Here is a 110,471-nt window from a genome sequence, read left to right on the forward strand (position 1 = left end):
GATGATGATAATGACAATCATAAGGAGATCTAGATCACGACGATGACGAAAACGTTAACGATGATGATGGTGAAGACCATGACAATTATATTTCAACAATATTTTGGCAAACTCTTTTAGGTTTAACCAGAATATATGAGTGACAGATTCGGTAAAGGAGTTATCCATTTGAAAAGTGTTTTCAGTAATGCTTAAACATTTGTGATTTGCGATGTGATGCTTTAAAAACCCTCACACCCTAACATTAGTATACATATTCTCCAAAGTGTTCTCTAGACATTTGCTAAGGTGCTGACAAGGAGAATTTGTTTAACACTAAGAGCCTCTTTAGTTGTTGATCATTTCATTTATTCTCCTGACCTTAACGTCTGATTTAGGGGTGGTATTGTGGGCAGAAATTAGATGCAAAGTTTGGGCCAAAGGGCCAGCAACATATATTTTTTAATGGAAGTTTAATGTTAAGCCGGCTGTACCACTGTGATGTTAGTCGATCCCCAGACCTTATAGCTGCGAAAAATCTCGTATTTCTGTTGTTACCTTCATCTTTTTCTTACCCGAAAAAGAACAAAAGAGTCGACCAACATACTTCTTAACAGAGATGAGGATTAAAAGTAACGATCCAACCTTATCTCACACGCGTGTAATACGCGCGTATTTCGTGCGCACGAAACACCGTTCATCCGCTAAATTGTGCACCTTTCTCTCTTAGGTTAAATTTTATAAACCTTCTGAGAAATCCCCGAGACTATTTTCAACAATTTTTCAACAGTAACGCCTAATTACGTGGAAGACATTTAACATCTCGAGGATCTATCTAAAAGGAGGAGAAAAACTGTTCCTTGTTTGGCACTAGTAAAAAACGTGGCAAGCGAAGCCATTTTGGCCTGTTCCAAGCAAAGAAAGGGCGTGCCTTAGTGTAGTTTCTTTTTAATTAATTTTTGTTACCCTGCCGGGGCTGAATAAATGCACTGGGAAAAAATGATCTCTCCATGTGACTAGATTTCTCCTTTTTATTTCATCTCCAAACAAACTCTGCTTATCTTATCTCCAGACAAATTGTTCTTCGGCCTTGAGTAAGTTGGGGCTGAAATCTTAATTCATTTATTCAGCTAAATATTGTGATCATTTGCCTTGATTATCAGTTAAGAGATGCTCAAAACTTCAGATTCGATTTGGTAGATTAGATTTGTCAGCTCTCTGAAACTGCAAATAAGATAATTTTTAAAATTGCTGCCCGATATAGTCAGTTAACTGATAAATGTTACTGCGGAGTTCACGCAAATAAGAATCGGGCGTTCTTCACTTTCTTGACTCCGTAACAAGTCATAAATATATGCACACGCACACACACACATATATAGAATTACTTATAGATATATTAGAATTACTTTTTACACTGTTACCAGACGACATACTTTGTTTTTCAATTTACTATTGATGAAAGTTATTGTCAAGGAAAAGATTAAGAGTAGAAAGTTTAAGAGGAAACTTCAAAGCGAGAGAGAATTGTCTTTGAGTTTGCATTTGTAACAAATAAGTAATATGATTTTCGTATTTCTTGGCAGTGTCATTTTCTTTGGAAAAAAAAACAACACGTAGAATATATCTTTACATTTTTCAGTTTTGGGCTGCGAAACTTGAGCCTTTTGTTTTTTAATGAATAGACTTGTTTAAAACACTATGTTTTGTGCTGCGAGAAATAGCTACATGTGTTTTTATGACGCATCTTCATGTGATTATCATTAAAATCTCAATATCACTTGAAAAGAACTGATATAACACAAAACAAGAGGTGGCGACACACTGTTAAATTGCTGTATTCATCTCAGTCGGCAGCCCTGTTTCACTGAGAAAATTCACAGACTTTTGTTTCGGCTTTGTGACCCTCGGCAATCTGAAGGAATAAATATCAGCGTTTTTTAAGCCCACCTTATCATTAGAACAAAGTGAATTATATTGCTTACAGATGCAAATCTGAGAGAGAAAAAACAGTCAAAAGACACATGAAGAAATCTCTGGCGAAACAGCGGGAAAGGGGCTATAATGTAAAGTGTTTAGAGACGCATTTCAGAGCTTTGTTTCATGTAAGGCTTCTTAATTCAGGCATTCTTAGCTGGAATAAAAAAAAAAGAGAGAATTCATTTTAAAGAAGTAGCTTTGAATATCTGTTTATTCCATCTTTCTGGATCTAGTATCATTCGTAAATTTAACAGGATTTTAATAAAATACCAGGAATCAGTCACTCGTAAAATGGGTGAAAGTTCTTACTAGTTCCTTCTATGTAACACGAATTTTCACTTCCAACAGGCTGTTTTGGTCGGTAGAGCCTTCACTAACCTACAGAAAAAACGATTGAAAAACGATTTGAAAGGAAGTTGATATTGCAGAATTGAAAATAATGTCACTGGCTTTATTTTCTTTGTTTTGTCCTTTAAGAAAGAAATAGCGCCTTAAATAAAAGAAGAACAGATGTTGACGATATCACCCGAAATGAAAAATATACATCAAAAACGGCTTGAACAATTAAACGGCCTAATATTGGGGGAAATAGGTTTTTAGAAATCCCAAAATGAATAAGCGAGCGATATTTCCTTCCTATAAATTAAAGAAATTGCTTTTGCAAACTACACTTACATGAGCTCTTACGGATTCATGGCGTCAGAAATATGATTCGACCATACCTTCTGAATTTCTTTGTAAAGTAGTGAGGTTGTCGTTTATGACTGCGTCCGACCATAATCAATGACGTGGAATAAAATGGTGTTTATTCTCTTAACAGTAGGAAATCCGATCTCCTTTACCGCGAGTTAGAGAAAAGAAAGCGATTTCTATGAGAATTTTTTGTCGGACACCGCCATGCTTAATTTTCAGTGATTCCCGCAGGCGAGATATAAATACGCTGTAGAAAGAAAAGCCATCGTAATTAGGCTAAGAGGACTCAGGAAATTGCACATATGTTACGGCCAATTTGGAACACATTACCTGACAGAGCCCTAATGTATGGCTGATTTGTCTCATGATCCTAAAATCTCTTCGACAAACAATTTGTCGTTATCAATTTTTTTTAAAAAAAATCGAAATTCAATAAATTTTTTATTTCGAAGATCGATTTAAAAACACATCCAAATCTTTTTCACTTGGCTTATGACTTTATCTGTTCATTCATCTGTTGTAAGAGGGATTCATCTTTTGAATAACAAAATAAACAACAATTCTGTTCAATTTTGATTTTTTACGTGTTAAAAGTCGAATAAAGTTCGTCCAGTTGACTCCTAAACTGTACGGAAACCGCAGTGCATTTCTAGTCGCGTATATATTTTTAAATTATCATTTCTTCTCAAGATAATAATTATGCTCTAAAAGCTACTTAAAAAAACCTGACATTCATACACCCTATTAGAATCAATTTTACCGAAACCGCGCTAAAATCTTCTTTAAATTCTTTCACCATGTCTGCGACGCAGTCTCATATATCTATCATTTGTGTAAATGAAAAAACAAAGTTTTATCTGTTAGTCCGACATGGATAATTCTAGGATTGCTTTCAAATTGATATTTCCATATCCATATGAAATGACCGCTAATTATCATTAGAAAATGCCAAATAGCTCCGACAACTTTTGTTCAATTTCAAAACCGTGTAATGCAGATTAGGTGTTCGCTTTCTACCATAAGAAACCTTTCATCTTTGCAAAGAATCGACTTCAGGAAGCCAAGTTTCTCCACTGTTAGCAATCTTCGGCCGAGGCACGAACCTTTTTCTGGCCTTTTGTTTTCAAAGACTCAACAAAGGTTGTAAACAACATTAAGTTTATTAAACAGTACGCCAATAAAACGAGGACACACATCCAGGTGAAACTCTACGCCCAAACATTACCTGGGTAGTAATAAAAGGTTGTTAAGAGAAAGACAACCCCAGTGCCATTTTGTTCTTGTTGGGAAAAAACGTTCTTTGAAGAGATCCAACTTTAGTCTTGCTCTCATGGAAATTTTAGTACGCTTTTGTTGTTATTCAAGGCTCTCTTAAACTCTCAAGGATTTCAAACAAAGGTTTTTACAAATTATATACAAATTTTGTGAAACGACTTCGAAGAACCCAGGTGTTCCACAAATGGTGCAGATTTCAGAGAAACTCCGCGCGATTCGCACTCTTGAAATACACATGTTACTGTCTTGTCGAAAGGCACTTTGTCCAAAATAAACTCCTAACGACGTCTTAATTAAGTTATATCACTTTACGTCCACGACAGATCACTGGAATCATTGTTGTCTGACAAACCTGTAAACAAATGAACAAAAGTGCACGCTGAATTAGCTGTTATTTTGAGTCAACTATTCTTTTTCAAGCTATGATTCGCGCGGAGGCTCACAACAGCCGGCGTAAGTCGAGTATTCAGGAGAATAGCTTCAATCAAACCACCCCGGACAATCTTTTTTTAAAACTTTTGTAAGGTTAGATCTACAGTCCTCACTAAATCTGGAACTTTTTGAATTAACTCTTTAAGAGCATGAGTTTAAAAACGCCCGGGGTTTATGAATATTCAAAAAGCGTAGAATTTCTTGACGTTGTTTCCTGTCGGGTTTAACTAAAATGAAGACCACTCACAAAATAACAAAATAACCGACAAATATGAACGCTCTTAGGCCTCGACCATACTACCTCTGAAAATTTCGATAACGGATAACGCCACTTTCAAATTAAACCGGTGATGTTTGAAAAGAATTTGTGAGAGTAAAGCTCTGAGGCTCTTGAAATCGCCCAGGGTAAACATGGAAATGCTGATTCAAATCGAGCGGAGTTTCTTAGCATGAGCCTTCCTCTGATCTCCTTTCTTGATGGAGGGGAAAGGGGAACTATTATCAATACTGAGGCAACCAAGAAAATAGACCGACTAGCTCAAGTCAAAAACTGCGCCCTATCAAGAAAATGCTGATTCATGCTGATATTTCTAAAACCTTATCTCAAAATTTGACAATTATCATTTGTATACAAGCGCGATATTCATGATAGGTAGAGGCACGAGAGGGCAGAGGAGGGGAAGAGTTGATGAAAATCAACATTACTACACGGGTGGTGCCGTAAATTTAAGATTATGTTTTGGTTGTAACAGAGTCTTTTTCCAGTATCGAGGAATTAAGCAAAATTTTCGATGCAATCTATCGACATTGTGGCACTGGTGCTATTTTTCCGGTAGCCGAGTTTGGACAATTTTCCATAAGAAGTGTGCGTTTTTTTAACACGTGGTAAGTTTGAAGGGTACAAGGGAGGGGTAGGAGCAAAAATGGGGTAAGAGCAAAAATGGGGTACGAGCAAAAATGTCTAAATCGAGCATTAGTGCCTAAAATCGAACACTAGTGTCTAACATCGAACATTAGTATCTCAAATCGAACAACAGTGTCAAAAAACGAACGCTACCGTCTAAAATCGAATACTAGTGTCTAAAATCAAACACTAGTGTCAAACATCGAACACTAGTGTCTAAGATCGAATATTAGGGTCTCAAATCGAACACCAGTGTCAAAAATGGAACATCAGTGTCTAAAATGGAACATTAGTGTCTAAAATAGAACATTAGTTTCTAAAATGGAACATTAGTGTCTAAGACCAAACACTAGTGTCTAAAATGGAACATTAGTACCTAAAATGGAACATTAGCGTCTAAAATGGAACACAAGCGTCTAAAATGGAACACTAGCAGCTAAAACGGAACATTAGTATCTAAAATCGAACACCAGTGTCTAAAATTAAACACTAGTGTCCAAAATCAAACACTAGTGTCTAAGATCGAACATAAGTGTATCAAATCGAACACCAGTGTCATAAATCGAACATGGAATCTAAATCTAAATTGGAACATTAGTGTCCAAAACCAAACACTAGTGTCTAAAATGGAACGTTAGTGTCTAAAATGGAACGTTAGTGTCTAAAATGGAACGTTAGTGTCTAAAATGAAACATAAGTGTCTAAAATGGAACGTTAGTGTCTAAAATGGAACATTAGTGTCCAAAACCAAACACTAGTGTCTAAAATCGAACACTAGCGTCTAAAATGGAACATTAGTGTCTAAAATGAAACATTAGAGTCTAAAACCAAACTCTAGAGTCTAAAATCGAACACTAGTGTCTAAGAGGAACATTAGTGTCTAAAACCAAACTCTAGTGTCTAAAATGGAACACTAGTGTCTAAAATGGAACACTAGTGTCTAAAATGGAACATTAGTGTCTAGAATGGAACACTAGTCTCTCAAATCGAACACTAATGTCTAAAATCGAACACCAGTGTCTAAAATTAAACACTAGTGTCCAAAATCAAACATTAGTGTCTAAGATCGAACGTTAGTGCCTCAAATCGAACAACAGTGTCTAAAATCGAACACTGATGTATAAAGTCGAACGTTAGCGTCTCAAATCGAACACTAGCGGCTAAAATCGAACACTAGTGTCTAAAATGGAACATTAGTGTCTAAAATAGAACATTCGTGTCTAAAATAGAACATTAGTGTCTAAAATGGAACGTTAGTGTTTAAAATGAAACTTTAGTGTCCAAAATCAAACACTAGAGTCTAAAATCGAACACCAGTGTCTAAAATTAAACACTAGTGTCTAAACCAAACACTAGTGTCTAAAATCGAACACCAGTGTCTAAAATTAAACACTAGTGTCTAAAACCAAACACTAGTGTCTAAAATCGAACACCAGTGTCTAAAATTAAACACTAGTGTTTAAAATCAAACACTAGCGTCTAAAAGGAACATTAGTGTCTAAAATGGAACTTTAGTGTCTAAAACCAAACACTAGTGACTAAAATCGAACACCAGTGTCTAAAATTAAACACTAGTGTCTAAAATCAAACACTAGCGTCTAAAAGGAACATTACTGTCTAAAATGGAACTTTAGAGTCCAAAACCAAACACTAGTGTCTAAAACCAAACACTAGTGTCTAAAATCGAACACCAGTGTCTAAAATCGAACACCAGTGTCTAAAATTAAACACTAGTGTCTAAAACCAAACACTAGTGTCTAAAATCGAACACCAGTGTCTAAAATTAAACACTAGTGTCTAAAACCAAACAACAGTGTCTAAAATCGAACACCAGTGTCTAAAATTAAACACTAGTGTCTAAAATCAAACACTAGCGTCTAAAAGGAACATTAGTGTCTAAAATGGAACTTTAGTTTCTAAAACCAAACACTTGTGTCTAAAATCGAACACCAGTGTCCAAAATCAAACACTAGTGTCTAAGAACGTTAGTGTCTCAAATCGGACAACAGTGTCTAAAATCGAACACTGGTGTCCAAAATCGAATACTAGTGTCTCAGATCGAACACTAGTGCCTAAAATCGAACTCTAGTGTGTAAAATCGAACACTAGTCTGTAAAATCGAACACTAGTCTGTAAAATCGAACACGTGTGTCTAAAATTGAACACTAGTGTCCAAAATCAAACACAAGAGTCTAAAATCGAACATAAGTGTCTAAAATCGAACACCAGTGTCTCAAACCAAACACAAGTGTCTAAAATCGAACACTAGTGTATCAAATCAAACACAAGAGTCTAAAATCGAACACTAGTGTCTCAAATCAAACACAAGTGTCTAAGATCGAACGTTAGTGTCTCAAATCGAACAATACTGTCTAAAATTGAACACTAGTGTCCAAAATCAAACACCAGTGTCTAAAATCGAACATAAGTGTCTAAAATCAAACACAAGTGTCTAAAATTAAACACTAGTTTCTCAAATCAAACACAAGTGTCTCAAATCGAACTCTAGTGTCTAAAATCGAACTCTAGTGTCTAAAATCGAACTCTAGTGTCTAAAATCGAACTCTAGTGTCTAAAATCGAACTCTAGTGTCTAAAATCGAACTCTAGTGTCTAAAATCGAACTCTAGTGTCTAAAATCGAACACTGATGTGTGAAATCGAACACTAGTGTTTAAAATCGAACACTAGAGTCTAGAATCGAACACTGGTGTCGAAAATCGAATACTAGAGTCTCAAATCGAACACGTGTGTCTAAAATCAAACACCAGTGGCCAAAATCGGACACTAGTGTCTAAGATCGGACACTTGGGTCTTAAATTGGACGCTGGTGTCCAAAATGTGAAGCTAGTGTGTTAAATAGGACACCAACACCAGCACTTGTGTCAAGAATTAAATAGTTGTCTAGAATGGTACACTAGTGCCTAAAATTGAAAACAAGTATCCAAAATCGGACATTAGTGTCTAAAGGTTCACACTTATGCTCAGAATTGGACATTAAGTGTCTGAAATCGGATTCTAGTGCCTAAAATTGAATTGAATACTGTATCTAAGATTGCACAACAGTGCTTAAATCGGGTGGTAGAGTCTAAAATCGGACACTGTGTCTAAGATCGGACACTGGTGTCTTAAATCGCACGCTAGTGTCTAACACTGGACACTAGTGTTCAAAATCGGATACTTGTGAACAAAATCAGACACCATTGTCTAAAATGTCGAAAATGGGAGACTAGTATCGAAAATCGCACATTAGTGTCTGAAATCGGACACTTAATTTTAAAATCGTATGTTTGTGTCTAAAATCGAACACTAACGTCCAAAATCGGTTACTAATGTCCAAAATCGGACACTCGTGTCTGTAGTCGGACACTTGTTTCGAAAATCAGACATTAGTGTCTGTAATTGGACATAAGTATCCAAAATCAGACAATAGCGTATAAAATCTAACACTACTACTTTAATATTGGACACTAATGCCTAAAATCGGACATAGGTCAGCAAAAACCCAACAACAGTTTCCAAAATCAAACACTATTGTTCGAAATAGGACATTAGGGGCTAAAATCTGACACCAGTCTCAAAAATCGGACACTAGTGTTCGAAATTGCACACTAATGTCTATAAAAGGACATTAGTGTCCAAAATCGGACACTTTTCACCAGCATCTCCACGTTCCGTTAACAGTCGCGCTTCGTCAACGACCGTGAGAAATACATCCATTGCTTAGTTATTGTGCATGATGAATTGTATTTAAATACATCGCTATCAGTTACCCTTTATGTTACAATCTCCCCTTTGAGTCGATAAATTCGAGTCACGACCAAATTCGTTTCCTTGAGCAAAAAAGAGTTTCGGAGCCCCCCTTAAAATCTAAGAATGCTGCTAGCCTGGTTCAAGTGACGCTTAATACAATTTAAGGAGCTATTTCTTGATTACAAGATCTCATTAGTAATTCTCCTTATCGTCTGCCAAATGATTCTCATTATGTCAGTTTGGAGAATTCGGTGTCGGATCAATTAGTAATTCCATAATTGATATTTTTCTTCATTCTCATAACTTGTCTGCATGATATTGTACAGATATAGTAAGGAGAAATTCTGTCTTGGTCACTCATGGGAGTTAAAGGGTTAAGAACCCTAATTCTTATACGACAAAAGAGACTCGGAATAGTCCAACTTGAAATTACAAGTTAAAATCGGAGTGGGACTGGATTTTAGGCAAAAAATTGACGAGAATTGCTATTTGGAAATTGCTTGTCCAACTTTTGTTTATCTTCACTTGAACCAATCTCCGTTTAAAGTCCATCAAATTAGTCATTCCTTGGTTTGCTCCATTTCGAGGGTAAAGTTTTCTAGTTTTTCCAGTATATTCCATTCCTGTGTCTTGTTTCAGGAGGTCGATATAATAATCGTGTGTTACGATGTCTTCAATTTGATTAGTTGAGTTCGAAAAGATCTTTGGCCACACGAAGCACGCCACACTGTACCCAAGATCTTTTACAGGGCATCCTCGCGATTGCTTCCCAGCTTCGCTTCCTGTCGTCGTAACATTCAACACTGTCCAGACTGCCCGAGTTATTACAGCCTCCAAACAAGTAAATCCGGTATCCAAGTCTTGTTACTCCGGCCGCTTGTCGAGAGACAGAAATATTTGGTAGCGAGGCCCATTCCTCCGTGGAAGGATCTAACGCTTCGCACGAGGACAGATACGCGCCGCTGGAGGACTGGCCACCAATTACAAATATTTTGCCGTTCATCTCCACTGCGCACGCGAAATACCGCGCGACTTGCATGGGCGTGACGTCACTCCATACCTTCTTTCGCGGGTCGTATCGTTCAACTGTACGCAGAAACTCGTTCCTGTCGCTCAAACCGCCGATTGCGTATACGAGACCGTCACAGGCTGCTGAGCAGAGACCAGCACGTTTGACAGACATGGACGTCTCAATAAACCACTTGTTGATATCGGCATCGTAGCGCATGACTTGTTTGGTGGAACCGCCACCGTTTGGTATTCTTCCTCCAATGATAAAGATGTGATCACCGCACGTGACAGCGGTTGCTGCGCAGCGCATCTGAGGCATGTTTGCCACCGCTATCCAGGAGTTAGTGTGCGCATTATACTGTTCGACCGACTGGCCGTTCTCAGTCTGTGTGCTGCCAAACGCATAAAGAACATTGTCGTGAACAGCCGTACAGTGTTCGTCGCGCGCCTTCAACATGTCTGCAAAAGGCAGCCATTTTTTCTTTGCCGGAGAATAACAGGTCGCCTCTTTGCACAAATTCCCACCGCACACTGTGATGACATCCAAATATCTTTTGAGATTATTTCGAGCACATTCGCGATCGTCATACTCGTGGAGAATAAACGCGTTCAGAGCTTTCACCACAAGCTTTGTGCAATAAAAACTCTCGCTGACCAGCTCTTCTTTTTCCACTTGATTAATCAAGTAATGCCTCGATAACGAAGACAAGCGAATTTTGCTGAATAATTCGTCGAAATACTCTTTCCGAGTTTCCAAATCGTGCTTCACCCACTTGATCAGCGTCTCATACACATCTTCCTCGCGCGAAACTTCGAGATCGTCGCGCGCGATTATTTCGATGTAAACTCTGTACTCCACCGATTTGAAAGCTTCTGTATCACAGGCATCGTTAAAGTGTTTCACAATGTAGCGCGTGGCAGAGCTTTTCAGAGAATCGCAGCTGTATTTCTCAGCAAAATCTCTCAAGGTAAAACATTTTGATGGAGAAAGCAGACCTTCTAAAAACTCGCACCCAATATCTTTGAGGCTCTGAATGAGCAGATAATCGGCCGCTGCCACGAGGCTCTCTGCGTTTTCTTCGTCAAGAGTCACATTGCCAGTGTATAAATAACCAAGGAGAGGTTCCACGACAGAGGCTTGCAACTGGTCAAGTCTGCACTCCATTAGATCTTTTTCCTTCATGTCATTGGTGAATAAACCTCGGAAATACGGGCTGCTGGCGGCGAGAATACTGCGATGAGCGAGAAAACTTTGATCTCCCACAAGAAGTCGAACATCGCAAAGGACTCCTTCTTTTCGCAGCTCGTTTGTCGTTGTTAAGAGCACGTCCCTATATTTCTCGTTTGATATAGCTTGGGTCTTTTTTTTACTTTGATCAGCCATTTTAAAGCAGGAACGAGCACACACACCAATTAATAACTATTCTTGTTTGTACACGATGTATTGTGCATAATTTATGCTAATTTTCAGTCTGATCACTACCACTTTTTGCATATTAAACTGGTGAACGAGTGCGGTCGTCTGGAGGCCATCACAATAACGTATGGGCTCCTGGGGTCGTTCAATTGATTGTAATTTGAATAATTAGTCTTATCTATACATTGCTTGTTTCAGTCTTTCCAAACAGGGAAATAACACCCAACAATAAGTTACAACCTTTAATAGAAATCATAAGTTTTCACTTCGAAGAAATAAGAATAAGTTAAATTATTAGCGGAGCTCGCAGAGCGTAGCCCCATAATTATAAAAAATAATAGTAACCCATCAAGCCGAAAAAATTTGGATGTACGACCGTTCGACCGTACGACTGTACAAGGTGCTACTTTTAACATGCATGGCGAACTGTACCGCGGGCACACCAACGCCATGGCTTTGTCCAGTAGTCCAGTGGTCAGTGCACTGGGCTCCGAGTCGGACGACTCGGGTTCTGGTCCTGGCCGGGTCAAGGCGTTGTGCCCTTGAGACGTGCGGGAAAAAAAAATGCGAGCTTCGCTTTTAGGCTTGGCTAAATCTCTATATTAGCCCTGAATTAGCGATAAGTGCCTTTCGAATATCCGCCTCTGGGGAACAGGTTTAACCCTTTAACTCTCAGAAGTGATTAACACGAAACGTCTCCCTATAATATCCATAAAATATTCAGCAAACAGGTGATGAAAATATTCAAACTCATAAGGTAGAAGATGCTATCTTGATCTAGCACCAAGTTCTCATGACTAATTTACAAGGAAATGTGTAGCAGCTACAGGGGAGAATTAACATCAGGAAAGAACTCCTTGATTTTAAATTCTAACACGGTTAACACCTTTTTCTTACTAGGTGGTTGTTGGTGTTAATAATTTTAACTTTCCATCCTCCGCACTGAATTCATAATTGGGAAATTTGTTCTGAGGGCAAGTAGATTGATAATCTATGGAAAGGGGCGGCACCTTGTGCATCTGTTAAGTAATTTTAAATAATCTTCCAAACTGTGAAGGTTGTGAAGAGGGGAAAATAAAGACGATACCAGCTAGTGTTAGAGAAAACCTACAGCTTTCTCTGTCCAAAGCAGAACAGAGATGAGGTGGCTCATTCCTACTGTTTCATGAAAAGTAGCTCGAGCATTAAGTGACTTACGTCTCAGCAACACACTTCTGTCCATGGGCTCACGAACCGATCCAAGAAGTTCCATTAATGAAATTTTAATTCAGACCTTTAGGCATACCATTGAACCATTAAAAGGTAGATATTCGCAAATTAAGGCAGTATACAATACAATAATTTATCAAGAAACAGGCTCTCCACTGGATATTTTAACTATTGCTTTGATTTGGATTGTTTCGCGGACATAGTCTACACTCAATTGTACGTGCACAAGTTAGTAGAAGATGCAATATTGACGAACGAAGAAAAGCTGAAATTTAAATTCTACACAAAACCAACAATATACTTAAAAAGAAGAGGGTAAGGAGGTTTATCAACCATCAGTTTGGTGAAATAAAGGGGCTGGCTCTAAGTGTAAAATGCACGCCAACGAAACTAATTCTAAAATAACTTTCCCACTAATTCAAATCAAAGGTCTCACAAAACCCAAGTAGCATATAGTTTGTAGCAAGTTTCTCTGGTGAGTATAATTTTCCGGAAGTAGTAAAACCATTTGAGAGTGATTACATTATGGATCCACGTCAGTATCTGGGCACATGCGCACCCACCCCTCCCCGAACCCTACATTAACATTAACTTGCTATCAGTTGACCGTTGTCAAGTTAAGTGAGGGGTAGGTGTGTAGTTGCTCAGACTCGGACATGGATTATTCAATAACATACTTCATGATTAGAAAAACCATTTTACTGTTCATGCAATAAATTGAGTGGCGGGTGATATTGAGAACTCGCGTGTGCTATTGACCCTACGTCTATCAGCTTCGGAAAAATCTCGTTAAAATATTTTAACTAAATGATTTGACTACCGACTATAAACAACTATAGAAAATTTAGTGACACACGGGGGTCGCCGCATGACCGTTTTGAATTAAACAAATACGCTATCTAACAACTTCGGCATAAATAAAGCTTTGAGACTACATGGGAGTGACCTACATCGGGAGTTATTAAAAACGATTACATGGTCAACCACTTTTTCATTCGGGCGCTGACTTCTGCCTTAAGGAAAGGTCATGAAAAAAAGCGCGCAAAATTCTCTCGTGATATCTGACAGAACATCTACCAAGTCTCAACTGAGCAAAGGATATGAAATATCATTTTGAGTACAAATGTCTTAAAAATGCTGAGGAATTAAAATAAAAATTAATGATAAAAAAAAAAACAAACAAAAACTGAATATAGAGCGTTTTCAATTGAGTGTCGTAAAACCAAAATCACACTGATTTAACGACCAATAGCAGTGAAGGAACAGATCACTACGAGCCAATGAGAAGAAAACGTAACTGGCTTTGCGCGGGAAACGCGGTTTGCCGAGTCGCAGTTAGCTCTGATGTTGAATCTGATTGGTTTGGTGGCTATTCGGCGGGAAAATTTGGAGTGATGTTCTGCGCTCTGAAAAATAAAACGACAAAAAAAAACCCCTCCGTCTGAAGGCACAAAATACATGTTTGGTAAGAAAGACAAACTCAACAGAAACAATAAGGAGCCAACTTGGAACACGATTGGCTAAAGATGGTGAAGATGTAAAAGGATTGCAAATAACGAACTCAAACGAATTCAGTCGAAACCTTTCAAGAAGCTGAAACCGTAATGTGACTGCTCAAAATCATTTGAAAGAGTTTCTGTCAGCTAGAGTTCAATGCGTACTTAAATCATGAAAATTTCTGTCCCTAAAGTCACTATGAAATGAAAGACAGCACCCCTTAAAAAGTGGCTGTTGATTGTTCCCGATCCTATAACTGTTATCTTTTGATTCCACCCTGTGTTTATATCACTGTCAGGGTGGCCTCCTACATTACCGAACCTCAACCCTACTGAGCCCCAACAATTATCAAAACAGAGCTTCTCCTCAAAATCTCACTAATTATCGAGCATGGAGGAAACGAGAAAACCAAAATCATCACTGAGGAGAAACCGTTTTGATAAAAATGCACCCTCCTCCAGCTTGTAGTATATATATATATATATATATATATATATATATATATATATGCACATGTATGTATATATATGTATACACACACACGTTCCCTTAAGCGTTGCAATTTGAAAATATACATGAAATATATGTACCTTTTGTTTTCTCAAAACAAAAGGTGTATATATTTCTATATGTTTTTCAAATTGCAACGTTTTTGAAAACAGGGAATATATTTATCTATGCCAGCCAGTTGAGAGAGTTTGGCTGTTGGCGTTGAGACTGTAGGGTCAAAGTAGAAAAAACGCATTAAAATATTACTACAAAAACGTTCCCACTCAGGCGACTGCGATTACATTAAATTTGAAATAAAAACTGTAGTGTTTACGATGTAATTTTGATTCATATTTTCAAATGCCCCACGCTTGTTTAAGAGCCTTGACTGCGCTCTGGATTTTCGTCATAGGGCCGAGTTTGTTTTCAGTTAGCTTTTCCATATCTTCTTGCGTCAATAACAAAAGTGCGCGACCATCAATCTCCTGCAAAGAGAGAGAAGAAACTAGAACCAAGATTACAACCAACATAAAGGAGGGACTCAGTAAAGAAACTTACTGTCCCCTTTCCAAGAACTAACTACATAAAAAATAGTTTTAGTTATAGCGGCGCAATCCTTTGGAATAGCTTACCCTGTAAAATTAGAGAGACTGGTTCATTAACCCAATTTAAACTCCTTCTCTATCATAACTTTTAAACACGGCATTCATGGAAATCAGGTTTTTAAGTGGCACATTGTTGTAAGTTAATAAAATGTTAGGAATAGAATTTTTAGGTTCTTAGGATATAAGTCACTGTATTGGAATTGTTTGTACCTAATGAGTTTTTGTACAGTGCATAAATAATGTTAAATAAATAAATAAGTAACGAAATTTTAATTTTGCTCACTTTCTCTTCTAAAAAATTTTCCTTCTGACAGATCAAGAGAAACAAAATATCTAATTTCAACAATAAGTCAATTATTTTCTGGTTAAAGCACACTGAAAGGTAGATAACAAACGTTAAATCTTTTCCGCGTTTCATTCCATCTCGAGGCACCGTTTGGAAAACGGCGAAACAAACTGACATACCTGTTTCTCAAAAGCATCCACGTAATTCGAACAGCCGATGGAGAACAAGAAGCTCATCACCTCCTGCACGTTCCACAGCCGGGGATCTTTTCCGCTGTTACAGCTCTGGTACAACAGAACTGACGCTGCGTCTGACTCTTGCGCTGCGGACGAAGAGGGAAGGTTACTCGTGGACGACACCATCGAGTCGTGTGAAGATTCTCTCTCCAGGGGCTGTAGCCAAACAGCTGAGTCGTGATGGCCTTTCATCCTGGGTGGGGCGATGAGTGGGTGCGGAACATCAAGGGTTGTTTCTTGGAGGGCGCGGCCATCGCTTGACGATGTCACACCATTGTCTTTCCCTGAAAGTAGTCATTCGTTATAAAAAGACCAGTTCTTCACGTCGAGGAGGAAAATTGGTTAAATAATTTTTCTTTTCCACAAAGTGTCAAATAATGGTACGTCCCCGCTTACAAAGCCTTCGCATTTTTCGGGAAAAAAAAAGATTGTTGAATATTTCCAAAGCCTTAAAAAATGTAAAAAATAAACACACACACGAAAAATAAAAGTAGGTGAAAAAGGAACAAGAACACAAAATTCCCTACTATGCATCATCCTTCATAAGCAGTCATGCTATTCGAAACACAAATTAATACAGGGAGTAAGTTTATAAAGAAACTTGCGGTGCTTCATCGGTGGAAGAATACAGCAGGGTAATTTAGAATGATCAGCTGAGTTGATAACGTAAATTTGCCACCATTAAGAGTTTTAAAGCTGACGTTTCGAGCGTTAGTCCTTCGTCAGAGGGTAGTGCTAAGCTTTGAAATTTTTAACGGTGGCCAACTTACGTTATACCAAATTACCATATTCGAAAAACAGTCTGAGTCATAAAAAAATCTGTTCTTTTTAAGCCAAACAAGAAAGTGAGATCATTACCACACCAATTTTAAATTGTGCACCCGAACAGTGTCAACGTCAAGATTTTTTTCTCATTTATAGTTGCTTTTTAGTTTACTTCGTGTAGAACCCAACTTTCTCTTATTTTTACTTTGGATACTTTACTAGTAAGCAAACGAAGTCTGGTAGCAATAACTTCCCTCAAATGAACATGTCCATTTTAACTAGAAAGTCCCATGATCAACTGCGAGTGCGTAGAATGAGCTGCTTCCTAACCTTTCAGACAGCTGCTCTGATTGCAGGAGCCGAGAGCGTAGCGCGTAGCACTGACAAGCTCCGAGCAGCACCCCAGCACTTGACAGACTCGCTGCAGATACGGCTGAAGATGTTCCGCTTTATTCACAACGCGGACACGCCTCATGAGCCGCTTGCCATTCTTGCTCTTAGTCTCAATGCACACTGTTCCACCAAGTTGGAATTCTCTGGTAACCAGAAAAAGAATGGGGAGAGAAACAGAGAGCCAGTTTGAGTGATAAACGTGGTCCTCTAAAAGTAGCCTCGCTAGACATGGGCCGGCTGATTAACTCTTTCACTATCAGGATCTCTGTAGTAGTTCTCTTTACTGTCTACCACAATTTTTAAGTAAGTTTCTTCAATGTTAAGGCATATAAGTTCTACCTGTTTTTCTTGCTCTGATAAAACTCGCGGCTAAACAACTCCAGGACCTGTTTAGGATTGATAGACGCGGAGACCAAGTGCTGCATACACAGTCGCATAATGTTGTGCTTCTCAGGTCCTACCACGGAGCCTCTGACTGCATCAGGGAGACTGCGCACTAAGTCACGGCTCAAGAGCAGTCCTGGGAAACAGCGCTTGTTCAGGTATACCTCCTCCTGGGGGTAGAGCGATTTGGCTGGAATGGGAAACAGAAAAAATTTTGAGCTGTTATAGAATCTTTCCACAATCGTCAACTTAAAGTTGTTAAAAGTTGTTAACCGCCGAAGAAAATTTTGGAAAGCTGAAGTTTTGAAGGTTAGATGCTCGCCTGACTGCTTCAGGTAACTAGTTTAGCTTGCAACAGTCGCTTATTCACTTGTTTCACATCTGCTTCACATGCATAATTCATTGGGAGTCCATGAATGATAAGTAAACCCTTTGTGCGATGCAATCACATCAACTTTTCATTCTAGTACCGCTGCACAAAGTAAGCGGAGGCACTCACTTTTTTTCTTTTGCCCATCGTCGTCAGCGGATGTTCGTCTTTTGACAGGCCTACTCAGGGGTCTGGGCACTGATTGACGGCCGACATCCGTAACTGGACCGTAACGTTCGACAAATTTATCAGGCATTGGTCTGCATAAAAGTAAACAAACAGACGAGAGATTTGAATCATTCTCCCCACAAAGATGTCAGCAAAACATTGCTAAGTACTTCATTTTAATCGAACCAGAGGCACACATTAGTGGCGATCGGGAGTTGAAAAAAAAGAAGACTTCAACACCACTTACCTACAGCGTTCATAACGAAACTTAAGCTGTTGATTGGATTTTAACCAAAGGTTAACTGGAGCAGCCTGATTTTGAATTACCGCAATGAAATTATAAGTATCACTGTTTCTTGATTCGAACCCATAAGACAAATTTAATTTTGAACCATTCTTAACGACACATTGTATTCTTGCAAAAACTTTACAACGATTTCGACAATGACAGCAAAGAAGGAGTAATAGCACATTGCTTTCTGATTGGCCAAGACGGTTGAGTAGAAAGGGCAGAAGGAGCCGTTGGCTTATTCATAATTCTTTCAAACTAGCACTGCGGTACTTCGGAAACGACAGACAGACAGACAGACAAACAGACAGACAGATAAGGAAACAAACACATAGAAAGAAAGACACACACACGGGCAGACAGACAGTCTTACAGACAGACCCACAAAAACAATTCTCACCCTGGAGGTTGCAGGGGATGATCAACAGAGGTGCAGTAACTGACAGGAAAAATATCCAACGAATCTTTATCCACCAGCTGATCGTAGGACTCGTCCCAGCCGTCAAAATGGATTCTCAGCAAGGGTCCCTTGAGGTCTGTTACTGTTGCAGGGCAGATGAGGGCGGGTTCGCGCAGATCCACTGCTTCAAGTTTGGTTCCAATTTTAAAATTGTTTTCACCCCTTTGCTCCTTAGTAATGAAAGATGAAACTGGTTAACAGTTTAACTCCCAAAAGCGATCAACCTGTCACTTCTCCCTATAATATCCATACTTTATCCAGCAAACAGGTAATGAGAATACTCAAAATTATCAGGTAAAGTTATCTTGATTTAACACAAAATGTTCGTTGCTAATTTACAAGGAAATGTGCATAAGCTGGAAGTGATCATTAACAATCAGATCTTGGGAGTTAACCCTTTCACTCCCACAAATGACCAAGACAGAATTTCTCCTTACAATATCAATACAATATCAAGCAGGCAGGTGATGAGAATAGAGAAGAATATCAATCATGGGATTATTAGTTGATCCAATACCAAATTCTCTGAACTAACATCATAAGAATTGTATGGCAGATAGTAAGGAGAATTACTAATTAGATCTTGGGAGTGAAAGGGTTAAGGGGAGCGAAACAATAACTACTTGCTCTAACGAAGGGCTAATGCTCGAAACGTCTGCTTTAGGAGGCCACTTTACATTATCAACTCGATTATCTTGTTATACTTCTTCACTAAGGCAACCCCACAGTCTTATTAAAAACTTTTCCCCTTTGAACGTTGACAAAGAAAAGTTCATTGCAAGCCTGTAAGCTCGTTACAACGCGAAAGAGAGAAAAACAAATATTTCAAATAAACATTAAGTGCTTGAAAATCCCAACTGGCGGGAGGCAGACCAGATGGCCATTTACACAGCGCACCCGAAGAGTTGAACTCGAGGCGACCGAGAACAAATCCAGTGAGTGGCAGGGTGGAGGACGTGAACCCGGCACCACGAGATTCTAAGTCCAGCGACCTAGCTACTTGGTCATACCGCCTTCTTCAATGAGCGCTTAAGGGTTACAAGTAGTTATTACCTGTCGAAAGAGCTGAGGTGGGGCTTCGATGCCACCCGTCTTGGCAAGATATTCCGGCCAGCTAAAAGCCTCTTGGGTATAATCTAAATGGGTCAAAATCAAGGCGTCATTACAATGTGTCTTTTGAAATTAATGAGAAGTTGAGTGGAATATTGGACACTAGTTATTTTTCGGCGAACCAATGTTGTACTCATTTTTGTTTAGCGACGCGTTGGTGCGTCACTGGCATTTCCATGTGAAAACACTCTACAGCACTCTTAGGTTAAAGGACTGCTCTATCTACGACCGTCTTCATCAGACCATGATTGAGCTCCTACCGGCAAAAACTCTTAACAACAAATTTGGCCGCTTCTTAGCCGTTTCAAAGTTCACACATGAGCGGACATTTGACCGCTGTGTTACCGTGTGCCGCCAGCCATTGCTTACATTTCTGCTGAACCATGCTTACGAGCATTTAACTTCAGTTGCAGACACCTATCTTGCGTTCTCGGTGTGTCCGCTTATTAAGCTTCGATTGTTCCACGGAAAAAAAACTAATTCTCTAGAAGAAAAAAGCAGAAGCATATACCACCTCTGGGCGGGTGTAACTGCAGCCCGTGAGCCTTAGCCCATCCGCAGGGGAACACGTTAATTGAGTTAGCGTGACACACGAAGTAAGTCGCCAAAGAATCGACTCCAAGCACGAAGTAATTGAACCTCAGCACCTTGATCACCGTCACCACACACACATGACTCGGGTTGAACGGGTCGATAGCCTCGAATTTCATGCCCACTTTAAACTGGTGAACGCCAGGGGCTGTTCCCGTAGAGTCCTTAAAATAAAAACAAAAAAAATGAAAAAATTAATGCTTGATCGATGAGCCGCGTCACGTCATCTTCTGTTATACGCTTCAATTTTGGGAGCAATTTTCAATCGATGGGGAAAAGTAATTTAATATTGCAATAATTTTGCTTAAAACCTTTATAGCCTAACATGCATACTCTCTATACTGTTCTCTAAACATTTCCTAAGTTGCTGGCAAAGAGAATTTGTTTAATAATCAAAAGGGTTAATACATTTTTGTGATTTGACAAGACAACCGGAGCCACCAACTGAGCCTATCTGAAATATTACGCCTTGGCTAACAAGTACATGTTACATAGAGTGTTGCGAATTCCAAATTCCTGCTCAAAATATTTGTAAGTCCGTTGCTGTACCACGAGGTTTACAAACTGAATTAAAATTTGGAAAATAATATATTGTTTAATATAATATGCACAACTTAAATATCTTTCATTCAAATATATAATCACTTACAAGCCTTAGAAATTAAATATACTTTGAGACGCTTACCTGTACAAAAAATTCCTGAGGTGCATCTAATGAGTTTGCCAAATCATCCGCCAGGAATTCATTCCACTTGCTGAGACTGTGTTTCCAGCCTAAATGACAATTAGACGCACATAGTGGTGTTAAGAAAAACCAAGATATCTGTGACGCCACATAAGCCTATATACAAAATCCTGACAGGGGAACGGATAGTCAGAATAGGAGAAAGTTAAAGATGGATTGCTTTTAGGGTAGACGTGAAAAACGTTGGCGAAACATTTTTAAGAGATTTACGCGGTGGATAGCATTATCCTGACCCTTAAACACCCTTGCAAAGTTTTCGAGATAACGAAAACAAACTGGTTATATGATTTAGGAGCCATACAAAAAATGTGTAGTTTAGGTATCCCAAAGAAATCCAGCCTAACAGATTTGTCATCGGTGAATCGTTTTAATTCTCCCTATTCTTGGGTTTTCCCGTCCCTTAATGGTTTATCATTGCCTCTTTTCTAAGTAGTCTTGTGAGTGCAGTGACGCACTTGACGTCATGAACTTCTGTAATATACTTCATCCTTGACGGCATGTAGTACTGTTCGCATGTACCGCAACATTACACGCGCGTGTATCCCCCACGCACTTCACGCGTGAAAGACGCGCGTGTAATTTCTCATATGCACGCGCGTAACTACACGCCCTAGAAGGGCGTGTAATTCCCACGCATCACACGCGCTTCACGCACAAACAGAGAGCGGTTCCGTACTTCATCATGGCATCACGACATACACTTACCAATGGGTGGCTGCAAAGTGTGTCCAACCAAGGATGACCAGCCAATAGGATGAATCTCAGCCGATTGGTAGTGGCACCAGAAGTCTTCAGCCACATCGTCATCCAGTCCGTCATACCGCATCCTCAGGCGGTCTCCGATCACATCAACTATGGTCGCCACGCACATGGAGTACATATTCTTACGATCGGCCACTTCCACCTTCATACCCTTCTGGAATCTGTTGTAAGATTGGCTTTGCAGTTGTTGAAGAAATTCAACCGAAAAAGTCTTGGCTCCTGAGAGACATTTGAAGAGGTAGTCCCTCCAGTTGGCGCATTTCTCTCTGATAGCTGTACAACAAAAAGGGTACTAAGAAAAAGTTTACACTAAAAATGCCATTAGGAGAGACCTGAGTTCAAAATTTCCCTCCTGAATTAGAATCTTGAGGAGTTGTCCTGCATGGATAGAGAATTCTAAAAAACCCAGAGTGAAAAATATTTGAAATTTCTTCAAGTCTATTGAATTTTTGCTTGTGACTTTTTCTTTAGTAACAAAACATGGTCTTGAACCTTTTCCCGCTGGCTTGCCCTTCGTTTCAAGATGTAATCCACGTGTACAAAAAAATTTCACCAGATAGGAGTGACTACCTCCTATTATCTAATTTCTCCTTACAATGTCACCCCTGAATCAAACATTTTATGGTCAGGAGAATAAAGGAGGTGATCACCATCTAAAGAAGCTCTTGATTGTTAATCACATTCTCTTTGCCAGCACCTTATGAGATGTGTACAGAACAGTATGGAGAATATGCATGCTGATGTTAGGGTGTAAGGTGCAAAGTTACCATACCTGGAGGCGGTATGAGCAGTTTATTTCTCTTGGCGCACCAACCAACTGGATGGATGTTCTTTGACCTCAGATCAAACCAAAAATCGCCTGCAGGGTTTATCTCGTACCCTTCATACCGTAATTTGACTCTGTAGTGTTTGATTTCAATCACGGTCGCTACCCAAAAAGCAACATCTGTGTCATCTACGACATCCATACTGCAGTTTACGACTTCCACTTTCATGCCAACATGTACACCTTTCAAACAAGGGCTCAGACTTACCTAGAAACAACACAACGATGTCAACTCCGCTCTGGTTCCGATATAGAATTCTCCGCTATCAGTAGTAGGATTACTTTGTTTACAAGAAAAATGAACACCCTTCTCGGGATCTTAAGGAACTCCAATTTATCGCATTACCGCGCATTAGCCCTTCAAATGTGCAACTTGTGCGCTGGTTGTCCCAAACTGGGCATTTATCGCTCATTCACGAACACCTTAACCAACAGATTCAATTCAAACTTACATGCTCAAAATAATGAGTAGGGGCAGCTTTCGCTCCGGTTTTTCTGAGGTATTCTGTCCAGTCAAAGCTACGATTCTGCCAGTTTTCACCAACATCTTTGTACAAGGAAAAGTAGAGAGGAATGTTTCAAGAAAATGAGGTCACAACAAATAGGCGATGAATTGAATTGACAGAATTTACCTTCTCGAGACAAAGGGGTCGCACTTGCTCCCGAACGTTCTGCTTCTTCCTGAAATGTGTGCGAAATGTCAAAAGTGAGCTGTAAAATTTCTACTTAAATGCGCAACACATTGCAATGTTTCCCAGAGAATTAACACGTTAACCCTTTAACCCCTAAAAGCGACTAACATCTAATTTCTCCTTACAGTATCATCCTTAAATCAAACATTAAGGTCATGAGAATAAAGGAGATGATCACAAACTTAAGAAGCTCTTGATTGTTGAACAAATTCTCCTTGTCAGAACCTTAGGAAATGTCTAGAGAGTAGTATGGAGAAGATACATTCTGATTTTAGGGAGTAAAGGGTTAACAGAATTTCAGTTACAACAAGCTATGTGTATCTGTACATCTTCGAAATCTAGCGTTGATTTTTCATGCACGATCAGGGTTAATCCTACTAAAAAGGGGGAAAAAAGTAGATAAATCATAAAATAGAATACAAGTTGACACAAATAGTGATGAATCTACCATCACTCAAACTCCCAAGATCTAATTAGCAATTCTCCTCTCTAGCTGCTATGACTTTCCTTCGAATCAGTTCGGAGAACTTGGCATTACATCAAGATAACACACTTTAGGTGATAAGTTCATCTGTTCTCTTTACCTGTTTGCTAGATAATGTATTACTATTGCAAGGAGAAATGACAATTTGATGACTCATGGGAGTTAGAGGGGTTCATGGGCTTGTGGAAATGTTGCCTTACCTTCTGCCCATCTTGACTCATTTCTTGGACACCAGACGCTGCTGCTGCAGTAGAAGCTGACGATGTTGCCGACGCAGCAGCAGCAGCAGCAGCTGCCGCATTTGTATTGTGTGCGTGTCTTTCCGAAGTTCTGTGTTTCTTTTTCGGAGTTCCAATCTTTTCTCCCTTCGACTTCTTTTTAATATTCGATGCAGAGTATCTTTTTGCACATTCCATTTTACAGAATCGTTTGGACTTTGAGAAAAAGTGTTCCCTTACTCCAATGTAGCAGCAGAATTCACACTTTGCTGTATCGGACAAAACAGTCACTAGGTTAGAAAGAAGATCGAGTTTTAAAGAAACTTTATGGTGTCTGTCTGAAGTTCTGTGTTTCTTTTTTGGAGTCCCAATCTTGTCTCCTTTTGCCTTCTGTTTAATATTGGACGCAGATGAGTATCTTTTCGCACATTCCATTTTACAAAAGCGTTTGGACTTTGAGAAAAAGGATTCCCTTATTCCAATGTAGTGGCAGAATTCACACTTGGCTGTATCGAACAAAACAGTTACTGTGTTAGACATTAGAAAAGGTTAAATTTAAAGGAACATTTTAAGGTATATTCAGCATTTAATCTCAACTTTAAAGAAACTTTGGACCATAATAGTAATAGTTGAATGCATTGTGGGTTTAAGCTATAACTAATTAGATAATTTGTATGAAACATTTAAGGCAGCCCACGCATGCATGAAAACAACTTTGAAGAACATAGCCAAGTGGTAAAAACATCTAATGGTTTAGGTGGAAGTATCATATTCAAAGTGACTGTAGAATGATTCAGTGTTTTTTACATACAGTTATGAAAATGTCATCTTCTCTTCATTCATATATAAAAACAATGTCCAAAATAAAATTGAAATGATGCAGGATGTCACTAATTGTTATCGTTTAATTATGGTTGACCATGGAATCCAAAAATGGCTCACAGGTCACTGAGCAGGCACCTTTAGGTGATCTTGTCTAATCATTAAGTATGGGTAATTTAAGATGATAACAAATAAAAAAAAATACAGTCCACATGCCACTTTGGATAGGTCTACCGACACCCTTCATTTTCACTAGTGGAAAGTAAATTTGTTCATTTAGAGATTCATCATTTTATATTCATCACTACTACACAACTGAACCAGTTTAGATTAAATTCAAAGTGAAGATAAGACTAACATCTTCACTGTAAGAGTAACAGAATGATGTTTCTTTTCTTGGGGTGATTATTTACCTAAGAAATAAACAGCCAAAGATTTTGTAACTAAATTATGCAATAGGCCTCATTTCCTATCAGTTTACTGGCATAACAACCCTAGTATGAAGTAGAGCAAAAATAAGAAAGGTTTCTAAATCATAAGCCTGAATTGTTCTCCCAACATCCTGTTTGGGTTATTATGTCAAATAAAACAATCGAAAGTGCGCTCTATTGCTTTTATAAAATAAACTTCACACATGCAATAAAGGATAGGTTCACGACCAATCAGGGCACTTGTCTTATCTCAGTAATTTAATAAGAGATTACTTCATACATGTATTAATAGCTGTACCATGACTTTAAATGAGTATTTTCAAAGCTATTATAATTATTAATACTTCATTAACTTTCAACCATTTAATACTGTTTAGGTATGAATGAGCTTAAAGATTAACGATGCTTGACTGACAATACAGAACAAATGCGAGTTGGTCCTGAAGTTCAGCTATCAAATAAATGCCGAATCCGCAAGATTGTGAGACGCTTAAATACAGTCAATTCTCTCTCATAGGCAGACACCCTCGGTAATTGGAAAAAAGGGTCCCCTACAAGAATCATTCCCATACACAGACAGAAGAAAAATAGGGTGGATGAGTGTTAGGTTGGACTCTTGTTAATGTCAAAGGAACTGACAATTTTCTTTCCTGTGGACAAATAAAGATTTGCTCTGTCAAAGGTCATATTTTTGTTGATATACAAATTGAGGACAAATTTAATTGCCAAGAGTAAATTATTATCCAAGGGGTGTCCGCTTACATGAGAATGTAAACAAAACTTTCAAAAGTGTCCATGTCCACTTACAAGAGAGTGCTGCTTACATGAAAGTGTTAATTAAGATTTTAACTATGAGGCAAAAGGGGAATTGAAAAAAAATTGTCTGCAAGTAGAGCTGTCTGCTTATGAGTGTCCATTAGCAGAAAGTTATCTGTAATTGGTTATCAACTTGAATTTTGTTAATCAAGCCAAATTGAACATCATAGCTGTGGAATGATTTCTACATAAAAGATTGGCCCTCCAGCCATGCAAGTTGGACTGGTACCCAAACTTCACTTCAGATAAATGCCCATTGCTAAGCAAAGCAGCTTGTCTTATTCCACAAGGGAAAGCAATACACCCTTGTAATCTTCAAGTTGATAATCAACTACAATGAGTGATTTATATCTCAAAAGCCGACATTACCCATGTTTTCGGGGAGTGGCTCTTCCTCTGGAATTTCCTCTTTGGGTTTCTCTTCCTTAACCTGTAATCAAGAAGAAAATATTTTCTAGTCAGATCTAGCTTATGGTTTCCACAAAGAGAGAAGAGCCAAATAAAAACTATTAAGGCTGGTTAGTAGAGAGAATTTACTGGAAAACAACAAGGGTCATCATAAGTGGAATGTTAAATGACAGTCTATCAATAATATATTCCAAACTTCATTCTCAAACATTTCGACCCCTTAACCCCACAACTAAAGAGTGACCATCATCTGATTTCTCCGCACAATAATACTGCTAAATCATTCATTAGGATTATGAGAATAAGGGAAATGATCTCCAACCTGAGAAGATTTGATAGTTAAACAAATTCTCCTTGTCAGTACCAATGGAAATGTATAGAGAAGAGCAAGGAGAAAACAGATACTGATGTTAGGATAAAAAGGTTATGGTGTCAAGTTTTCAATTGTTTGAGTTTTGAAACTCTTGATTGGAGAACAAAATTACTTTCTGCAAAATTTCTTTTCTTAGTGCTACCATTACCAGAGTCAGAGGCTCATGATTTACAAACTTTTCTGGTGTTTTCCCAACATCTCATGTGGTTTATTATGCCAGTAAACTCTTAAAAAGTGGGGTCTGTTGCTGAAATCATTGACTTGTTCTGCACACTACGTAAATATAAGTACATTTATTTAGCCAACCTCCTCAGTTGTTGGCTTTTTTTGGGTGGATCCTTCATCTTTTTCCACTGCAGGGCCTGGATCTGGGCTGTCATAATTACGGGTTTCTTCTTCACCATAGAAAGCCAGGATTTCTCCCTGCCTCTCTTCCTCAACTTCTGCCTAAAAATGGTCCAAGTCCAAATAATTATATTAAGTAACTACCTGTAACAACTAATAATTCACTCAATATTCGTGTACAGTAAAGGAAAATATCTGCACTTAGTACAGTGTATACACCACACAGGTGAATGGTGCTTTTTGTCCACACTGATTGGCTAGTTCAGTAGTGATTATCAAGCATTGTTCACCTCCAAGCAGTTCTAGAGACAAAATTGGCATTAACAATTTCATTTTCCCACCATTTTTGGGTACACTGACAGAAATAAACTTTTTTTGGTATCCAACCAACCAGTCACATTCACTTTGGTGAATATTTGTTAATTATCATTAAATATCCAAGTGCAACTAAAATGAGTCATATCCTGGAAATGTTTATATTAAGTATTCAATCAAGGCAAGTTACATGGAAAAAAAAAAAACGTATTTCACTCATCCACATCTCACAGTTTTTTAACACGTTAAATTAGTATTTCCCTTCTACGAAAAACAAGGCATTGATGATTTAAGCTCTCTTCAAATTATAAAGTCATATAATTGTACTGTTGTTGAACTTATTTTTATTTGTAGGAAAATTGGCCAGAATTTCCATGAATGGTCATTTCATTTTACACAATAAGCTGTAAGGCTTTGAAAAATCTTTTCCATTGCACTTCAAGTTGAGTTTTAATCATAACCAGAAATTTAATTACTCTTTAAGAAAGCAAGGTACAACAAGATTTCTCATAAATAAAAAGTGTTTCTTTAGATTGTAAATAAATTATAAATTCCTCTTGTCAATCCACTATGTACTTGTTACTAACATAAGAAACTCAATAGAATTGGTTTCCCAAACAAAAAAAGAACTGAACACAGAGAAACTAAAGAAAAGCAACATTCTATGTTGAATCACTTTGAAGAAATAAATGATTTTATCAGTTATCAAGCAAATAGGACAGGATTTTAATTCAATTTTAATTTCTACCCTCAAAATACAAATTAAATCATTCATACCATCTACCAAAATAAAGAAAACGTTGTTACATTTTGACCTTCAAATACACGTATATACAGAAACTTCCATTTGATCTATTTTTAGACTGAACCTTGTATTTGAAAGTTAAATGTAGTGTATCTGTGTAGATTATTGAGATCAGAGAAAAACCCAAGAATTATAACATATGAGAACACATATACATGTAGTATGATTGTTCAAACATTGACAACTGATTTTTACTTTGGACCAGTTGAAGTAATAAATTCAACATTCCTTATTCCTTAGTAAAAAAGAGAAACATAAATTTAAAACAAAAAGTTCCCCTATTTTGAAATTAAAATAGTATAAATTTTCCCATAGCTAACACTTTAAAAAATAAGGAAAGTGGCACCTCCTAGTGTGCCACTTTCAATTTATTTTTACTGCCACCATGGAAACAGATATTTGTGGAAAATATCACAACGATGTTGGCAAAATCTGTGTTGAAAACTCAAGCATTAGCAACCTTAGAAGATCAATCAGTGAATTACAAATTTATCAGCAAGTTTTCAAATAAACTTGTGTGCATGATGTTGGCTCAATTTTTTTTTTCTAGATTTAAAATTCTGCAAACCTGTTTGACTCCTGTTTTTTCAATTTCATATAAAAACACTCATGAATAAATTGTAGTTCAATTTTTCCCTTGGTTTAAAATTTGTCAAACCAGTTTCATGATCTTAAGTTAATTTCTTCTGCATTCATTATCTTAAATGAAAACAAAGGAAAAAATAAAAATAAACTTGTTTTGAAAAATTTTGATCAATGGAAAAAATTTGACCCAAAACAAATTGAAACCTTGTGATCAACATGGGAAGTGAGAGCAGTGTACATGCAATGGTTGTTGTTTTAATTTGTCATTCCTATATAATTGTATTTAAACTCCATAAATGACCACAATTTTGGATGATTATGAAAGGAAACTTGCACCAAACTATTTTATTCTGCACCACAATGGAATGGTACACATTCTTGAGCCAGATTAAATCAGAAGGTTCTTTTCATATCCAACAACAACTCATGAACAGTACCTTGACATTTGGTTGTTCTTGTTCTACAGGAGCTTTTACACTTGTTTCATCCAATACTTGAGCAGCATTACCAGCTGGTTTTTCATCTTTTGTGTCCATGTCCGCATTTTCTTCTGCGGGGACTTCTCGTGCAGCTGCCCCTGAATTCATTGGTAATGGTGTGTCATTGCTCCCTACGCAAATCAAATCAGCACTGAATGTAATTGTTAATACAAATCTCTGTTCTTGCAAATTTTTTCTAACATGACTGCCACTATAGAACTACCAATACACAGTATCTTAACTATTAGATAGCAGAGAAATAATCAGGAAGCCCAAAGAAACCTTGGAGTTTATAAAGTACAGGCTCACTCAAAACTATGAAACACAATTTTTAAAAATTTCAATACACACGAGATCTTAACTCAGTTTCACAAAAGAGCTTGAGCCTTCAGTTGAATATCGATGTAGTAGGCTTAAGAGGAAATCAAATAACACTGATTTTAAACTAGACTGAATTAACTCTGCATCCTTTGACAATAATGATATCCTAGACCTAGAATACCAGAAAATACACACAAAACTAGTTTAAAATCATTGGAACTTAATTCACATCAAACATCAGCATTTATATCAAGTTTAAACATATATTTTAGGTTACATTCAGTCTGGTATAATTTGCAGTTGTTCTGTTTAAGAATTACTAAGGCTGGTACAATTATATTTGGAAAAAAAAATTATTTATGAAATTGCTTGAATAAATTTGCTAAAAATCATTTTGACCTGACATGCATTTTGTAATTCAACATTGATATATGAACTACATTTGAAGAGTGGAAAATAAATATGGGCCAAGAATCAAATTTACTATAACAGAGAGAGATTAATTGTCTTCAAAATATATAGCTTTGTGATAAAAAATTAAATCTAATATTTGTGTATACTTTGATAAGGTTTTGACTTTCTAAAGTTGGAATAAAAATTTTTGTTGGTGATTCTTGAAAACAAGTGGGAAAAATCATGTATCACCCTCACACAACACAGGAAGTCTCCAAATTGATCCTTACAATCACCAGGATTCACAAAAACCAATGACATTTTGGCACCTTTTGGCAAATGCATAACCATGATCCTAGTGAACATTGCTACATGTAGCAGCATATTTAAAGGAGAAGGGGTAGTCACATGAGTCATATGATTGTCACTCATTTTGTATCAGGAAAGATAAGATTATCATCCAGGAAGTATAAATAAAAATGGTTCATAACAATGGCAAAACATAATGTCCTCAAGCTATTGAAAAGGATTAGTATAATATATATGTGTCAGATTGACTTCCTCTACACCAGTGAATTAATTTATAGAGACACAAAAGTCAAGTCTTGGGCATGTTTACAACATAGTGTTTTAAAAATACTAAGTTCAGATTTTCATACTTTGTTGACTTTGGGTAGTATCTATTATTTTAGTTATTCAAGATAGGTATAACATTGTTTATTTATGTTGAAACAAGGTAACTAAAAGATAAGGTTAATTTAAAACGGCTGCCACAGAAATATGGTGAAAATAAGAAAGCAAATTTTTGAGTGAATAAAAGACATTCTCAGTAACATCTCTTGATATACAGTGAAGTATTGAAAAAATGGTAGATTAAAATCTTAAGAAAGGTAAAAATCAGACTGAAGGGCAAAGCTAAAAGAACTCAATTAAATATAATCCCAAAAAAAAAGGGGCTGAGAAGCATAAAAACTAAATACAATATTTCCATCAGCCCTTTGTAGGGTTAATCATTTTTTTTTCTAAGGTAGCCCTGTAACTCCCTTATAAATGTAACAAACCATCTCATTTTATGATCAAAAGCACAAGTATGTCACATCTTTTATTGAACTGTCTAAGTAACTAACCTGGTTTTTCTTCTGAGACTTTTTCTTCTGAGACTTTCTCTTCCTACAATTTCAAACAAAATTTAGCATGAATAGAAGGTATTTTAGGCAAATCTCACCCTTTTAATTTCATTCAAAATTAATAAATATGTCACAAACATTCTCAAACCACAACCACACAATTATGTTTGAGTTTTCTATCAATCTTCTGTTTTTGTGAGTAATTTGTAAGGATCAACAACAACAAATCAACAGACATTTCAATATCTACACATAGACAAGAAGTGTGTAGAGCAATATGCTGATATATATATATACATGATTTTTTTGCCTATGGGGAAAAATACTATCTATAGGGCATGTTCAAAAGATCATTGTTCCTTTAAAGTCAATGCATATGGTCATCAACACCTTAAAACAATGCTTTACAGTTTTAAAACAACAAAAAACATACAATTAAACTCGCGTTTTATGACATCTTGATATTTTTAGACGTGTAAGAATCAACACCACCTTGTAAATTATCTAAGATATTTCAAGATCTACATGACTACTCCTTTTACTCAAAGGAAAAACACTTTCCACACATACATAACTAAAATAAAAAGAATACAATCATACAAGCAGTAAAATCATTATAACACCTAATTGATCCACATTTATGTTCTTTTACGGACGACAAAAATGCAACTTCGTGTTAACATGAATGTTACAGGGATCAGTCAAAAAAATTAAATCTTCAAGTAGGTTCCAGGTATTCAAAAGTTATAAGTATACATTCTATAAATAGCCAGAAATAAAAGAAGGAGGATGAGTAAAGACTTCGAATCATTCAAATGAAAGGAACAGAGATGGCAAGATCGATTTTTTTTTTCAATAAATGTGGTCCAGAAGATAATGAGTGTTTTAGTTTTGTCTAAAGTACTATTCACTTAAACCCCCGTCACCTTTCAGTTTCTTTGCGACATCAACAGAGGTTTTCAAATACGCTTGGACACTAACGTCTTCTCACAGTTCAACTGCGCTTTCTTGTAGAAGAAGTTTGTAAAACCGTTTCCTTAAACATTATTTCAAAACCGAAATTATGTAAACAAATACTCTAAGCGAACTCATGTATGCTATTAGACAGATGTTTCACAACAATTCCTGAACAACCTCAAAATACGTTGAGACCAATTTCCATTAATTTGACATTAAACTAGAGCAATTTTTCTGCTATCTTGCCATCAATACGAATGGTCTTTTGGGTGTTGCTTGGCTTAGAGCTTCTGTTTTCATGTCAATTTCCATTGTTCAGACGAGCAAAAATTTCCCGAAAAAGAATTTGTTCACGAACCACAACATAACGAGGGAAAATTTAGACCAAAATTTTGAGCAATCCTTAATTTAATAATCTAACCACTCTTCAGCAGAACACATAATCTTTTTGTTGTTAAATTAGAACAAAATATTCGAAGGAAATACTCACTGTTCGCGTCTCAGCTGTCGCCATCGTTGAGAATCCAACCTCGTTTTCGTGGCGAACGTCATGCCCAGTCCTCAAAGGGCTTGCCGCTGATGACGTATAATAGGAGTTTTTTTAATTTTAATTAAAGAAATCGCATCGAAATTTTTTGATATTTTTATTAGTAATTCCATAAATCAAACAATTTCTGACTTGTCTAATTTTTCTGTCTGAATCTATCTTAACCGTTTGCGTTCAATTTTAAATTCGCGTGACCGAAAAAGTTAAGCAGATATATCTCTGATGTCATTCGTACCCATACTTCTCACGACCACATTCCAACCGAGGCTGAGCTGATCCCAAATATCCAATATGGCTCAGAAAACTCTTTAAGAATTGCTGGAACAATATAATTCTGGTGAGAAATCCGACTCCAATTTTGAACTATTGTGGATATTTTTTTCTTAACTCTTACCTTTCGACTACTAACTGATGTTCAGGCTACGAAACAGGTGTAAAGTTGTGTTGGTAGATGTTTTGTTTGTGGGAGGGAGTGACATACTTACCTATTTCTCTTTGAAGAATACAATGTTTAAGTGTGTATAAATGTGAAAAACCCAGATACTCAGCTGTTTAAAGTAATTCGACGTAGTAAAGGCTCAAATTTTTTCGAAATTTTCTAAGCAAATAACTCAGAATCGAAAAAGGTTCGTGTATTTTCAAACATAATGATTTTAGTCCTACTATGTTTTGGCACATTTTTGTGAATAGTATCCAATGATTAGGCAACTTTTGGCCGTATGTTACTTCCTTGATAAGTGCATATACATTTTGCTCTGGTGTCTTACCTCTAGTGGTGGTTCATCCACCCAAACTATCCATTCAATTCTCAAAATGTGCTCGGCCAAAAAAAAAGGTGTGTAACTTGCAGTTTCAATTCTGTGATGGATCCAACATTTAAGTTTGTATTATGCTTGTAGCCTCATAAATTCAGACAAAAATGACTTTTTCATGTTTTTGCTCCTAAGGTTAATGTGTACTTAGTAAATATATTTTTTTCAATAAAGCTTGTAGCTTTGAAGGTGATGTAAACAACAAATTCTAAGAACTTGTACATGAACAATATCCAGATGAAAGGAGTTTCACAAGGAAAAGGTCCTGAGGGAAGCTCTGCCCAACACAGAGCACATTCACCTAATAATGATTTCTCTGAAGATGGAAATTCAGGAGATAGAGTAAGTCATATTTGATGAATCTACAGTGGTAACCTTTAGGGAGCTAAATTGTCTTCATTGAATCTGGAGAAGCTCTTGTGATTCTCAATGATCATGTCCAAAACAATTATTTGATAACTTTTACCAAAGTTAACTATCAGTAGTTTAAAAAGGGTAAGTTTCAAAATAAACTCGGGTATTCACTTTCAATCTTAGTTAGGGAGCTGGTTAATGAAATATCATTATGTTTATTCATATTATGTATTTGTATTATCATTGTATTCATTTCACTATATAAATTGATCTGACCACATTTATGTTAAATAAGGCAATTAAACACAGTTGTTATTGCCAGAAAATGAGCAGCCCTTCTGGTTATGTGGATTGTTGAAATTTCATCACAGCTGGTTTCTTTTAGTTCTTGAGAAGTTCAGTAGCAGCCTTTTCTTAGCAGTCCTGAACACTTTTGTAGCAGGTTGTGGAGATTTGCCAACCCTGGTGGTGGTTCTCCATCTCACAGCTACCTGACTATAGTGAAAGCCCTTGGACATTCTGCGCACCCTCCTTCCAAAGAAGAAGGCAGCAGTTAACTTGTACTTTACTAATGATTGTTATATGATTATTTTAGGCTGACCCCAGCTCTCAAGGTGACCTCAAACTGCTTGATGGGGAGAAAACTCAAGCAAATGGTAGTTATCACTTTATGTTTACTGGTAAACAAAAAAAGATGCTCAAATCTTACAAATTACTTTATTAACAAAAACTGAGATGTGAAATTGGTATGTCATTTGTGACTTAGTGATTGGATTCCAGACTTTCATATCATTAACTATGTGGACTGCTTCTATTCTGAGCATAATAGCTTAGGAATTTTTGGTAAGACAAGACAAAGAGTGTGATACTGAACTTGAAGGCTCACACATACACTCCTCTACAAGGAAGAGGTCTTATTGATTTAAGGCTGCATTATGCTGGTGTGATGTAGCTTTTTTGAGCACACTTTGATTTGCATCAACAGCAAAAGAAGTTACCTATTTATGTCCCTTCTCTGGACCAGTACGTGGTACACTTCAGATTACAAATTACAGGCTTCACTTCAAGGCAGATGATGTAAGAATTTATACATAGCTAAACTGTGTTTAAACTGAGAGTTATTATGTTGAGTGTATTGTGTTTTAAATGAGAGTTACTATGTTGAGTGCATTGATAATGTTGCTCACAACTGTTGCTATGTATTGGCATTACTTTTATTGTGGTGAAGTTTAAATTTACTGTGGCATTTAAGTTGTATTGATAACTAATTAGTACTCTAAATTATTATGTTGACCAAACAAAGTGTGATCCTCAGAATATAGAATTAGTAGCATGTTTTGAATATTTGTATTTGTAATTCATTGTGGAATGGAGCGTATGTGATATAAAAGGATGAGGGAAATGATGAGTCAAGATTATCGGTGTTGTTACCTTCAAGCATGAAACTATTGATTATCTTAGCATCATTTAAGGTAGAATAGAACTGTGTCCCTGTAAAAATATCAATGATGTAGAAATGCAAAGCCCAAAATGTGCCATTGCAGCTGTATCAATCATTGATAGACAAGTGAAAGAGGTGCTCTGCTCTGTTCATAATTTTCCAGGATTCTAGTAAGATATATTGTAAATACAACTTACAGTATTAAATACTTACCTGCCTGGACCACCAATATTGGATGTTGAATATCATTCTAGAAATCATTTCACTTTTATTAGGACCCACCCTTTACAGTAGAAGTACCTCTCGGTACCATTTATCGAGTAGAAAAGATTGGTGGGACCACCAGTAGAGGTGAAAATGCCTATGGTCTGGAACTGTACTGCAAGGTATGGTCTTTTGAATGTCAAGAAACTAGTCAGTACCTATTAATGCTCAGTACTTCATGGAATATTCAGCCTGGGCTGAGTTTATAAATTCATTGTTAAATATAAATACTAATTCTCTGTGAATATTCTTTTTGTTTTGGTTTATGCTTACTGTATGTCTGGTATTTTTGCAAACTACTGCTACCTGTTAAAAAAAAATTATGTAGACTTTTCACTTTTCAAGGATTTACTAGAAAAGGGGTGCTATTTTTAATGCTGATCATTTTTATCAGTTAATAATTTTACCACAATTGTTTGTTAGGTTGTCTCAGTAGTACTCCTTGCCTTAAGAAAATACTGGCCCTTGATTTTTTTGCTCTCTGTTCAAAAATTAGTTTAGTATACCCCATCTTTTATTATTGAATTACAATCAGTGCATCAAGATTCTGCTTTTAAGCAAGGTTAAGGAAACTTAGAGAGGGGATAAGTGAAGGGTCCAGGTTCCTCCCCCCCCCCCCCTCCACCTTCCCAAACTGTTACTTCTCATAAAATAATTTCATATTCATTCCCAGGACATGAGAAATCTACGTTTTGCACACAAGCAAGAGAATCACTCTAGACGAATAATCTATGACAAGCTTATGGTATTTATCTTGAGTCTCTGTAATGATTCTGATGCCTAGACAGGTTATGATTGAAGCTCAAATCTTGTAGCAGTTTTAGGCAAGAAGATATTAAGATATTCACCAACCAAGGCTGATATTTGGTTGATTGTCTTTTACTGAAAGTATTCAGTTCTGGTTGGTATTGATTATATTATACGAGACTGAGTTGTGGCTAACTTCGAACCATGTATATTAAATAATGCTGTAATAATACAAAAACAAAGGAAACGAAAATCAAACAAGCTTAAAACACTTCAATTAAAATCAATTTTTTTATATACTGGCAAATTCTTTTCATTTTCCCTGATTTGCCAATCTTTGTGGGGTTATAGAAAACTGTGTACCATGTTGGTGTGATTTATGACCTCTTACTGTAAACCAGAAAAAAACTGTGTACCATGGTGGTGTGATTTGTGATCTCTTACGTCACATGATAGTCAATTGATACAATGTACACCTGTGCAAGTCACCTGTGCAACATAAGGTTTGCAGATGGCACTTGATATGGGGTTTAAGGTTACTTTCTTTCATTGATGGTTTAGAAGAATATGGAAGTCCTCTCTAAAGTTGCTTGTTCTAATAAAATCACAGAAAATATTTATTGATGATAGAGAATGGTGCTCAATCTATTGTCAATATCTGTTTTTAACATCAAAATGTTGGTGAAAATGCAGTTCCTGTTACTAACAGTAACATGTTTTCTGCAAGTAAAACAATTACCTATGTACCAAATCAAGAAATGTTACAATTATGAGTATACTGTACATATGTATAAAGGTTAAATGAAATTTTCAAGATTTTTTTGTGGCATGTATACATGTAGACTGCTTATTGAAATCTTCCATCATGAGAGAGCTTTAGGTCTGACTAAGAGTATGACTACGACCAAGAGTTTTGGCTGGGAATAGAGTGGTACTTAGTCCCTCATGACAAATTTATAACTTTAGATAAACATGATGTAACACACAAGAGCTTTTTCAGAATTAGGAAAACACTTTACAAATTGATGTCAAGCCCTATTGAAGATACCTTCTTTGAAATTCTCTTTTTTTGTGTGTGTTCCTGAAATAGTTTTATCTGAGATTTCCAGAAAAAAATCTTTAGTTGGTGACAGGTGTCAGCTACAACTTTTTCAGAGTTAGTGTGACCTGTCACATTGTGAAGCATGTGTAGTACTCCTACTGAGGAAAAACTAATAGTCCTACTCATAGTCAGATCTAAAACTCTCTCCTATGTTTTCATGTTCATCTAGATTTATGCATTTCCTGCAACAAATTCAAAGGTGAGGATAAATTCTTATTTTTACTATTACCAAAATTAAACTGTTTGTTGTGCTGAGGGTGCATTACATGTTCTTACTGTTAAAAGTAGCTCTATGCATGCATTTTTCTGTTAATAAAGAAAATCTCAATATCCTCTCTTCTCTTTTCAATACATTTCCTTTCAATTGATACTGACAAAGAGAATTCATTTAACAATCAAATCTTCTTGGGCTGGTGATCATTTCCTTTATTCTCATGACCTTAATGGATGATTCAGCAGTATTACTGTGAGAAGAAATTACGTGCTATAGTCACTCTTTGGGTTTTAATAGTTAAGGGTAGACTGTTTAACAAATCCTAGACATGGAAAACACTTGAGGTAGGGTTTCATCCAGTATTCTTCAAGTCTCATAGAGCGGATTCTTAGTGCATGTTCAAGGATTATTAATTTATTTGAGATACCTTTGGTTCACAGCCTTTCTTTGCCTTCACCTACAAAGAAAGATTTGATATCAACGGATGGGATATCTATGATCCAGAAAAAGAGTTTCAAAGACAGGTAAATCTGAAATACACTGTATAAGCTCAATAGGCACCACAGTAACAATGTATTTATAGTATTTAAGACTTTCTACACCACACATATGTCCACTGCTAATTTTGATTTATTTTCTTGACAATTTTTGTTACTTGTTCTTATTCTTTGTCATGTGATACAGACACTACATAATATTATGTTTTCTAACAGAATGTACCCAACGAGTGTTGGCAAATCACAAGAATCAATGAAAAATATGAGCTGTGTGATACCTATCCTGCTCTGGTATGACTTTTACATGCTTATTTTGTAATGTCTTTTTTTTCTGGAGAAAATCAGGCTCAAAATTTCCAAATGATATGAATGATCAAATAGAGATGGGTAATACCATGAAAGCTGCCACACAAATTTCTAGCTCAAACTGGAAACAGTGGACAAAATGCTGCCTTCGGGAAGTACCACCACTATATCCTACCATCTGTGCTGATGTTGTTTGAGTGAAGAGCTATTGTAAGGGGAATTAATTACTTCTTTGACCCTGGATGTGTAGTGGTGGAAATCACTATAATTAGGGGCACTTCGCCTTCTCCAAAGCAGATCCTGTCTGGCCATTTGGGTGTGGTCTGAAACTACTCTGGACAGTGTTTTATTCATGTAGTTACTGACTCATTTTGTGTTGCTTGGCCAAGGTGTTGATGGAATCAGATATACTCAGTATTGTTCCCTAGGATGTTTACTGATCACTGATGCTTAATGCTCTATTTAGTTTGCAGTACCTGCTTCAGTGTCAGATGAAGATTTAAAGAAAGTTTCTGCATTCCGTAGCAGAGAGAGAATTCCAGTGAGTTAACTAGTATACAACTCTTTCAATCAAAGAGCAAAGATAGCCAAGTTATAGTGCAGTTCTTGATATAAGAACAAAAATCATGCAACTTTCCATTGAAATCATTCAAGTTAAGTTTGTTTGAAATAGGGAGATAAATAGAAGTATCAGTTTCTTACCTGGACACTCAGTTCCTTTTAGCAATGGTAGGACAAAGGACTTGATACATTTTGTTAATATTTTTAACACCTGCTACTCTTTGTTTTCTTTGTTTTGTTTTTTTTTTTCAATTATTCTAGGTACTCTCCTGGGTGCATCCAAAGAACTCTGCTTCTATTACTCGAGCCAGTCAGCCTAACGCTGGTCTTGTTGGAAAAACCAGAAACAAAGACGATGAAAAATATTTTCAGGTCAGATACATTAATTTTATTTAGGTTTTCAGTAGTAAGCCTTCCGTGACCACTGAGAGCGAACTGAAGGTCACAGTTCTTTTTAAAAGATCTGCCATTTTTGGGATGATTCCGACTTTCAGTACAGAACCTTGTTTGTTAAGTTATGTCTTGCCAACTTGAAACGTAGCTGAAAGGAGTCATTATAGTGTTTTTTTTCTGTTACCAGGCCATTCTAGATACCAATGCGAGAGGACACAAGCTGATCATCATGGATGCAAGGCCTAAGATAAACGCTCTGGCAAATCAGGTATTTTGAACAGATCTCGAGTTTTGCAAGTTTCAGAGCCTGCTCGTAGCTGTCAGTTTGTAGGGACGATTGAAAAAGCAGGCCAAACAAGAGAAAAATTAATGGGGAACTGGTCACTCAAAAGGCACCCTCTGTTTTTTTTCTAACCAGCTCATTTTTTTTTATCTTCACTCTTCAAGAGCCTAGTACAAGCTACAAGTTTTTAAAATTTTCTGAATTTCTGTGACGTTAATTTCAGGCTAAAGGAGGAGGGTACGAAATGCAAGAGAATTACCAGAACACAGAGTTAGTTTTCTTGGATATTGCAAACATTCATGTCATGAGAGAAAGGTAATGTATGCGGTGAATTAGTAAATTTGTATTTCAGTTTTGACTATTCCTTAAACCATTTCTGAGTAATGCCATTTGTGCTTGTTACACTGCCATGTAGGGTTCAGTTATCAGTAAAACTGCATTCCCACCCCTTCTACTTTCTATTTCGTTTATAGCTTGCGTAAACTTAAAGACATCTGTTATCCTACAATTGACGATGTTCACTGGCTCACAAACCTGGAGGGCACTCATTGGCTGGATTACATCAAGGTCTAATTACTAAGAAGATAACACTTTAGAGGTCTTGAAACATTGGGGGAGTGGGGGGGGGGGGGGAGAAGGGGGGTGGTGAGGGCCCAAAGTATACAAGTGAGGCGCAAAATCCCTACTTCATTAAAATTTTTAAAAAGTTTTATTACCGTTTTTCATTATTACAAACAGATATCTTTGGAATCTTAGCAGGGTCCAGTTTGCCAGTTATCAATTAATTAATAACACTGTATAAGTTGGCAGCTATTCGAAAACAGCTCTGAAAGATCGTATTTCGCCAAGCGCGAGCCTTATGAAACGATTTGTTTAGGGGGGTTAGTTTCCAAAGAAATTGTGGTGCTGCGAAGCGCTGACGCTGACTGACCGACTGACTGACTACCTGACAAACTGACTGACTGGCTGGCGGGCCGATAGTCTGATTGACTGACAGACCGGCTGACTATCTCGCAAACAAACAGACTGACTAACTGACCAATGGACCGGCGAACCGACCAATGAACTGACTAATTGATTGACTGAACTGGCAGGCTGGCTGGTTTCTTGACTCATTGACGGACTCGCTCACGAACTTTTTGAACGATTCGCCGTTTAAAGGACTGACTGACTGATTGCTAGGCTGAGGAACTACTGATGTCACGCAAGTTTTGTTATTGATCTCGCTGACTGTCTGATTGGTTTAAAATCAATTTTAGGTCATTCTTTCTGGTGCAGTTAAAATAGCTGATGCCGTGGACAGATGTCGCATGTCAGTTGTTGTGCACTGCAGTGACGGCTGGGATAGAACGTCGCAGGTGAGACCAAAGGCAATGCTGGTCAGCGATCTTGCGCGCTGCTCAAATTTTGGGATTGCCTTTTTTCCATATACGCACGTTTCGTTATTTCATTCATTTGTATGTTGTGTTTTAGGTGGTAACGATAATGTGTGTTTCTTTGTCTCCTTAGCTTACCGCCCTCGCTATGCTTCTTCTTGATCCTTTCTACAGAACCATTGAAGGATTTGAGGTAAATTTTAAAATATTTTCTGTGAAATGCCATCCAGTGTTTCTTAAGAATACTGCATTAGTTTTGCCTGTAATTTCTCCACAGGTTCTGATTGAGAAAGAGTGGACAAGTTTTGGGCATAAATTTCAACAGGTATACGGTTGGTCACTTAATAGCTTCGCCTCTTCCTTTTTGTTTTTGTTTTTAGTCTGTTCATTTGCTTGTTTTCACTAACTAACAACTGTTCTCTGAAATTTTAGCGTTATGGCCACGGAGACAAGAATCACGCAGATGACCAGCGCTCGCCAGTATTCCTTCAGTTCATAGATTGTGTGTGGCAAGTCACCAAACAGGTTTGTGTTACAGAGCAGTTTTCAACAGAGTGTGGAAAACCAGAACCAAAGTAATCACACCAGCCAATCGGAGCAAAGGCAAATATCACAAGCAACTAGTGAGAACTCATCGAGACCTTCCGCTCGTTTTGTCTTTCTCGGTGGTGTACGTACACTAATCAAAAGGTGTATTGAAGTGAAAGCAATGCAATGTCGGTCACTTTCCGCTCCTGAACTCAAATCCCTCTGCTCAAAAAATGGTCCAAACACTCGATGTCGACTTTGTCTCACTTATTTCGCTGCTCTCGAAGACAGTTCTGCGTGCTTTATGGAAGTCTTCTTGAGAAAGATTAACCCTTTAACTCCCATGAGTGACCAAAACTGAATTACTCCTTACACTGAATTTTGAAATGACATTAAGCAGACGAGTGATGAGAATAAAGAAAAATATCAATTAGGGGATATCAGTTGATCCAATACCAAATTCTCCAAAATAACATCATGAGAATTGTATGACAAACAATATGGAGAATTACTAATATGATCGTGGGAGTGGAAGGGTGAAATAGTCCTTCACGCTACGACACTCATTGTGAGAACTCTCTCACCCAGTCGACTGTATTCTGTTTTTATCTTTAAGTTTCCCTGTGCTTTCGAGTTCAACGAACATTTCTTGATAACTGTGTTGGATCATCTTACAAGGTAACAGTAACCAGTTCCTTGTATCTGCCTCCAATTCTAATTTTCCGAGACACCGAAAACTTATGGAACGTTAGTCTCAGTTAAGCTTCAGTTTTGCGTTTTTTTTTTCTCAGCTGGAACTCGTTCGCGTTTGTCGGGAAGGGTTTTAACACTAAGTATTTTTTACTCGTTTTATCTTTCAGTTGCTTGTTTGGTACTTTCTTGTACAACTCAGAGTACCAAAGAGTTAAAGAGGTGAGTGTAGGGTTGGTGCTGATATATGTTGTGGTTTAATTTTATCCTTGGTTCAAATTTTATTTTCCTTTGTTTCAAACTCATTATCATACATTACAACACCCAGAAACGAAAGAAAATAAAATTTGAACCAAGGATAAAATTTAACTACAACATATACGCTCGCTGCCTTGTTTCGTCCATTTTATCTGCATTGAGTGAGTTGTTTTTTTGGAGTGAAGGCGCTAGCTTGTGTTCAATTTGTAATTGCTACTCCTCGGCTGCCCGCCGATCTCTTTTCTTTCCTTCCTTATTTGTCACTTTTGTTTCATTTTAGGACGTGAAAGTTAAGACTGTTTCTCTGTGGACTTACATTAACACACGTGTAAGTAACTTGAGCTTTCTTTCCTTTCGTCAAAGTACCAGTCAAGTAAGGCAGACAGAACCGCAAGTTTACACACGGTGGATTTCATCGCCTCAATCGAACATACTTTGAAATAATATCCAGTTGTTTGTTTGTTTGTTTTTTTTTTAATCTCTCCGGCTCTTTCAAGTCACTAATGGAATCGTTTGCCTACGTTTTCAGCTCATGGAGTTTAAGAATCCCTTGTATGCTCCACATCTTCATCAGCATGTAAGTACAACCCTGTACACTGTGTTACCCCTGGGTTCAAACCATTTACTCTATTACTGTACACTATACCCCCAAGCAGTTAGTCATGTAACCTGCATCGCAGGCGCGCTAAAAGAACGCAAGTAAGACGTGAAAGAGAGATCAGACACGCGTGACTTATTGTTCGCGCGTGACATTCTCACCCCGCCCGATTAACTCAGGCACCTGCCACGCAAAGTGATGAACGGCTGTGGTGCAGACGTAGAATTCGTCTAGCATACCAGCCGGCTTGTCAATTAATCATTCAGACAGTTGGTCGGGTCGTTGCTTGGTCGGTCGGCTAGTCAGGCAGTTAGTCAGGTCGTTGTGCGGTCGGTCGGCTCGTCAGTCAGTGAGAAGATCCGCAAAAAAGTCATTCAGTAATATTCCTTTTGGGGTTTCTTTTCAGGTTTTGTTTCCTGTTGCTAGTATGAGAAGACTGGATCTGTGGACTCGCTATTACATTCGCTGGAATCCCACAATGCAACCGCAGGTAGGAGTGATTTTATTTACACATTTCATTTTGTCCGATGTGGAGGAATCGGCAGACGTTCATTGCTTCGCAAAGGTTCGCAAGTTTACTCCTTGAAATACCATATAAGCATTATCGTGCGAAAAGTGGTATGCCTCCTCCCTCAGGTCCGCGCGGCGCGGTATCTTCATTTTCTTTTTTTACTGAATTTTTTGGCTCACGCTACGGACTACACCGAAAAGTTGGGACTGCTCGTAGTCTTTTGGGAACAGAAAAAAATGAGATTACTCTTTGACCTCGTTTTTCTTCTTGTGGGTTTGTCGAGGATTTCCACATCCATCTTGCCTCCCTTCAGTTTTTTGAACATGACTATTTAAAGGTAACAATTCGAACAAAAGTTGGGGCCTAGAAGCGAAGATGTTTATAAGGCAGTACCTTCGCCGATGGCCATTTTCATGCAAACAAGCTTATAACCAGGGGAAAGGAGGGGGGGGGGGTTAATGAGAGAAGGAGTTGGGAAGGGGCGAACAAAAACGCGCGTCTGTTTGCCCGCAAGAAGATTTTAGCCGAGTTGGGGAGAGGTTTGTTGAGGGTCTGGCACTTGATATTTTCCACCATTACACAATGGCTCGCACTTAACCGCGCGCGAAAAACGCTCGTACCAAAGTGCTAATACTAAGGGTCTGCTTTTTTACCTTTTGTTTTGAAGGAATCTGAGGAGCAGAGAAGCCGAGAGTTACATTTCCTCTGTGAGCAGGTAAGGACGCAATTTAGGTTATGGGATCGATCAACTTAAAACTGGCGTTCGAAGTGGGTTTGCAACTAATTGTCTGCCTGATTATCCCTGCAGCTTCGCCAGAAGTGCGAGGAACTGGAGCGAGAAATCTTGGCTCGTACATCAGTTGAAGTACCTTCCACTCCTGATGCCATGTCTGTCAATAGCAACCAATCACAGCAGTGGGCCCAGTCCTCGGCGGTCTGACACATTAAACTGCAGCAATGGTTGTGTGCAGAGCCCGCGAATAAACGGTGGCTATTTCTACGGACGTCTACCATGACCGTTTTAGTCGTTCTATTTTAATATGAATTATGTGACCACAAACATGTGGTGTATTTTTTCGTCGTCAAATGTTATGAATTTCCTTTCGAATGCCATAGTTGGCGTTTTCTCTGATGAAAGGTCAGATAACATTGTCTGCACCACAGTCCCATTCAGATTTACGTTTCTCAGACAAGCGAAAAATGAACAGTAAATGAATCAATGGACTGTACTTTTAATTTTTAATAAAATACGTTCTATGAAGGTGACATAATTTGTTTTCCCTTGTTATGTATATCTGTCAGATTTACCATAGCCCGTAGAGCCGGGTTTTTGTTAAAAAAAAAAAAATGATTGTTGCATTTTCCTTACTTTGCGTTTTTAGTGTTACTTTTGTTCGTATAGTCTTTTTTTACGTTACGTTTGTTTACTGAATCACTGGGCTAACGGCTCGGAAAGATCCAACCGAAAGACGTTCAGCTGAGGAACGAATCAATCCATCAGTTACAGACAAATCAAGACTAAAAGTGAAAAGGTTTTTAAAATTTATTTAATTTACTCCATAGGAAGCATATCACATCTCTTAACATACCTAAACAGCTTCTTTAAATATTATTATTTGGTGGGAGCCTGCTTTTCCCATAGTTTTAACTCTTAAACTCTCAGAAGTTATTAACAAAAGACTTCGCTTGACGGTTCCAATGTTATCTTACAAACAAGTGAGATCAGACAACCCTAAAACCTTGGTGTTATCTTGATAAGACATATCAGGGAAATATTAGGGAGTTAAAATGGAGACTTACTCATTGAATCTCGGGAGTCAGAAGGTTCACAGAGGCAACAGAATTGCCTTGAAGAAAGAATGCCGTACCTCCACATCACCCCCATGCAAACCAGGACAAAATATGCACAGCTACATTCTGCTTGAGCTTAATTTTTTTTTTCACTAAATACCATAAATAAATATTTTCAATTGATTCAGATCAAAAATTGTTCCATCAGAAGCATGGCTGTATAACTATTTTGTAACAGTTGCCCTTGGATTTTTTTTAAACATATCACTCATGGTGATCGCCAACAACACACAAGTTGTAGAGTAACGCAATAAAGCAGAAACTTAACCCTTTACACCCGAACATCAGTATGCATATTCTCCATACTGTTCTATATACATTTCCTAAGGTGCTGACAGGAGAATTTGTTTACCAATCAAAGGCTCTTTCATCGGTGATCATTTCCTTCATTCTCGTGACCTTAATGTGTGATTCAGGGGTGATATTGTGGGGAGAAATTAGATGCTGGTCACTCTTAGGATTTAAAGGGTTAACAAGGCGCAAGAAAGGAGTTCCCCTCGTACAACAATTAGTAAGAGGAAAGCCATTCAATTTTATTGACTGCCAATCCTTGCTTGTGTGTGTTCAACGGAATCTTTTACACTTGCCTGAGTGATAAATAAGCTTTGAATGTCTCCTTCAGTGACAATTGAAGCTGGGAATACTTCACCCTACATCCATTTTTTGTTTAATTCTGCATTACCTAGTTAATTCTTAATAATGTCAACAATTGAATTATAGACACAACATCTTGGGAAATGCCCCCATGTGAAATTATTCATAGTTTGTGAATTAGTCAAATAATAAAATAAATTTTTCCTAAAAACATAACATGCATAGCATGAAAAATAAATTTCACTCATTAAGAAAAAAATGTTGGTATAGACAAGACTTGAAAGCATGGACGCTAATATTCTTTTACAACAGCGACTCCAGCAACAGCTTTGCTCATTCCCATTGGGCCAACAGTTGTCCATTCACCAACTTGAGGATTGAGGTATTCTACTTTATTTCGGTATGACACTCCGTCATGACCACCCAGAGCATACAAACAACCATTGACAACTCCTACACCATGTCCACTGCGACATACACTCATAGGAGCCACAAATGCCCATCTATCTTCATCTGGGTAATAGCGTTCTAAACACAAATAAAAGAAAAAGATTGAAAAAATATTCACTACAAAGAAAAGGGTCTTCATGAAAGTAATCAAATTATTACTCCCAACCCTTAATCCTTTCACTCCAAAAATCTTGATTATTGATAATTCTCCCTTTTACCTGCTCCACATTTCCCAGGAAATTGGTTCTGAGAATTTAGTGTTTGATAAAGAAAAGAACTCCTACCTTATGAGTTTGAGTATTCTCATTACCTGTTTGCCATAAAATGTATGGATATTATAGGGAGAAGTTATGCATTAATCACTTCTGAGAGTTAAAGGGTTAACTCTCGAAGCCCCTCTTCCTTCTTTTGGTTAACCATTTCCCAGCAACACTCTGCATGGATTCCCTCTTTCCAAACAAACATGTTATGGGGGAAAGGACATTTTTCCAAGTTTTCCAAGTTTTCCAAGTTTTCCACCTTACCTGATGTACTCAGGTTGGAGGCTCCATCATAACCCCCAGTTGCATACAGACATCCTCCAAGAGTTGCCACACCCACCCCACCTCTTCGTGCACCCATGGATGCCACACAAGTCCATTCATTTGTCTCTGGGTTGTACCTCTCTACTGTTTTTAGATAGTTGATTCCATCATGACCACCAACAGCATACAGATACCCTACAAGTTTACAAGGCAAACACAGGTTAACTTCAAGAACAGGAGCAGACTTGAATCTTTCACTCAAAAGCAAACATTTACCTTCTCAAAATTGAACTTTAATTGTATCATGCCAGAAATAAACTTGGACAACTTAAAATGGGATGCACAGCTCTCCTTTGCTGCCAAAGACCCACATCACTAATGTTTTGGACAAATTTTGAGCTGACTGCCCTTGAGTTTGTGAGGCCAAACTTTTTTGACTAGGAGCAGTTTGGAAGCCTTTTTCCAAAAAAAAAATAAAACATAAACCCACACACTATGTTATATATCCCAACCCGAAGTTCAAATTTTTGTAAATGATGAGATACCCAAAGATGTTGCCTTTTTTGGGACCAATATTTGTATGAGCTATTTTAATTGTAAAAGGTTGTAAGGGAATCAATTTTTAAAGAAGATAGCAGCTCTCTAATGTGGGTCACAGACTAAAATACCACGAAGAGCTTTTTCTTTGTAAACAGCATTGTGTTCTTGTATGTATACCTGGTCCAAAACCATCTCCAGTTGCATCCTTTGTATCCAAAACACCTACAGCAACATGTCTTCGGGGATTAGCCATATTAGCAGCAGGTTTCCACTGGTCCAGTCTCGGATCATACACTTCAACAGAGTCAAGAACTGCAAAGCCATCGTAGCCACCAACAGCATAAAGAAGGCCATCCAAGGCTGCTGCCGCAACATAACGACGTGCGTGTGCCATAGATGCAACGTACTTCCATTGCTTTGTCCTGATATCATAGCATTCAACACTAAGGAGCCAAAAACATTTTACAAAATATGTTGGGAACCATCCAATCATAAAATATATGTACTTGATTCACAGTTATAATGTTATTTTGTTAAAAAGTTCAGGGACACAATGATAATAACTTCAAAACCTTGTGATCTGATGCATCCTCTACTTACTGGGAAAGAAACAATGCATAGTGTGAAAGTAGGTACACAAAGAACCACTCAACTTTTTCAGTCACCAGTTATTGATCCAATATTTTCTATTCAACCATTGAAAACACTTCTTGTATTTGACAAAACAAAATGGCTGACTATCAAATCACACAACACCTCAAGGCTTAATACTCCAGCAACCATGGAAATAGAGAGGCAAATTTTCATAAAATAAAACAATGGCCAACATGTATTATTTTATGAGAATGTACCTTTTTTACATCAGCATTTGACAAGTCACCGCCTACAGGTTCACACCACCTCCTCACACCCCACCTCCCACCCCCACCCCAGATAATTTTTCTGAGAGAACAGTATGTTGAGCAGCAACTGATCATCGGATATGTTAGTTATTTAGATTAACGTCAAACTTACCTATTCAGGTACGTTGTTCCATCATGACCTCCTACAGCATACATCTTCCCATCAAGTACAGCCACACCCACTCCACTGCGAGCAGTGTTGACGGGTGCCACAAGCTTCACTTTGCCACTGTGGAAGTCATACTTCTCCACGCTTTTCACTGGATGACCAGTAGAGTCCATTCCACAGACACTGTATAAACTTCCGTAGGTAGATCTTCTAGGGCGTGATTTTTCACCTCTGAGCTTGCCTCTCCTATCAGGAAGCATGTGAAAATTCTTTGCTTCATCTAAAAGATTCCTGCAAGCGATGTCTTGACGAATAAGCTCTTCTTTTTCCACTTGATCCACCAGAAAGTGAGGGGAGAGCGACGGCAGGCGAACTTTACCAAGAAGCTCAGCTAAGAATGATTGCCTCTCTTCAACGTTTTCCCTCGCCCACGCAATTAACGCGTTGTACACGTCCTCCTCAGAATTCACATTTAGGTCTTCACAATTCAACAACAAAGCTAACTCGTTGGGAGAAAGCAGCAGAAATTCTTCGTTTTGTACTACGTCGTTAAAATGCTCGTGTATGTATTTCTCCGATGCTTTAAATAAACCGGTGCAGTAATGTGTATCGGCAAACGAACGGATCCCTAAACAATTCGAAGGGTGAAGTTGTCGGAGTAAGAAATCTGAACAAGCTGTCTGAATTGCGGTTAGTTGAAATAATGAGCTTGCAAAGAGCAGGGACTGAACCGTGTCCACAGTGATATCGAGCTTTCCGGTGTACGCATAATCGATGAGGAGTTCAGCAGCTCTACCATCGACCTCGTTGATTGTCACACTTTCCTCATAGCTTTCGGCCATACCACCGGTAAACATGGCAAGGAAGTAGGAACTAAACGAGCATAAAACTATGCGATGCGCACGCAGTTGTTTGTTTCCCACGCAGATCGTTACATCGCATAGCTGTTGGCGTTTTCTTAAGTCGTCCATGACCATAAGAGCTTTAATTCCATGTTTACTACCGCCCTCGTACTTGACCGTGTCGTCGTCGAGTTGTGGAGAGTTTTCTTGAGGAAGAACGCGGTCGAAGTCCATACTGTCACTACAAACGAGCAAGATCAAGGGCGGGTAGCCTCACGCTGTGGAAGAGTTATAAAATATCGATTGACTAAAGGCTTAGTTATCAAATAAGAAAAAAGTTAGCATAAAAATGGCAAGGATAGCAATTAAGATACAGTTCGCTATGTACCAGGCTATGTACAGTGGCTTGGGCAGTATCCAGGCTTAAAGAATGAAATGAATCAACCAAGGGAATAAGCAAACTCAGTTGCTGGGTACATACCAATTTCAGTTGTTGTATCTTGTCTTCTGTTTAAGTCGTCGTAAGCTCATAAGCTTCTGTTTGTATGATGGTTTGTCACAGTTTGGTGTCAATTTCACACCAAACAAACGTGATCTACTCACTTAATTGAATGACAAAATGAATCCGTATACACAACAGATAATGTGTTTACCAACAGAACCGCTGGATTTTAAGTCACATGACAAAATTCTGGTAAATGATTGGTTGAGGAAGTGAAGGACGATAGAGACAGCGTTTGTGTAGCAACAGGGGAATACAGAAATTCACTTAAGGAGTCGCGTTCTTCATCCGGTAGGTTTAAGAGGGTCATGTTCCAATGAAGCTTGATAGAGGCTAGCATCATGATGTACGAAAATTTTCGCCATACTCACGGGAGTGGATCAGGAGCTGGTAAGAATGCAGTTTGATTGTGTGAAATATGTTCCATTTCTATGTGTTTACATTACATAGACGAGGTCAATCATTTTTATCACTTCAAGAGTCTTGTCATTAAGTTCATAGTGTTTCTGAACACTGGTAAACGAAGTTATTACAATATTTCGTGTCTGAAATATCACATGAGGTTTGTGACTTAGGGATGCTAATGAACTTGCATTCACATCATAATTATCAAAGCTTACGTGCTACGGCAGTTTAATTACTAGTAACGTCCAAGACTCATGCTTTTTGCTACCTGTAAATTTGATCACTCCCCATTGTCTGAACTTTCTAATTTTTGTTACATGGTTTTCCCTTGCGCATGCTAAAAAAAAAATCAAACTAGTTTGTTTGTTTTATAGTTATTTGGTATAGGTAATTGTGTATATTTTTCGAAGCCAGTAAGTGGCTTTCCTTGATGTTAACTTTGATCAAGGTTGCCAAATATTAGTATTTGTGCATTTCCTTGGCTTACCTCAAAAGAGACTTCACTTGGGACTGCCATAAGATTAAATTAAATTTGATTAAATGTCTTGCTTCAGCTAATTTTGTCTCAAGTGAAAGGTAATCAGTGTATCCTAACTTTTGTGTGTGTCTCAAGTTACCCATATTTACATGTACTGAATATCATGTAGGTCCAGTGGAAGGTGCAAGACAGGCTAAAAGAGTGGTGACTCCTGTTTCCAAGAATCACCATGATCGAAATGGAAATCTTGACTCAACTGCTCCATCAAAAAGTGAACGCTTGAATTCCCCAAACACAGCAAGCTGGGAACCTGATGTGCGTATGCTCCTTTCTACATCACAGTGGCTCAAGGTATCTGTTCTATTACCACTTATTATGACTATACATTATACAAAATAACTAAGATCAGCGTAATCATGTGAAGTTGCTCTAGCTATGATGGAATCTGCCATAGATATTTGAACATCAGATCATTTTTTCCTTCAGATTCATGGCCTAAAAAGACACAAACTTGACATGGGACAAATATTGCCTTCCATTGGATTTAGGCATTCAGATGGTATTGCATTAATTTCTTTATTTAAAACTTCCTTTCATAATTTAAAGTCAATGGGTAACCTGATGGTTTGGGTACTCTGGGCTCCATTTCAAGAGAGCCAAATTTGATTACTGTTTGGGCCATGGAGTAACAATCTAAGGCATCATACAGTGTATATTTCTACCACAGTGCTTCTTTCAACCCAGGAATATAAGTGGGTGACAGAAAAAATGTAATGGAAGCTTGATGAAACTCTGGAAAGAGATAAATTGTAATTGTTTACTAGCTCATTCAGGGGGGGTGGCAGTCCTCATGCTGGGTTTACATGTTGACAAAACACAAGTAAAGAAATTATCCTTGCAGTTGGACTGCAGTGTAGGCAAAAAATTCAGGATACATAGAAATTAATACCTGTGCCTTCCAAATACTACATGTGGTTGGGTGTCACTACTGACATAGCGACAAAGCCACAAGTTAGGAGCATGTCAAATTTTAGGGGGGTTCTTGCCATTTTGCATAAGGTGTGTGTTTATTAGCTAAAATTATAACTTGATTCTAAATCACATGGCTTACATAAATGTTCTGCTGATTGAGTAATATAAAATTTTAGTCTGAAATTGTTGTTTTCTGTACAGATTATGTGAGGCCTCTTAAAAAACCAGTCCGTGCAAGATATTGTAAGGGGCTGTTTACCCAGGTTCCCTTTAGAGATGGCTCAGTGTACAATGTAAGTATCTTCTCAATCTATCTCAAGGCATTTGACACTGCTGAAGATGCATATTCTCCATACTGTTCTCTGTAAATTTTTTTGAGGTGCTGATAGGGATAATTTGTATCAAGAGCTTCTTTACTTGGAGATCATTTCCTTAATTTTTGTGACATTTATGTTTGATTAACCCTTTACACCCTAACATCAGTATAGATATTCTCCATACTGTTCTCTATACATCTCCTAAGGTGCTGACAAGGAGAACTTGTTTAGAAATGAAGAGCTTCCTTTAGTTGGTGATCATTTCCTTTATTCTCTTGACCTTAATGTTTTATTCAAGGACAATATTGTAAGGAGAAAGTAGATGCTAGTCAACTCCTAGGAGTTAAAGGGTTAAGGGGTGATATTGGAAAGAGAAATTAGTTGGTATTTGTAGACACTCTTGAGCTTAAAGGCTTATTATAATGGACTGAAGTACATGTATGTTTATACTCTTTCCTCTGAAAGTTCTCTGCAACTTAATTGGCAGAGCTGTAGTTTAAACAATTGGCCTTGGGATCCCTGCTTTGTTTATAAATCCTTGGAGAACTTTTCAACAAAAGAATGTTTTTGGGGGATTTTAAAAATGGAAAAATTTACGTCTTTGACAGCTTGTTGCCAGCAAGGAGAAACTGCGCATGATAGAGAGTCAACTTAAGCAAGCTATATCACTTTACAAGCGAAGACTTGAGTGGTTAACAACTGAGAGGTAAATGTACATTTAAGCAATGAATTAAACAATGGCTAAAATTTTAAAATCTTAAGATGTTACCATTACTTTATGTACCTAAAACTTAATAACTAATAATTATATTTAACTTAAGTTTACTTCTTAGTTTTTGGGTCTTCTAAGGTTGTATGCATATTTCAAATATGACCAGTTGCAAAGTTAACATGAAACAATAACTGACTGTTTCAATAAGCAATTAAATTATGAGATCTTTTGCTTTACAGTCGGAGGGTTTTTGGAGTTATCGAAGAGCGTTGCATCTGCATTGTGTTGGACGTGAATACTACAAGTGAATCTGAATTCAGTACTTACCTTCATGGCCTAGTACAATTGCTAAAAGAACAGGTCATGTTTATTGCAAAGTTTAACCTTATCAGGTAACTATGCTCATTTGAAAATAGAATTGAAAAATATTTACACAGACTTTCATACTGTGCTTACCAATGTTAAGATGAGTGAAGGCAAGAGAGTTCAGCCATGTCTCTTTTCTTCAACTTTAGGTGTGCAATGGATTCAGATTGCTGGCAAGAGCATGCTGTAAATGTTACTCTTGACAGCATGGAAGGAGCTCTTAATTGGCTCTGGGACCTGAAGACAACAGTTCCGCGCTCAGCAACTTGCACAGTAGAAGGGATCCTCAAAGGACTGGCTGATCAACATGTTAGTTTTCCTTGTGATAATAAACTCTAGAAGTGCACTGTCACAATGACCAGTGCAGTTTGAATTTGACCAGCTCACAGCCATGGCGAGTACTAAAGTTTAACCACTTCTTTCCCATGTCATTAGATTGAAGCTGTGTATCTTTTTACTGAGGGGAGTGCTTCAAGTGGATCACAGGAAATGCTCAAGAGAAAGGTAGGTAGACTGAATACAATTGTAGAAATATGGTGGGGATTGCTTACTTTATTTTGTTTTGAAGCTGCATAAGTTTCAAGAAACAATTATACCACACAGGCAGATGGCCTGCCTTTAGGTGTGCTATTTTACATCAGCACAGAGGACTGTTGGTCACAAAAGTGAATAGATGATTTGAAATGATCTAGAATATATATGACTGGCAGAATCGATAATTAGATTTAACAGATGGACTTACAAGGAGTGGTTCCTTGTGCATTGTTACCTGTCAGGTTTTACTGGAACTTGAAGGGCTGATTTTCATGTTGGGAAAAATACAGGAAAAGTCTGAGAATTCCCCCCAGGGCATGGATGAAAATAAAATTATAACCCAATTGTGGCTTCAGGTTTTGGAATTGAAGCTGCACCACTTCTGTGGCAAGTTAGTTGTCATCCCAACTTCCATGCTATTTTCCATTTTTTTTTTAATGATTGTTGGTATGTGGTAATGACTAAGAGCAATGTGTTAATCACTTTCTGTTTTGCAGATACAAGGGAGTCGTGTACCTATTCATGTTGTGTCTTTTAACTGCAATGATCCTGGAACTGTGACATTTCTGAAGGACATATCCAGAATAACCAAAGGAAGGTAAGCTATACGCCCCAAAGGAAACAAGGTTGAGATATGATTTTGATGTACTTACATGTATATTGCAAAATTTTGTTGGTTTTTGTAGGTTCCATGCTTATTCAGTCATTAATGAGTATGAAGATAGCTTTGACAGCTTTACCAAGTCCATTGAAGCTGACAGCACCGAGCAGCCCCAAGGGCGTGGCAGAGGTGATGGCATGCCTTCCTTGAAACTTGGTGTGGGTGTCAGGGAAGATGTGATCACTTTATGGGAAGAGTTGGATGAAGCAAGGAACACTTTGGCAGAGATTCAAGCTCTGCTGTGTGAAATTAAAGATCCAAAAGAAACACCAGGTACAAACGTTATACGATGATATTTTATTCTTTACTCTTTGAATCCGTTTGAAGAGTGGGCATTTTGTCAAGTCGTATTGCGAGTTTCGTCCTTAAAACATCTCACGCCTTCTCGAATAGTTAAGTTAACACGAGGCTCGCGCTACGAGCTGCCAGCTATTGATACAGTAGAGCCTCTGACGCTCACAACGGGTAAAATGGCGCTTCGAGGGAAAGTGATGGTTTTCCAGTCACTTTACATAAGTTAGCTTTTATGAGTACCTTTTCGGTTGTCAGGTATGGGTAAAAACCAAGCCAAAATGTGTTTTTAGCAAATTTCTGAAGGTTTGGCAAACCAAGAATCCCTTGTCACTCACGGCAAGATCCTTTTTTTAATCCGAAAATTCATGGGGTTTGCGCTTTTTCATTCTTAGCTTTGCTTTCAGCGTTAACCAAGCACTTTTTTTCTCCTTTTGAATGTTTCATGATATGATGTTGACTTATCAACTTTCAAAAACTAAGTTTACACTCAAACGATAGTGAAAACAAAGTTGAGTTGTAGTGGGACTTCCCGGTGAAGTTGTTTGCCGCAAAAAGATTGCGAGGAAGTTCACGCCTTGCGGAGATTATGACACCTCGAAAATACTTTTATGATAACTTGTGCGCGCTCTAGATGTTTATCATTTTTATTGTTCCTGTTTCAGTGTCTACTCCTCCTAACACTGCCCCTGACAAGACTCAAGATAGAATTACTAGCTTAGGCCACACTAAAGCAAAGAGTGAGATGTACATGAGCTCTCGAGACTGGCTAAAGGTATCTTGTTTACGTTTTTCTTTTTTTCAAAGGGGATGAGGGGATCTCATGTAAAAGTTATGGGGGTGGTCATCCAAGATTTTGCATACTAATCGATTTTTTACTTCTGTTTTCACAGCGACATGGTTTGAAGTCGAAAAAACTGTTATTCTATGACTTGCTACAGAGCCTGGCTTTTAAACACTGCGATGGAGTCGTGGACATCCAGACAGCACCAGTTTCTTTAGACAGTACTGACGCTGTGAGTAAGATGCATGAAATGTAACTGATGTTGCAGACCTTTTAATGAGTTAGTCATGTCGAGATCCAGTAACGTTGATTTCAATGGCAATTAGGAAAATTGTTTAAGGGAATTCTTTCCTCCTATCAAGTAAGTCGAGATAAGCAGAACACCCTATTTTACATTCAAGGGAGTCGATGGCCTGCTAGTGTAGACGTATTCCAGTTTTCGTTTCTCTCCTCCCAAAAGATTCAGGTGGAGAGATGTGTCAACCGTACCTTACAACAAAGGAGATCGATAGGATTGAACCTTTAAGGTTGTCTGTGGGTAAATTTTTGAAGGGAATGGTGAGAGTCGCAGGGAGGATGCTAAACAAAATAAACTTTTTTAATTTGGTGATGGATGTTTCCTGAAACAGACAATTCTTCAAAAGCGAGTAAATATTCATAGCCGACATGTTCACAACATGGTATACACTGCAGATTAATTGGTTCTTCCATTTATGTTGTCCTCTCCTACAGATTGTTCGTCCTAAATTAGTCAATGCGCGTTACTGTGATAAGTTTGCGCATGTGCGATGGAAAGATGGGTCCATAATGCACGTGCACGTCAGTGGACCAATACACAGAAATTACGAACAGAGGATCTTGTCGGCTTTGGATTCATATAGAAAGAGGTGAGTAGTTTTGAAGAGCTGGCAGCGGTTGTTCAAAAGGTGGATAACGCTATTCACTGGACGAATCTCTATTTGTGGTGGATGGCGCAGTAAGTTTTGTTTACACTTATCCGCTGGATAGCAATTTATCCGTTGGATGGCGCCATCCACCCATTTGAGCAACTGGGCCTCGGTCGAGATAAAGCGAGTTTCAATTGTGTCCAAAATAAATCCAGGACTCTATATGCATGCTGGTAGTTTGTTTGAGGCAATGTTCTCTTTTCTAAATAGAATAAGAAAGATTGGAAGTTTTTGAGCTCGGTAAAGAAATAGAGAAAGAGGCTTTTCGTCGTCACGAGCGTGGGACAAAGAAAAAACTCCCCTGCGAGGAATCGAACCTCAGACCTTCGGATTCCGCACTCCGATGCTCTACCACTGAGCCTGAGGTCCGGGGTTCGATTCCTCAAGGGTACTCAGAATTTTTTGTCCCACGCTCGTGAGAAGATGAAAAAACATCTTTTTCAATATTCTCTTTTGTTCCATGGACATTTATTTTCGCGCGAGCCACTGAAAAAAGTCCCGGATGTGTCGCCTCATTCTGAATGCTGATTTGTTTCGCTTTATTTCGCTTTGTGATTGGTCTACAAGTCTCGCGCCACCCTTTCAACCAATCAGTGGCACCACTGAAGCTTAGCACGAGTGGCTCTGTGACGTCATTCTGTTCACGAAGGCGAATTCTTACGATGGCTTCTTGAGGAGAACATACAGTGAAGGTTTTTTTAGCTAATGGATTCTGAAGTTCATTAATCAAAATGTTATTTGGTTTGCATTGTAGGATGGAGTGGTTACAACAAGGAAGCAGAGAACTATTTGGCACGATAATCGAAGACCAGGTTTGTGTAGGTTTTTCTTTAAAAAAATAATCCATGATTGTGATGGTTATGCTTTACTACGATATACAATTGGTTTAAAAAAAAAACGTTGCTCCTCAGTTCCATGCGATCAGATGCGGAAAAACTAACACCAGCCTTGACCTGATCACTCGCCTTTTCCCGCGCTTGAAACCTGTTACCTGAAGTGGGCCTACTTCGCTACTTCCATTTTGATAGGCTGAAGTGATTTACCTTCATTGGTTATGTTACTGACTGTTAATCGTTGTTACAGGTAGCTGTGTTGATAGATACCTCCGCATCTATGGCGTCAAGATTGTTTCTTGTTAAGGACAAACTTTACAGACTCATGCAGGTTTGTTATAGCAAGAACAAAAGATTTTAGTTGATTTTGTTTCGTGCGTTGGCCTTTCGTCAGACACCTAAAGGGCCAACGCTCGTAAAGTCAGCTTTAGAAACTCTCTACGATGGCCAATTTACATTATCAATTCAGTTGATTAAACTAAATTATTTTTTTTTATGTCTTGTAGGAACAGTTACGTCATAAGCTGAAGTTCAACCTGGTGAAGTATGACACAAGAGTCCAAGCTTGGAGAGATCGATTGGTTGACTGTAACACACATGTATGTGAGAGGAAATGATTAACTAAGAGTAGAAGTCTAAGGATTTGTTGTTGAAAACCTCAGCTTTTTAAAGCATTTAACACAACTGTGCAGGGGAGGTTGCTTCGACGTAGTCATCAGCCAATATTTGTAATATTGTTTGTTGTGTCGCTGTCGTCTTTATGAGCAGGATGCTTTGAAGATCTTGCAAAAGAACCTGCATTGTCATCGCTGTTGTTTTCTTTCCTTCCTCCGAATTTTCGTCACAGCGAACAGACTATAATTTAACGGTTTTTTTTTTCTTTTCAGAACCTGGACAACGCATGGCAATGGGTAAAAGGTCTCAGCACTGGTGGTTCCACAAACACGCTAGCAGCTCTCAAACTGGCCCTCGCTGATCCTCAGTGTCACGCAATCTACTTGCTCACGGATGGACGCCCAGACCAGGTTACATTTTCATAGTTCTGTTTACTCTTATTCCTCGACCCTTGAGCACCTCGTGAGGATTTGAAGTTAGTGCTTGTAACGAGTTTAAATTTTAAAGAATTTTTCGGTTGTGTCGCTAGTGATTTAGGATTGTATTGGGTGTTCTTTGTGTTTTGTGATTTGACTAGAAATGCGTGGCCCAACCTTATCAAAGATGCAAAGACTAAAACAAATCGCGCAGCTTGGTGTCTTCTGTTTCCTTGCGCTTGATATTGTTTGCATTTTTTCTTTTTGTATCTGTGTGTGTGTGTTTTTATATTTCTGTTTTATGTTTCATTCTTTCTTTCAATTGCCGTTTGCTCCTTATAATTTTTACCTTTGATTACCCCTGTGGTTTCTTTGGGTTTGGTTTTACAACATTCAATTGACAAAATTGTTGCCCTCTCTTGCTGTATTCCTCAGTTTCTTACGGCTGTACCTCATTATCTTTTAGCCCCCTTCTTCTATTCTGGCCCAAGTACAGTTGTTGAACCCAGTCCCCATTCACGCCATCTCCTTCAACTGTGCGGACACGGAAGCAAATCAGTTTCTCTGTCAGTTGGCCGCAGAAACTGGAGGCAGGTAAGCCGTGTATTCCTGTGAAGATGCCACTGTCAACTTAAAGAGCTGCTTCGTGATATTTTAAGTCAAATGTACAGTTGTGACGAATTTACAACATTTTTGTTTCTTAAAGAAACTAACATGTGGTCATTCGTGTTTTTGTTTTTGTTTTGGCTTTTTTGTCCGGAAGATTTCACTATTTCTCTGAAGATGGATACGATACAGATGGTCCAAAGCCATTCGAAGTAAGTGTTTTGCTTTCTTGAAATAATTGCTCCGTAAAATTCCGGTACAAAAACTGCGCTGCTTGAACAAACATCTCTATGAATTTCAGAGCGAAGACCTGAGACTTTTGAGGGAAGAGATCGAGAAAGGTTTGGGAGATTTGCGCAAAGTTACCTTGATCAGAAATGAATGTGCGCAGCTCGACTGGTTTGGATCCAACACCGGGCGCTGCTCAAAGTAAGTAACTGAAATGCCATCTCGGAGCAAATTGTCTAAGTCAGAACTAGTTGGCTAGTCTGATTTCCATACTTAATCAAAGTTGTTTTATTGAGGTACCATGGACAGTCTGGTCAGGTCTGTCGGTTCCTATGTCAGCTCCACTCTTCTGACGATTTCCCACAAACAGTTTCTTGGAATAGCTTTATTACCCTGAGATTAGTCTTCTTTCCGGCTGTTTCGTAGATGCAGAGTGTTAGTGGGAAAGCTTTTGTCTTCCTGTAGATTATTGAACAGGCTGTAAGGAAAAGCTATTTTGATTACAGCAAAGTAAGATGCCTTAAGTTAAGCTCGATGAAAGACACAGTTCCCCGTGGCCGTCCAGTTAGGAAACGGAGTAGTGCATAAGAATGTGTTTATGTCTTAACTAAACCAAACTTTGTTTGGTATGAGGTCAAAGATAACATCAACAAAAGATTTGTATCATGAAATACCGACCTTCTTTCTTCGGATTGAAAGAGAATGATCGAAGGGCGGTAGCAACCTGTTTTTCTTTTGTATGCTTGTTTTCTCGGTTTAGTTATATTAATTCTGTTCCCCCTTGTAATTCTTACGTTTCGTACCTTTTGAACATGTTTTTGATATTGCACCTCAACAGGAGCCATCCAAGATCCGTCAGTGCATCCTCGCACAGGCCATTCTCAGCCAAACACACCATGACACCCTCCCCACCCGGCTCGGAATGCTCTGCTAGTGCCAGAATCCGGCCAGCATCTGCCAGGCCTCGACCGGCTAGTGCTAGACCCCGCCCAGCCAGTGCACGGATAACGTACAGCAGTCACAAAGACTACCTCGTCAACACTGCATGCCGGGATATTCCGCGGTCTCCTTCCCAATCCTCCGTTAGTCGTAAGATGGGAGAGACGAAAACCAGTCAGCTAAGACTGGGCCTGAGGAAGAAAACAGCGGATTCTTGGATGCTAGAAGAATCAAGACAGTACCTTGGCAGGAAACCTGAAGATTTTAAACAACCGAAACGTAATGATTTGGTTTTGCTGTTTAAACCTATAAGCGGTTATCATTGGAAATGTCCGGAATTTCATACAATTAAATGCAAATACACACAAATGGTAGCAACCTAAATAGGCAGGTATTTTTTGTGGATAACCGTACAAAATTTCACGTAGCCAGGTGTTGCGTTACCCAGAAAAATGCAATCTTAATTTTAAACATATTGATGACAATGACAATAATAATGATGATAAAACAGCCATTTTATGGTTTCGATTCTATCATATTCAGGTCAGAATGACTGGATTGTGAACAATTTCAGACTTTCATTTCTCCGATAATTCCAACTGTATTAACTTTGGATTAGTCCTTCGATTGACAAATTTTTATTTAGAATTCGGTCATTATAGTAAAGAAACAAGTGATGGAATTTGAGGAAACTACTGACACGCTTTCTTTTTAACTCCCCCTGGTCGTAAATCGAAGAGTACAAAACTTGGTCATTATAGTATCGACCTGGGCTCGGGTAGTAAAAGGTTTGTAGTTTGGGTCTGGTTAAAAGTGTGAGGTAAAGAATGACCGTGTAGCACAAGTTCTACTTACAAAGTTTTCACTGTCTTACTTTTAGGAAAGACCAAGAAGAAGAAAAATGGCTCAAACGGAGATAAAAAGTGAGTACACGATCCATTTCTACATAGCACCTTTCAAATTTCTAATGACCCAGCCTAAGTCTTCCTATCGAGCCCAACAAACAGTATCTGTAAGATACAACCTGTTAGAGACACTTTAAGCAACTTTAAATCGATAGCTTTACTCCACTCCTTTCAGAAAACTTTAAACGTGAACATTAACGTTTTAGGACTCATCAGCCGAGTGTGCATCTCTCTACACACACGGATTTCCCAGTATTCGATATTAAAATATTTCCAAGGGTGAGATCAAAGAAATCGCGGAGTTGCGTTCTCAGAAAGGAATGTCTTGCGTTGAAGAGTTTCTAGAAAGCAAAACAAAGGAACAAATGACTTCGCAGCCTTTGTTTATTTGTTTTTACTAAATTTTAAAATTGCATTTCTTTTAGCGACGAGGAATTAAAAGAGAAAAGGTAAGTTGAATGCATCAGCTCTATCGTATGTAACAGCATCGGAAAGGCTTGAAGGTGTCCCAACGAGCTAGCCCGTATTTTTCGGGCGAACTTTTGATATTCTCTGGGGCAAACACGTGTTGTTGGTGGCGAGTACTAGTAGCTGAGAAAAGTTTGTTTTCAGAATTATTGCAAAAGAAATTTAATTAGATAGTCGGGTATTTTTTTCAACCACTCAAGGGAGGTTTCCAGGCTTACCGAACCAAACCTCGTCTTTTTTCTCTTTATTACTTTATTATTGCGCCTGTTCTCTTCTTGAACGCAGAAACGGGCCACATTTCCCTGCACGCAAATCGACTTCACCATAATATAGGTTCCTTGTTAGTTCTAGATGGCTTAAGAAACATGGACTGGTAGCCAGACGGCTTACTATTCTGGACGCTCTCGCCCCTACGCTGATTCCTCACAGTACCAAGTATGTTCCGATATTGGACAAACATGTCCTCTCCAAGGTTTTTGACCAGGTAATTATATACTGAATCTCCAGACCATGTGTCTTTTAAGTTCTCTTCTTGTCTGCAGAAAATTTGAGATCTAGGCTAATATGTTCTTAGCTGATCGAAGTAACTTTCTTGGGGTAAGCTTCGTTCAAATCGCTCTTATCATCAAGAATCTTTGGCTAATTTACCTTGCATAATCTCTGGAGGTTAACAGAGTCAACATTTTTATCTTGTATTGCAACTCTCTGGTCGAGGTTATGCCTGAAAAACGCTGACCAGTCACCGACGTCTCCACAACTCAAGCGGAAGTCATCAATTCAACCCAGGAATGGTGATGACTTCTACTTTGGTTTTCAAAACGCCAGTCACAGTCGTTAAAAAAATAATCTTCAAGCGACTACAGGGTTCATTCAGTTCAACTTTTCGATGATCGTTTTCTCCATACCACAGTCGAAGAATAGAGAAGGATTCAATCTATATCCCTTGACAGAAAATTTCACCAACTCAAAAAATGAAAAGCAAGATCGCAACTGATCGCGGCTCGCTTTGGTAACATGCAAGCGCTTCCTCTCGCTTTCGGTTTTGTTTTAAGACCCTCAATAAAAGAAGCCTTTTAAAATTCTTTCTAGGTTCTTCCATTAGCCCACACCTCGGGGAGCAATCGCGATGAGGTACAACTGGTCAACCCACAAGGAGTGAATCTTAAGGCGTACGAGGCTCGGTTAGAAAAAGCCATCGAAGACTACAAAAGGTGAATAATGTCAAGTTAGTCTCTCTAAAGGCTATGTAACTTGTAAGGCCGGATATAGCTTATCCAAATTTTCTGCATCCCTTACGAGACCGTAGACTAGTCGTAGTCTGCAGTCTCGTTAGGGCGGATGTTTTCCAATTATCATACTGGGAAGTGCCTCCTCTGATCCCATGTGATTCGAGAAAAGATGTTCAAATCAGAATGGAAATGTCGCGCATTTACTACGCAAGTTATTTACATGGACTTTCAAGACCTCGAGCCTGTATTCCCCTCATGCGGCCGTTCCGCCTGCTCATTAAGATTCGCGTAATGACCGCAAAAACAGCAACCTATCTGAAATTTAAAAAGCAAACAAACGGAAGAGGAAGTAAAAAGAAAACTGCGGCTTGTAATTACCTTTTTTGGGGGTTTTATCGAAGGTGGAGGTAGCTAAAGTTGCCCGTTTCTGAGAGAATCCACGTAGTGATCTTTCACTATGTTATATTTGTTTCGTTTTCTAATGTTTTGTTTTTCTTCTTTCCTTTCTTTATTTTAGGCGTCTCGATGAGAAGGTGTTCGTCAACCTCAGTGATGAAGAAAGAATGAAGTAAGGAGATGCCTCTGTTGCTTTGCATATCTTTGGAATAGAAATTATTACTGCTACTTACCAGCCTCCTTCGCAACCGGTGTTTGGTCTCGTCTCACAATTCGCTCTCTCCCTTGTGACGAGGCTAGACAAAGGCTGCTAAGCAGACTACTTGCTAAAGCAGCTATATTTTTTTTGTTACCTTTCCGAATAATCAAACAAGGTATCCCGAAGACAGGATCCCCTCATTCCTAGACAACAAGCAATCCATATTGAATGACCTGGAGAGGCAAGGGTTGCCATTAGACCCGGAAGATATTACTTTGTTGGAGAGAGAAATCGAACAAGCTCAGACATACCTCCTACAGTCCAAAGACCTGCGACAAAAATCTGAACAGGTTAGTTGTCCTATTTACCGGCTCATATCATGAAGTTTTTTCTTTACATTTAGAAATCTTGAGCACATACCTTTAAGAGATGCGGATGGCATTTCGAAGTTCTCAGTTCCTTTCCTTGTAGTTTTGTAAAAATCATTTGACTGTAGCGTCTGGTTTAAATGCTGAAAAAATGTCATTCCAACTTAAAATGCGCCAAAAGTAGGCGTTTTCACCGGCTTAAAACGTTTTTGCTTTTGTTCTGTAAAATTATCAAAGCGGACAGTTGTGTAGATTGAAAAAAAAAATTACTATAGAATTTTGCAAAAATACAAAGATCTTGATTTTGATCTCCTAGAGGTAATAGACGTTCTCTTGACAATTATAATTCATTATCAATGAAAAAGTGATGGAGATATACAAGGTTATCAGGTTGAGTGTCTTTTGCTGATATGGTGTTTAAGTCTCACAACCTATTCAAACGAAAATGTATGGAAGCCATAATTAAGGGGAGATCATCAATCAGATCATAAGAGTATATGGTTAAAGAGCCTTGGTACAAATCAGTGTTTATCAGTGTGTTTCTTTTCCGAAAGGCGTCCCGTGAAATTGCAGAACAGCAAAGGAAAGCTCGCGAGGAGGCTGAGAACAAGAGAAGTGAACAAATCATGTCAAAGGTAAGAGATGGATTGTTATCCACGAGTGAGGGATTGCTGTTTTTTATAGCTTTTTATGTAACCGCTCGAGTGCAGGATCATGGGAGACGTCTGCGATCATGTATACGGTCTTTGTCGAAGTCCCTAAGTAACGCTAGCAGAGGCCAGTATCCCGGATGTGATCACTTGAGACTGACGTCACATTGGTTGTCAGTGTCAACTTTTTAGTCCTATTATCGATGTTATTTCGTTTATATTAGAATTTTACGCCGATTAAGATTGTTCGTAATTGTTCATATCACATCGAGGTCTCTTGAGTGACATTTTTTTTCTGCTTTCTTAAACAGCCTGCCAAAACTTCTCCTCCTCCGTCCCAGTCCTACTCCAACAAGAACCGCCTTCTTAACCACAAGGTCCTGGCGCGAAGCGAGGTGGATGGCTTTTACTACGCAGGCGTGGTTACCCGCTGTTTAAACCCTCGTTATGTCGAGGTTGACTTCCGGGACTTTGACCGGCAAGTGGTGTCGTCCAGATACGTGATCACCGTTCAAGGAGCTCGACCATGTCCCTCCCTCAAGGTATGGAAACATTAGGAATAGCTCAATTTAGTCTCTTGAAATTTCCTACGTCGACTCAGCGCATTGCTTGCTTTAATTAAGCTTTGCGTAACTATCCCAATAGTGTCCCCTCGTAACCTGTTGCGTGACCTGTTTTCAGGTGGGTGACTACGTGCTCGTTAAGACGCTTGTCCCACGTGAAGAAGAGGATGACGAGATTAATGATGGTGTGCAGTGCTATGTACCAGGAATCGTTCAAGTCGTTCCTCTCAGAAAAGCCCCAGCCACCAAGTGCTACACAATACTGCGATATAACGGGAAAAAGGTGAGTTCAAGTGTTCAGACGAACCATAGTTTACTCCTGTAGAGTTTGAAAAAATGGAAATATATGAATTTGGCTTTTTTGTTCAAGGTCACGATAGAAGAGGCAGAGCAAAAACGAGGTGGGAGGTTTGGGTCGGGTTGCGATACGACCTAAACCTCTATCGCTTTTGCACTCCTCCGCTGCTATGGCGGCGTTTATTATCGTGCTTCGTTTTACTTACTGAACTCTCTTAAGGCTCCCCTTAATTTCCGGCGCAGCATGAAAGTTTCATCCACCCCCTATTGTCGGTTGTCCCTTGACACCCCGAAAGAAATTATCATCTAATTTCTCCGTACAGTATCACTGCTGAATCAGACAAAAGATTTTGACAATAAAATAACATGATCGCCAACCAATGGATTTCTTGATTGTGAAAAAAATTCTCCTTGTCATTAGTTTTGGAAATGTATATAGAACCGTATGGAGAATATTTAGTTGGATGGCAAGAAGTAAAGGGCTAATTGTTGGCATTTTGTTAGGTGTCTCGGGGACCCATTTACTCTCTTGGGTCGTAAGAGGTACTGTGGGACTATTGTGCCTTGATAACACAGCTTAATGCCGAGCACGGTGATTTAACCTTTTGCCACTACTCGTACGCCTACAGTAAGAGCTGTTCTCTTCTTTGCTCCTAGGACGGGCAGGAAATGATAAAAGTAATTAGCGTAACTGAGTGACCTCTCTCCTAGATCAAGGGGATGAGTTATTTCTTGTTACAACTGGTGTAGCTCTCTTCAACCTGTTATAACTTCAAACCAATCTTCCCTGCGATTGAACTTATCAGATACCTTATTATTATTTTTATTTTTTATTTTTTTTTGCCTCTTGTAGATCACCTCTCTGAGAAATGACCTGGTGAAGATCTCTAAAGCGCGCTACACTTTCGCTTGTCGTTATATCCGGGACGCTTTGCTGACTGCTTATCGATCGTAAGTTAAATTGATCTATGAGTTGGCCAGAGTTTAGACTCTCGCTTTTGTTAGTCCCGAAACTTTCATAAGCCACCGGGGATCCATCTGCGTTGGGCAGTCGAGCCGGACTAGGAATTATTGTTCTAGGCATCCCTGGATCTCTTTACGACACAAAGTTTGCTATGTCGTTGACAGAAAATATAGGGGCCTACTGATGACAGTGCTTCAGCTTTGGCACGCGGCACTGAATCTTGAAAATACGGTTATGTCAATTGATTGTCTTATCTTCTCCTAGAACGACCCCTTTTGCCATGTATCTGAGAGACGGCGAAGACGATGCTGGCGTAGAAGACAAAAGTAATGAAGCATCTTTGGTGTTTAACCTTTTTTTTAAAAGTTTTTTCCAATTAACGGAAATAATTACAACCCAAAGATTAACTCAGAATAAGGTGACCTTGACATCCCTCATGCAGTGTGATTGGAAACCAGCTGTAGGCTATAAAAAGGACTCGTCCCCAAAATGTTAGCGACGCCAAAGAGGCAGAGAAAATGGGGACGTGATGATGATGACGTGTTCCTCTCTCGGTCTCTCGCAACCTCTACTACTTCACGTTCCATAACTGCCCGCGCTGTTAAGAAGACTGGAAACGAGTCAAGGACTAAGTCAAGCAATTACTAAAATCATTGATTTGAATTTTAGTATTACTGCTTTCTTCTGTAGATAAGGAGAGTGGCGAAGAATCCCCTCGCAGTCAGGCAAGCAGCCGAAAAAGTAGCCGCTCAGGCAGGAGTAGTAGGGCCAGCAGTCGTGGCAGCAGTCGTAAGGATGGCAGTAGAAGCCGCAGTCCTAGTCCCGGAGGAAGCGCTGAAGGCAGTCCTCCACCCTCCTCCAAAGAGGCAACACCCCGCAGGTCATCTGGGGACAGGAAACCTTTTGAGGAGCTGAAACAAGAGCTCGAAGAGGAACACAAAAGGCAGCTGGCTGAGGTGGAGAGGAAGATGGAGGATTTGCAAAAGCAGCTAGAAAGGGAAAGAGAACGGCGCGAAAAGGCGGCAGAAGAGCTGAACGAGAAACGACGGGAACTAGATGACGAGCAACGAAAACTCTTACAGCAGCAGATTGATGATCAGAGTAACAGGTACGGGCAGCTGTATTTAGGAGCAGAGCTACCAAGGGTTTTTGAGGGTGCGCGTGACTCCCCTTCGTTGTCAAGAGAAAGTGATGATTTAAAATCACTAAGTAGTAACACAACTTTGTTGGCCGCATGTTTCTTGTTGCATGTTTTTCTCAAGTTTCTCCTTTTGTCACTAAGAAATTCATAAATGATAAACTTGTGTTTGCTTTGAATTTCCAGTTATACTGATAGCACTGATAACTTGAGTATCCTGATGCAAATTGAAAACATGTTTCATTCCAGGTTTTGCCTTTATTTGGTTTTGTCGTTTTGTTTTTCAATACTAAACTCAACTCCTTCCCGTCCACCCTCCTCTTACAGGGATTAAGTTGCCCTTGATAGCATGAATTTAAAAAAAAACAAAGGCTAATTGGCATATTCATAATGGTGAATTTCAAATTGAATTTTGAACAGACAAAAAGAGATCCAAGAGGAACAAAAGCGACTTCAAAATCAACAGAATGACCTTTTAAAGAAGCAAAAAGACCAGCAAGAACAATTACTCATGCAACAATTCAACCAGACACAGCAACTTCAACTACAGCAACAGCAACTCCTACAACAACTAGCAAACAATCTTCCATCTGAAACTCGGTCCGAGCGACCCCGGGTGAAACTTCCCGACATACCACCAGTCTCTCCTCCCAGGTCTCGCTCTATTTCTCCGCCTAGTCCATCATCGGCTCACTCATCCCCACGCTCCACTCCTAGAGGATCAACCAAAGAGTCAGGCAAGGCTTCATCTAAAGGCTCGCGCTCTCGCAGTTCAGGTAAAAAGTCCACGAAGTCGTCTTCTCCACGTTCACCCGTCGCCTCGCCTCGGCCTCAGTCCTCAACGAGGTCTTCGAGTCATAGTCTTCCTCCAGGAACAGAAGACGACCGTGATGGAGATAAAGAAGAAAGTAAAGAAGGCGACAAGAAATCCAACAGCAGCGAGAAACGAAAATCTTCGTCATCTTCGTCCTCTTTATCCTCGTCTTCATCCTCTTCCTCGTCACCACCTGTATCAGATGATGAGCAAGAGGCCGAACCAGCTCCTCTCCCTGCTGGCAGTGAATCAGAGCCTCCTTCAGTCCAGATTCACGTATCCAATGGCAACGAAGCATGTCTGATGACAAAAGGATCTCATGGACTCTTGATATGTAAGGATTTATTTCTTATATTTTTTCTGTTCTTTTGTTTTATTTCTTTTTTCTTTTTTTTTTCGTTTTTCTTTTTTTTTTTTTTTCTCCAACGAAGGAAAAGAACACATAATTTCATGTTTGATCGCATATAGGTTAATTTGTGTACCGAATCTCTTATCAGAACTTTTTTTACCCTTTTGTTAGCTCGCCTTCCTCCGGACGAGGATCCCGCGGTTGAAACTGGACGTGTTCGAAGACCCGTCCAAGTGGGAGAAGAAGTATTAGCACGCTGGTCTGACGAAGGGTGGTACTACAGAGGTAACACGAGATGCATTTACATTACTCTGTTAAGCCTGTCCGTTCTTTTTGCAAGCCTGTTTGTTCGTATCTTCGTACGAATCTTGTCGTTGGCGCTTATGTTGGGTGCGGTTTAGTAAGAACCTTTCTTGATATTTTTGGACAATGCTGTAATTGACAACTGATCTTTGCTTCTATAAAACGCAAATTGCGATGAGAATGCCTTCAGAGATTCAGAAATTAAATAGCCTTTGAAACTTGTATGCGCCAGCCATTTAAGTTGTAAAGCAATTAAGGGAGGCGAGGGCGGCAGATGGACCGTAACCCTGACCCTTTTTTTTCGCGCGTTTTAGTATATGCCTAAAATCTTCCCTGGTCATCGTGCCGACTCGCTGCCATCGGTACTTGAATGAATGAGCACTTTGCCTGTTATAGAACTATTTTAGTGCCTTTCAATGATCACTTTATGTTTCTTTTCTCCTACTTACTGATTACCAATGTAACAGACACAAGATAAACAAACGGCACTTGCCACTTTTTCTCCAGGCAAAAATATATATAGACCAAACAGTCAGGCCGGCAATAACATAGACAGACGTCAAGAAGCAGAAAGACGTACAAACGCACAAACTTTCGTTGAAGCGAGCAGTTGGCGCTGTATTATTTGTTCGGGTTTGATGATCGTATGATTGTCCTCCTTTCTCGTTAGGCACCATTCGCCAAGACTGTGGAGACGGTAGTTACTATGTAGAAGACAGCGTGGGAGACTTGGAACAGATTTACCGTCCAGACATCATTTCAGAAGCTGATGATGCTGATAACGAAATTGATGTACATGATCCTGTAGTTGCCCTCCATCCTTCATTTCCTTACAGTTACGCGCCAGGTAAGGGCAGCGGTGAAGTTGTTCTCAGAAGTGCAGGGTAGATAGCCAGTCTTTGGTTCTGGGTACTTGGTCCGTGGATGATAGTCCATGCGTTATGGTCTTAGGTCCATGAACCATGATCTGATTGTTTATGGTCCATGGTTATCACCTCAGTGTGGATAGTCGCTCTGAAACAGTGCTCAGCGGCGGGCATTCTATTTAAGCTCGTTTGTTTCTTCCCCAGGCACTGTTTTGCAAAAGGACGAGTATGGGTTATGCGTACGGCATTATGATGGTATAGAAAGCGTTGTCCCACGCGAGGACACGTATCTTCTCACTCCAGAGAAGTTTGAGAGCGATTGTAGTTACATCCTGCAGTGTGAAGAAAGTTTGGTCGGCCAGGCTGTGGTGGCAAGGAACGACCAGGATGGAATGTTCCATCTGGGTAAGTAATGTCTCCAAAGAACTACATTTTAAACTTTGCGTCATCGGCAGGAAGGAACTAGTTCTTTCAGTTTGCTTCAGTTAAGTGGATCCTCATTAATTATTGCATCATTGTCTTCTATCTTTCAGGGACTGTGCGTGAACGTGTTGGCAATGGCCGCCAGTACATCATCGAGTGGGCTGATCAAACAGTTCAGTTACAGGTACTAACAATCACAGTTCACAGTTTGAATGGCGGAATGCCCGAGAATATATTATGTGGACGGTTTTCCAACGAGCGCTTCACTGTGTCATTTGCTTCCACGTCTTTTGACATAAACCTTTTCCCATTCATTTTTCCCAAGCCATTGTTTATCGATGTATTTCTTTTTTCTGTATCCCTCTAGACAACTCTATTTTCATCTTTTTGTTAAGATAACAATTTTGGAATTCTAATATATATTTTGATATATAACCAGATACTCTCCAAGGCAATAAGCGCGAGAGCTTGTCTGAATACATCATATAAATTTTGCTAATCTGACCAGAAACTGTCAACTGTTTCTTTTCAGCTGGTAGAATCAATCTTACTTAGGACATAGAGCATGAAATAGGCCAGTATCCGTGTTATCTCGTTTTCACTGAGAAATAAAGTGAGAAATTAATTTGAATCATTCTTCTATTTGTGACAAAAAATTTATGACGATTTTTTTGCGGTTTACTCTTCAGAGTTCTGGTTACATTTTTGGAGCCCACACGAAACGCCGCCCGCTTAACATAGGTGATCGTGTACTCGCACTCTCAGATCCAGGTGTGTAAATTTTAAGTGAACGTTTCTTAGCAGAAATAACCTCAGAAGTTTTTAGCATACTTGGATATAGACAGTCTAGCTAGTTGCCTTTATAGATGAGCCCTAGTAATTCCCTCATGTGGAGACGTGAATAGAAGGGATTGAAAGAGAAAAGCAAAAGCCAAGGTTGTAATCCCGAGATCGCTTGCGAAGTTGTGACGGCGCTATCATGTGCGCACATGTACATATCCCACAAAATCTGGTCGTTTTCTATCCCTAAGCCGTGTCTCCGTCGCAGCCTTTTGTGCGTTGCGTGACGTTAAAAAAAGCCCGCTTCGGAATGGACTATTCCCGATTCACTTAAAAATTTATTTGTTAAAAATGCGAGATGAAACTGTCCTTGGCCAGTTTTGCTTTACCTTCTGCTGTAAAAGTTGCGTGAATTCTCTTCGTCATATGCTCCTTTTCAGCTCTGTTTGTCTACTTACCTGGTTGGATCGCTGGTACAAATGGCCGTAGGCTGGTAATTAAGTTCTGCAATGGGAAAAGGTATGTTTCTTGAATTCCCTCCAATCCAAAATCTTACAAATTTGACTTGTTTCTCTTGGTTAATAGTTTACACTAATCTATTTCTCCTCTCATATTTTAAAGTTCAAGTCACGTGGACCCCCAGCAGTGCTTTTGGTTGTCACGCGACTACTATGACCGTATGGTGGAAAACTTTAAGAAAAAGAGCAAAGAAAACGAGAGATGACGTAATATTCCTGTGTCGTGGTCAATACGCAAGCTTTTATTGGCTTGTTTTTCCCCAAAGAACTGTTTAATAAATTTTGGCCAAGCTGTAAATAATTACTTTATCAATGCAGTTACGTGTACATGTGTTTTTTAATTATTATTTTCATTCGCACTCTTCAGATTCCAAATCTGTGTTGTACATATGGATAAATCAGTGCAATAATTTGATCTTTGTGAGAAGCGTCTCTTCAATAAATGAGATTAAGAGATACGTGAAAAGGTTATTTTAATAGAGCGAGTTCTTTTGTGTTGTTAGGGATACAAATATTTTGATAAAAGTCGTTACGAAGTTCATCCTATTTTTGTTTGCACTATTGATAATACAAGCATGAGAGTAAACCTTAGATTCTGTTTGGTAGATCAACGTTTAAAGGTGGGAAATGGAATATGCAAGGGGGATAAGTTTCGAATGAAACGGTGGAGTTTCGTCGGTGGTGGAGGAGTTATTACAAGATGTTTTGGTTTATGCAATGAGTTGATAGCGTAACTTGACCGCCGTAAAGAGATTGTAAAGTTTATCAACTCAGTTGATTAAACCAATTTATCATAGAATAACAATAGACCTTTTTCGGAGCAGTTGTGACGAGTTGATGGCCTTTTGTTTTTTTCAAGTCCACGCAAGTACCAATTTAACCACGACAAGGCGGTATTTTTTTTTGCGATGGTCAAGTCTTGCGCTGCAACATCATTGCGTCTCGGAAAAAAAAATAACGTTTGATTGCATATTTGACCGCGGAAGAGTTGTTCTTCGCGGCCGCACCGAGACCTTCACGAGGAGGTGATTGTGTGTCGAAAGAAGATGCTATTGACATGAAATTTACAAGATCAGGCAGTGCTACGTTGAACTGCAAAGTCCACAAGAATTGTTGAGTGCAGTTCGGGATACTGAGAGGGCTACTCCAAAACTGGAAATTGCTTTCGAAGACCTTTATAGACAGTACTCCGAATCCTACTGATAACTTTAAAGCTGGCGTGACTGACGGTGCATCATGGCGTGACTGACTGTTCATTATGTCGTCACTTTACCATTTGTATACACGATATCCCGTGAGACCCCTCGACATCATTTTTAGTTCGTGTAAACTCGGTCAAGGTAATTTCATTAGAAGTTAAACGGTTCTCTGCGACTTTCAGCTGTTGCTGTACAAGGCAATTTGATCCTGAGGTAAGTAAGTCTGGCAGGAGACGTATTTCTAAGTGTACGTTATGATGGAGATCCTTCGTTCATCCTTTAGCAGGAAAAGAGAACACCGTCGTTATTACCTTATTCGGATTCGTCTATCTTGTTGGTAGACCGGAGGAAGGTCGGCAGGTTTTCAGATTGGCGAGTCTAGTCCTAGAGGAACCAATCATTTGAAGATGTTTTAAAAAATCAGCGGATCAGTTCAAATTCAATTCCTGATTGTGTTACGGTTTCAAATTTTATATTTTATATCCATCTTAGGCAGACTTCTGTTGGCTTTAGGCGATAAATTGGAGTTTTTTCGACTTCGTGTTTAGCTCCTAAATTCGTAGTGAAGTTCTAATATTAAGAGAAATGGAAAAAAACTTTCCTGACTTGAACACGACGGCTCAGCAATTTAGTATGTTATGCTGTAACGCAACTTGCAGTAAAATCCTAATGGGGCAAATAAAGGGCAAAGCAGATACGTCCACACTGCTGCTGAAGTAAATTCTTTTCACGTAAAATTATTCATATTGAAATACCCGCGTCCAGATCTGAAGAAAATTAAACTACAAATACTTCGGACCGACGAATCGGGCAAAACACAAACGCTGATCGGCTTATTTGCATACATCTTTAAGTTATAGAAGATCAAATTAAATTTACATATGTAAACGTCAGAATCCGCAATGGACCAGAGTAAAACTGGTCTATGAAATATTCTTAGAGTGGGAAAAGACGTACATACTTAGATTTTGTATTTCCTACAGGCTAATTTATATATCAGTAGCTGCATTATTTTCTCTAGCACTGATACAGCTATATATTCAATAATTTGTATACGTGGCTGTCGATATGGGAAATAAAAAGGAAACGTGAAATGTCACGAAATCACACAGCGTGTTATTTACATCGGTAATGCTCAAAGACTTCGACTGTCTATTAGAATTTTCCTTTATGGAAGAAAATTCTGAGAAAAATGTCAACGAAAGATTTCAAAATAACTGTCTCCACACTTTGGCAAAAAGTTATGCTCGGAGCTCTTTTATTGTCAGCACAACATGCTTGCCCTCACCTATTTAGGTTAGACGGCCGACTGTAACCTGCCGCAGTTGAACTATTTACCATTTATTGAAAATCTTCACGGCTTCGATGTTAAATTTATAATTTAATCAGTTTTCCAGAAAAGAAGTTATGACAGACAGTATTAAACTTCTGATCTGCGGAAGCGGCAATGGAGCCCATGCCTTCGCGGGTATCGCCTCATCACATGGGGGAACTGAGGTCAGAGTGCTCAGTTTGTATCAAGACGAGGCTGAACGGTGGAGCAAAATCATGCAGACCGCTGATCTGGAGATCACCTGCCACCGGCGCGACCAAGAACCGAGCATCATCAGATCCAAGCCGGCTTTGATTACTAAAAATCCAGAGGAAGCTGTGCGTGGCGTTGACATTATAACTTTAGTGCTGCCAGCATTTGCTCATCGGGTTTTTCTGGAGGCTTTAAAGCCGTATATCGAGCCGGGTGTGATAATTGTTGGTCTGCCTGGGGCCTCGGGACTAGAATTCCAGGTTCGGGGAATCCTGGGAGAGAAAGCGAACATGTGTACGGTGATGAATTTTGAGTCGCTGCCTTGGGCGTGTCGCCTGGGTGAATTTGGAAGGAAATGTGATGTACTAGGGACTAAGGATTCAATGGTAGGAGCTATGCAGGTAAGCAGAATCATTTAAAACGCACGATGCACGTCGCTGCTACGGAGGCATAAGGGACTGAAAGTCTGATTTCTCCAGTTCGAATTCCGTCAGCCTCGCGCCAGACCTCTCCGTCCTCTAACCCATGTACCTTCTTTTGAACGCCGAGTGCGTTCGTTGGAATATTCTAAAAATACTACGGCTCATGTGAATGAGAGGCTTCTAAAACGGTCTCAAGGACAGTAAACTTGGTGAACCGAATAACAGAAGAATGCAAATATTTCAACGGAACTCGAAACCTGTTTGAATGGCCGCACTCATTAGAGAACAGATATGTCCATGTAGTTTGCATTGTTAGGATTTTTCGAGTCGACTGTCAACAGAGCATCAGGTGCTTGCTAGATGCTCTCACCATTGTACATTACCCCTAATTACTAATTAATCCTAATGCAGTGATAAAACACGTGACTTCTCTAACCTCCAGAGGGTCACTCGAATCCGTAACAATTGCGGTTTACGGACCTGAGACTGGTCTCAGCATGGCCGTGTTCTTTGTGCTTAGCGAGATTATCTCTCCCAGATAATCTACCAAGAACTGGAATTACAAAAGCACAAAGTAATTGGGCTCGAAAGGCATCCCAAATGAGCGTGCTTTAAAAACTGTTTTTTATTATAATTTTTCGTTAGGCTGGAAGAGATGCAGCACCAAAAAAAGACCCTGTTACTACCCTACAGAGTCTGATTGGCGACCACCCTCGTTTGAAGGTCTCCGGGCACCTTATTGGGATGACTCTCATGAGTCCTAACGCGTATGCCCATCCGTCAATCATGTTTGCTCAATGGGAAGGGTGGGATGGGAAGCCTCTGAAAGAGGCGCCCCTGTTTTACACTGGGTTGAGTGAATTAGCAGCAGAAGTCTTGTCAAGTGCCTCCGACGAGGTTTTAAAAGTGAGCAAGGTTGTCAGTGAAAAATCTGGTGTGGACACATCACAGGTAAAGACAGGGAAGAAGAATTCTTAGTGAATTAATATAGGCACACTGAAAAATTTTAAGAAGCTAATTGAAGAATCTCTTCTAGGCTGATCGCTGAGCGTCAAAGTTTATGAGAATTTTCTTCCACATTAATTTTTTCCCAAAATTATTCCTTTCAACCCCCGAATTTGTTTTTATTGTTGTCGTGGTCTGTGTAATATAAACTATGGTTGTACACTCATGTTCTATTTTTTCAGCTTTCTACCGTTTTCCCAACCTGTTGGGCTTCATTTAACTAACTTCTAATCAGCCTAGTGTCTTTGATTCCTCAACCATCCCATAGAAAGCGATAACATCGCATAGGAAGCATATTACGTTAACGAAAAAATAAAGTAATTCTATTTTATGATGAAAAAAGCATGTACATGAAATATTTTGCGTGCAAAAAGCGATCGTTTGGATTAACTCCCTTTTGATAAGTTTGTTTCTTTCTCCGCTTTAGGTAACGAGCATCTATGATCTTCTTGTCAAGTTCTATTCTCACGAAATTTCCGATACTTCAAGCCTGCGATCTTGTTTTTGCACAAACGCCGCGTACCAGGGTCTGAAGCATCCGATGAAAGAGAATATCAATAAGTCCTTCGTACCGGACTTCTCTCATCGTTATCTGACAGAGGATGTGCCGTATGGACTGGTGGTCATCCGGGGTATAGCGGAAATCGTACAAGTGGGGACGCCCACCATAGACAAAATTCTTCTATGGGCCCAAGAGAAAATGGGAAAAGAGTACCTTGTTGGGTCTAAACTTCAGGGTAAAGATGTGCCTTCTACGCGAGCACCTCAGAGTTATGGACTGATCTCGCTGGACGCTATTTTGGGAAGAGCCTAGTTTGTGCTCATAAGGGCGTCTTACTTTCAGTATGGCTGGTTCAAGAAATCATAAACTGGAACACAAAGATAGAAAATTATTGTCATTAACCTTCATGTTCCATGAGGCTTTCACAGAAACATTTTCAGGAAAAGAGGTGTCTGCCAGAGGATATTTTGATTTTAGAACGAGTTTTTATCGTGGATAGGGTTTGAATCTCAGTGATAGAGTGTCGTAAACAAAAGCTGAAGGAATCAGAACAACTGATTATTTTTATGCATTTTTCGTTTGTCGCTGAACTAATTTTCTAAGAGTTCACGGTAAATAAATGAAGACTGATCGACTCACAATGTTCGGTAATGTTTGTGAAGTAGAGCGAATCCATCAGTTTAACTGTTGAAAAGTCTCCAACTGGCGAACGTTTGTAAAATTAAACTGTTGTTCCGATTTTCATTGCTTAACAAGTAAGAGCAATGTCATTGGCATTAGTCAATATCTTTCAGCGCATTAAATGGTAGTCTAAACGGACTCATCTTAGAAACGACATTGAACGAAGTCAGCAGCCTGTAGGTATTTAGGTAGCAACTTTTTGTATGAATTTGCAATTTTTCAGCAACAACAATTTGGTATTTTAACGAGCAACTTTTCAGAATTTTACGCGTACAATCAAGATAGGCCTAGTCGTATCTCTAGATAGCCCCGCCCCATCAAGTAAATATGTGTTATTTGCCGGCCGGGAGGTCCGTTTGGTGAAAAACAATTTTCACCATACGGACCGACCTTTAGCAGGTAAATAATATATTCATTTTTTTTAAACTTGACGAGATTCTTTCCGAAAGAACCCGAATGATTTAGGGCTGTAAATACGGCAAGATCTTCCATAAACTGAACAATGTTTGAGCGAGTAACTGGTTAAAATAGAGGTGATGCAAATTAAAGAGAGATACCTCACCGAAACATTTTCATTTCCGCAATGATAGAGGTGATTTAAAAGGCTTCTTAACAAACTTTGAAACATTATATTTACAAGTATCTGTCACAATATGACACCTGTCGATTCGAGTGCAAGTAAGACAAGAAACGCGCAAGAAGATTTGAAAAACAACGGAACTAGTTTGGCAAGGACTGTCACGATAATGTTTTCTTCAAAAACAGTCAATGATCTGACTCTGATCGACGATTCATTCATGTTCGAAGATTTACCTCTGTTCATTAAGGAAACGGCGAGGAAAGTAATTGTGAGTAAATTCAAATTTTTTAATTTGAAGTTGTGAGAGTGTGCTCGTTTGTTTGCTGCAATGGCGTGTGTAAATCTGGTCTTTCGTCCACAAAAACTAAATTCGAATGGCACACTCCAACGAGACACAAGGAGATTTAACGCGGCCTTTTCTCAATAAATTCCTTCAGTTTCTGTTGTGCAATTTACGGTACAAATGTCCAAATTGAACGGACTTGGAAAGACTCACCGGGAGCATATATTTGTTGTAGAACTGAAATTAAAACTTCTCTCGCTCTTTCGCTACGAACAAATTGTTTGAGAAAATTCAGATATTAAATGAATGAAAGTTCCATCGTTCAGTTAACTGTAACCAAATACCTCACGTTTTTATTTTCTAGGTATTTTTTGTGAACGATTAAAATTGATTGCAGACGGTTTATAGGCCGCTTGTCAACCAACGTAACGACGCTATTGCTTACACAAATTCATTCTGAAACCAATATATTTTCAGTCAACCAAAGTGATTTGATAGAGAGAAAAGAGAGGATTCATAAGTTATTTATGGGCTTGAGGTAGTGACCGACGTGTTTGCTTAAAAATACCGCCCAGCCGGAAAAACGAGATATATTTATGAAAAATGGTAACGAAAGTTGGGATGTACTCGGCGACTCACGAAAGCGTTACCGTGGCCCGTGGGCAGAGATAGGAAAATACTGACCGGATCAAGAACCAATCAGATTGCGGGTGACCTCAGGATTTCAGGAAATCTGAGAAAACGTCATTCTAAGAACGAGACACAGCGAGTTTGATTGATGAACTGATTTATTTCACTTACTGAAGTAAAAGGAGTTCTGGCTACTCAGATTATCCTTTAACATTGTCGAGTTGCAAAGTTTGCCCCGTGGCGATCCCAGAAATCTGTGCACAAACGCAAGGATCCCTCTAGTCATTCATTACACGAAACGAAGTTCAATTACCACATTATCACATCCATTTTGAATCGCAAAATTCAGTCGCTTAATACAATAATTTTTTTTTGGCTGTATAGGTATTTTATTGATCCAGTAAAATTAGCTGGTTTGTAAAAAGCTGCAAAATTTGTCTCTCATTTTCCTGCAATTTGATTGATTTCTTCAAACAAACCTTGAGAATGATAGAGCCCGGAAGATCGTTCCACAATTAAGGGGCGGCGGCATGGAAAGATCGATCGCCGAGCGTGGTGAGTATTTTACCCCTGCAAGGAGCAAGGAGCAAGGAGCAAGGAGCAAGGAGCAAGGAGCAAGGAGCAAGGAGCAAGGAGCAAGGAGCAAGGAGCAAGGAGCAAGGAGCAAGGAGCAAGGAGCAAGGAGCAAGGAGCAAGGAGCAAGGAGCAAGGAGTAAGCCGTCATTGGAACGGAAATCATATCTTCCGGTGTCTCTAACAGAAATCAGCTCACTTATGTAGGCCGGGGCAAGACCATGTATTGCTTTAAAAGTAATTAAGATAATTTTAAAAACTATGCGATATTTTACAGGCAGCCAGTGTAATGATTTGAGCAGAGGTGTGATATGACAAAATCTGCTCTCCTGGAATATAAGGCGTGCAGCTGCATTCTGGACTCTGTAATTTGTGAAGATGGCACTCAGGAACTCCAAATAGGAGGCTATTACAATAGACCAAGCGGCTAGATATAAAGACATGAATAAGTGTCTCCGTGCATTCTTTTGTTAAATATTTTCTAATTCTTCTAATGTTACAAAGATAGTGAAACGCTGCAGAGCAAGTCTTCGTGATATGATCAACCATAGATAGGTTTGAGTCAAACCAGACTCCAAGGTTTTTGACAGGAGAGTGCGGAGCTATATTTACTTTGCCAACTTTAATAATGTGTCCAATATCAACTTTGGCGAGCTGCTGCTTCGTGCCAATTAAAAGAAACTCAGTTTTTTCCACGTTTAACAATAGTTTATTCTCACGCATCCAACACCTGATCGCCTTAATACAACAATCAATAGCAGTAATGGCATCTAAGTGACCTGTCTCATCTGCGGGGCGGAAAGAGACGTAAAGTTGGGTATCGTCTGCATAGCAGCGGACAGATGGAAGATATTTTTCGACGACGTCTAGTAACGAGCTCGTATAGATGGTAAACAAGAGCGGTCCAAAACAGGAGCCTTGGGGTACTCCGCAGTTCAAATCAAACTTCTTCGACAGACACCCACGAACTAATATCCTCTAACTGCGCCCTGATAAATACGATCGGAACCACTTGGACACCCTGCCCCCAAGTCCCAGCGTATTGAGTGCTTCCAGCAAGATATTATGCTCGACTGTATCGAAAGCAGCACTTAAAATCGAGTAGCACTAGAAGGGTTACATGTTTTTTATTCATATTGAGCAGGATGTCATTCTTCACTTTCAGAAGAGCAGTTTCAGTGCTATGATGCACCCTGTAAGCTGATTGAGCGTTCGGGTATAGATTCGTGTCGACCATGTGTTCGTGTACCTGATGGAAGACTGCTTTCTCAGTGAGCTGCGATAAGAAAGCTGAATTGCTTACTGGTCTGAAATTCTTGAATGTGATATCAAGACCAGGCTTTTTGAATTACGGACATACTACTGCCTCCTTCCAGGACTTAGGAAAGCGTCCGGCTTCTAATGATTTGTTAACGATCGTAGTAATGATGGGAAGAAGAGCATCATATCTGCTGACCAAGCGAGAGGGCATTGGGTCGAGTGGGCAAGACTTTAATGTTGAGTTATAGATAAGCGACTTAACACTGTTGGCAGACAGGATCTTGAATGCAGATAACGATGGAGTGGACCGAGTAAAGCCATCAGCAGGGGTGGATGCGGAGACAGGTAAATCTGTAATATCAGCATCGATTTGTCTCTGGATTGTAACAATCTTTGACACAAAATACTTTCCAACTTCGTTTGCAAAAGTGGGGGCGTGCAGATTTGAACCGTTCCGACAAGGATTGCTGTAGCGAGGGTTCTGTTAAGAGGAAACTAAATGTCAGTTACATGAATTAGCATAGAGCGATATATCAGTAGCATGAAACAACATCATGGACTCATTATTTATTAAACAAGTCTATCATTTGATGGTCTGTGAAAGGCGGAAACTAAAGTCAGGCAAAACTGATAAAAGAACTGAATTACGCCCAATGCAAAATTAGGGAAGGTGGGCAGATGAAATTAGCACGAAACTATATTATTATTTATTTTCTCAAGTTTCAATTCAAATAATATATAATACGCGGAAAACATTTCTTTTCATCTTTGATTTCAGTATTCCCAAATCTTTGTCAAATACAGCCAGTACAAATACATCTGATCTTACCGGAACACTGAAGTGATTATATACCGGAACACTGAAGTGATTATAACTGAATTGGACTGTGGATCAATTTATCCAAGTTGTGGATCTATATTTGTTCCCGAGAAACCGAGCTCGATATAGGTGACTCGAGCTCGAGGGCCTACCCGAGGCATTTTCTTTTGTATGTTAAAGTAAGCTAAAGCGTGAGTCAATATTTGCTTGGCTCTTTCTAAGCTTTTCAAACTGAGAAAGCTGGTTTGATGCCTTCTATCGAAAGCTAGAATGCAATTCATCAAAGCGTTATTTTTAATGAATTGTGCGTTAGACATGAATTTTTTAAGTTTGTATAACAAAAGATTTGGTAATCACAAGTTATAAGTCTTCTAAAGTTGTACCCCGTTGGACACGTCTGTTGATTCAATTGTCGCTAATTTTAAACTTAAACATTAATATTGCAGAGCTTTCTATGAATTCATTTATTCTTAAACTATATTTCTACTGAGGAACTTCTTAAGACATTATTCAAATCAAATGTTTGCCTGTTTGTCCACTTTTGTCTATTTGAAAAGATCTCATAGACAAAACTATTAATAATGTTTGGAAGGCGTCAACTGTTCTGCAAAAATAAATGTCAGAATTACAAAAGACAAGCGATTACAGCTATCCATTATACGTCAGAGAGTTACTGATTAGCTGCAGGACATTATTTCATCTTTCCAGAATTAGACTCAAGGGAAAAGCTTAGAGCTGTAAGATTGAAACTGTCAATTACTATTATCAATTATTGAAAATATATTTAATGTAAGGTAAGGAAAGCCGTCAATGTTCCCCATGATGTCGCCAATTCAAGTTCTCGTTTTGCAGGTGTTATCTCTTTGCTATTCGCTTTTTAAAATTCGTCATTACAAGCATAATATTTATAATAATATGCATTAACTTCTAGAAGCGACTATTAAGTTCCTGTATTGATTACTGCTCTTCGATAGTCCTGCAGATGAATTATCTGCTGAAGCTTGGAAAATGAAACACAGCCTTTCACAACGTAGAAGCTGTCTTTTTACGATGATGATGTTCGTCTTGTTTGGACTGGCCATGACACAAGGTGCTTTCTTTTTAACGTTTTATCGATGCATTCTTAATTTCTCTTCATATCAATAAAGAATTATTTCATGCTTACCGTGCGTATATCGAGTTATGGATCCTTGTGGGAAGTTTGGAGAGCACGAGAGAATGGTACGTAAGAGCTGCTCGAGGCCCAGCCGAGACTGAACTCCAGCTTCTTATGTACTATCCAAATTTCTTAAGTCCATCCATAACTATAGTTGCACAGCTAAAATCATGAACCAATTCTTTTACAACAAAGTGGCCAACTTGTGTTTGAAGAAATAGTTTTTATGTTATTGTGTCGGGTTTACCATGTAATCGCGATTTACCCGAAAACAAAGGGTGAAAGGCAAGACATAAATGAACAAGAAATATTTGGTAACCAAAGCTTAACTGCTGATAAGAAGCTTAAAACGAACGAGTTTCTTGCATTTACCACGAGACCGTGAAGTAGATTCAGCATGTTTCAATTGTTGTTTATTAAAATTCACGGCCAGAAAATTGCGAGGCTTTGCCTTGAAACTTCTTAGAATTTTAGGATTTAAACCAAAATCTTCTATTGAACAACATATTAAAACTTGAAAATAATGTTTACAGTTCGGAAGAATTACCCCCTCGGCGCAAAGCTTCAATTAAAGTCAGTAAGATGACTTTGTTCTTTTCCAGACGTAATTGGCATCGCGTTTGGGAACGAAGTACCTTTAACTCCAAAGCTAATTTCTTTGCTTCAAAGGTCCACATTTTTGAAAAAAAGTATAGTAAGTTAGCATACTTACTCTTCATTTGAGCTCCAAAACGTCTATCTAAGTCGGGATGGAACGGTAAAACAATGTCGAAAGGGTTGAAAACTCGACGAGAACTCGCAGCTGGAATGAAATTGCACAGCACACGTCATGTTATGGATGCACGTGCTAACATAAGCGTTTTTGACATGGAATTTCCCATTTCTTCTCTCCAACTGGTGCATTCATGGCGACCTCTTTCATTTTTTTGGGGTCCGAGGCGCTAGAAAATATCTGCGAAGTTTCGGCATGCTAGTTTTAGCTTGAGGCTCACATTTTTAGCCCAGTGAAACCATCAATTTTTTTACGGCATAGATTTATATCTGAATTTATAACTTCAATGCTAGAATTGAGCAGTGACTCGGTTCTATATATGTAAATGAGTCATGCAAACCCGTCAATGTTTCTGAAAATTGTTAAACAGCATCGCACTAAATAACTCTGACCTAGATTATGACATTTCTTCGACACAGAAATATATTTTTTGCACGATATATGAAGGGGAAGCTTTATTTGAACTTGAAATGTAAAATCGAATCTTGACTCGATTCCTTACAGGTGTTTCTCACGTCAACTTCGAGCTTAAAGAGTTTGCTTACCTCAACATCACAAGAATCAGCTCACAACTTGTCCGAAAGGACATCGAGTGTGGATTTGCCTGTTTGGAAATCACTTCATGTTTCTCTTATAACCTGGCTGCATTTCCCGATGCCAATGGAAAACTGTCATGTGAACTGCTTCCATCGGACAAGTATAACAACTCAGACAAATTAATCTACAGCCCGATTTTCAACCATTTCAGTATCCCGGTAGGTGCAAATTTATTTGTTTCAGTTTTTGCAACTGACAGGAAAAAAAATGGTTGTCAGAGGAATAGTGTGAGCTAAATTTATAGCATTATTAGTGGCCAACGAAAGTCGAGAATACACATTCGGAAGTACTTTCATCAGCCCATGTTCTCTAATTTTGTATCATCATAGTGTCCACCAATCACAGACCGTCGATTTATAGAGCTGTTTAATAAATAAAGAGTCGTTGATATTGTTTCATGCTACTGACAGTTTATTCACTTTAAACAGAACCCTTGCTCCAGCGATCCTTGCCGTTGATATTGTTTCATGCTACTGACAGTTTATTCAACTTAAACAGAACCCTTGCTCCAGCGATCCTTGCGTGAACGGTTCAACTTGTGTGGCCAAGTACATCGATGATGATTATCAGTGCGCATGCTCTCCAGGATTTAGAGGAAAACAATGTCAAATAAAAATAGGTGTGTCGACGTAGCATGTTCAATTTATTACCATCCAACTATATCTTGCTCAGTGCTACATTTATTTCGATATCTATTGCGACGTAAGTGAGTTATATCCCGATTTTTTTTCTTTCTCAAGTTCTGGAAAAAGACTGCAAAGACATTAAGATGCGAGGTGAGTCTGGGGGAGATGGTATGTATCAATTGGACCCGGATGGAGGAAGCCTTTCAAATGCATTCTGGGCCTACTGTGATATGACGTCATACAATGGAGGTTGGACCATGTGTTACACTACCGACGAATATGTCAAACCCAGGACCGAGGTCACATACAATGCCTCTTTTCCTTATGGAACTGTCGGCTACAGGACCAACTGCAACAACATCTCTGTAAGCTGATTGAATAACCTCTTATCTCTATGAATAAGGATCGCTAAGTATATGTGCATATGGATCGCGAAATACTATTTCATTTTTAGCCTTTTGCATGACACACACATAGGTGTTTCGATGTACATAATTGTTTTTTAGTATTTTTTTGTTAAATTTAAGAAAAGTTTTGAAACAATTCTCTCCTTATGTATAATGCATTTCATATACACAGATCTATTCGTTCACTGCACTAAAAATGGCTGCTGCTCTGTATAATACAGAAAATACTAAAGCATATAAAACCTGGACTAAGGCTGTAAAAAAAGGTCAGAATTTCACACCATATAATACGAGGCATTGTTTCTTTTTTCAGTTTACAGAGATTATGTTCTTGGATCATCAAACTTTGGCTAAAGTGTATTTCAAGCGGAGAACCAACCAGTCCATAACGGCCAATTTGAATTAAGGGAACCGTGCTTCTACTTATGGACTGTGGGACGGTGTGGGAGTGAGCGACGCCTTCCACTATCAGCTACTGATTTTTAATACTTCATTCTACAGTGGCTTCTTCGTTTCTGGTTACAGAAATTGTTACAAGCAGTGTGATGACTGGTGTGGCGATGGAGTCTCCCCATACTTCCGTACTGCATCTAGCGATTCGCATTACTTTGGTGTGGCCTTTAACACCACTGGCCACATACCACTCGTTAAAAGGCTCATCAGTGTCGGTCTGCGCTGAGACATTTACGAACTTAGCTGCATAATTTCCTTCTTATGTATGTTATATTTAAACATGAGCATAACATATTAATCTCATCTAAGCTTGTCCCGATTGTGCACGGCAACTTCTGAGCAATTTTTTGTGTCCAAACAACCTCGAACAATTTTTGCCTTATTGCGCAATTTTTGTGCAAAGCATGGCTGTAGGGCACATTTCAAGCACAAAAAAGTCAACAGTTTTCATCGAAAACTTTAATCAAATTTCTGAATGTTTATCAAGACTTGAGAACTTTTCTCATGCCTGTTGCGATTCTTATCTGATATTGTAAGATGGCAAGACGTCAAATGAAACATGTATTTTTTTCCTTTAGGCATAAGAGTATCCTTAAATTTCGCCCATATTTGCGAGAAGTTTACTACAGTTACGTTTTAAGCTCTTTTTCTTGACGAATGTTTGCAATTATTGTGAGGAATGAAAATAAAGATTTGGATTAACGTTTGAATAAAATATCAAGAAATTTAGGTAGCAACTTTTTGTGTAAATTTGCAATTTGTCAACAACAGCAATTTGGTATTTCAACGTGCAACTTTCCAGAATTTTACGCGTACAATCAAGACAGGCCTAGTCGTATCTCTAAATAGCCCCGCCCTACCAAGTAATAACAATGATAATAAGATACATATTTTAAGAGGAGACCTCCATCACTCTAAGTGGTTTTCAGGGGCGTATGCCGAGTACATCTGAGGTTGGTGTGCTTCTGATGTCCTTGCCACTATAATCTAATTTCTATAACGTGGTGAACCAATCCTTCAGAGTAACGCTGGATTCTACGCATTTTTCCAAAATATAAATTTATGTTGGTCTGCGAAATGTTCAGAGAGTGAGGCATGTAGCATAATATTTATCCACTATATTAATTTAAGTATGTTCAGAAATGGCTTCACGTTGGTTGGGCTCGTAATGTCAGCCAAACTTCAGGTGATTCCACTTTTAGGATGCATAAATTTGCGAATAAAAGGTCATGATTTCCATGATAAAAGGCGCACCAGAGTTGGCTTACAATAAAAGACAGCTTTAACTTGAAACTTGAAACTGCATGGTAATTGTATCTTTTCGCTTAATGTAACTCAGGATGTAACACACGCCAAGATTTGCCCATCCTACACCTATGCGCAGATTGCATAAATGTGGTGGAGTCTGTGAGGCAATACAGTAAAGGAAGAAGTAGTATTAGTGTTTGAAGCAATTTACATATTGAGTCAGTAGAATCTGTGTCACAATACAGTAGAGGAAGATGTAGTAGTAGTAGTAGTTGAAGCAATTTACATGCTGATTTAGTAGAATCTGTGTCACTATAAAATAAAGGAAGTAAAGGAAGGATTATGTATTTTTAATGCTACTTATACGTACGTTCATCGGCTTAGCAAAGCAATAAACAGTGAAACCGAGGTAAACAGTTGATATTTTCTGTTGGCATCAAGCCTATGTCTAAAGGGGAAAACTGAGATTACAGGTTATAGAAAAATGGCTAATCATGTCTTAACAATGTTGTAATCAGTTTTTTCAGTTTTTTTTTCTAAAGCAACATCGCAGTCCCTTATGAAAAGTCTTGATTTTAACTTTCCGTACCTGCAGTAAATCGAAAACGAGTTCGTAAACATCCATTTGTAATATGAATGATTCGTTCAATTCAACTGATAATCACGCAGCTACATTTGTAAGACGAAATTGCCAACCCGCGTAACGAGAGGTTATTCAGTTCTTGTTTTAAATCATTCTCTGATTGGCTGCCGCGTTCAGTGTCGTTGTCAGGGGCAGATATTTAAGTCAATATGTCATTGGTTTCCTAGGGTGAGAAAAACTGTTATTGTTTACGTAGTAAAGACTGTGACTGTTATGTGGCTTCATAAATATAATCAGAGATGCATTTCGAACTCGTCCTAAAACAGTGGAAACAAAAAATGCGTTTTAAATAAAATCTGTTAACCACTAAGACGTTCAAGCGCGTTCGCACGTTTTCTTTCATTTTTTATCTTTCACTTTTTCCTAGACGTGATGTACGCCTGTATCCACGGCAGGAAGCTAGCGCTTTTCATCGAAATTTAACAACAGTTTTTGAATTCTAGTTAATAATATGGTTCAGAAAGAGTTACCTCCAACTGATTCCTCCATAGAATTCCACCTTTCGTGAACGCAAGTCTATTTAAGATATTATCTCGCGAACACAGGCCTAGTCATTTAATGAATTATTTGGATGGACCCACAGGTGTTGCTTCTTTGAAAAAGTATCCTACACTTCACACGACAGATTTAAAAACTGAAGACGCTGAAGGTGTTGTTATCTGCACTTTAGTCATGATGCTCCGGATTGCAACGGCGCTGAATCCACGACCGCAACAAATCGGTCTAGCTTTAGTGATTAATATTTCTCTTTGCCAAAACTTAAGGTAAATTGCCTTATTTATTAGTTCTTCCTGCCCAAAAGAAAAAGGAACTTAGTATTAAATCATGACAATGTTATGCAGGACATGAACCGAATTTTGCGTGGATCTTTTCTGGCTAGGCATCAAAATACGTTGTCTCGTGCAGCGATATCAAACGCTGACTTTTACCATTTAATAAAGGGAAGGATATCTTGTATTTACTTCTTTTGAAACGCCGATAAAATACCCCTCCAAAATCGACAGTACAGATCATTGTTTCACTCGGGAACAGGAAAAAAAAGAGGTAATGGTAATTGTCTCGCAAATTTGTGGCCATATTTCACAGGTCACGCCATCATTTTTCGGCTACGTATCCCAGAGTCCATTCTTTCTTTCGACGGTGAAACGAGAGTTAAAGAGCGAGATCGAGTCGAGTAAACTGATTCTTTGGTCGGCACGGAACCGGAGGCTGACAATGTTATGATACAAATTAACCTTATTTGTTCAACATGTAAACTGCTGTGTTATCATGTCGACAAGTTTCCTGTTTTTGTAATAACGGGGCCGCCCTCAGCCACTTTTCCGTGCAAAACTAACTTAGAAATGATTTCTCTCGTTACAAGGTTTCCATCGCCAGGATTCCTCTGCGGTTGTGTCTTACATCAACTTCAAACCTGAAGCGTTTTCTTACTTAAATATTACAAGAATTGTTTCAGAACTTGTCCAAGATGGTAGCGAGTGTGGATTTGCCTGTTTAGAAATCACTTCGTGTTTTTCGTACAACCTGGCTGCATTTCCTGATAACTGGGGGAAACTGTTGTGTGAGCTGCTTCCGTCCGCACAGGGAACCCAATGAACTTATCAGCAATCCCATATTCCATCATTTCAGTGAAACTGTAAGTGCAATCTTGTTCCAGTTTAAGTTATATGTCCTTTCCCCCTTGAGTAAATCAATTGGGGCTGCTGCTGATAGGAAAGTGCGTGATTGGAAGTGTCATTTGACAGCTGTGATTTTGTACGATAACTTCACTCAAGAGAATATAAACTGTAATTCTCTTGCCTCAGTGACACAGACCTCGTTATAGTAATGGTGGTCCCTTTGTTAGAGAGAAAACTTAGCATGTCAATCTTGAATATCTCAATTTTGTTAAAAACGAATTATGATATACAACTAAGCTATAAATGCATATAAAGTGTTTCTTACTTATGATCTATTAGAAGAAAGAGGCACAGACGTCTGCACCAATAACATTATTTGGATTCTTTATATATTTATATTTATATATCACAAGAAACCAGTCACCAGTTCACACTCCGTCGCGCCTTGTGTGCCGATTTAAAAATGCTTAACACTTTTGACGTCATCTGTGATCTCTTTTTAAAACAGACGTAGGACAACATGGAATCTATTTGTTGTTTAACAAACAAGATAACAATTCTTATTCTATTTGTTGAAACAGACTCCTTGCTTCAGCGATCCATGCATGAGCAATGCAACTTGTGTGGTAACTTTTAGTTACCAAGAAAACGATTATCACTGCAGTATATGTCCACCATTTTACGACGGCAAAGACTGCAGTAAAGGTATCTCCTCCTCCGCGTCTTCCATCTCCATTCTTTTCTTTTCTACTCGTTTCCCATCTTTTCCTTAAGTTTCTTGCTGTTACTCCTTAGTTAGTCTCCAGGCCGTAGTTGTTCGAAGCACGGATGACGATATCCATCTGACTACGCTTTACCAAAAGCAAATACCTTAACAAAATGAATTGATTAAAACCTTCAACGTTCGAAGAAATTTCAATGGTTCCTTAACTCCTAATAAGTTTCACTTCTGATAATACGAACCTTGTTCGAATTCAATTACCCTCGAATATTCGAATTTTTCGAACTCAGCCGTACTCATAAGTCATACTGATAAACCAACTTCTTTTACCCACATAAACTCTGGTATTGTTCCTTTTAATATTCAGGTCCATTTGTTGGACTTCATTGCCTGGACATTAAGGAACGAGGTTTTTCCCGGGATAATGGCATGTACTAGTTGGACCCGGATGGAGGAAACCATTCCAGTGCATTTCAGGCCTATTGTGACATGACGTTACACAATGGAGGATGGACCATGTGTTACACTACCAATGAAAATGATGATCTGCTCTACAGGGACTTCCTGGTTTCTGCCCACACAGGGGGTTGTTTCATGACATGCACCAATTGGTGCTCCAATGTTAGCGCGTCATTTTTCTGCATTGCGTTTACTAATTCACATGGCCAGTAGGGTGGCATGGCATTTGGTGAAAAAGGTCATGATGTCCATGATAAAAGGCGTATCAGTATCGGATTACAATAAGGTTTCTCCTTTCTTGGTCCCACGAAGGCAGATCTAAATATAACTAGACCCTGTGAGCAGGGTAACTGGGATACCTGGATGGTACTGGATCCTTGGAATCAAGTGTAGTGATACTACGGGTGTCGGACTAGTATACTGAAATAGTGCGCTCAAGTCTGGCCAAGGGCATATACCTATTTCAAAACATAGGCATGCTATGCATGCAAGAGTTCCTTTTTTTGTAGGGTGGGTGGATTACTTGAAACATTGTGAGTGATGTCTACATTCTTACAAAAGTAGAGAAGAATATTAATGTAGGAAAGAACGAAAATGTCGAATTACCTCACTCACAGGTATTTTGTGGGAGATTATGTGTGTTTTGCGAATAAATGTAACCAAAAATAAACTGTATTTGTGCCACGGATACCTGTTAGTACAAAATGCAGACAGCAGACTGCAGACCGGATACAAAATATAGACTGCAAACTGCAGAGTGGGTACAAAATGCAGACTAAGAATCTGAAGAGTTTTTACGTCTGGTATATAATAATATGTCATCTTACAGCTTACCGAGCGTCACGCAATCGCTTTTCTGCAATCCGCCTTCACGATTATTTGCACTATTGTGGAATATTCCTTGCCCATTTCCTGATGAAAATCGATGGCAATATTATTTCAAGCCTTCAATATAGTCTTCTTACTTTGCGCGCGAGTTGGTTGGTGTGATGTCTGTACAGATTTTATCAACGTAATAAAAGTAGATGATGTGAACAACAGTGATGGTAAAGCAAGCTTAAAACGGCAGAAATCTCCAGAAATTACAACGGATACACAGGGTATGAGTAAGTTTTATTGATTTTACGAGAAAAATATTCATATTTCGAAATATGTATCGTTGTAAATCGACCATACTTCGTTCCCTGTACTATTCCTTATAACGTGCAGTTCCTCTCGTAACTTAACACCAAGTCGCACAACGCGTGACGCGTTCAGGAATTAATCGTTGGCTTTTTCTCGAGACGTGAGCTTGGGCCGCTTGTGACAAGACAATTGCGTAAACAATATTTAACATAACAACATTATACACAAAAAAACACAGGGTTTTGGATCACGTATTTATTAAAAAAGAATATCCATACAACTACAATGAAAACAAACGTAAGATTCACCTTTCTGATCGTGAAATTAATACCATTCGTACTGTTATCGTAGCTACGTTCCTTGCCATCAAGTGAATCCAACATGTCGTCTTTCTTCACAAGCAGTTTGCATCCATATAGTTATGTTCTTCAGTCTCGCGGTAGTAGCGTTGTTCAATAGATTGCATAGAGTATATGCAGTTTGGTTTCAGATTTCAGATTTTGCTTTTTACAACAAGTGAACGTTTTTCAACTAAGACATTGGCATACTTAGCATACAAGGCATTCAAGGCCATCATGGCTTTCAAGCGTTCGCGACTCAATCCGTTCCAAAATTACCGCTCAATAACGTCTTTCAGTGTGGATTAGCCGCGATTAATACGACTTGTATATGCGTCTGTAAGTATTTTGCGCGTTTGCGCTATGATGCTCCAGGAGATCGCAATCCAAATACGTTGAAATGCAAAACAACTGACTAAAGAGTTTCATGAGCAAAATCTCGTGTTCGTCATGTGACCCGGCCCTGTCTGTGCATGACAACGTCAATCATCATCAAGATAACACGCGTGATCAGCATGTGAACACCTCATTGGATCACAGTTAGTTGTCATGGTGTCGAGGGATAACACGCGTGATCAGTATGTGAACACCTCATTGGATCACAGTTAGTTGTCATGGTGTTGAGGGCCCAATGACCTCTGGGTACTATTGCGCAATTTTTCCATTTTGTGGCGGAGGAAAAAAAAAAAAAAAACGACAAAAAAACAAAGGCATTTTATGACTGGGCTACCACAGGTATCCCAGTAACATGCAATTGTTTCAAATATTTTCTGGGCGTTCAATTAGTAAAAGTTTGCTTGTTGGTGCTAGTCATTTCCTCTTATTTCTTCTCTCCTTGACACCATTTTAAACGAAATGAACACTTGAGTCAGACCAAGTTATTTATCGTCACTGGTCATAATAATTGGGTTTAGAGACTCGTCGCTGCATGCGTTTCTTTTTTATTAACTCGTGAATTGCGCGCATGCGCAAGAGCGAGTTATAGATACGATGTGGGGGAATGGCATTCGCTCGCTCGCTCGCTCGCTCGCTCGCTCGCTCGATTGGTCGATTCCTGTAAACTTTTTTTCGATTTTAGGCTTTTGAGTGCATTTGATAGTTTTGGGCGAGTAACAAACAAACGAAATAGGGACCTTTGTTGCTAAGAATAGTGGTGGGGTGAAAAAGAAGCCAATGATAATCTTAAAAGAGTTTAAAACTGTACGTTTTTCATCCGTGAATTAAAGTTTGCCTAATCTCCGAATACACTTTTGTCTTTCGCGGCGTATATTTCATTTATGGTGTCAATACTTCTATTTTTCAATGTATATGTGCAGGAAAATGATAATTGTCCGAAAAAGAAAACAAAGAAAACAAAGAAAGGAAGTTAAGCAAAACGAAAAAATAACTGTCAAGCTAAGGATTTGATCCACCTACGTTTACAAGGAAAAGATTGTGAGACGGCGGTATTACCACTAGACTATCAACGGCATGGCCCCATGATAAGAGGATACTTTACCTATTAAAAAGTGTTGCATATAAAACGCTGACATTTCGGTTACTTCCACCGCGGGCTCTAAATAATCGAGTCGAGCTGCTCGCCGAGAATCCGATATTGAAGTGTCGATCGCGGCCAACTGCTCGTTAAGTGAGTTGGTGAAGGCTGTGTTTGCTATTCCTGGAGCTGTATCGATGTTGGAAAGTAATTCATAAAGTTTGAGCCCACGAATGGCTTAGTGAATGCTTCTGGACTGGAGTCGTTCATTGTTGTGAGGAAAAGCCTTCGTGCTATTGTTCAGGTAAGCACTTACAGTTTGTAGGTTAAACGATAAAAGGTTTTTCATGGATATCCTCGATCATGGTTTATTTTTTTCTAAAAGAAAATTGGAATTAATAGATCGCCCGTACTTCGGCTGTCCTCGGGAAGTGCTCGTAAAGTCACCTGACAGGTTGGGTAGAATGTTTGCGTTCGCCATTTTATAAATTATGGAGGGCTACTACGCAGTGGGCGCCTTCGTGAGTGAAGATGTTTGTAATCAGTCCCCGGTGTATCCAGGGACAGCAAAATCAGTAAAACCGTCGTCTAGCCAGGGTTACTCTGAAGGCGATGACAAGTACTAGGCGTGTTTTCAGTACGTCGATGTCCCCGCTCGCTGGGGTTACGCCTTTAACTATGGAAAGCGAGAAAGCCAAATACAAACAAATTAAAGCAAAGTACAAGCAAATCAAAGCCAAGTACGAGCAAATAGAAGCCAAATATGAGCAGGTAAATGCCAAATTTGAACAAATCTCCAGATCTGCCAACCAGACATGTGAATGCAACACTTTAGTGGTAACTGACCAGCATGCCAAAGATAAAACCAAATTTAACGACCAGGAAACTCTGCTGAAAATGCCAACTGATAATTCAGTTGAATATCTTGATTCACTAAGTCATGAAATTATGAAAAGCAGAATGTCAAGGACCACGGTTGACGTTTGTACATGTACACGAAGGTTGCATTATAGAAGGAAACGTGAAAGAGAACCCTCCAGAATTCCATATAGGAGAGTCATCAAACTGTTCAGAAAAACCAAAGTTTTTCGAAATGCAGCTAAATCATACCTTAAAAAAAGCATTCCGAGTTCATCTAAACTAAAACTTTTGCTGTCTGAGCGTAATCGTAGTTATTTCAGTGAACGGTCAGTCAGATCTAAATTTGTATTACCCTCAAAAAAGTTCTCTCTCAGCCAAAATGTGTACCTATCTGTTGTGCGACTGAGAACATTAAAGCATAAAAAGTTGCCCTTATTTTGCATGCGTGTTAACGGCAGAACGTTAAAGAAATTAAAACACATTCCATTCAAAACTTACTGTGTATCTCACAGAGTCATCTCTCTGAGTGGCGATGTTGAAGAGAATCCAGGGCCATCAAATCAATGCAGTGCAACCAATACTTGTAATTTAGCAGCATATCGTTCCTCAATGGCTAATTCAGTTTCATTATTGGAAACTAGGTTGTCTGAATTAAATAGAACTGCAGTTGATGTTGGGGGAGGTGGTGACTGCTTTTTTCGAGCTGTTTCACATCAGCTTTATGGCAATCCTAATAACCATTCTCATATTACGTAGCCTTGGGGTCCAGTATTTACTGCAGAACCCTGAACAATTCATAGAGAGTAACACTGATCATTCTTGGCAAGACTATTTGAGCATTATGTCATGTCAGGGAACATGGGCTGATGCAATTATAATTCAAGCAGTGGCCAATTGTCTAAATCTGTCAATTCATATTGCCGAATCAATTGAAACTTTTGCTCCTGTTACTGTTGTTCAAGCAGTGAATGTGACAGGGGAATACACAGACATTTACATTGGACACATAAGTGAAACTCACTATGTTTCTACAGTAGAAAAGAGAAACTGTCGGGTTCCGAACAATAAAACGTGTGATCAAAGTATAGTTGAAAAAAAAAAAAATTGATAAACATGAAAAGCGCAGAGCTGATCAAAGTTACATGAAAGAATACATAAGAAAGAGAAGAGCTAATGCAGATTTTAGAAAAAGAGAGAATCAACATTCTGTGCAAAGGTACAACAATACTGAAACAATTAGGGAGAAAAAGAACCAAACTGTCACAGAAAGGAAAATGACCAACCCAGAACGTGTAAGAGAAATTGACAAAAGGTCTAAAAGGAAACGGAAAGCAGAGAACCCAGATCACATAAAGGAAATTGCAAAAAAGTCATCAAGAAGACAAAAAGGTTAGAATTCAGAACAGGTCAGAGAAATTGACAGAAAGTCGTTCAGAAAACGTAAGGAAAAGAATCCAGAACATAGAAAAGAAGTTGATAAACAGAGTTTTAGGAAACGGAAAGCAAAAAATCCAGAACATAGAAAAGAAGTTGATAAACAGAGTTTTAGGAAACGGAAAGCAAAAGATCCAGAACATAGAAAAGAAGTTGATACAGAGAGTTTTAGGAAACGGAAAGCAAAAAATCCAGAACATAGAAAAGAAGTTGATAAACAGAGTTTTAGGAAACGGAAGGCAAAAAATCCAGAACATAGAAAAGAAGTTGATAAACAGAGTTTTAGGAAACGGAAAGCAGATAACCCAGAACATAGAAAAGAAGTTGATAAACAGAGTTTTAGGAAACGGAAGGCAAAAAATCCAGAACATAGAAAAAAAGTTGATAAACAGGGTTTTAGGAAACGGAAAGCAGATAACCCAGAACACAGAAAAGAAGTTGATAAACAGAGTTTTAGGAAACAGAAAGCAGATAACCCAGAACACAGTGAGCAAGTAAACAGAAATGCTAAAGTCAGGAGAACTACTAAATTCAAACTATCAAATTATTCAAATATGGCTATACCAGCCAATGAAAATCAATTTGAAAATGCCCAAAAGTCATCACATGTATCAACTAATAATGATCAGTTGTTACAAACAGGGAAGAATGAAAGCAGTGTTATTTCTTTAATAAATTTGTTTCATGAAAAAATTAAATGTGGCCCAGAATACATATGTACCTGTTGCGACCAGTTGTGGTACAAGTCTTCAGTAGTGAAGTGTAATGCTAACAGGTACAAGGCATGTTCACAAGATCTTGTTGAGTCTTGTGTTACTGGGCTAAGAAGTGTAGAAAATACTGAATGGATTTGCAGAAATTGTGACTCAAATCTCACGAAAGGCAAGCTTCCCAGCCTCTCTAAAGCCAATAAAATGAGTTTCCCTAAAAAACCTGACCTGTTAAATTTAACACCATTAGAAGAACGGCTTATATCACCTCATATTCCATTTATGCAAATTCGTGAGCTACCAAGAGGTGGCCAGTTGTCAATTCATGGAAACATTGTCAATGTACCAAGTGATGTAAATTTAACTGTTCACTGTCTGCCAAGGCCCATCAATGAATCACAAACCATTCCAATAAAACTTAAAAGGCGTCTGATCTATAAGCATCATTACCAGTTTCAGAATGTTAGACCTAAGAAAGTATTAGATGCAGCAAAATATCTTGTAGACACAAGTGATTTATTCAAGAGAGAAGGTATAGAAGTACAAAATGCTTGGTTAGATAACATAAGTTTGCAGTCTAGTGCCCATGAAGACTGGAGTGAATTTGTTGAAAACTCTGACACTTCGAGTAATAATGAGTTACATACACAAACAGATAAAGTTGTTCTGGAGGATAAAAGACAAGATTATCAAAAGAGCATTTCCAATGCAGATGATGAAAATCCAGGCTGTGAGAAAGAAGATAGTGTTGACTGGTGTGAAGTTGATGAACGCCCAACAGGGGTTACAGATACACTATTACAGGAACCAGATGTAGTAGAAAATGTAGACAGAATAATTTCTTTTGCTCCAGGAGAAGGGAATAGACCATTAGGAATATTTATGGACAAAGATTCTGAGTATTTATCATTTCCCACAATATTCTGTGGAAAACGGAGACCTGCCAACAATGAAAGAAAGGTCCCTGTATCATACAGTACAATTTGCAAGTGGGAGCTAAGATGCCAGGATAGAAGAGTTGCAATGTCTGTACCAAACATTTTCTATAAGTTAAAAAAACTGCAAATCAAACAAATTCAAGATAGAAGGGGTAAGTTTCTAAAGAAACTGTGGTGCTGCGTCGGTGGGAGAGTATAGAAGGTAATTTAGTGTTAACAACTGGGTTGAAAACGTAAATTAGCCACCGTAAAGAGTAAAAAAGCTGACGTTTCGAGCAAGATAGTGCTTGTATTTCTCTCCGAAAATGTAAGACAAAAGGGAAAAAGTACACTGCTGGTGAATTGAAGTCAGAGGATTATCTTAATAAGCTTATACATCTTGATGAAGGTTTCAGAGTTTTAAAAAATCTTAGAGGGTCACCTCCTTATTATGAAAAATGTAAAAAAGACTTGTTTGCTATGATTCGTCAACTAGGCAACCCAACATGGTTTTGCTCTTTTTCAGCTGCTGAAACAAGGTGGTCTCATCTTCTCAAAACTTTAGGTAGAATTGTTGAGAAAAAAGAGTACACTGATGATGAAACTAAACAAATGACTTGGGAACAAAAATCAGATCTTATTCAAAAAGATCCTGTCACTTGTGCAAGGAACTTTGACCACATGGTGCAGTTATTTATTTACGATGTTTTAAAGAGCAATGTAATGTCAATAGGAGAAATAGCTGATTATTTTTACAGAGTTGAATTTCAACAAAGAGGAAGCCCACATATTCATGGTTTATTTTGGGTAAAGGAAGCCCCACAATATGAAAAAAGTTCTGATGAGGAAATTGTGAACTTTGTGGACAAGTATATCACTTGCTATAAACCAGACAGTTCAAGTGAAATGGAAGATCTTGTAAACTTACAATTGCACAGGCATGCCAAAACATGTAAGAAGGCAGGGCATAACATATGCAGGTTTAATTTTCCATTGCCACCAATGCCAAGGACAATAATTTTAACACCTCTTGAGAATTCCTGCTATGATGAAAAAAACCAGAAAAATATAAAAGAAAATGCTGAAAAAATAAAAGAAGTCCTTTACAACATGAAATGTGGGGAAGCGATCACATTCGAAGATTTTCTTAACAACTTACAATTAACTGAAGAAAGTTACATCTTAGCTATAAGACACACCCTAAAGAGGGCAACATTATGTTTGAAAAGGGCACCATCTGAAATAAGGATAAACAACTATAACAGTGTTTTACTCAATGCCTGGCAAGCAAACATGGACATTCAATATGTACTAGATCCTTATGCATGTGCTACATACATACTTTCTTACATTACAAAAGGACAGAGAGGTATGAGCAGGCTTCTAGAGAAGGCATCTGAAGAAGCCCAATCAGGTAATAAAGATATTACAAATAGAGTGAGGCACATTGGAAACAAATTTCTAAATGCAGTTGAAATCAGTGCCCAAGAAGCTGTTTATCTTGTTTTACAAATGCCCATGAGAAGATCTTCCCGTGCTTTTCAGTTTATTAGTTCATCACCTCCAGATGACAGGACATTTTTGTTAAAGAAACTGGATAAGCTTAAGGAATTGCCAGACAGTTCACCTGACATAGAATCTGACAACATAATTAAGCGTTATCAAAGGAGACCAAAACAGCTAGAAAAGTTGTGTTTAGCTAACTTTGTTGCATGGTATAACTGTGTTAAAGATGAACATGCTAATCGGAGTGAAAATGGGTCATCAGTCACAGGTCTTGATGACTTCTTACCAGAAACAAGCTTTGATGACAATACTGATGATGACCCTATCAATATTAACGTCAATGAATGTCAATGTGAGCCACATGAATACAAACTTAAAGGAGGAATGAAACTAGTAAAACGAAAGAAGCCTAAAATCATACGATCTGTTAGGTACAATAAAGATAAGGATCCAGAAAATCATTTTCGAGAACAGCTTATGCTTTATACACCATGGCGAAATAAAACCACTGACTTAATGAAAGAATGTCAAACTTACCAAGAACGATTTGAACAGGTTAAGGATAAAGTTCTCAGCAATAGGCTTCAGTATGAATACCATTCAGAAATACTAGATAAAGCAATGGAAGATATGAATAATGCTGAATATGACAACTTTGACACTGTTGCTCCAAATGCAGAGCATATCAATAAGCAGGACTGTACTGTCAAAGAGAAGTGTAGTGAATTATTTGGTTGCTTTGATCCTGGAAAAAACAAGGAGCATAACCAGTATGATTTACTTGATGATATTGGAATCTTCCCTAGATGTGATGATGAGGAGGAACTTGTCGTAAAGCGGATGTCAGACAATAATTATTATGCACTTGTCCGCTCTTTGAATGAAAAACAGAGACAATTTTTTTATCATGTGTTACATTCTGTAAAAACTAGGGATGACCCTCTTAGATTGTTCTTAAGTGGAGGTGCTGGAGTTGGCAAAAGTACAGTCACCAATGCATTGTATGAAGCATTAATAAGATATCTAAATAGCATTGCAGGGGAAAATCCAGATGATGTTAAAGTTGTAAAAGTAGCTCCTACTGGTAAAGCAGCTTTTAACATTAAAGGCAATACATTACATTCTGCTTTTAAGATACCTGCCAATAGAGGTTTTGAGTATTGTACACTGGACAGCAACAGACTAAATACCATTAGAGCACGACTGAAGAAACTTAAGACAGTTTTTATTGATGAGATATCTATGGTAGGATAGTGGCATGTTTAACTTTTTGAATGCAAGACTGCAACAAATAATGGGAACAAAAGAGCTATTTGGTGGAATTAGTTTAATAACTGTTGGAGATCTTTTCCAGCTAAAACCAGTTTTTGATAAGTGGATCTTTGAAAATTCTGTGATAGGCTACAGTGCTTTAGCAAGTAACATTTGGACAGAGAATTTCACCCTCTTTGAACTGACGGAAATAATGAGACAAAAGGATGACAGAGAATTTGCTGAGCTACTCAATCGCTTGAGAGAAGGTAAACATTCTGAAGATGATGTAGCCATTTTAGAACAGAGACTTCTGAAAGTCAGGCCTCATGAAGATAATTACCCTATGAACATGACACATTTATTTACTACAAATGCATCCGTAGATGCTCACAACAACGCCCTGTATACTATCTCTAAAACTGATAAAGCTCAGATAAAGGCTGTGGACATTGTAGTTGGGGATATTAATGATGATCTGAAACAACAAATGAAAAACAAAATCCCAGAGGATCCTACAAAGACAATGGGTTTGTATTCACTTGTGTCTGTGGCAACTATGGCAAAATATGACTTGACAACTAATATTGATGTGACTGATGGACTCACTAATGGTGCAGAGTGTATGATAGAGAACATAGACTACAGAGTAGAAAATTCCACCAGGCCAAGTATTATTTGGGTATCATTTCCACATCCTGAAATAGGCAAAAAGCTGCGCAGAGAATATGCACATTTATACAAGAGAAGCATAAATAAAAACTGGACACCAGTTTTAGAAGTAACAAGACAATTCCGGATTAATAAAAAAAGTCAAGTGCAAGTTCTTCGTCGGCAATTTCCACTTAGACCTGCTGCTGCTAAGACTATTCATCGCTGTCAAGGTGACTCATTAGATGAAGCAGTTGTTGACTTTCCAGCATCCACAAGGGAGCATATGCATTATGTTGGTTTAAGCCGAGTAAGAAACAGTTCTGCACTACATGTTCTCAATTTGAATGAAAACAAAATCAAGGTTAGTGAGAAAGTTAAAGATGAAATGAGGAGACTTAGAACAGAAGCAAGTCTTCTGCCATTAGCAGTATTACAGAATGCAGATTCACCCGAAACAAAAACAATCTTATTTCAAAATGTCAGATCTCTCCACCTCCACATAGATGATGTCCGAAGTGATTACAATATTCAAAAGGCTGATGTCAACATTTTTGTTGAAACAAAACTTTGCTTGTTAGATAGAGATGATGTGTATCAGCTCAGGGGATTTACACTTTACAGAAATGACTTCAATCACTCCAGTATCAGAACTTGTTACGGAACAGCTGTGTACATTAAGAATGATTTGAACTGCACTCACTTACCATACAGATTCAACATTAATAATGTTGAAATTACCATTGTGGTTCTAAGCCAACCAATTCCAAATTTTCATGTTATTGGTATCTACCGCTCCAAAACTAAGGTACCAATTTCACATTTTCTTGATGCTCTTACTCATCTGCATAACTTTGTTGTTCACAATGATCAATCTTAGTCATAGCCACCATTGTTTGTTTTTGGTTTTTCATCACATCTTTGATTTTTTCTACCTGTATGAGAACAATTAAATATTCTCTTTATTAAATAAGATTTTCTTCAATTTGAAACCAAGTTTTTATATCAGAAAATGACTTTAAATCTCATTATACATGGGCTGCTGTATGCATAGTGTCCAATTTTCTAGCTACAAGATACAAAGAAACATTGCTTAGTTTATATAAGAAAAACACACTTGGTACGTGTCTGACATCCCCCTCCAAAACAGAGTGATCAACCTGATACAGAGGTGGGTAACTTCTTTGATTATAATGTTTGATAAGAGGGTGGGGTGTGGGTGGGCCAACAGCTTTACTAAAACAATTGTTGTTAACACTAGTTATATCTTCTTGTAAAATTGCAGATCATTCTGAGCTTATATCATATACATTGGCAACTGGACTATGGAAACTACTAATACACTATAAGAATTGGAATGATATACAGTCATGTAGTTACTTGCATGTGGTAATTGACAGAGATGTACAGCACTGCAGCTGACTGCATTCATTCTGGATTTAGCACCAGTTACTGTATCTGAAGCTACAAATAAATGAACAGTGTGAAAAATGCAAGCACAGCATCACTGGAGTTCATGCAGTTAATAACACAAATTATAAAGAAAGAAGTACATGTATTATATTTGTTGGAACTTTTTCTGTCTACTTCACTGAAAACAACGATGTGGTCTTGAGAACTTAACATCGAGTAATGTATTCAGCAGCTTCCATCCATTCATTGGTTATATTCATACTAGCACCATGAACTTCTATCATGACTATTTCAACTAGTAACAATAACGTTTTGTACAATAGTTGAATTGTAAACTGCACACTTTCAACTATTTGGACCCTGTGATTTCCTTCCTCAGAATTATTTGTTAAATAAACTGGCTTGTTAAGGCTTTGTATGAAGCACTGATACTGGTAAGTGCCAGTTTTATCTTATCGTAGTCATAATTACCACAACAAACCAGTTGATGTAAAACCACCATAAATGCAATCAATTTACTGCCAGACTGCTGGATAATCAAAGATTTGAGGAGAACATTTGATACTTTCAGTTAGCTTGAGTTCACCTGATTTCATAGTTTGACCCTCCTTCATAGTAAATATAGTAATTCCTTGTAAACTAATTTAATGCATAATGGCTTGAGTTGCCATTGGTAAATAACCAGTTTTACTGGCAGACATATTTTCAAAAAACCAAGTAGAAATATACATCTCATATTTATCTGCACCATTTCCTTGATTACACTCAAATCTGGGTGAGTCACTTGCAGCTGATTATAATCTATACTGTGTAATTTTACAATCAACCCTCCTTCACAGTGCAAATCTCACAAGCTCCTAAAGGTGCATTAATCTTTTAGGAAATATTTGGATGTCCTTTAGAACAGTTTGAAATTTTCACTAAGGAGCCACAAGTCCTTGGCTGATCGGAAGTTCCTGAATAATAAATTATCAAAAACATTCACCATTCTTAACTCACTTTCTCATTGCTTTTCCACACCCTGTTGGAGGGGACTCTCTCGTGAAAAGATCGGGGATGTTTTTTCACTTATCAAGGGTGCAAATCTCACTTAGGGTGCCTCTAATTTTAGTCATCAGTACCTTTTGGGGTTGCACACAAAAAATTAAAATATAAGGAGAAATGCTGTCATTGTAACCCATGTTTAAGTGATATTTCTTTTGAGTCAGCCAGATTGGTCTCATTTAAGAGTTGAATTCAAATATCCAACCTTTTTACTTTGGAGTACCCCACCCAGGTTATGTGCTCTACAAGCAAGGGTGTAGCTAGAGGGTTCTGCGGTACCCATGACCCCCCCCCCCTTAAAAAGTCTTTTTTGGGCAAACAACCTACAAGAGGTGTGGAGGTCGACATCACCATCTGGTGACACAGAGTGACCTGACTCCACCTCTGAAAAGTTATTTACTTCACCTCTGCCACAGTCACGTTACACACCAAAGTAATCAGCCAAAATATTTTTCAACCTCCGAATGCATTCTGATGACAAACCCTAGGATTTCAAGAAGGTAATTTAGTGTTAACAACTGGGTTGAAAACGTAAATTAGCCACCGTAAAGAGTAAAAAAGCTGACGTTTCGAGCGTTAGCCCTTCGTCGGAGCGATTAGAAGAATTGTGGGTTGTGTATGGATTTATATGTAGAAAGTGGAGCTACGCCATTGGTGGGAATATGATGACGAAAAAAACAGGAATAAATTAGTTGAATGAAAAGCGCTCGTTGATTCCGTGGGGATTAAGGGTGCCGATTTGAAATATAAATTTTTGTTCTAGTGTTTTACGGCTTTCCGAACTGCCTAGATGTAAGGAAAGGCCGCAAACTGCCATATGCTGTTTAGAATGATAAGGAAGATTAAAGTGTCTAGCGACTGGCTTGGATGCGTCCTTGTCATTTATTTCCACATCGCGAAGGTGTTCTCGGAATCGGTCACCCAGTCGTCTTCCTGTCTCGCCGATGTATAACTTATTGCAATAAGTGCAAGTTATGCAGTAAATAACATTGGCGGAGGTACACGTAAAGTGATCAATGATCTTAATGGATCTTTTGGGTCCCGATATTTTCTGTACGTTGTGAATGAAAGGACAAGTTTTGCATCGTGAGCGAGCGCATTTAAAAGTTCCAGATTGGTCATTGGTTTGAAATGAACTCCTGACTAAAAAGTTGCCTATGTTTTTGTCACGTTTGAATGAAATAAGTGGGGGTTGCGAAAAGATAGTGCCAGTCTCTGAATCGTTTTGGAGTAATTTAAAATTTTTAAGAATGATAGATTTAACTGCGTGGTTGTGAGGGTGAAATGTAAGAGTAAATGGAATGCGATCCGTGTTCTCCTTCTCGGCCGTTTGTAGTGCTGCCTGTCGATCGATTTGTTGGGCACGGTGGTAGCCCGCTTGAACGACAGAAACAGGATAGCCGCGTTTATCGAAAAACTGGCACATTGCCTCTGATTTTTCGGAAAAATCAGAGTCGTCACTACATAAACGACGAAGTCTGAGAAACTGTGAAAAAGGTATGGAGTTCTTGACGTGTGATGGATGTGAGGATGAATACAACAAGTAACTATGTGAATCTGTAGGTTTGTAGTAAACACTAGTACATAAGCCGTTGCCTTCAATTGAAATTTTGATGTCTAGAAAAGCCAAAGAATTGTCGGAAATTTCCCAGGTATATTTAAGAGCCGGATGAAAGGAATTGACGGCGGTTATAAATTGAGTGAGCTCCTCTTTGGTAGAGGAGGTAGCGCCGATGCAATCGTGCTACCTCCTCTACCAAAGAGGAGCTCACTCAATTTATAACCGCCGTCAATTCCTTTCATCCGGCTCTTAAATATACCTGGGAAATTTCCGACAATTCTTTGGCTTTTCTAGACATCAAAATTTCAATTGAAGGCAACGGCTTATGTACTAGTGTTTACTACAAACCTACAGATTCACATAGTTACTTGTTGTATTCATCCTCACATCCATCACACGTCAAGAACTCCATACCTTTTTCACAGTTTCTCAGACTTCGTCGTTTATGTAGTGACGACTCTGATTTTTCCGAAAAATCAGAGGCAATGTGCCAGTTTTTCGATAAACGCGGCTATCCTGTTTCTGTCGTTCAAGCGGGCTACCACCGTGCCCAACAAATCGATCGACAGGCAGCACTACAAACGGCCGAGAAGGAGAACACGGATCGCATTCCATTTACTCTTACATTTCACCCTCACAACCACGCAGTTAAATCTATCATTCTTAAAAATTTTAAATTACTCCAAAACGATTCAGAGACTGGCACTATCTTTTCGCAACCCCCACTTATTTCATTCAAACGTGACAAAAACATAGGCAACTTTTTAGTCAGGAGTTCATTTCAAACCAATGACCAATCTGGAACTTTTAAATGCGCTCGCTCACGATGCAAAACTTGTCCTTTCATTCACAACGTACAGAAAATATCGGGACCCAAAAGATCCATTAAGATCATTGATCACTTTACGTGTACCTCCGCCAATGTTATTTACTGCATAACTTGCACTTATTGCAATAAGTTATACATCGGCGAGACAGGAAGACGACTGGGTGACCGATTCCGAGAACACCTTCGCGATGTGGAAATAAATGACAAGGACGCATCCAAGCCAGTCGCTAGACACTTTAATCTTCCTTATCATTCTAAACAGCATATGGCAGTTTGCGGCCTTTCCTTACATCTAGGCAGTTCGGAAAGCCGTAAAACACTAGAACAAAAATTTATATTTCAAATCGGCACCCTTAATCCCCACGGAATCAACGAGCGCTTTTCATTCAACTAATTTATTCCTGTTTTTTTCGTCATCATATTCCCACCAATGGCGTAGCTCCACTTTCTACATATAAATCCATACACAACCCACAATTCTTCTAATCGCTCCGACGAAGGGCTAACGCTCGAAACGTCAGCTTTTTTACTCTTTACGGTGGCTAATTTACGTTTTCAACCCAGTTGTTAACACTAAATTACCTTCTATACTCTCCCACCGACGCAGCACCACAGTTTCTTTAGAAACTTACCCCCTAGGATTTCAAGTTTCCTTAAAATAGGCCTCTTTGGGTTAATATTACCCCATGCCGTTAAGCATCAAGTGCTTAAATTTGCTCCACTGTTTTCAGACCTGAACCGCCCGTGCCGCGTGGGAGACTTGCACGAGAGAACCTTTCCCCCCTATCTCCGCTACTAAGCAGAATGTTGTCTCCAAACTTCCTCTTTTGTTAGAGGATCTATAAACCAATCAGAATCCGTGTTTTCTGCAGTTATTTTGATAACTTTAGGGGGTAGTACAAAGGCGTCATTTTATGTGTTCACAAGAAATGATCAAATTTGAAAAAATGGCGTACGCGCGGCTGACTTTCAATATTTTCAAAATGGATTTTCCGTTTCTTTCCGACCATTTTAGACCTCCTGGAACACAAATGGAAAGAAAAAATACTATAGAATAATCTGCTCGAAAAATAATGGACATCAAGGTCTTATAAGCGACAAAATATGCTTTCGAGTCGACAATACTGCAATTCTCAAAGGTGATGCGAATTAGGGCCGCAAAGTGAAGACCAAACTATCGGACTTCAAACGAGGCCTAGCGACATCATGAAGATTCCACGGCACGGTAAATATCATGATTGAGTAATTAAATGTCCAAAAATTATTGTTTAATGGAAGATTTTGTGTTAAAACGTAGAACTTTCAGTATTTTCAACATAACGCTGCGCAATATTCTTGCCGTGAAGTCAAGTAAACATGGATCTACGCATGATGAATTCTACTTCGTGGGTTTCGCACACGTAAGAAATTCGTACGTTCTAACAGAAAATCAAGAACTGTTTTGAATAAAGCTTTCTTCCCGAAACGTTCCCTGGTCACTTTCGTCTTTCTTCTCGTTTATAAATTCCATGTAATACGAGATCTCCCCACACACTGATAAATTTGCATATTCACTTTGAAATCCAATCTACATACTTGTTTGCACACGTGCGCAAAAGTTCATTGATTTTTATCTTTTATCTTGATTTTAGAGTAAAAACTTAGTATGCATCTATCGCTTTTTTCGTTGAAAGCAAGTTATTTAAATGGTCTTCTTTCACCTGAGCTTGTTTTTGGGAAAAGATGATTTATAGAACTTTACTGTGCATTGTGTTTACTTTTCCGGTTTCTCTAAAATTTTAACTTTTGGCTAGGCACGTGTTACACGCACGTGTCAATGTGTTAAGGAAAGATGATTTATTATCACAGATTTCCTAACAAATTCAGTACAAAAAGTAAAGTGACACCAGAAAAACTCAGAGACTTCACAGTGAACTGTTGTTTTTATTGTAACTTCATTTACAATTTCATACACCAAGACTCCTTATTCGTAAAGGAGGAATTGTAAAATCTGACTGGTCTCTAAATTAACAAAACCATAACAGGGAAATCCAAGGATAATGTAACAGTCGGAAAGATTCAGACTAGAAACTGACACTGAAATCAATCAATATGACCAGCTCTTTTAAATACTTTAACTTTTTAAACTTCGCTTGCCGTTGTTTCTTGTCATTTCTGCAGCCGATTTTAAGTTATTGACTGTACCATAAAAACCTAAAACCTAAAACGCTCGAATGATCTCGTTTAAACACTGTACAACAAAAATTAACAAGAAATGAGTATTAAGCCTTATCTTAAAGAGGAAAGTAGTAATATTCTAATCACTGAATTTACATCTGTTGATTTCGCTTCACTTCCTAATCTCCATGCAAACTCAAACACTGCACTTGAATCTCCCGTAAGCTAATATAGATTACAACAGCAGAAAAATCCATATAAAAAATTTAAACGATCAATCCTTCACAACATGAGACTTCCTGGAAGTATCAAAACAAATGGAACTGACAAATCTAAGACTGCGTGACACCACATGTTTATTTTCAAACTTCGAGTCCTCAATAAAAAAAAACAATTTTACTCTCTTTTACTGCGCTTTAGTACATATTGGAGCGGCTTAAACCTACATTTGACCATACCACTAAAGCACTGACAGAAATTTGGCATAAATTAATTTCTCTTTCACCGTTTCATTTCGTGAGTGAGATCAAAACGGATATTTGCATTGCAAGGAAATTGTTATCATTCAATGAACGATGATTCCCAGAGCCACAAACCTAGCTTAGCAAAAAATAATATCTCGCAAAGACTGGTGCCAAGTATCAAGCGGCAAAACATAAAACAAACGCTTGCACGACCCGCCAAAATAATACAAAGCCACCCAAAAGTAAACATCCAGCGTCGCGCGGTCTCGTGCGCTTTTTATCAGTTGACTCAACGAAAATTAATTTAACGTTGCGCGAAATCCTTTAAGATCTGCCCTTGTCACTCTCCAACATGTAAAAATGAGCCTTAATTTATTCAGGAATGCTGACAAACTCTTTCAAAGGAAAAGACTCCAATAACTTCAAGGCCTTAACACCATTTGAAGCTAAGGCTAACAATTTGAAAAATATTAAACATTTGAGCTTCTGGCTGAAGTGATGTATAGTTCAAAACGACTACAGTACCGTGACAACAACCAAGATAAAAATAAGCTTACATTTGCCTCACGTCCTTTTAAATGTAAACGGCACGGAACAACAACAACACAGTTTGTTTATCCTAGGACTTACTTTCCAGCGACTGCATTTAGGACAATACATGTGTCATTGTTATACGTAATCGTAACGTTTTCCATTAACAGCAACATCTCTTCCACTTCACCATCAGTAAGATTCTTGCAGTCGGGGACCAGTTTTTCCAAAACATCGTTGAACACGGTAACGTGAACAGGACTGCCATCAGTAACCTCCATAACCACCGAAGCATAGCGACGAACGGGGCAGTCCACAGTTCTCATGGAATAGCCGCATCTGTCACATCGCACAACAGGGGTTCCCATTGCTTGAAGAATCTTTCTGGAACATTTTCTACATTGAAGATACGACTCTACTTTCTCAACACACTGAAAACTTCGGATCGTCAAGGTGCTTGAAGCAAATCCTCCTCGTATTTCTTCGTCCGTTGCCAGCGGGATTGCTGACAAACATTCATTCATCTCTTCCGCTCTGATAGTACTGCTCACCACTGTAGAGACTTTCTTCTTGCCCAACCACCGTCGAACTTGTACAGGAAATATAGTGTACACACGGCCAACTTCCACAGCGGAGATATGACCCTCCCATAAATCCAGCTCAATTTTACCCGTTTCGTCCGCAAACAAGGCGTTGGCAACTTTCAGCCCCCTGGATTTTGTCACTGTTGGCTCAGCTACACCAACTATTTTTGGCAAACATTTAAGTTAATTTTGGAATTCTATTAACTAGTTTGGTGTTAGCCTCATCAGATGATGATGCAATTATTCTTTAAAAGTTATATGGCAGTCATATTTCTTATGAGCGCAATAGATGAAAAGTGCATTCATTGTAAAGGATCCTGTTTATACCAGCTGAGGGATGGATCATTGTGCCATTTGACATTCAAATCTGGTGAAAACATCAGCTACATCTAACGTTTTTGTTAAATGTATTCTTTCTCTAATTCTTTATATCTAGAGGTTATCCTGATGTAAAGGTATTTCAGTGTATTGACCGTAAAGTAAATACATGCATTTACGATCAAGAAAGGACAAAACGCGAACAAAGAACTTTTTCTCTTTTAGACCATTAATTTGAAACTTTCAGCATGGCTTTTTCTTTATGAGAGATGTTATCATGTGATACAAGCTCGATTTGTCTAGACATGTGTCAATCATTTCTTGTTCAAGCTGCGTGCAGCTTCTAATTAATGAGACGAAAAGATCGGTGGTGAATTTAATGGGCATCAATAATGGACCGCCGTTTCTTTTTCTCTTAGAAACATCTTACGATGAAGAAAGGAAGTTCGGAAACTTTTAGCTAAGAAAAACGGAAAAATCGCTGATGAAGTGTCACTATTCGTTAAATTTATTCTTTTATTGAGTTTACATAAAAGTTCGCTAAACATTATTTTCATGTCACATGCTCTAAGTTTGAATATTTTTGTCAAACGGAAGAAATCCTCCAGATCATCACAAGCGAAAGAGAAAAAAGAAACATGTCAAACAAAAATATCTATAATAAACAGCCTAGTTTTCATTTAAAAGGGTCCGAGGGAGTGCATGTAGGCTTTTTTTTTATACATATTTTATAGGTCATGGAATGTTCTTCCTTCACTACCAAATTGCTTCAGCGCTATCGAGTGATATTTATATGTGAATAAGGTTTGAACCGCTTGGTATCAATGTACTCTAAGACGTTTCCAGTTGGATGTAGGTGAGTTTTCAATTGTTCTGAGAGGAAAGACGAAATATCATTAGAGTGTCATGTCGTAGACCACAACTGGTTCTCCTTTCCCAAACTCGTTGGCTTTGCAGCTTTGCTAAGTAGCCGGTGAACAAAAGAGTACAGCGGTGTTCAGTATCTTTTTACCTGTTTGAACTAGAAAACAGGTTGGTGTAGGTTCCGTTTTAGCTTTTTTGGTCCCGCCGATTGTAGGAGAGCCTGTGGCTCAGTCGCATCCTATGGTGGCAGCAAATATTCCTTCACACAACATCAAAATAGTCATTTAGGAGGATGTTGTCACCCAACGTATAGAGCCACTCTTTGTAGACCAGGGGAATAACAACTGTCACCTTGATACAGAGATCCTCTCTTGATTACGTGGCAATTCTGTAGTCAGAATAAAACTTGTATTTAGGTCCAGCCGTTTTTTTCTTTCCACAGAGTTTTGTATTGTTTTTTACTACACAAAGGTTCAATTTAGCTCACAGCAACAGTTTAAGTGTCTAATTGTGTCCTTTACTGCCTGTTTCACCTCCCTAATTTTCCAGCAGTAAAGAATAGGGTTTAGAGATGAGTTTAAGAATAGTAAAGAAAGGAAAAAGTAAAGTACATTCTTGTCCAAAAACTCTTCAAAATGGAATGAAATTAAAACAATACAAAGAGGAGAGTAACAAGCAAATAATCCAAGCTGTACCCATGCTATGAAAGAAACCGTTTTCTTGTATCGCGCTAAATTCAATGCAGACGGTACAACGCCATTGGGAGGAAGTTGTTGTCGTTGGTGAACGTGGACTTGTACATGAAGCAGTTGGTGACGGAGACGGAAATGGACATTAGCGTAAGAGATGGCCGAGATAAGAAGACAAATAAGTATCACAACAGCATATACAAAAAGGTTCATTCCTGAAATGAAGGCACACCCAGCCGAA

The 110,471-nt window shown here is 38.6% G+C and overlaps 9 protein-coding genes, 1 long non-coding RNA gene and 2 pseudogenes across 20 annotated transcripts in view; 6 read left to right on the forward strand and 6 right to left on the reverse strand.

Moving 5' to 3' along the window:
- Positions 1–996: 996 nt before the first annotated feature.
- On the reverse strand, positions 997–4,892 carry LOC113681076 (uncharacterized). The gene is made up of 4 exons (XR_016182435.1): positions 2,983–4,892; positions 2,682–2,899; positions 2,269–2,337; positions 997–1,894 (listed from the first exon to the last, which is right to left on the reverse strand). It is a non-coding gene; the product is annotated as an uncharacterized LOC113681076 (long non-coding RNA).
- Positions 4,893–8,988: 4,096 nt separating this feature from the next.
- LOC113681113 (kelch-like protein 28) lies at positions 8,989–11,771 on the reverse strand. The gene has a single exon (XM_027198185.2). It carries the CDS (start codon positions 11,407–11,409, stop codon positions 9,697–9,699), a length of 1,713 nt encoding a protein of 570 aa, XP_027053986.2. The 5' UTR covers positions 11,410–11,771; the 3' UTR covers positions 8,989–9,696.
- A 917-nt stretch (positions 11,772–12,688) lies between these two features.
- On the reverse strand, positions 12,689–32,803 carry LOC113681115 (scm-like with four MBT domains protein 1). Of its 6 annotated transcripts, none has more exons than XM_027198186.2 (19): positions 32,689–32,803; positions 31,242–31,284; positions 29,359–29,531; positions 27,178–27,318; positions 26,460–26,520; positions 24,004–24,527; positions 23,260–23,308; positions 23,080–23,174; positions 22,574–22,835; positions 21,745–22,074; positions 20,980–21,068; positions 20,218–20,458; positions 19,647–19,729; positions 18,534–18,763; positions 17,806–17,936; positions 17,262–17,496; positions 16,860–17,065; positions 15,708–16,048; positions 12,689–15,122 (listed from the first exon to the last, which is right to left on the reverse strand). In XM_027198186.2, exons 1-19 carry the CDS (start codon positions 32,710–32,712, stop codon positions 14,994–14,996), a joined length of 3,387 nt encoding a protein of 1,128 aa, XP_027053987.2. In that variant the 5' UTR covers positions 32,713–32,803; the 3' UTR covers positions 12,689–14,993. The 6 variants fall into 6 exon arrangements, with proteins under 6 accessions (XP_027053987.2, XP_089048133.1, XP_089048137.1 ...); XM_089192007.1 differs by having other exon boundaries at positions 20,215–20,458; XM_089192011.1 differs by having other exon boundaries at positions 24,004–24,290; positions 32,689–32,802.
- Positions 32,804–32,969: 166 nt separating this feature from the next.
- LOC113681111 (phosphatidylinositol-3,5-bisphosphate 3-phosphatase MTMR2) lies at positions 32,970–46,384 on the forward strand. Of its 2 annotated transcripts, none has more exons than XM_027198182.2 (25): positions 32,970–33,082; positions 33,732–33,899; positions 34,507–34,567; positions 34,897–34,988; positions 35,628–35,738; positions 36,290–36,361; positions 37,635–37,664; positions 38,120–38,203; positions 38,393–38,467; positions 38,949–39,023; positions 39,305–39,415; positions 39,624–39,704; positions 39,943–40,034; positions 40,193–40,286; positions 40,979–41,077; positions 41,229–41,288; positions 41,373–41,420; positions 41,528–41,620; positions 42,240–42,301; positions 42,484–42,535; positions 42,852–42,899; positions 43,101–43,148; positions 43,576–43,659; positions 44,348–44,395; positions 44,489–46,384. In XM_027198182.2, the coding sequence occupies exons 2-25, from the start codon at positions 33,780–33,782 to the stop codon at positions 44,618–44,620; spliced, it is 1,872 nt and encodes a 623-aa protein (XP_027053983.2). In that variant the 5' UTR covers positions 32,970–33,082; positions 33,732–33,779; the 3' UTR covers positions 44,621–46,384. The 2 variants fall into 2 exon arrangements, with proteins under 2 accessions (XP_027053983.2, XP_027053984.2); XM_027198183.2 differs by having other exon boundaries at positions 32,993–33,082; positions 33,795–33,899.
- Positions 45,210–50,097, reverse strand: LOC113681112 (kelch-like protein 20). Its single transcript, XM_027198184.2, has 5 exons — positions 49,974–50,097; positions 48,654–49,770; positions 47,817–48,082; positions 47,100–47,294; positions 45,210–46,653 (listed from the first exon to the last, which is right to left on the reverse strand). Exons 2-5 carry the CDS (start codon positions 49,724–49,726, stop codon positions 46,418–46,420), a joined length of 1,770 nt encoding a protein of 589 aa, XP_027053985.2. The 5' UTR covers positions 49,727–49,770; positions 49,974–50,097; the 3' UTR covers positions 45,210–46,417.
- Positions 50,085–71,784, forward strand: LOC113681097 (von Willebrand factor A domain-containing protein 3B). 2 transcript variants are annotated; one of them, XM_027198164.2, is made up of 41 exons: positions 50,085–50,384; positions 51,047–51,228; positions 51,364–51,436; positions 52,051–52,142; positions 52,775–52,872; positions 53,118–53,270; positions 53,394–53,553; positions 53,680–53,748; positions 54,276–54,376; positions 54,465–54,712; positions 55,396–55,505; positions 55,624–55,746; positions 56,247–56,401; positions 57,216–57,273; positions 57,545–57,625; positions 57,801–57,893; positions 58,182–58,319; positions 58,792–58,919; positions 59,089–59,143; positions 59,233–59,360; positions 59,998–60,377; positions 60,979–61,021; positions 61,429–61,452; positions 61,817–61,955; positions 62,561–62,682; positions 63,218–63,268; positions 63,471–63,645; positions 64,218–64,298; positions 64,625–64,855; positions 64,995–65,159; positions 66,027–66,124; positions 66,402–66,463; positions 66,828–67,245; positions 67,696–68,423; positions 68,610–68,723; positions 69,412–69,588; positions 69,812–70,012; positions 70,141–70,214; positions 70,720–70,801; positions 71,251–71,329; positions 71,432–71,784. In XM_027198164.2, the coding sequence occupies exons 1-41, from the start codon at positions 50,336–50,338 to the stop codon at positions 71,532–71,534; spliced, it is 5,841 nt and encodes a 1,946-aa protein (XP_027053965.2). In that variant the 5' UTR covers positions 50,085–50,335; the 3' UTR covers positions 71,535–71,784. The 2 variants fall into 2 exon arrangements, with proteins under 2 accessions (XP_027053965.2, XP_089048132.1); XM_089192006.1 differs by having other exon boundaries at positions 50,206–50,384; positions 61,805–61,955.
- An 827-nt stretch (positions 71,785–72,611) lies between these two features.
- Positions 72,612–76,812, forward strand: LOC113681122 (tauropine dehydrogenase). 2 transcript variants are annotated; one of them, XM_027198194.2, is made up of 4 exons: positions 72,612–72,740; positions 73,917–74,453; positions 75,120–75,425; positions 75,907–76,812. In XM_027198194.2, the coding sequence occupies exons 2-4, from the start codon at positions 73,935–73,937 to the stop codon at positions 76,291–76,293; spliced, it is 1,212 nt and encodes a 403-aa protein (XP_027053995.2). In that variant the 5' UTR covers positions 72,612–72,740; positions 73,917–73,934; the 3' UTR covers positions 76,294–76,812. The 2 variants fall into 2 exon arrangements, with proteins under 2 accessions (XP_027053995.2, XP_089048138.1); XM_089192012.1 differs by having other exon boundaries at positions 72,620–72,740; positions 73,925–74,453.
- A 4,885-nt stretch (positions 76,813–81,697) lies between these two features.
- On the forward strand, positions 81,698–86,405 carry LOC113681084 (uncharacterized). Its single transcript, XM_089192013.1, has 5 exons — positions 81,698–81,898; positions 83,241–83,491; positions 83,832–83,952; positions 84,074–84,324; positions 84,680–86,405. Exons 1-5 carry the CDS (start codon positions 81,817–81,819, stop codon positions 84,770–84,772), a joined length of 798 nt encoding a protein of 265 aa, XP_089048139.1. The 5' UTR covers positions 81,698–81,816; the 3' UTR covers positions 84,773–86,405.
- A 5,893-nt stretch (positions 86,406–92,298) lies between these two features.
- Positions 92,299–94,419, forward strand: LOC149035748 (uncharacterized; annotated as a pseudogene). The gene is made up of 2 exons (XR_016182437.1): positions 92,299–92,750; positions 92,849–94,419. The product of XR_016182437.1 is annotated as an uncharacterized LOC149035748 (transcript).
- Positions 94,420–96,848: 2,429 nt separating this feature from the next.
- On the forward strand, positions 96,849–102,173 carry LOC149035749 (uncharacterized; annotated as a pseudogene). Its single transcript, XR_016182436.1, has 2 exons — positions 96,849–100,140; positions 101,062–102,173. The product of XR_016182436.1 is annotated as an uncharacterized LOC149035749 (transcript).
- A 4,369-nt stretch (positions 102,174–106,542) lies between these two features.
- Positions 106,543–108,861, reverse strand: LOC149035750 (uncharacterized). Its single transcript, XM_089192014.1, has one exon. The coding sequence runs from the start codon at positions 108,297–108,299 to the stop codon at positions 107,871–107,873; it is 429 nt and encodes a 142-aa protein (XP_089048140.1). The 5' UTR covers positions 108,300–108,861; the 3' UTR covers positions 106,543–107,870.
- A 306-nt stretch (positions 108,862–109,167) lies between these two features.
- LOC149035751 (uncharacterized) overlaps positions 109,168–110,471 on the reverse strand; it is a 2,288-nt gene continuing 984 nt past the window's right edge. Inside the window, exons 2-3 of the mRNA XM_089191330.1 lie at positions 110,237–110,471; positions 109,168–109,929 (exon numbers count right to left, since the gene is read on the reverse strand). The exon at positions 110,237–110,471 is cut by the window's right edge and continues 518 nt beyond it. Coding sequence (XP_089047456.1) covers positions 109,840–109,929; positions 110,237–110,471 — 325 coding nt within the window. The 3' untranslated portion in view covers positions 109,168–109,839. The remainder of the gene's footprint in view (positions 109,930–110,236) is intronic.

Source organism: Pocillopora damicornis, chromosome 13 (assembly GCF_964200805.1).
Source record: "Pocillopora damicornis chromosome 13, jaPocDami1.2, whole genome shotgun sequence".
Classification (NCBI taxonomy): domain Eukaryota; kingdom Metazoa; phylum Cnidaria; class Anthozoa; order Scleractinia; family Pocilloporidae; genus Pocillopora; species Pocillopora damicornis.

What these genes read in the sequence shown, in the direction of transcription:
- LOC113681113 (XM_027198185.2), bottom strand. Translation starts at nt 11,409, where the DNA reads ATGGCTGATCAAAGTAAAAAAAAGACCCAAGCTATATCAAACGAGAAA.
- LOC113681115 (XM_089192007.1), bottom strand. Translation starts at nt 32,712, where the DNA reads ATGGCGACAGCTGAGACGCGAACA. An exon ending in AAAAGCCAACAACTGAGGAG is followed by an intron (nt 26,521 to 27,177) that starts GTTGGCTAAATA and finishes TCTTGATTACAG; the next exon opens with GTTAAGGAAGAGAAACCCAA. An exon ending in CACTTTGCAGCCACCCATTG is followed by an intron (nt 21,069 to 21,744) that starts GTAAGTGTATGT and finishes ATTGTCATTTAG; the next exon opens with GCTGGAAACACAGTCTCAGC.
- LOC113681111 (XM_027198182.2), top strand. Translation starts at nt 33,780, where the DNA reads ATGAACAATATCCAGATGAAAGGAGTTTCACAAGGAAAAGGTCCTGAG. An exon ending in TTCACTTCAAGGCAGATGAT is followed by an intron (nt 34,989 to 35,627) that starts GTAAGAATTTAT and finishes CACTTTTATTAG; the next exon opens with GACCCACCCTTTACAGTAGA. An exon ending in TAAACGCTCTGGCAAATCAG is followed by an intron (nt 39,705 to 39,942) that starts GTATTTTGAACA and finishes CGTTAATTTCAG; the next exon opens with GCTAAAGGAGGAGGGTACGA.
- LOC113681112 (XM_027198184.2), bottom strand. Translation starts at nt 49,726, where the DNA reads ATGGACTTCGACCGCGTTCTTCCTCAAGAAAACTCTCCACAACTCGAC. An exon ending in TGGAGATGGTTTTGGACCAG is followed by an intron (nt 47,295 to 47,816) that starts GTATACATACAA and finishes GTAAACTTGTAG; the next exon opens with GGTATCTGTATGCTGTTGGT. An exon ending in CTCCAACCTGAGTACATCAG is followed by an intron (nt 46,654 to 47,099) that starts GTAAGGTGGAAA and finishes ATTTGTGTTTAG; the next exon opens with AACGCTATTACCCAGATGAA.
- LOC113681097 (XM_089192006.1), top strand. Translation starts at nt 50,336, where the DNA reads ATGATGTACGAAAATTTTCGCCATACTCACGGGAGTGGATCAGGAGCT. An exon ending in GCAAAGTTTAACCTTATCAG is followed by an intron (nt 53,271 to 53,393) that starts GTAACTATGCTC and finishes CTTCAACTTTAG; the next exon opens with GTGTGCAATGGATTCAGATT. An exon ending in AACACCGGGCGCTGCTCAAA is followed by an intron (nt 59,361 to 59,997) that starts GTAAGTAACTGA and finishes GCACCTCAACAG; the next exon opens with GAGCCATCCAAGATCCGTCA.
- LOC113681122 (XM_027198194.2), top strand. Translation starts at nt 73,935, where the DNA reads ATGACAGACAGTATTAAACTTCTGATCTGCGGAAGCGGCAATGGAGCC. An exon ending in CAATGGTAGGAGCTATGCAG is followed by an intron (nt 74,454 to 75,119) that starts GTAAGCAGAATC and finishes ATTTTTCGTTAG; the next exon opens with GCTGGAAGAGATGCAGCACC. An exon ending in CTGGTGTGGACACATCACAG is followed by an intron (nt 75,426 to 75,906) that starts GTAAAGACAGGG and finishes TCTCCGCTTTAG; the next exon opens with GTAACGAGCATCTATGATCT.
- LOC113681084 (XM_089192013.1), top strand. Translation starts at nt 81,817, where the DNA reads ATGAAACACAGCCTTTCACAACGTAGAAGCTGTCTTTTTACGATGATG. An exon ending in ACAATGTCAAATAAAAATAG is followed by an intron (nt 83,953 to 84,073) that starts GTGTGTCGACGT and finishes TTCTTTCTCAAG; the next exon opens with TTCTGGAAAAAGACTGCAAA. An exon ending in CCAACTGCAACAACATCTCT is followed by an intron (nt 84,325 to 84,679) that starts GTAAGCTGATTG and finishes TTCTTTTTTCAG; the next exon opens with TTTACAGAGATTATGTTCTT.
- LOC149035750 (XM_089192014.1), bottom strand. Translation starts at nt 108,299, where the DNA reads ATGAATGAATGTTTGTCAGCAATCCCGCTGGCAACGGACGAAGAAATA.